At 40.3% G+C, this 141,142-nt stretch overlaps 14 protein-coding genes across 20 annotated transcripts in view; 8 read left to right on the top strand and 6 right to left on the bottom strand.

Annotated features, from left to right (window-relative positions):
• Positions 1-734: 734 nt before the first annotated feature.
• Positions 735-11,731, top strand: myo5c (myosin VC). The gene is made up of 40 exons (XM_080027138.1): positions 735-864; positions 1,272-1,382; positions 1,477-1,648; positions 1,770-1,914; positions 2,001-2,157; positions 2,248-2,391; positions 2,476-2,557; positions 2,714-2,821; positions 2,938-3,047; positions 3,165-3,430; positions 3,526-3,607; positions 3,713-3,853; positions 3,984-4,106; positions 4,259-4,342; positions 4,510-4,641; positions 4,770-4,867; positions 4,961-5,047; positions 5,141-5,252; positions 5,345-5,556; positions 5,652-5,817; positions 5,916-6,062; positions 6,141-6,305; positions 6,420-6,513; positions 6,592-6,655; positions 6,744-7,018; positions 7,230-7,293; positions 7,384-7,464; positions 7,566-7,746; positions 7,857-7,950; positions 8,043-8,106; positions 8,200-8,368; positions 8,478-8,562; positions 8,653-8,751; positions 8,895-9,049; positions 9,291-9,380; positions 9,486-9,636; positions 9,987-10,272; positions 10,356-10,530; positions 10,614-10,694; positions 11,004-11,731. The coding sequence occupies exons 1-40, from the start codon at positions 838-840 to the stop codon at positions 11,154-11,156; spliced, it is 5,232 nt and encodes a 1,743-aa protein (XP_079883264.1). The 5' UTR covers positions 735-837; the 3' UTR covers positions 11,157-11,731.
• A 386-nt stretch (positions 11,732-12,117) lies between these two features.
• Positions 12,118-15,616, top strand: gnb5a (guanine nucleotide binding protein (G protein), beta 5a; the record flags this gene model as incomplete). The annotated part of the gene is made up of 10 exons (XM_080028237.1): positions 12,118-12,224; positions 12,875-13,011; positions 13,158-13,199; positions 13,699-13,775; positions 13,891-14,023; positions 14,404-14,547; positions 14,634-14,725; positions 15,081-15,129; positions 15,212-15,308; positions 15,444-15,616. Exons 1-10 carry the CDS (start codon positions 12,134-12,136, stop codon positions 15,614-15,616), a joined length of 1,035 nt encoding a protein of 344 aa, XP_079884363.1. The 5' UTR covers positions 12,118-12,133.
• A 1,882-nt stretch (positions 15,617-17,498) lies between these two features.
• ap4e1 (adaptor related protein complex 4 subunit epsilon 1) lies at positions 17,499-28,050 on the top strand. The gene is made up of 21 exons (XM_080027818.1): positions 17,499-17,801; positions 18,679-18,750; positions 18,865-18,988; positions 19,138-19,211; positions 19,455-19,576; positions 19,724-19,883; positions 19,992-20,158; positions 20,270-20,343; positions 20,453-20,575; positions 20,678-20,787; positions 20,879-21,032; positions 21,450-21,551; positions 21,679-21,797; positions 22,422-22,724; positions 23,333-23,444; positions 23,551-23,689; positions 23,798-24,056; positions 24,552-25,103; positions 25,506-25,696; positions 25,785-25,945; positions 26,556-28,050. The coding sequence occupies exons 1-21, from the start codon at positions 17,661-17,663 to the stop codon at positions 26,714-26,716; spliced, it is 3,420 nt and encodes a 1,139-aa protein (XP_079883944.1). The 5' UTR covers positions 17,499-17,660; the 3' UTR covers positions 26,717-28,050.
• Positions 28,051-28,735: 685 nt separating this feature from the next.
• cyp19a1b (cytochrome P450, family 19, subfamily A, polypeptide 1b) lies at positions 28,736-30,526 on the bottom strand (the record flags this gene model as incomplete). Its single annotated transcript, XM_080028582.1, has 7 exons — positions 30,439-30,526; positions 30,084-30,260; positions 29,875-29,989; positions 29,669-29,783; positions 29,411-29,573; positions 29,080-29,321; positions 28,736-28,987 (listed from the first exon to the last, which is right to left on the bottom strand). The coding sequence occupies exons 1-7, from the start codon at positions 30,509-30,511 to the stop codon at positions 28,736-28,738; spliced, it is 1,137 nt and encodes a 378-aa protein (XP_079884708.1). The 5' UTR covers positions 30,512-30,526.
• A 3,620-nt stretch (positions 30,527-34,146) lies between these two features.
• LOC307250149 (uncharacterized protein) lies at positions 34,147-46,115 on the top strand. The gene is made up of 25 exons (XM_080027122.1): positions 34,147-34,496; positions 35,139-35,190; positions 35,294-35,311; positions 35,389-35,460; positions 35,902-35,994; positions 36,417-36,527; positions 36,888-36,965; positions 37,925-38,005; positions 38,251-38,340; positions 38,423-38,503; positions 38,774-38,842; positions 38,947-39,030; positions 39,535-39,627; positions 39,717-39,791; positions 40,063-40,131; positions 40,277-40,366; positions 40,480-40,560; positions 43,812-43,877; positions 44,034-44,123; positions 44,222-44,305; positions 44,390-44,464; positions 44,553-44,621; positions 44,771-44,896; positions 44,985-45,135; positions 45,228-46,115. The coding sequence occupies exons 1-25, from the start codon at positions 34,167-34,169 to the stop codon at positions 45,712-45,714; spliced, it is 2,715 nt and encodes a 904-aa protein (XP_079883248.1). The 5' UTR covers positions 34,147-34,166; the 3' UTR covers positions 45,715-46,115.
• Positions 46,116-46,593: 478 nt separating this feature from the next.
• On the top strand, positions 46,594-56,254 carry clpxb (caseinolytic mitochondrial matrix peptidase chaperone subunit Xb). 2 transcript variants are annotated; one of them, XM_080027582.1, is made up of 15 exons: positions 46,594-46,844; positions 47,347-47,425; positions 48,167-48,327; positions 48,456-48,570; positions 50,053-50,207; positions 50,326-50,485; positions 51,271-51,312; positions 51,962-52,138; positions 52,238-52,402; positions 53,139-53,227; positions 53,348-53,512; positions 53,603-53,902; positions 54,343-54,435; positions 54,527-54,633; positions 54,768-56,254. In XM_080027582.1, exons 2-15 carry the CDS (start codon positions 47,371-47,373, stop codon positions 54,856-54,858), a joined length of 1,875 nt encoding a protein of 624 aa, XP_079883708.1. In that variant the 5' UTR covers positions 46,594-46,844; positions 47,347-47,370; the 3' UTR covers positions 54,859-56,254. The 2 variants fall into 2 exon arrangements, with proteins under 2 accessions (XP_079883708.1, XP_079883709.1); XM_080027583.1 differs by lacking the exon at positions 51,271-51,312.
• Positions 56,255-56,991: 737 nt separating this feature from the next.
• Positions 56,992-59,668, top strand: LOC307251234 (uncharacterized protein; the record flags this gene model as incomplete). The annotated part of the gene is made up of 5 exons (XM_080028554.1): positions 56,992-57,114; positions 57,779-58,348; positions 58,779-58,949; positions 59,333-59,434; positions 59,534-59,668. 5 exons carry the CDS (start codon positions 56,992-56,994, stop codon positions 59,666-59,668), a joined length of 1,101 nt encoding a protein of 366 aa, XP_079884680.1.
• A 169-nt stretch (positions 59,669-59,837) lies between these two features.
• Positions 59,838-65,780, bottom strand: LOC307250966 (protein regulator of cytokinesis 1-like). 4 transcript variants are annotated; one of them, XM_080028248.1, is made up of 15 exons: positions 65,652-65,780; positions 64,647-64,779; positions 64,437-64,559; positions 64,120-64,353; positions 63,866-64,036; positions 63,596-63,745; positions 63,315-63,462; positions 63,078-63,214; positions 62,889-62,984; positions 62,330-62,476; positions 62,123-62,233; positions 61,907-62,014; positions 60,725-60,898; positions 60,426-60,451; positions 60,278-60,342 (listed from the first exon to the last, which is right to left on the bottom strand). In XM_080028248.1, exons 1-14 carry the CDS (start codon positions 65,660-65,662, stop codon positions 60,449-60,451), a joined length of 1,746 nt encoding a protein of 581 aa, XP_079884374.1. In that variant the 5' UTR covers positions 65,663-65,780; the 3' UTR covers positions 60,278-60,342; positions 60,426-60,448. The 4 variants fall into 4 exon arrangements, with proteins under 4 accessions (XP_079884375.1, XP_079884372.1, XP_079884373.1 ...); XM_080028249.1 differs by lacking the exon at positions 60,426-60,451 and having other exon boundaries at positions 59,838-60,342; positions 60,792-60,898; XM_080028246.1 differs by lacking the exon at positions 60,426-60,451 and having other exon boundaries at positions 59,838-60,342.
• A 1,277-nt stretch (positions 65,781-67,057) lies between these two features.
• Positions 67,058-69,958, bottom strand: spi1a (Spi-1 proto-oncogene a). Its single transcript, XM_080027621.1, has 5 exons — positions 69,828-69,958; positions 69,444-69,537; positions 69,178-69,362; positions 67,662-67,824; positions 67,058-67,545 (listed from the first exon to the last, which is right to left on the bottom strand). The coding sequence occupies exons 1-5, from the start codon at positions 69,852-69,854 to the stop codon at positions 67,235-67,237; spliced, it is 780 nt and encodes a 259-aa protein (XP_079883747.1). The 5' UTR covers positions 69,855-69,958; the 3' UTR covers positions 67,058-67,234.
• Positions 69,959-71,555: 1,597 nt separating this feature from the next.
• Positions 71,556-73,160, top strand: tmem276a (transmembrane protein 276a; the record flags this gene model as incomplete). The annotated part of the gene is made up of 4 exons (XM_080027181.1): positions 71,556-71,958; positions 72,395-72,508; positions 72,621-72,758; positions 72,913-73,160. The coding sequence occupies 4 exons, from the start codon at positions 71,556-71,558 to the stop codon at positions 73,158-73,160; spliced, it is 903 nt and encodes a 300-aa protein (XP_079883307.1).
• Positions 73,161-75,296: 2,136 nt separating this feature from the next.
• Positions 75,297-78,204, bottom strand: fibina (fin bud initiation factor a). The gene has a single exon (XM_080028583.1). It carries the CDS (start codon positions 78,175-78,177, stop codon positions 77,551-77,553), a length of 627 nt encoding a protein of 208 aa, XP_079884709.1. The 5' UTR covers positions 78,178-78,204; the 3' UTR covers positions 75,297-77,550.
• A 13,904-nt stretch (positions 78,205-92,108) lies between these two features.
• Positions 92,109-120,959, bottom strand: ano3 (anoctamin 3; the record flags this gene model as incomplete). Of its 2 annotated transcripts, none has more annotated exons than XM_080028308.1 (25): positions 92,109-92,291; positions 92,892-93,078; positions 93,160-93,310; positions 94,250-94,402; positions 94,550-94,704; positions 94,979-95,076; positions 95,332-95,389; positions 95,693-95,804; positions 95,909-95,945; positions 96,157-96,321; positions 96,698-96,838; positions 96,984-97,066; positions 98,854-98,914; positions 99,556-99,652; positions 99,760-99,894; positions 102,406-102,527; positions 102,624-102,679; positions 104,039-104,145; positions 104,687-104,821; positions 106,415-106,459; positions 106,572-106,672; positions 106,765-106,917; positions 107,082-107,212; positions 109,832-110,038; positions 120,914-120,959. In XM_080028308.1, the coding sequence occupies 25 exons, from the start codon at positions 120,957-120,959 to the stop codon at positions 92,109-92,111; spliced, it is 2,919 nt and encodes a 972-aa protein (XP_079884434.1). The 2 variants fall into 2 exon arrangements, with proteins under 2 accessions (XP_079884434.1, XP_079884433.1); XM_080028307.1 differs by having other exon boundaries at positions 106,765-106,920.
• An 8,697-nt stretch (positions 120,960-129,656) lies between these two features.
• On the top strand, positions 129,657-133,052 carry svip (small VCP interacting protein). Its single transcript, XM_080028314.1, has 4 exons — positions 129,657-130,172; positions 130,491-130,541; positions 131,322-131,435; positions 131,769-133,052. The coding sequence occupies exons 1-4, from the start codon at positions 130,110-130,112 to the stop codon at positions 131,781-131,783; spliced, it is 243 nt and encodes an 80-aa protein (XP_079884440.1). The 5' UTR covers positions 129,657-130,109; the 3' UTR covers positions 131,784-133,052.
• A 288-nt stretch (positions 133,053-133,340) lies between these two features.
• Positions 133,341-141,142, bottom strand: part of gas2a (growth arrest-specific 2a) — a 17,852-nt gene continuing 10,050 nt past the window's right edge. The window contains exons 4-8 of one of the 2 annotated variants that reach the window (XM_080028312.1): positions 140,078-140,222; positions 138,800-138,863; positions 138,475-138,673; positions 138,273-138,380; positions 133,341-134,533 (exon numbers count right to left, since the gene is read on the bottom strand). In XM_080028312.1, the coding sequence (XP_079884438.1) occupies positions 134,318-134,533; positions 138,273-138,380; positions 138,475-138,673; positions 138,800-138,863; positions 140,078-140,222 (732 nt within the window). In that variant the 3' untranslated portion in view covers positions 133,341-134,317. The remainder of the gene's footprint in view (positions 134,534-138,272; positions 138,381-138,474; positions 138,674-138,799; positions 138,864-140,077; positions 140,223-141,142) is intronic. The other variant, XM_080028313.1, reaches the window with a different exon arrangement.

The raw sequence follows: 141,142 nt of genomic DNA on the forward strand, positions 1-141,142 counted from the left end.
TGTGGGTCAAATTGGTAAAAGTTGGTGAAATAGTTACTTTTTTTTTTAAATCATTGAACTGATCGTAAAACAGTGGCTGAAATGCTTTCACACATGCTGAGCTGACCCGAGGTTTGTATCCGGTTTCATCTGTTGTCACAATCCTGGTTCAAACGAGCACACCCACTCGAGTCAAGCCGTTGTCACAAGACGGGGAAGGCGGAGTCACACTGGCAAAGTCCGCAGCAGGTGAGCGACTATTCAACCAGGAAGAAACGAGACTATGAGGGATGGGGTTTTCAGAATAAAATGTGTCACTGGGATTTGCTGATCCTTAGCAGCAGTAGTTTATCTATAATTACCATGCTTTACATATTTTATTTAGTCCTATAGTGTAACTTAATATAGACCTAGACTACATAAGGAGAGCTGAACTCTAGAGTCAAGTCGGTCTATCAGTCGGAGTAAAAAACAAATATAAACTAGGCCTAAAAGTGATAAATTGCTACACAGTGAAACATCAGAATCAGAAATACTTTATTAACCCCCAGGGGTGAATATAAGCTATGAGTAGGCCTAGGCCTAAATGAAACTGAAGCACTATTTGCTAAACATTTAAAGGACAAGGTTAGGTAGTTAGGTGGTTGGTTTTGAGCATTTATTTAATTTATTAATTTGAGTATTATTTTGAAAATTGCAACCGGAAAAGTTATGTTACTTCTTCTTTCTTGACTAGTGATAGTTGTGAGGGGTAGGGAAGACCTTCGCTGGCAACTTGGAAAGTTCAGTGATACAGCAGGTGATAAACAAATATACTGAAGGGAGAAGTTAGGTAGCCTATAACGATAATGCACAAAAATGGCTTTGTTGGAACTGTACACCGAGGTAAGAAAAAGCTCTTTATTAGCTCTGTCTTTATTAAACTACAGTATAGAGACTTAAAGGTTTTTTGTTGTTTTATCGAGACATATGGAAACGTTGTCAAGGCTCAGACAAGTTGCATGGATGTATAGAGGGTTGGGGCCAAATGATTTTAAACTATAAATGATCAACTGTTAACTCAACTTTTTAAAATGTCACCTTTTATATAGATTAACATCAATGATTTGGGGTTACATTATAAATGAATGGTTCCTCCTAGTTAATTATGTAGGCTAAATACTGACACAAGGAATAGTATAACATTCACAGTGTTATAGGCCTACTGTATGTTGTAATACTATATTGTACTGTACTATAGTAAGTATTGATACTTTTTTTTTAAACTTAACCACTGAAATCTTCCACTTCAGTACAACAGGGTGTGGATACCAGATGCAGAAAATGTGTGGAAATCAGCCGAGATTATTAAGGACTTTCATTTTGGGAACAATGCTCTTGAATTGCTACTTGAAGATGGCAGTGTGAGTAAAAGTTTGACTAATGAAGCCCTTCACATTTAACTGCATTGGGTACATGCTACTGTACTCTTGATTATGACCTGCTGTCACTGTGCAGGAGTACTCCCATCCTGTGGACCCGTCAAAACCTCAACTCCCTCCTCTTCGTAACCCGGACATCTTGGTGGGGGAGAACGACCTCACCGCTCTCAGCTACCTGCATGAACCCGCCGTCCTGCACAATCTTAAAGTGCGATTTGTGGAGTCCAGAATCATCTACACCTACTGCGGTATTGTTGAGACAAACCTTTGGCTGGCTCTGTCAGCCTTTAACTAAGCACTTTGAGGTGACAGTTATTGGCAGTTTGTGATCTTTGCTCAGCCAGTGCTGTTTCCCCATTTCATTTTCAGGTATTATACTGGTAGCCGTAAATCCATACAAACAGCTTCATATCTACGGAGATGCAATCATTCATGCTTACTCAGGCCAGAACATGGGGGACATGGACCCTCATATATTTGCCGTGGCAGAGGAAGCTTACAAACAGATGGCCAGGTAAATAAAGCCTGAAATGACCACTTGAAGTTGAAAAAAAAATTACATTATGTACCTGTACAGTACATTCCCATTTTTTTTCACAGAAACCACAAGAACCAGTCCATCATCGTCAGTGGCGAATCCGGAGCCGGCAAAACAGTGTCTGCCCGATACACTATGAGGTACTTTGCTGTAGTGAGCAAATCTGGAAGCAAGACTCGAGTTGAAGACAAAGTCCTGGCTTCCAATCCAATAACGGAGGTATGTTTTCTCTCTCCACTTAACTGGAGAAGAAAAATGCTAAATGATTCAGTACTGTGACGGTGTTGAACTATGACTTTCTGTCAATAGGCAATAGGAAATGCAAAGACTATCAGGAATGACAACAGCAGCCGCTTTGGGAAATACACGGAGATCAGCTTTGACAAGAGGCACCGGATCATCGGAGCAAACATGAGAACCTATCTCTTAGAGAAATCCAGAGTTATTTCTCAGGTAGTATATGAGATGAAGACAACAGCGATATATCTATGATTCTTGTATCCGAGCCAACAATAATGATACTCTTGTTTTATTCAGACAGACAACGAGCGAAACTACCACATATTCTACCAGATGTGTTCCTGTGCTCACCTGCCGGAGTTCAAGAATCTAAGACTGTGTGAGTTTTTGTACAGCCGGTGTTTCACCCGCCACTGTGTTTAATTCTGATTCACGTAGAAGACACACCCAGGTCTGGCAATCATACGTATGTTTATTGTGGGATTATTTTTTTCAAAACTTTTAACAGCTCGTGACATGTTCATTTAATCTGCAGTGAGTGCAGATAAATTCCGGTACACCTGCATGGGCGGTGACATCACAATCGAAGGTGTAGATGACAAGAAAGACATGGAAGAGACTCGGCGGACATTCTCACTGCTGGGTAAAACAAAATGAAAACGCTTCCGCTGTCAGACTCTCACATCGATTAGTGTTTACAGAGTTTACAAGTGTTAGCTTTACCCCCCTCTCTCTCTCCCTCTCTGTCTGCTTCCCCAGGGTTAAAGGAAGACTTTCTGTCAGATGTGTTCAAAGTTTTGGCAGCCATTCTGCATCTGGGAAATGTGGAAATCGTTAATAACTCTGGACGTGACAAATCGTCAGTTCCTGTGAGCCTCAACTCTCCAAACCTTAAATTGCTTTTTTTCTTGCTTGATCTTAAAACTTTTTACCTGCTTTGTTCAATACGAAACATGATTACATATCTATCTTCTGACATTTTGCAGCTCAGGGATCCACACCTGGTAATCTTCTGTGAGTTGCTGGGCGTGAGTGCAAAGGAGTTGGTGCGTTGGCTGTGCCATAGGAGGATCGTTCTGGTGGCTGAGACAGTGGTGAAACCGGTGCCCAAGGAGCGGGCGGTCAATTCCAGGGATGCCCTCGCCAAGCAAATCTACGCCCATCTCTTTGACTGTGTTATTAAAAGCATCAACACAGCATTACAGGTCCCAGGAAAGCAACACGCTTTCATAGGCGTTCTGGACATTTATGGGTAAAGCAGATACAGTGATTATTTTTTTTCTTCAGGTGCTTCTTGATTCTCGACCGCCCTTTTTTATATGGTCTTTGATATCCTTTTGTCCCCAGCTTCGAAACGTTTGATGTCAACAGCTTTGAACAGTTTTGTATCAACTATGCAAATGAGAAGCTTCAACAGCAGTTCAACTTGGTATGCGTCGCCGTCGTCCCGCATCATCTCAAATCACTGCATGCTGCATCCCTGTCTATGAGCTCACAGGGGTTATTCTCTTGTCTTTCTTATTTCGTTAATCAGCATGTGTTTAAGCTGGAGCAAGAGGAGTACATGAAGGAGGACATCCCGTGGACGTTGATAGATTTTTATGACAATCAGCCGGTCATTGACCTGATCGAAGCAAAGCTGGGGATCCTGGACTTGCTGGATGAAGAATGTTTGGTAACTTAAACAGACTAGACTTCACGTGAACCTTTACTCTTCTGTTTTCCATTAACTCTCCATTGTGTTTTTATGGTTGCTGCATGTCCTATACAGCTCACTACATACTGTATGTCTCTCTACTTCACAGTTTCCTCAGGGCACTGATCAAAGCTGGCTGCAGAAGCTGTTTAACTACCTCGCTTCCAATCCTCTGTTTGAGAAGCCCCGGTTATCCAATGAGGCATTTGTGATACAACACTTTGCAGACAAGGTGACGTTCCTGTGACCCATAGAAACACATGTCCAGCGTAGTGTAGCACAAAACTGACTCCTGCTACTATTGACCATGAATGCTTTTGGAACCCCTAAAAGAAAGAAAGAAAGAAAGACAACTCTTTTGAAACTACGTGCGTTCATTAACAGGTGGAATATCAATGCAGAGGGTTCCTTGAAAAGAACAGAGACACTCTCTATGAAGAACTGGTTGACGTTATTAGAGTCAGTGAGGTATTTAAACGACCCTTCCATCTTTGTTTTTCAATTTTTCCACGTATCACTGTGGCTAGAAATGAAAGATAACAATTGAAAGTGTCTGGATTATTAATGCCTAACCCTTCCAACATTGCCTTTTCTCTCTTTTTTATCACATTTCTCCTGCTTCAAACTGTTATCAGTTCCCTTTTCTGGCCAACTTTTTCCAAGAGGAGGAGCTAAGCACTGTGAACAGGAGAGGTGTTAAAGTAAGGCCTGCCAGGCCCAGAGTGAAACCAGCCAATAAACAGCTGAGAACCTCTGTGGGAGATAAGGTGTCAATGTTTACTCACTGGAGAATGAACTCCAGCGTTCCCCATAATATTCTGTATTTACCAGTGTGCGCAAACATTTATATCTTGTATTTTTTATCATTTCTTGTGAACTTTGTGGTTGAACGTAGTTTTGCAGCTCCCTCTCTTTACTGATGGAAACACTGAACGCTACCATACCTCACTATGTACGCTGCGTTAAGCCCAACGATGAGAAGCTCCCATTTGAGTGAGTGCCGATTTAAAGTGCATTTCAACACAATCCAGTCTGCATTAACGTTTTGGTTTTAAGTGAGTGTTTGCATGTTTGTTCACTTTTTAGATATGACTCAAGAAGGGTGGTGCAGCAGCTGCGAGCCTGCGGAGTCCTTGAAACTATTCGTATCAGTGCACAGAGCTATCCGTCCAGGTGATGCTCTGTTGATTCTTTAGGACATCAAAAAAATCACAATATTCCCATGTCCATCATAGGCTCATATTGTAATGGCTTTTTGGTTTGCAGGTGGACATACAATGAGTTTTACAGCCGGTACTGTATCCTCATGTCGCATCAGGAGGCCGACCTCGGTGACAAGAAACAGACCTGCAGGAACGTGCTGCAGAGGTTGATTCAGGTCAGAATTAGGATCTGCCTTTTAAACACAACAAAAAGTATACACAAATATACAATACAGTGTCATTCATTTCATGTGTTTTATCCCCGCAGGACCCAAACCAATACAAGTTCGGTCGCACGAAGATCTTCTTCCGAGCCGGTCAGGTGGCGTATCTGGAGAAGCTACGCCTGGACCGACTGAGAGGGGCGTGTGTGACCATCCAGAAACACTTCCGGGGATGGAGGGTGAGGAGGAAGTACCAGCGCATGAGAGAGGCGGCCATTATCCTCCAGCAGTACATCCGCGGAACCAGGACAATTCGGTAAGATGGGGGTTCACTTGTGGTTTTGTTGTCCTGCATCCCTCTTGTTTGGTGTCTGATAGGATTCTGACACACGTCTGTTTGTATTCCTGCAGTAAAACAGTGAGTGCGGCGATGCTGAAGCAGGGCTGGGCAGCGATGGTCATCCAGAGACACTGGAGAGGTTACCGTATGAGGCAGATCTACCATTTGGTCCGCCTGGCCACCATCACCATCCAGGCCTTCACACGAGGCTGGATGGCCCGGGAACGCTACAAGATGGTCTGTAACTGCTGGGTTCATTTTTTTTTCATTCGAGTCATTTAGTAAGATGAAAAAAAAATGCCCTGATGCCCTGCAATCTCTTTGTCAATTCTTAGATGATGAAGGAGCACAAAGCCGTGGTGATACAGAAGTATACCAGAGCGTGGCTGGCACGGCGGCGTTTTCGAACCACGCGTCGGCTGGTTATGAATGTCCAGCTGTCCTTCAGGGTGCAGAAGCTCAGGAAAAAGATTGATGAACAGGTAAAAAAGATGCTTCCAGAGTTACCTTGGCAGTGGCTTTCGTGTAGAGAACGTAACTGAATCCCTGTGTCCTTACAGAACAAAGAGAACCGCGGGTTGATGGAGAGGCTGACGAGCTTGGCCGCCTCCCACTCTCAAACCGTGGACAGGCTTCATGGGGTGGAGGCACAGCTGGAAAAATCCACCAATCAGAAGGCATCTGTGGAGGCCAGAGTGAAGAAAGGGAAAGAAGATGCTGAGCTGGTCAGTTTTTGAAGATGATGCTTGATGATTTAATGAAGTTGTTTGTGTCTTTGTGTACTCATAGAGCAGACTTGACCAGCCCTTTTAAAAGATATATTTTCATTCTTGCTCCAGACTATTTCACAGCTTCAATCGGAAAAAGATGCACTAAAGCTTGAACAGCAGAACTTGGAGAAAAAGTTTGAAACTACGACCAGAGAGGCCAAAGGTAAAAGGAATTAACATTCCATGTAGACCGTTTGCTACCTTTCACACAGGTCAACAATTTGTTTTTCCATTTTTACAGAGAGCTTTGATCGAATAAAGATGACTCTTGTAGAAGAGAAAGAGTATGAAGAAAGACTTAGAAAGTAAGTCAAGGAAATGTGCAAGTCTACAGCACGGGGCAAGTACTGTTTTCAGTCAAAACAAATTTTGACTCGATTGATTCCTTGGCAGAATTGCAGAGAACAACACCGATATCCAGAGGCAGGACCACGAGAAGGAGGTTGAAAGTCTGAAAGATGAAATAAAGAGGCTGAAGGAGAGCAGAGTCAGCCTCCAGAGAAAGATAGAGGAGGAGGGGCAGGTGAACGCTGACCTGCAGGACCAGGTCGTCCAGCTCACCAAGCACGTCAAGGCCATTCCCGAGCTACGCAGAGATCTCAGCAGCCTGCAAAATCAGAAAAACAACATGGAGCGAAATATGAAAGAACAGTCGGAACGAGCAAGAGGTGCAGACTTCTACTTATTTACCTTCAGTTAAAGGAAAAGTTCAACATATTAAATGTTTAGCTTTTTTGCCTCACTCTCTCCGGCTCAATCTTTTGAACCGCTCCCCTTGACTACCAGTGTTTGAGCTAAGTTAACCTGGATGAGAGACCTTTGAATTATATTCCCTAGTATATAAATTAAGACAGCATCTTTACGATTTTTTTTCCGCAGCTAAGATGAAAGATATCACGAGACAACTTCTCGGCGGTGTTGTCGAAGAGGAGGTTCTTCTGGGGTAAAATCTAAATATTTTAACCTTTCCCGAATTCTAGTTTTAAACTTGTTTTTAGGCATTTCAGTTCACACAAAATGTTTCTCCACGAAGGCTTACTCCAGACGACAACGAGAAGATCTATGAGGTTGAAGATGTGCTGGTGGCCTTCGACGGCCTACAGAAAGCTTCCAGGTCTGTCATAGCGGTTCCATTCAATTAATATCATTTGTTGTTAATTTTTTTAAACCTGTGCGACAAAACTGCATACGCTTGATTCCCCATTTTGATGGCAGAATACTGGAAAACCACCAGAGGGAGCAGAAGGAAAGCTTTGAGACTCAAATTGGGGGATTGAAATTGAAAGTGGACCACCTTGAAAATGAGAACAGCAAGTTGCAAAACTTGTTCCAGGAGAAGAGTAACGTCAACGAGAATATTCGCCATGAGGTGTCCAGGCTCAGCAGTGAGAACTCTGTGAGTTATTGCATCTTTGAAACAGTGGTACGTTTATTGTTGATAGATATATGTGAAGCAAAACCTACCACCATGATCTGGGCTTTCCCTTTGCTTGATGTGATGGGCAGAGTATCCCGGAGCTGAAACAGCAGGTGTCAGAGCTGCAGAAGCAAAAACAAGAATTGGAGGCCCACGCAGAAGAGCAGAGCAGAGAACTAGCAGGTAGGTCTGGATTGTTTTTTTCCCCACTATGAAGCTCTTCTGCAGATTAGTATATAACTTTTGTTCATCTTTTTGTCCGTGTCATCCCAAAGAAAAAACTGAGGAGATCACTAACGTTCTTGAAAAGAGGATTCAAACGGAGAGCTCACAACGCAGGTAAAATATGCAGTTGTGTTTGTTTGCTTGATTTGACGGCGTGATGGTCAATCCTGCGTCCTGTCCTGATTTCTTTTTGTTTGCTTATTTCAGGCACTTTGAGGAGAAAGCTGAAGAGCTGGAGGAGCTGAAGAGTGCACTCCAAGGCCAAGTAGAGGATCTGGAAGAGGAGAAGGATCACTTGAAGAGAAAGCTGCAGATGGAAAGCGAGGCCAAGGGCAAACTGAGACAGGAGACTTCACGGTTAACTGCTGAGAATATGGTGCGTCTCGGTGTGGATACGTAGAGGGGTTTACGAGCGAGTGCGAGTTGGAGATGCAGGTCTGGTCTGAATGAAAGACGACAAGTGATAATTCTGCTTTTCCTTTCAGGACTTCGAAGAGCAGCTCGACCAGAGAGACAGATTAATAAAGAAACTCCAGAATCAGTTGAAGAGCCTTGAAACGTCACAGAAAGGTAGCACTTCTTTGGCTTTGCATTGTAAAACAAAAACAAAAAAAACATCAAACATCTCCATATTCATCACTTTATATGTTACCCACACAGCCAAGCAAACGTCTGCGCCTGCCGTTCCCAAAGATTTCCTTGGCATGTTGGAGTACAAGAGAGAGGATGAACCCCGGCTCATTCAAAACATCATCCTGGGTATTCTGCCTCTGTATTGTCTCTAATAGAATAATATAGTCCTATTAAAGCCATTAGTTTGTCTGCCTTCCTCTGCGTATGTGCTGGCAAAGCATCTCTGTGATTTTATAATAGGTTAATGAAATGTGCTTCATTACTCACAGACCTGAAGCCCAGAGGTGTGGGGGTGAGTATGATCCTCGGTCTGCCGGCTTACGTCCTCTTCATGTGCGTCCGCCACGCCGACTACCTGAACGATGAGGTCAAGCTCAAGTCTCTCATGAACGCCATCATCGGCGCTGTCAAAAAAGTCGTCATGGTGAGGTTAACAGTCAATCGAGCAGCATTTATCTTGACTGTAGATTTGTTTAATAAACAATGAGCACAATCCAAAACAATTGTTATTCACATCCATATCTAAGTTTAAGGCCACTAGTTTGTTAGCAGTGGTTTAGTTTGCTAGATTTTACCTTTGTGATATATTATGATCTGAAAAGGTTAAAGAGAAAGTATACTGTTCAATCTGCATAAGTAAATACTTTTTTTTAATTTTGTTTCAGAGTCACCCCAAAGACTTTGAGTTGCTGTCCTTCTGGCTCTCAAACACATATCATCTGCTCAACTGTCTGAAGCAGTACAGCGGGGAGGAGGTTTGAACTCACTGATTTTACCCTGTCTGCACTCCGGTCCTTTTTGTCTGTAGGCAAAGGCGTGTTCTGACATTAACTTTTATTTTTGCTCTCTGTTCACGAAAGGAGTTCATGAAACAAAACACTCCTCGCCAGAGCAAGAACTGTTTGAAGAACTTTGATTTGTCGGAGCACAGACAGATTTTCAGCGACCTGGCCATCAACATCTACCACCAGTTTATCTCGGTGATGGAAAAGAGCCTCGCTCCTTCAATTGGTATCTTGCAAATCTCATCATTATCACATTCAGATTTTTGATTGCGGGCATTCTGTATAAGCAACCTTAAAGCGATTCTGGAGAATGCTTGTTGTGTGTGCTGAAACAAAACTGGTGTTAATACACAGCCTAGGCTCTGTAAACGGGCATGTTGCTAGCTATGCTGGGCCCCTTTGTTGACATACCCTTTGTTTACCATTTTATCGAGCCTGTGCTGTGTATCAACACTGGTTGTTCTTTTGTGCGTGCACACACAGTACTGATAAAAAGTGATTTTGTCAGCAATCATTCTCTGGAATCGATGACTCCACCTGCTTTAAATGTCGCTGCTTCACTCTCTTGTCTGTCAGTGCCAGGTATGTTGGAGCACGAGAGCTTACAGGGGATTTCTAGCATGAAACCGACGGGCTTCAGGAAGCGCTCCAACAGCATCTTTGAGGACTCTGAGGCGTCCACCATCTCCTCCATTATTCAACAGCTCAGTGCCTTCCACTCCACCATGGCCCAACATGGCATGGAGCAGGGCCTCATCAAACAGGCCATCAAACAGCTCTTCTTCCTCGTTGGTGCCACCACGCTCAACAACATCATGCTGCGCAAAGATATGTGCTCCTGCAGGAAAGGAATGCAAATCAGGTCTGTGTTACTTTCATGAGAATAAAAGAGATTTTTATTTTTCTACCGACTAAAATGAGCTCACAGCTTCTCTGTTTGTTTAGGTGCAACATTAGTTTCCTGGAGGAATGGCTGAAGGAGAAGGAGCTGCAGAGCTCTTATGCTATGGACACCTTGAAGCCGTTGTCTCAAGTGGCCTGGTTGCTGCAGGTCAACAAGTCCACTGATGACGACGCCAAGGAGATAACTGAGAAATGCACCGAGCTCAACCCGGTTCAGGTGCTTTATTCATGTCGCATGTGCGGTCATTTTTGATGCAAAAATCAAGCTTCCCATTGATCTAAACCTTATTCAATTTGTAGATTGTCAAGATTTTGAACTCCTACACACCCATCGATGATTTTGAGAAAAGAGTGACGTCGTCATTTGTCCGCAAAGTTCAGGTGAGCTGTGTTGTTGTTTTTTCTAATTCAAGTGTAATGAGCCTTTCTCATTAGCTATGAGGAACTCTGAAATATTTCTGAAACAGTCAAATGTTTCCTCTGATTCTCATTAATGACATGTAACAGCAAACGTCTCATGAGGTCTCCATTAGTGCAAATAATGCTATTTTTTATATAGTTTTTCTCAATGCAATAGAATTCACACAAACTGAAAGTTCCTCGTTGCCTCTTTAAAATACAGTCGTGAAAGACGCATTCTCCTGCCATAATAGTGCTTCACTGAATATTCCAATGTGTTCCTTGTTGCAGTCGTTACTACAGGACCGTGAAGGGTCCACTCAGCTGATGCTGGACTCAGACTATCGTTTCCAGGTCACGTTTCCTTTCTGCCCGTCTTCACAGGCTCTTGAGCTGCTGCAGGTCCCCAACAGCCTTCATCTGGGCTTCCTAACCAGGATCTGACGCAGCCAAAACTTTGACCCTTCACTCCCCATTACTGATTCATAGTCCAGTGGCCTATGGCTGTATATGTATCTGTAATTACTGTAAACACTTTTAAATTAACAATGTATACACCATATATAGGTATGTAGGGTTTTTGTCAAGTTCCTCCAGTGGAAGGAAATGTTTTTAATGTTATTAAAGCTGATAATAGTAAATTAACCGACTAATTGAGATGAGTGTTGCATCTCCAAGGTGAAGATTTGTTGTAAACTAACATTCATCAACTGTTCAAACAAAAGACAGTAGCCCTCGGTTTTATTTCCCAACATCAATCATCTAAATGCTGTCTCAAAGCCTTTTACAATTCTAGTGACTTCTTCAAACGTACTTGTTTTTATAATTCTTGCTTAGCAAGTCCAATTGAAGTATATTGATTATAAAAATACTGAAATAAGAGCCAATTAAATAAGAGCCATGTGGATTGAATTTTATCTAGATAGTTAAAGCTCCCAAAAAACATGACTTCATTGTTAAAAGGGAAAGTGGAATCAACTATTTGTAAATGTATTTTGAATAATTCACTCAAGACTTGACTAAATCACATTTTAATAGGCAATTTCATTAAAAGTATTTCTTGTAACAGATTTTGTAGCAATTTTATATTTTTCCTTGATTGCATTGAAATAAAATATGTAATCTGTTCAAATAAAACCACTTGTACCTGCTTTTATTTTTTGTGCACCTCAAACAGTAGCCTATTGTATACGGATGAATTATTTAGCTGTAGCGGCCGTGCGTTGCTTAGGATGCAGCCTCACCAGGATGCAGGTTCCTCCTCCTCTGGAAACTGGAGGAGCATCTTCGCCCTGTGACGTCATGACAGCAGCATCAGCTGTTAGCTCTGCTTTAAGCCTTTTCGCTGCCGATCGCTGCCTGCATAAAGGAAATATATGAGATCCCCTCTAATCCCTGAAATGGCGACACATGAGGTACAGATGAATGAGACTCTGACCCACCTCAAAACGGAATCGGAGACGCTGAAGACGAAGCTGGAGGAGGAGAGAGCGAAGCTGCACGATGTCGAGCGTGAGTGCTGAAAAAATATGGAGAGGCCTTTGGTTCCCCTCCGCATTCTCAGTGCGACGGGATAATAATAACCGCGAAACTTCTCTCGCCTCATATAGCCAGATGTAGGTTATTTTAGTTGAAACGTTGCCAGTTGTGCGGGGATGCGAATTTGTCGACACCGATTGTTGTCCTGTCGTTGCCTCAGACTTCTCCAAGCTGTTTGTGTGCCTCCCCATTTTTTACAGCCAAGTGCGTCCATCCGATTTTAAGTGGTTTTGTCCAATCATGTAACAGTCAGCAATAAGGCAAATGTTTGTGATGTTAAATGTTTTTGCTAAATTTGGGTGAATTCAAATACAACTAGAAACAGTCCTGTCTATGTGTAGCCTAATGCATGTTTTATGAGATGCTCCCACAAACTAATGGACAGATCAATCAATGATGAATTTAATATTTTCCTCCTATTGAGTGTAGGCCTGCATTAGTATTATTGCTGTCAGGGAGCATTATTCAAAGGTGTATACAGTGTAGTGGTTTGATGTATTGGGAATTTTCTGTGTGTGTGTGTGTGTGTGTGTGTGTGTGTGTGTGTGTGTGTGTGTGTGTGTGTGTGTGTGTGTGTGTGTGTGTGTGTGTGTGTGTGCATGTGTGTGCATGTGTGTCTGCAGTACACCAGGTGGCGGAGAAGGTGGATGGGCTGGGACAGTTTATCATGAAGACCAGGAGAACTCTGAAGGGACATGGCAACAAAGTTCTGTGTATGGACTGGTGTAAGGACAAGAGGAGGATCGTCAGCTCCTCACAGGTCTATACAAACTCTGTGATCCTGTTGTTTCTGCTTTAAACTCTTTAAACTGATACCCCATCTTCTTGTTAACTGGATAGCCAGTTTTTAATTGGATAAAATGTGTTTTTATTAATATTGCACTAATTTCTAATGTCTTGATGCAGGATGGAAAAGTGATTGTATGGGACGCTTTCACTACCAACAAGGTAACTTTTCTTTTGCTGTTGCTGCAGAATGACTAATGAAAATGTTCTAAAAGCATTTTCACAGTTTATCCGTTCCTATACCGCATCCTCCCACAAGCTTCTAACAAACGTTATTTTGATATGCAAATATCAACAATACATGTAAAAACATGAGAAACAGCAAAAATGACATTTCCCTAAAAACACGAAGCAAAAAAGAATCTACAGTATAAAGCACATCAGCAGGATATCTTCACTGCGCTATGATGCAAAATATGCTAAGTCCCCTTTGTATGAATGTGGATGGGAGGGAAGGGACACCAGAAGTTGCTAGCAGAGTTCAAGATTGACCCCCCAAAAAAATCTAAAAATGTCTTTGAGAGTGTTTTTGGACAAACTGTAACCGCTATTGTCTAACAGACTATAGCTTACTGCTCTGCTCTAATTAGGCAGAATGAATTGGATTCATGTTGCTGTACCGGTGCGGCTCATGCAGCTTTGTCTTTTTGATGTTTATTAGGAGCATGCTGTGACAATGCCGTGCACCTGGGTGATGGCCTGTGCCTACGCCCCGTCCGGCTGCGCTGTAGCTTGTGGGTAAGTATCTCGCTGTCCGTTATGATCCAAATGTGGAGGACAATCTGTTTGTTTTTCTTTTTTTTTGTTTTTTTTTGTTTATCTTTTATTAACTGGATTTTGGTATCTGCTACAGGGGCCTGGACAACAAATGCTCCGTGTACCCTCTGTCTCTGGACAAGAATGAGAACCTGGCTGCAAAAAAGAAGTCTGTGGCCATGCACACTAACTACCTGTCTGCTTGTAGCTTCACCAACTCAGATATGCAGGTGAAAACACACACACACACACACACACACACACACACACACACACACACACACACACACACACACACACATAACCTACAGGTAAAAAGCTTTATTTTTTCAAAACTATTTCAATGATGCTTGATACTTTTCTATAGTTACTATTTTTTCTGTCATTATTCATCCGAAATCACTGCCTTCCATATTCCAGTGAGCCTCTCCCCCTTTGTTAATAATTCACAGCAGCCGGTTACTGCTGGGTTGATATCCTGGTCACATGATCCCCTACACGCCAAAGACAATCCATTTATAGCCCTGTGTCAGCTCATTCATTTTTTCTTAACTCCAGATCAGCCATTACTCTCCCTCATCACTGTCCTCACTGTATGCTTGTGTTTAAGATCCTGACGTCCAGTGGAGATGGGACTTGTGCATTATGGGATGTTGAAAGCGGGCAGCTGTTGCAGAGTTTCCATGGACACGCAGCGGACGTGCTCTGTCTGGACCTGGCCCCCTCTGAGACCGGAAACACGTTTGTCTCAGGGGTGAGTAAAAAGCTATTTATCATTTGTGCTTCACTGAAATATTTAAAAGTTTTTCTCACATTTTGCCTTATTCCAAATTACTGCAGGGCTGTGATAAGAAGGCCAATGTGTGGGACATGCGTTCAGGACAGTGTATTCAGTCCTTTGAAACTCATGAATCAGACATAAATAGTGTGCGGTAAGTGACTGCCTCTATATGGCTTCGTCAACTTTGAGTTCTGATATAAGTGTAGAGATGATGATCAAAAATGTTTATTTTTCAGTCGTTGATAAAAGTTGTCGATATTTTGAATCCGCTATGTATGTTACATTTTTTATAATTGTTAAAATGACTTTGTTCCACTTTATTTTTATTTGTTAAAATAACAACGGGACAATCCAGATAAAAGTTGATTTAAATGACCAAATTGTATGTCATTTGTTTTCTTACTACCATTAGGTGTCGCTAAAAGTCATGTTTTTTTAAATCCTCACATTTAAGAGAGTAATTAATTCCTCATTGTGGCTGTGTGTTGTTGTTGTTTTTTAAATAGATACTATCCCAGCGGAGATGCATTTGCGTCTGGCTCTGATGATGCTACAGTAAGTAAAAAAGATATTTAAAATCAGAAGTGCAACTGGAATCATATTGAAAATAGTTCTCTGACTCTAAACTTTGTTACAGTGTCGCCTGTATGACTTAAGGGCAGACAGAGAAGTGGCTATTTATTCCAAAGATAGCATCATATTTGGGGTCTCCAGTGTAGATTTCTCTCTCAGTGGTAAGACATATTCACTTTTCTCCCTTCAGTGTTATTCTGGTTACTCAACTAAACAGCAGTTAATGATTGTTTTTGTTTTTTTTACATTATATTAGTTACCCTGTTGAAAGCATATATGTTATTTTAATCCTTCAGGGCGGCTACTGTTTTGCGGCTACAACGACTACACCATAAACGTTTGGGATGTTCTCAAAGGAACACGGGTCTCTATTCTGTTTGGACACGAGAACCGCGTCAGTACACTGCGCGTTTCTCCAGATGGGACTGCCTTCTGCACGGGTTCCTGGGACCACACTCTTCGGGTATGACGTATGAGATGTCTCCATTGTTATGTTCTGGCCTAAAAACAACCTCAAACTGCTATGACTTTTCTGGTGATATATCTTACAACATCTACTGTTTTTCTTTTTTTCCCAGATCTGGGCTTAAGGATGAAGACACAGAGGATTCAATGGTAGACAGACAGACCTATACTGAAGACACACCGACATTTCTGTTTGCTAGAGTACAATCACAGAGATAGAGACTCAGTGCTGGTTGTACATAGGGCATATCAATGGCACTGTACAGTATATACTCCAGTCTTATGGCCAGGGTAGATTTACATATTTCTGAGATTCATTTACTCAACTGGCACGCTTGTATTACAGTATGACAGAAAGCAAACTGCACAGAAAAAATTACGTTTACAACTTGAGATGTAAAATGTATATTGCAAAAAATAACGTTGGTAGTGACTAGCATCTGTCTAGGATAGAAGTGACACAATAAAGTGATGTATTGTATGTGCCCGCATAAAGGACATTACTTATTATTTTATTTTTTGCACAAAAAATATGGGATACGAGTAAAGGAGAAGAGGAGCAGACAAGTTTATACATTTGGCCTCATGCCACAGACTGAGCAGGGAGGATGGGGTTGTCAGTCTGAAACCAATTAACATTGGATTGACATAAAATATTATGAACGAAATTTACAAATCTGTAGTTTATGAAAGATGGAAATAGAAATGTTTGTATCTTTAATTCCACACTCTTGTCTCTTCCATTACAGTAACTCACCTCACCTGCCAATACTATTCTAAAGTAAGATAAGCACATTTACAGGTGAACGTAAAATACACTAGGGCCTATGTTGGTTTGCCATCCCTATGATTTTAAACATATGGATTATCTGTCATCTCTGATTGTATCAGCCAGTCACTACAGACCCCCCAAACCTGTATTTCATCCTACTAAATATCTGAAAAATAATAATTATAATATATTATGTATAAAACATGTTTAAACTCTTAGAATGTTCTCCTTTTCATGCAGATGTCAAATGGCTGTACTTTCATATTTACTGTAAGTATTTTATTGTAGTTTAGTGTACAGCTATACAAGGGACTGTTTATTAAAGTATTATAAACATAATAAATTGAGTTTTGTATATCATTGCTTTTCATCATTTTTCTTTACCCTACCTTACCGTTTCACTTGTCTTATCTACTGAGCTATGTAGATCTGTCAAAATAAAATTATAACTAATTATTCATTTTTTTTATTCATTTTTTTCACACAAAATATAAATTACAAACCCTCAGGTAAGGAATAAAAGTACATATACATCAGTTACAAATGATACAGATATGTATGAATTAAATAAAAATAATAATAATACAGGACAGGTACATAAAAAAAGAAGGAACAAAGGTATATATTTATGAAAAAACAGACATCTAGTCAGAGGTTTCAGGGAAAAAGGGTCCATAATGTTTCAATAGTTTGTGACTTTTTGTTGTTGTTGTTGTTGTTTGCTAAGTTGAGTGATTTAACTAAATAGTTTAGTTCTAAGAGAAAATATGAGATTTTGGGTTAGTGATTTAGGAAATTACAGTTTGTGAATTAAACATTTAGTAGAATAATGAGAGTGCCATCATTTGGATTATCATAATAGCAACAATATATTTTAAAGAATTGGCTAGACTGAATTACCATCTCCAAAAAAGTGACTCCATCTAGAAATAAATCTTCCCAACATTTGAGGCATATTTCATTAAACAGGTGATATATTGTTTGTTCCAGTATTATGTTTTTTCCTCAGCTTTGTTTGAATGAAGTTACTAATAAAGTTTCTCACAAATAAGCGGAAGTGACGTCATCAACTAGCCTTGTCACTGTGCTGTATCAAAACAATGGCCGACTGCAGAGCTAGCACTATACCCTACATCTCTTCAACTCTGTTTAAATGTTTAATAGGCACATTTCACTGACTGTGAGTGGTATACATTTGTTGAGATGAATAGATGATTTAATTCGTGTACTTTGAAAGAACAAAGCCAGCTGCCAAACCTCGCTTTCCGCTGCCAAAATGAGCGATGTAGTGGAGAGGACCCTGACAGCTCTGCCGAGTCTCCTGTCTTTAGACTCTCAGCCTGGAGCTGCTAAACTCTCCTCCACCTCGAAACTAGGAAACCTCATCAGAGGAATCACTGAGTTGACGTCCAAACATGTGAGTCTGGCCTTAAAAGCTTCAGGTTAGGTGAAAATAAGATGCTGCTGTGCTTTAACTTTAGCTCGCTTAGCTGTCGATGTTAAGTCCAGAAAAGGTGTGTTTATGCGTTTAAAACACTAATTATATTCTTAGTACTTAGTATTCTGAGCTTGTGTTTAAACTGATTCACAGACACCCTCTTTTGTCTGCTGTGTTATTGTCATGGGCGAATAAAGCTAATCACAGGTGCGAATGTTTTCAAAACCTGTTATATATGCTGTGCATTCAAAAACGGTGTAGCAGCAAAGTTACACCTGGAAGGCAAAACAGTTTCTTCGTTTCTAAAGCCAATTCTGAAGCACATTAATTTTTAATCTGTTCATGAAGTTAACAACACTTATACATAATCATGAATGCACCAAGCAGACATGGTTTACAGCTAATGTTATCAGCTCAATACAGATAATGTCCATTGTGTGATACATTGACTATCTAAAGCAAGTCTCTATAACTTGATTTTCCTCGTGAACTGGCTAACTCTGCTACTAAATATATGATAAGCACAAAGTCTGTTTAATTGTGTTATGTAGCAGACATTGAGAAGCATTAGAGTTAGGAGGGTTTGACACCTTAATTACAGGAGACCACTTATTCCATCCATTAGCGTCAGCAGTCAGCACAGTGTAAAGTAAATGATCTTAAACCAATGTTATATCTGTTAAGGTTTAACTTTACTTCATTGGCCCTGATGTTTAACTTGAAACTTCTTTCTCTTCTTGAAATGATTGGTGAAATAAAGTTCTTAAAATGTACGTAACGGACTGACTATGGTCTTTCAACCTACTGTAATAGTATTTGTATCTTAATATCCTTAAATGTGTTTCCCTTTGTTCAGGAGGAGGAAAAACTTATTCAACGTGAACTTGTGTCTATCAAAGAGCAGGTGTCGTCCCCCAACACGTCCATGGTATGAGGATTCTCCTGATTTTTCACAAGAAACCAGATGATACAAATAGATCCAACAATGCCTGAAAGTATAGATGTGTTCACTTCTTTCTTGTGTCATAATAACCTGATTCAGAGGCAGATGAAGGAGCTCATGGTGAGAGCGCTCTACTGTGAAATGCTCGGCTACGAAGCTTCGTTCAGCTACATTCATGCCATCAAGCTGGCCCAACAAGGCACTGCCCTGGAGAAAAGAGTTGGTACGTTCCTCTTATTAGTTCAGGGTTCATTTTGATGTGGTGATTTTGCGAGAACCATCTTCATTTGCCATCACATCACAACTTTATTGATCCAACTAAGAAACGACTCCACTGCATCTTCCCTCACTGCTTTTTTGTGTGATTCGCAGGTTATCTCGCCGTGTCTTTGTTTCTGAACGAAAGTCATGAGCTGCTTCTTCTCCTTGTGAACACTGTTTTAAAGGTGGGTGTCAAGTTTTTACATCGTACTGGAAAGTTGCAGCTCCCTCTAGAGGCAATTCAGAATGAATCAGGAAGTCAATACATGACTGTAGCAAGCTAGACAGCTTTTTTTTTAAATCATCCATATGAAAAAATATCCACATCAATCTTGATTCACGTTCATCACAATAATTGAAATTTACCACAATAAACATATTGTAAAAAAATAAAAATAAAAATGTTGGTTGTATTTTTCTGTTTCCAGGATCTTCAGAGCACAAACCTGATTGAAGTGTGCATGGCTCTTACTGTCGTCAGCCAGATGTTCCCCAAAGATATGATCCCTGCAATCCTCCCTCTGGTCGAGGAGAAACTTAATCACCCAAAGTAAGAAATGCTTGTTGTCCTTTTACAGTCTGATTAGTTACCCACATGCGTTCAAGAGTATTACTTCTTATGAAGAAACTGAAGTATGAAAAATCTGCTTCAACATTATGATAAATAATGGTTTCTCCTTATCTTATGTATTTGTAGAGAAATCATTCGACGGAAAGCAGTCCTGGCACTGTATAAATTCTATCTAATAGCACCGAATCAGGTTCAACACATCCACAACAAGTTTCGCAAAGCTCTGTGTGACAAGGATCCTGGTGTCATGAGCGCTTCACTACACATCTACTCACAGATGATCCAGGTTAGTTATTTTTATTCTTCAACAACTGTTTTAACATGTGTAACATTACACAGACAATTTTGCTCATGTCACATCTTCGGTTCTTCTTCTTTCTTTCTTTTTTTACAGGAGAATGCAGAAGGATATAAGGACCTGACGGTAAGCTTTGTGACCATACTGAGGCAAGTGGTGGGAGGAAAACTGCCCATGGATTTCAACTATCATAGTGTCCCCGCTCCGTGGTTGCAAATTCAGCTGCTCAGAATACTGTCCCTACTAGGGAAAAATGACCAGAGGTAAATTAGGAATCATTTTTTCCCTCAATGAACTGAATGTTAATGCTGTCATATGTCAGCGCTTTTTTCCTTGCTTTCTTGCAAGTTGTGAGTCTTTTATTTGTTTGACAGTACAAGTGAGATAATGTACGACGTCCTTGACGAGTCGTTACGACGAGCGGAGATGAACCATAACATCACCTACGGTATGTCAAATTCCATGTAGATTTTATACATTTTTTGGTCAATTTCTGCCTTTTGCAATTGTAGAAGTACTACCTTTCCTAACTTGTTGAAATCTGATTTTATTTCCAGCGATATTATACGAGTGTGTAAAATGTATTTACACAATTTATCCCAAATCTGAACTTTTGGAAAAAGCTGCAAAGTGCATCGGCAACTTTGTTCTGTCACCGAAGATTAATCTCAAATATCTAGGTAATATCTTTTTTATTTAAGTAATTTTCTCAAATTTTCTTCTGACAATCAAGGTTCCAGACATTCACTGTAGTGAATCCATTTTATTTGGTGTTATTGTAGGCTTGAAGGCTCTCACCTACGTGGTGCAGCAGGATCCCAAACTGGCCCTGCAGCATCAGATGACCATCATAGAGTGTCTCGATCACCCCGACCTCATCGTCAAACGTGAGGTGAGGCAGTAACTGGTGTAGATTGGATTTGTCTTGCCATAGACTTGTGGGTTTAAACCATTGTGGTGGTTTCTTTCTGTTTTCCTTGTAGACACTGGAGTTGCTCTTTCGGATCACTAACGCCCAGAACGTCACCGTCATTGTGGAGAAGATGCTGGAGTTTCTGCGAATCAGTAAAGATGACTACACTTCCATTGACCTAGTGGGGAAGGTGGCTGAGCTGGCAGAAAAATATCCTTTACAATGTGTTGGTGAACATTAATTCAAGCAAGAGCATTAAATGTACTTTAAATTACCTCAGTTGGCACACAGCCCCTGTAAAAATGTAAAATATTGATATGAATATTAAATAGGAGGGATTCACAAACTGTTCCTATTGAAATTCCTTCACTTATATACAGTAAGAAGCTAATCAATTCTTATCCCCCAACCACTACATCTAGTTTATAATCGATAATAACCCAGATCGTTTTATGATGTTTCTTTTAAATTATTATTATGCAAAATGTTAATTAATGATGGTAGTAAAAAAGTATTTTTCATGAAACTTACAATAGAAAGCATGGCTTGTTATGCTTTTGCAAAAAAATTCTTTTCATTTATCAGTTTGTTCCCATTTATTTTTTATTTTTTTCCTATACACTGTTATACATATGCACCAGACAATGAATGGTTCATTGAGACCATGAACACAGTGTTTTCAGTGGGTGGAGACATGATGCAGCCGGACATCCCAAACAGCTTCCTTAAACTGCTCTCTGAGGGTGAGATGACCAAACACACAGTCGGCCTATTGTATTATTAGAGCTCCAGTGGTTATGTATTTCAGTTCAGTAAATTGAAAAATGTTGATTATAATTTTTTTATGCTAATTTTTCATTATTTGCCCAGGATTTGACAGTGTGGAAGAAGACATGAAGCTGAGGCTGTTTGCTGTGGATTCCTATGTTACTCTGCTGCAGGGAGAGCCTGGCAAACTACCACAGCGCTTCCTTCAAGTCATCAGCTGGGTGAGTGCTGTTTGCACACGGAGCAGTTTGATTAATGCTTATGTTATACAAAGGAATACAATATTAGGTTTGAAGAACACTTTACAAATTATTTTATATATTTTTATATTTGAAGGCATAAAAATATAGGAGAAAATAACCACATAAAAAAAGAGCAAACCCCATAAAGAAGTTTAAAATTGGAAGTTTTTTCAAAAGGATCATTAAGAATTGGTTGGCCCGAGTTCTTCAGTTAGGTCCCCCAAATCCTATTTTGAAATCATTATGATCAAAGCCTCAGTCATGATGCTGATGTGTCTCCTGATCAATTACCAGAATTGAGAAGATCTCAAGCAGCTCACAAGGATTAAGGGTGTTGTGTAGTGCAGCCAGATTGAGCTGAATTTTAAACATGGCCAGTAAAACCCTAATCTGAATCTTAAAAAAAAGCCTGAAAAATGCTAGATGGAAGAAAATGAATTCAACAGGAAAAAATGTAAGTTGCAAGCATGAAATACAAAGTCAGAAATTACAGATAGAAACACTCACTAGCATTACTTCTCTTGACCTGTTTTTTTTTTCAAATCTAACATACTACACATTTATATACTCAAATTGTTGCCTCTTTTCTCTGCTTTTGCCAAGGTCATGGGTGAATACTCTTGTCTGAGGGGGGAACTTGAACCGGCCGTGGTCCTGAGGCTGCTGGCCAAACTGTTGGACACCAAGAGTACCAGCAGTGAAACCAAGAGCTGGGTCCTCATGGCCATGACCAAGCTCTGTGAAGGCGGGGCCGGCCTTTCTGTCGCTCGGGAGGTTTCTGAAACGTACGGCAGCTCCCTGGACACGGTGCTGAGGCAGAGGGCTCAGGAGCTGCAGCACCTCAGCCAGGACTCTGACTTAAGAGCCAGGGTGCGTCTCCGAAACGCAAGCCTGGAACCGCTGGAGGTAACATGACGGACACGCAAGGGGCTGTAGAATGATAAAAAGTTTTATTTCATTTTCATGTTAAAAAAACAACACTCCTAAAAATCTGGTGTACTAAAGAAACCTTCAATTTGACTTTGAACGTTCGTGCTGCTGTTGAAACTTAACACTGTAAAATGATTTGGCTCTTGCACCACAGCACATCATTTGGCAAAGTAAGTGCTCATTATCTGATGGTGAGGGGAAAAAAACGTGCATACACTTGCCCTCCATGACACACGGTCGATGAGATTAATGACAGTATTCATCTCAATAGTAGGGATCATCATTTATTATTTTATCAAAACGTCTGTTTTAGCATGCCTAGAGCAGTCTGATGGGTTGGGTTTACCACAGAACTCACCCACAGCCTCAGTAAAGTAGAACGTAGCTGTAGGGAATTCACAAATACTTCTTTTTGTTATTTTCAATTTTATGTAGACATTTTTTGTCTTTTGTTTCAAAACAAAATGTTAAGATGAGTTTATATGATATGAGTTGTATTTGCAAGGACTTGCATATAACTCTTAAATTTCTAAAACTTTTTCCAAATGAGTTCAAACTTGCAGTTGTTGTCAATGGCTTCTCAGGTGGATTCCTCTCTGTCATTCCTGGATGGATTTGTGTCGGAGGCGTTGGCCGCTGGCGCTGCTCCATACAAGCCTCCCCATCAGCGGCAGGAGGAGCTAGCTCAGGAAAAGGGTAAAAAAATATATACATAAAAAAAATTCAAATATTTTAACTGTGGCACATTTGGCCACAATGCTTTGTTTTTTGGATGATTTCTGACCATGTCTTTCTGCCTCAGCACTGAGCCTGGAGCCATACGGCCTGTCCCTGCCCATCAGCATGTCTTCCTGCAGCATTGGCGACAGACACTCGCCGACGCTGTTGTCCGTGAGCTCCGGTCTGTCAGGCGACAGCACAGACCGCTCACACAAAGGAGGGTACGCAGACAAACACATGCTGCCGTCTGAATTAAAACAATTAACACACAAACGCAAGACTGGTTTAGAATAACTCTTGTTTTTTTGGTTTTTTGATTTTTTTTTCAGCTCCACAACTCTGAAGCTGGATGGCGTGAAGAGGGTGTGGGGGAGGGAGGGCTACCTGGCGCAGAGGGAAGCTGCAGAGGAGGCTGTGGCCCAGGTTGAGGTCCCCAGTCCCCTCCGTTCATCCAGCCAGCAGGGAGAGGCTGGGAGTTCACAGAGCCAGACTCCCAGTCTAACACCCACCCCCGAACCAGAACAGGAGAAACAGCAGCTGGCCTCTTCCCTGTTTGTCGGCCTCGCCTCCCAAAGCTCTGTGTGCCTGGTAAGCTTTAAAGTGGAGATGCTCATTGTGATTTATGATGCATTTGTGTGGTATTATAATACCATAATAAAATTTAATAAAGATTTAACGCCTTCTGCCAGTCTGAGGTTTACTCCAGAACAACTTCAGAAATCTGAGTTAGTCCTGGAGGCTCAAAAAATTAAAGAAAACTTTATGTTCTCTCTATTTGTTCATATCTTGAAGATATAGTTTTTGGCAGATCACTTTGAAACATTGCAAATACGAAATCCCTAACCTAAGGAACAACAGATTCGAAAATGTATTCAATGGGTGTGGTACATTAAGGCTCCAACAATAAGTAATTGAGAAGTTGCAACCTCTATGTTTTTGAAAAAGGACTCTACACACTAGCCTACTTGCTCTGTAAATCTCAGCCATTCTGGTGTGATCTTGCAACCTCCCACTATATTTTTATGGAAACATCCCTTTGTAGCAGTGACATCACATTTTTTCTTAAACTTCTCCATTTAACAGATGGGAAAATCTGAGCCTACTCACCAGCGATTCAGAAGAAAAGCCAGAGGTCCGGGCTCGTCGTCGGGTGCCGGAGATCAAATATCCGACTCACCGGTGGTCTCCGCTCCGAGCTCGGTGGATATCTTGCTGTGTAACGACCTCCTGGACACCAGCAACACCACCTCAGAGCCGGCCGCGTCCCCTTCGCCCGAACCGCCGTCCCAACTCTTTCATGGCCTGACTGCTACAAACGGCCCCCGTGATGTAGAGCGAACTGACAGTGACGTAAAGGGGAGTGAGCCCTCTCTCATTAGGGGTAACGGTGTGGTAGCTGCTGCAAACGAAGACCCCGACAGACTCAAAGACTTGTGTCTCAGTTCTCATCTTCCCTCAGAGCTCTCTGGACTCTCCCACTCAGAAATCTCTCCTTTGTGCTCCAACCAAAGCCTGGATCTCTCAGCCTGTCATGTGCACAAAGACGAATCTTTGGTGCTTGTTGTTTTCGTTTACAACTGCTCAGACTCTGACGTTCATCAGATACTCCTAGAGCTTGACTCGGACGAACTTGAGGTACAGTAATTATTAAAGCAGATAGCATTAAAGGTGTAGTCCGCGATTCTAGAAAAGGTTTGTTGTCAAAATCACTTTTTGTCTAAATCAGTTTTAATTCGCCGCCTAGGCTCTTTATACAGTTTGTAGACAAAAGGTATGTTAACAAAGGGGCCCATCAAAGCTAACAACATGCCAGTTTACTGAGCCTAGGCTGTGTATAAACACTGGATTTTTTTTGTTTTTTTTGTGTACAAACATTACGGTCAGATAGCAGATCGCAGGGGATATTACCTGTTTGACCGAAATTTTGACAACAAGGTTTCTCCATGATCACTTACTCATTTTAAGTCTCATATTCTCCTTCTTATTAGGCTTTAATATTAAAGGACATTTATTTTTATTTTTTTATCTTTATTCCAGGTATCCTGTTTATGCGACAGTCCAGTGGAGGAAGTGATCAGCCACGGTGTAGCAGTGTGCCAGTACTCCCTGACTGTGAAGAGGCCCTCGGTCCATTTTGAAGTGGTCGGGATCGTATCTTATCAGTCGCCTGTTGGGACGCCCCATTCAGTGCAGTTCTCCCATAAACTGCCGCTGACCAGCTTCATCAGGTGAAATATTTCTCTTCTTTTTCTCCCATGTATGTCTGCCCAGAGGCAAGTAGCTGCTAACCATTAGCTTCCTTCATGTTTCCTTCAGACCTTTGCCCGTGTCCACAGAGGAGTACGGGACTCTGTGGCTTGCCTTCTCTCACGACACCAAGCAGAACCTCAACCTGGTCAGTGACGGCCCGGAGTCACTCAGAGACACTCTGAACGAGCTCAAGAAGAAACTTCAGCTTCATCTTGTGGAAATCATAGGTGAACACACATTTCATTCTTAAATTAAAACTGTCAAAAGTGGAGCTTTTATACTTTCACCAACGCTTCAGAGTGATTGATTTGATGCTTGTATGTGTGAAATAACCAGTGCTGGCTGGACGTGACACTTTGTATACTATTTGAGTTGAATTCAGTTATTGTTGTAACTACTTAGATAAATAGTCTTTAATGTCCCAGGAAGGAAATTTGCTTTCTCACTAGAAAAACACAAACACATTTATATTCATGCCCCTATATGTATATTTGCATATACTTACACATACACATATAGATACACACATATTTAGTATTCAGCAAGGTATTTTATTTCAGGCTCCTAGAGCATGAGGGACAAACCTCCCTCTAAAGCTTTAAGTTAGTTTGCATGTCAACCCAAAAGTGTTTCTTATTAATATCTTACTGCCGCTCTGATAAAGTATGCATTATTTAACAGGGAACATTACTAATTGACATACATACATTACATGCGAAAGGTGCAGTGGTACAGAATTTGACAAATAAAGTAGGTCGATATGTGTTATATGCAACCTATGCTTCCCATGGGTTTACCTGTATTAGTGAGTTACCTTTTATTATTTTTCCACCACAGGTACTGAAGGTATTGTAGCTTGCCAGGTGCTCCGGGATCAGCCTTGTTTGATGCACTGCCGTGTGAATGCAGGAACGCTGGCTGTGTGGCTGCGATCTCCAGTCCCAGACCTGCCAGACTGCTTGATGTACCACTGTCAGAGAGCTTTACAGGAGCACTGAGCCCTGACCGCAAACGCCTCCACTCACTCCCCCCGCCCCCTCCATAGCAACATGAACACCTGACTCTCACCCACAGAGGAGAAAGGTACACAGAGCAGTAATGCAGAACGGAGCAGAGCATCTGACATTGTGCACCCTCATCTTCATATTACAGTCTTTACTATTTGTTTATCTCGTCCACAAAGAAACACAGAAGGATTTTATTTTTTTTTGTCCAGGAATCATTTATTTGATAACAGTTAAATTGGTTGAATAGTTCACATTATCACAAATGCTTGAAAGTCGTGGCTGGTCATAATCTCAGGGCCCAAAGATTGTGTTTTCAATCTTCTATAGAAAAAATAACACTAATGTCTTAAATGCTGACAGGGCTCTATAATGATTTGAAAAAAAGGTTTTATATCAGTATTAGGGAAAAATCATGAATTTATAACATTATTTCATTCATTGCTAAGTTGTAGGTCTTTTCAGGTTCATCAGTACTGTTTGACATGGAAAAAATAACACAAAATCTCGTTTGGATTGGTTGATGTTTTTATAAGGTATTTTGGGGAAAGATATTGCGATATTTTAAGTGATCCAAATGAGTCTATTATTATTTTCTATGGCATGGACTTTAACAAACCATTCTAGGAGAATTTAAAATACTCTAAACTAATATTTACATACAGCTGCTTTTCAAGAAAAGCCTGCTCATCTTCACTGCTGAAGTTCCAGAGAAAGTGGTTTACTACCCCTGTTCTTCTAAAGGATTATATTACGATGTATTTTGTCTTAAATTGTAGCAATGGAGATCTCGGTCTGTGATGTCCATATTGTCCGTGTATCATTATGATGGTGAGTGGGGGTAAGTTCCCTTTTTTTGTAATCATGTTTGCAAATACTGTCTTGTGTGATGTGATTATCTATGCACTCATGTTTCTGAGTTGTCAGTTGTTTCGGTGAGAGGTGGATTTTAGTGGTCTTTGATTCTTCTATTTTTGTATCAATGCAGTATTAAAAAAAACATATTTATTGGATTTATATTCTTACAGAAAGTATTTTATATTAATTTTTCTGAAAGGAAAGAAAAATCATTGTGCATTCATGTCATTTTTTGTGCTCCAGATTTGACTGTTTTTAATGAATTCAACCTGAAGGAAAGCTTTATTGAACCTTTTTTTCTCCCTTTGTCGTGATTTGAAGTACAGTGTGAAGCTAACAGTGCATCTAAAACTCAACTTTAACCCAACGTCTTGCCTTCCGCCGAGGTGGCGTGTTTGATTTGTGCCTGTGGTACAGAGAAAAATCACTGTTCATTAGAGTGCCTGTTACTATATTTTGCTAACTTATGAATAAATCCAACACGTGTACATTAACTTGATTTTGACTGTTTATTCATTTAATGACATGTCATAGCTATGAAACAAATCTTTTCAATATTTTCTAATGTTTTTATTGTCTTGACGTTTGCACAGCTAAATGTAAAAAAATATTAGTAAAATGTAATTTGTTGCCTGTTGTACATTCCACATTTCTATAAACTGAGAAACCTAAAAAGAAAGAACACACATCACATATCAACATATCATCTTTAATATAGACTGTACTGGAGAAAATGGGGTTTACCTCATACTAACGTGTATATACACCTAATATTTAACACATTTCAGTGTTTGTTCAAATTATAACACGAAGTTGACAACTGACTACTCACTACACACTTTTTTTTAACGTTTCATAATTGTGATAATAGATATATAATGCTATAGGAAACACACTACTTTATACAGTATGAGAACAGTGTCTTAATTAATATGGACCAAAAAGTCATGCTAACACTGCCTTGAATCTACCTAAAACCTTTAACTTTGACATCAAAACCATCTAGCGTGTACTTGCTCTTTAACTCTCTATCTCACTCTCTTTCCTAGTCAGGACCCTTGTCTGTGTGTCTGTCTGTCTTTGTACAATCTTGTGCCATTAATTTCAATGTCCTCGACACTAAGTTGTTAACACCAAACTGTAACCTCTTGTGAGTCAGTGTTGAGTGTGTGGCAGTTGTGTGGTTCGAGGGATGAAGCGCATGGCCAGGCTGTGCTCGTCCTCCACTGGCTGCTGTGACAGGTTGTTGGTCTGCCTGATGCTGCTCAGGGTGCAGCCTTGGCGAGGACACACGCTGTAACGCGACAACAGCGTCACCAGGATGGCCTTCATCATCACCATGGCGATGTGCTTGCCCACGCAGGAACGGGGCCCGCAGCCGAAGGGCTGAAAGAAACGACTGGGCACCTGCAAAACAAAAGAGGTAAAGACTCAAGTGTTTTGTTTTGTTTTTCAGAGTTTTTTTTTTAGTTGGACACAACACTCTGCTTACAACTTACTGTTTTGTCAAAGTTCATCAGGCTGAACTCTTCGGGCTTTGGGAAGAATTCGGTCTTATGCATGAGTCCAATGTTGAGAATGATGTTTGTTCCCTTGGTAACTTTAGTGCCTTCTATGTCGTCATCTTCCAGAGCCTTTCGCATTGTGAAATCGACCACAGGATGGAACCTCAGAGACTCGTTGATGAAACTCTCCAGTACTTTTAAGCTTTGATAATCCATGTTTTCAGCATCTTTTCGGCCTGGCAATAAAAACGAGGCATTCATTTGTGAGATTGTTGGAATAGTTTAACCTTCATAGGCATTTACAACACTGCACGAGTTCACCTACAGACAACAGCGTTCATCTCCTCCACTATCTTCAGCTCCACGTCTGGCTTTTGCTTAAGCAGCATCAGCATGAAGAAGAGGCTGATGGAAAGTGTGTCGGGCGCCGCGATCACCATCTCCAGCACGCACTGCCGCACGTTATCTGCCGAAAGCTCTCCGAGGTTCTGTCGAAAAAGAAAGACTGAAGGTATGCAAAGTGCTGCAAACATCAGCACCACGGCGACACAGGTGTGTAGACATATCAGAAGAGAGACTAAACCTGAGCAAAGATGAGCTCTGTCGCAAAGTCAAGATCTTCATCCAACTTCTCAGACTCCTTTATCATCTTTCTTTTGGTTTCAAGGAGGCTCTCCATCAAGTCTTGAAGCTCTTGGCTGCACAAAAAAGTAACACAACAAAGATTAGCTGGAAGAGATCACAAGCCAAAAGAGATGAATCACTATGATGTGTGTGTGAGGATATTACGCTGCTCTCTTGTGCTTGTTGTGCAGCCATCCGATCTTGAAGAACATGTCAGGCTTTATTAAAACTGTTTGCCAGGTCTCAAAGTAGCTTTGGATTTTCATGAGCAAGGCCTTTTCTGAATTAGAACCAAAAAAAAAACAAGTCAGGGTATATGTGCAGAGCAAGCATTTGAGTGTGTGGACTGTACAGACAGTAAGTACACAGCTGACCATTGAGTGGCACTCTGAGGAAAAGCCTGTTTGAAATGTCCACTACTATGGCTCTCAGCAGATTGAGGGCATCCACGTGTCCGGAGGGGTCGGTCATTTCTTGCAGGCCGTCCAGATGTTTGGCTGTGGATGTCATACAGATTCCAACTGTCCTCTGGAGGCCGGGGCCAGTCAGAGCTGGAAAAACGACCATGAGAAAATACAGCAATTCTAATTGATCAAGATGACGTTTTCGGTTATTCGTTTTCAGACTTTTTTCTTATTGTTAAGATTGCAAATATGCGGAAAGAGGGATGATATAAGGCCCTTACATACTCTACCTTTGAAAAAACACAGTATAGAGACAATTGCTCACCTTTAGAAAAATATGTCCTCACTTTTTTCCAGAGTGGGACATCGCTGTTGAAAATGATACCCCTCCCTTCCATCCCGATACACTCCAGCCCTGCTTTGCTCCCAAATCTGGCCGTGTAGTGGGCGCTCCTCAGGACGTGATACACTGCTGAAGACCTAAAAAAGTAGCCATACTGTGACTTATTAGAAATGTGTTGGATAAACTGCGAGTGTAAAAGTGTTATTATCTTAAAAAAGACATGCCTGCTCAGAATGAGGGTCTCCTCGCCATTGATCCAGACCCGGACGAGGCTGCCATATTTGTTGTTGTAGTAGTTGCTCGCAGTTCCTATCCCAGTCCACATGAACCTGCTGTAGGAGAGGATTGGACCCAGTCCCGCCAAGAAGGGAGGGCCTGGCAGAAAGAAACGGGTGATTATTTAAGGCATGATAGATCCAAGCTCAGTTTCCAACAAAGCATCCAGTCTGCTCAGAAAGATGTTGAATGTATCTTTAGGGGATGCTAGCTGGACTGAAATGTGCTCCAACTTCTGTGTGGTGGAAAATGAAAACAGAGGATTCCCTGTATCAGTAAATTATAATGTTATTAAATCAATAATGTGACACTGAAACATTTCCTTTTATAATTTTGTTGTAAGTGCACCTATTCAAAGTACAAATATTTAGAAAGAAACATTTATTTAGAATTGAAGATGGTACAAAAAAAAGATGGTGAGAAGTTTGTATTTAATTATTAGTGAGGACAGACTAATGTGGAGTTCCTGACCCTAGTTTTTTTTTTATTTCACGCTATTCATTGTTTTTATTTTGCACCATTCTTTTCCCTTTTTTTCCTCCTCACTTTGATTACTCTGAGATGCCATTGAGTTTCATCAAGGACAATTGACAATTTATTTATTGATTTTATTTATTGATTAGTATTTTTCTCTGCCTTTTCTTTTCTCTTTTACTTTTTATATTTGGATGTTTGGTTGTCAATTAATGGTCAGACCTGATTTGGTCATGTTTGCCATGTTATTGTTCCTCATGCTACTTCTCATGTGTGTGATAGAAACAGAAGCTTGGGTCTCTCACCTGGTACATGTAAGCGGTCATTTTTGGCCCAGGCAGTGAGGAGCAGAAGGAGCAGCAGCATGAGCAGAACGGTGGTGACTTCAGACACTGTATCGACCACCACAGGGCCGACTGTGGGCAGCGGCAGCATCCCATTCATAACTCAAGGCAGGAACACACACTTTAGCTGGCTAACCTTTTGCTCTCAAAGCATCCATCTTCTTTAACAAACACACTACATATAAGTTAAAGGTGCAGTATGAAACTTTGGGAGTGCAGAGAAGTGAACATGTTCTAATTTATATTGTTGTTTACAGCAACAGGGTCAACAATTTCATTTACAGACATGTTTGGTTACAGGTGCCTCAAAAGAAAAAGTATGATTATAGAAATATTAATTTCATGTAGAGTAAATACATATTTTAAACTAAATGCAGGCTCTACAAATATAAACAAATCCCCCTCACATGAAACTACATAGTGCACATTTAACTGCACTCTATTTGCTAAGACAAAAATAGAATAACCTTGATTCTTCTCATCCTTTGTAATTCACTTGTCCTTCAGTTGCTGGGATGCAACACAGCACCGGCACAAATCCAAACCAAAATACACCCACGTACAGTTACGCTAATGAACTGTTTGCAACATGGTATTGTTCTAAAATTCTGCTTGAATATCTCACTATAGTCAAGGTAAGGGTATAGGTGACAGATTATTTCCTTATTTTGTAATGTTATTACAGGTTCAACATACACAAAAGATTGGTGTATTACCCCAAGATATTATGTACAGTGAGATTTCCCCTTTGACCATTTACATTAGCATTATGTGATGTGATGAAGTCATGAAGAACAAATTCTATGGATTTAAATAGAGAATATATCCTAACTCCATTCTTGCTTCATGACAAACTGAAGTTGCTCACTTTTCTTATAGTGTATCCAAACTGACTTCCACTTTAGTATTTTTTTTAGATGTTTCCTGAATAAATATGTATGACAGAATATGAAATGGTACCATCAGAGTGAGTTAGAGTTTCAATTTTCTTTTCATTACTCAAGTTTCTGCTTAACGTCAGTGCAATAAAAATCACTATACAGGAAATTTTCTGTTAAACTGAGTCAGAAGTCAAGGTGGGTTTGTGTCATCTAAACATTACAGCTGTATCTTCAGGAGTATCTTTTTACTATTTTAAGGAAACTTAATTGACAAATAATCAAAGAATAATACTTACTGTTCCTGTTCCTTCCTACTCCTGATAAGTTAGTCTGCAGTCTGAAGAGATGCAGCGTTCCCCTACTGGTTTTACGGATGATCAGGGTTTTTCCTACCAAATAAATTACAGTGATTCAAGTGTTTATAAATCCTTGGTTAATCCTTCACTTCACCGGTTGCTTAGAAACACTGCCGCTTTGGGGTTACAAGTGCCATTACATTGCAGGCCAGATGACAGGTGCTTGCCTAAAACTACAAAGAAGCTTCAACAGCTTTTTTAGTTTATTTACTAGAATGCAAAACCAGCAGGTCTTTGGCCGGTTGTATTCTGCATTTTCTTTTTTTTTTGTCTGTAGACGGGCTTACTTCACATTTAGCTTTGTATATAAAGAAAGAAACCTCACCGTCCAATTAATTAGCCAATGAGGCTATTCAAGGGTAAATTAAGCAAGCTGGGTCAGACTGACCCATGTCAAAGGGAGCAGGGATTTACCCAGCAAATCAGAAAAAGAAACAAGAGAAAGAAAAATGTCATCTTTACAACTACCTAAAACCTGGAAGTTTCAAAGATTTAATTCAGAAATAGGTAACAGTGTTGCGATTCTTGAAAAAAATTAGCATGGATAAAAAAAAAAAAAAAGTGAAACTGTTCATGCAGAGGTTGTGGGCCTATAATGAGCTGTCTTTCAAGCCCAGTACATTTGAATAGCTGGTATGCTGTTGATCAAGATGCTGGCCTCACTTTTAGGAGTTTGGGTGGGGGGGCTTTTATCCCAAGTTGGCTCAAAAAGGGTATTTTCCTCATTGTAGTAGAGACCCAACTAGGTAATTAGAACTCTTTGGAAACAGAGAAACCTTATTGTTAGTTGTCAATCAAACACAAGTGGATAAAAAGTATGTCACTGGAAATGCATAAAAAGATTAATAAAACTCGTGATAACCCATTTATTAAATTTCAGTAAACACTCCCACGCAAATCCACAGAAACCACCGTTTCTGTTCTGTTACTGGAAGCGCTCTGAGAGCTCTTTTGTAGATCCGAAGAATGTTTCCCTTGTTCACAATGTTATTTACTCCACTTCCATGTCATTTTGTGTAGGATGGTGCTGGCGACAATGTTGAGAAGAAGAGCACCAGAACTTCTAGAAGCACGACACTGTCTGCAGGATGCATCATTCTGGAACTATGTCAGTTATTAGCTGATCTAAATCTACTAGGCCCTATACAGATTTCCACTGTTCCCCAGATGCTTGTTGTTGCGCAATGAGTAATGTGGTTCCCATTGTAGCTACAGACGGATTGTGACATGTTTATTCCTCACTCACAGCTTACAGCGTAGTTCCCCTCTCTGACGTCTCATCTGCTGGCATGCGTTCAGATATGTGCTGTATGTGCTTGTGAATTTCAGAGCCCACGGATCACTCACTCTGCAGTCAGTGGAGGAACCAGGGCACAAACATGAAGGAGGGGAGTGGAGTTTGTTCTGCGTGGAAAGCTCTGGTGATGGTGGGACTGTGTGTGCTGCTGCTGCTGAGTTTAGCGTCTTTAGGCTTTCTGCTAGTGCGACAGACAGAGCTGACGGCCGAGCTGGTGAGGTTGGACGCCCAGATGCAGGAGCTGTCGCAGAGCTGCAGGCTGCAGGCACGGATCCTGCCCGCAGAGCCCGGAGAGGAGGCTGCTGGAGAACTGAAGAGGCTCCATCGCAGCAGGAGACACCAGGAGAGAAACCCAAGACAAAGCCAAGACGAGAAGGAAACACTGATGCTGACGACATACTCTCTGATCCCCGTAAGGCTGGAATGTGGGCTCTTTTTATGAAAATTTTTAAATAGCTGATTTTGTACTCTGCTTCTGTTTTTTTTAAGTAGATGTATGAACTTCTGATTGTGGTGGAACAGGGAAGCAACCAACAACTCTTAGCTGTCATCTTTGATAGAAACGTTTCCTCACTTTTTCCCTTTTGGGATAAGAAGCATGTTAAGAATCCTAGAGTCTGTTGCAGAGATTAAGGAGTATGCTGGTTTTCCACTGAGTGTTGCTTTGATAAACACTCTGAGCAGTGGAGCGTGACTGCTGCCTGCTCCTCCCCTCGACTTTACTCACACCTGCTGGCGTTTCTTCAGAGGGCGCCACTGGGCCCCATGTTTGTCAACACAATTATAACTATTACTAAAATAAAGTCAAAAGTCTCATTTTATAATGAATAATGATTAGGAGTGCGACCATTTGTATTTTAAATGTTTCATAAATGTCATGTTTTTCTGGATTCTTGAATACTGAGAAAACAAGAAAACATTTATGTTTAAGAAGCTGGACATTATAGAAATTATTGGCTTAAAAAATTATAATAAGCACATTTTTTTGCCGGTTAATATTGTGTCAGATGAGTAATGTACAGATGTCTTTGACTTCACTTTCTGTTTTTTTTAGGTCAAAGCATTCATAGAACTTTGTAACAGCTCCAGAGGACTTTGTTTAACAGGTTTGTTTCATAAATATTCTCCATTCTCCATTGTCATTTATGGTCTCTGGTGCTTTTTTTCGACTAGTGTAAAATATTCTGTAATTTATTTTATTTTCCCCAGGTCCACCTGGACCACCAGGTAAAAAAAACCTTAATTAGCTGCATCAATTACATAGACTAAGTTGAATGTGTTACTACAGTTCTTCTGCCTATTAGGTTTGCCTGGTAGAGCTGGTGCACCTGGACCACAGGGTGTGCCTGGGCCGGAGGGGAGACGAGGAAAGAGAGGTGAGACATCTTTTTATAATATGGGACTTATCCTAGATGAAGATGAATGTACTCCGAAAGAGAAGTATATCACTAGTTTCAAACATTGTTCAGCTTTCGTTTCAATTACATGAGAATCCCCGTCACTGTTCACTTTTTCTATAGCTATCACATTAGAAACATATGCGATTGATTAATATGTATGTTAATTGGACTGATTTCACCTGACTCATGTCTGTTTGTTGTTTGTTTTGAACTGTTTGAGCAACAGTTAAACACTGTGGACAATGTTTTTATCTTTGACTCATTCACTGAGATCCGCTCAGTCGTATTCAACACAAGAGAAAAGTGTTAGGTCATCTGTCGAACAAATTTCACAGTACTGCAATAAACACATGATAATCCTATTTTTAGTTTAGGTTCTTATTTTGTTAACTAATAAAAACACTTGCCAATGACTAGGACTCCGTGGTGAAAAGGGGGAACCAGGGCCCAAAGGAGACTCTTGGCCTCCGCGTCTGAAAGGCGAAACCTACAATGACATTCTCCGTCAGGGTGAGACATGACATCATTAAACCTGATATGAATGATGTGATTAACAGACTGCGTCCAAAATGTACTTAAGATTACATCAGGAAAGCTGAGAGCTCATTTCTTATCGTAGTTTTCTGTTATATTATTGGGACAAACATGACTTTGTTCACTGGTGAGGTTCCAAGAAAAGCAAATGGGCCACTATGGTTTGTTCAACACATGTATCCTGTGGTAGGATGTAACAACCAAACTGAACCACCACTTTTGTGAACAAATCACCAAATATAGTTGGTCAAATGTATTATTTTCTTATAATTTGGAAAATTCAATTGGTTTTAGACACTGGTGCTTTCCTGTTGTTCTTATGTTGATGTTGTTATTTCTCTGAGTATTTTTAAGCTAGTCAGTTTTAAATGTAGCTACTGTATGTTTATATTCTAAAGGTCCTCCTGGTCCAAGGGGTCCGCCTGGCCCACCATGTCCTGCTTGTTGTTCTAATGAAGTTACAAACGAGACCGTCAGAGAACAAATCCATCAGACCAACATGTTGATGGGTGAGAAGTGAACATCATTTCATTTGTCAGATATCCCAGGAAAGTGACACAAAGTCATGAATTTGAAAATATAAACGATAAAAACATCCATAGAAACACAAATCTCATGCACTGGGACACGATCAATCTGCAAATCTGTCATTGATTGTAGCCAGGATTTTAGAGATAATAAATCCAATGTCAGACAAAAAAAAAATCTGGTTATTATATTTTTAGGCTTTTGGTTTATTCATTGACTTTTATATGAATTTAAGAATATTTTAACATGATTTAAGAATCTCTCAGTATTTAAGCTTTTAAAAATGAAAACAATCACATAAGTTATCCCTTCCTTTTCTGCTCCGTATTCCACATGGATAGATTCATCTTTGACCAGAAACGACTTCAATGAAACCGACACAGAGAACAGAAACAGATCCCCAACAAACAAGACATACGGTAATGCATATAGTGTGCAACAATTATATGACTTTATTATTTAGATCAGGGGTGTCCAAACTACGGCACGCGGCCCGCTTTTTATTGGCCCGCGGCCGATTTAAAAAATATAATGCAATATGGCCCTTTGAAAAAGAAAAAAAAAATTATTTTTTTATTTTTTGTATTTCTTAGTTAACCCACTAGTGCAGGGGTGTCAAAACTGATTGATTGGCCCTTGGCACATTTTAAAAATATAATGTAATATGGCCCTTTTAATTTTTAAATAATCTAAATGCACTCATTATATTACAGAGAAATATGTCCCATAAAAGAAAAAGAGCACCAAGGCCATCCCAGAGGACCCTGCATAATATTTTAATTTAAATTAATATTATTATGGAAAATCCACGTGTCCTTCTCCAATAGCTTCTAATTCATCTGACAGTGTTTACATTTTTTTTCATACAAAATTCTTCAGCTTTAGCCTCTTAATTTCCCTCTCAAAGTGCACCAGATTCATGCATTTCACTTTAAAAACTTAAAAAAATCTCTCGGGGGGGCATACCCCCCTTGGAGGGGCGGGATCTCGGCTGGCTACTATTTTCACCAAGCTGGACATTAGACGTAAAAGCAGAAAACACTGGGTGTATTAATGGCATTTAACAAGAGGGGGGATGTATCTTTTTAATGTGCAAGTAAAGTGTTGCCGTGAAGAAGGATTACAATTTACGAAGACACTATGAAACTAAACATCAGAGCAGCTACATGTCCTGATAAATGTGTTATTTTTGCAAAGTGGCCCGGCCCTTCGTAGATTTTTCTGTATGTGGCCCTCAGTGAAAAAAGTTTGGACACCCCTGATTTAGATTATAGGTGTTTGAGACTTTCAAGGTCCTCTGTAATGTTATATAATAAAACATGATGCCTGTACTATATCCTGCATTTACACCTCCCCCCCCCCCCCCCTCCACACACAGATTCTCCGACACCACATCCACCAGACAATAACAGAGATGTTACTGACTCCATAACACATTCAGAAACAAGTACAGGATCTGGTGAGCGACTGTTCTGACTTTTTTGATCATGTAAAAAAAACGTGTGACCAAGTAGGGAGAGTGTTTTTCCAAAAGCTCTATTTCTTAAACAGTTTATTTCAGATCCAAAGTAATTGTTGCCAGGGATGCATCACATCCTAAAATAAACACACATATTTTATTTGGAGACATTACTGTCAAGGCCTCACTTTGAGTAAAAAGTGGCACAACTCACCCCACTCTCCCTACTGTTTTTCTTTTTCTAGAGTCTGTTTGGGTTCGTCTAGAGTATGGCAATGAAACCTTAAATGATACCACAGAAATATTTACAGAGGCACCAATTCAGCTTTTAACAGGTATTAACTTTGTTTTGATAAGTAAAATTGTCCCTATTAAAATTATTTGTATTCATATATAATGTCTCTTTTAATTTTACAGCTATTCTTCCTCCAGACCGGATTGAAAACAATGACACCTTCAATGGAAGCAGAAATATTAATGGAGCCCTCGTGAAAAGTGGTAAAAATAAAAACCAGTCTTATTGTATACTGTTCTGTTATCAGTATTGAACTTTTCACTTGTTTGTTGTGTATATACAATCGAGTTAACATCAATTTGAAGAGGCAGGAAGACATTTATTCACAGATATCTAGTGATTTAAATGTATTCCACAGTTGTTAACACTCTTCTACCATTATGCTTGTTTGAGAATATATATTGTATGACCACACACTGCCTGATTCAGTTTGAAAAATGTGTGGTTTTAAATTCTATTTTCAACATCCACAGAGCTTTCATCACCTCATCCAGACTACAGACTTGAAACCAGCACAGAGGCATCAATTAACTTATTAACAGGTGGGGAATAGTGGGACTCATTGAAATTTTTTTTGCTCAGACGAATTTTAACTAAACTTCTTACCATGCTTATGTTTTTAAATCAAACCTTTCTCTTTCTACAGTGTTACAAACACGACAACCAGCTCGTGAAGGCGTTTTTTATGTTACTGACTCTGAGAATCATGAGGAAACAGATAAGGAATCTGGTAAGCAACTCATCTTCTGTGACAAACCTCTACTGATTTTATTTTTAATTTTTTTGCTCAATAGGGATTTCCGTTTCATTACCAAAAGCTTGATTTATTTCACAAAAGATAGAGATATGGATATGGAGATATCAAATAGGGCTTATGACAAAAATATAATTAATTATTGATTTTGCAAAGGTTAAGTTAGCACCCATTATCATGCATCATTACACTACTATAAACAAAGTGTGGAAATGTAGTCATTGTGTAACTGATTGCACAACAAAAATAACATTCTGATGCAAAATGTCATGAGCAACACTAAACAATCCAAAGTCAGATCTTTAAAAAATAGCTCATAATTAAAAAAAAAAATTCAATACCTTTCCTCTCCACAGGTCAACACCTATTATTTACTATCTATGGTCAACACTGATTATTGACCTCTTCTGGTTGAAACTACGCCACATCAGCCACTGTTCTGTATTTACATGTTAAACCTAATTCCGTTTTATCTTGTAGAAAAAGCATTATTTCATAAAGACTTCAGCCTTGACACTCTGAATGACTCAAACGCAGAGAATGTTACAGATGGACCAACACAATTACTAACGGGTAGGAAACCTTCGTTTTGAATTAAGAGTAAAGTAAGTGATCATAACTTTATATAATCAATTATGTATAACGTTTAATTACTTTTTCAGCCACACTTTCTAAGGACCAAAATGGTGAGGCCTTCAATAAAGGTGGAACCATTATTGATACAACCATGGGAAGTGGTAAGAAACGGTTGGCATTTTTATATCTATAGATAGATGTATTTCTTACTGGTTATATTGGCAACAAACAGAATAAAAATCCAACAACATTTGTCAACTTGCTACTTTTTATTCAAACTGTTATTAGATTATAATGACATCTGATACATATAAAGGGAATAGTAATATTAATATTTGGACTAGTTACAATAACAATTTAAGTCCTCAAATTATACATTTTTAATTAATAGGAAAGTGTACATTATATACTTTCTTCTTGTTATTTCCTTAGACTCCTCCTATTCCAACCAGAACAACAGCGAGCTACATTTGACAAGCAACGAGAGACAGACACAAATTGGCGAGTACACTTTGTGAATTTAAGCTTCATCACAGTAGCAATAAATAACATGTGTTACTGCATGATTTTTATTACATGCGGTTTGTGAATGAAGAAAGTTTTAATCAAATTTAATATCAGCATCATCTGTTCTTTCTCTCTGCAGAATATCCAAAACCACGTCCAACTGGCGACTACAGAGATGGCTCCAATGTTACTGACTCCAAGAAAGTTCGACACACAAAAATGGAATCTGGTAAAAACAAAACAAAACAAAAACATTTTAGCAGCAGGCAGACTGTAAAGACAAACCTTACCCTTGACTGTATCAAGAAAACACTTTAAACCCAATATGTTCTTATTTTCTAGTATTTCATCGGGACGACAGCCACAGCATCTTGAACGATACACAAAGAGAGAACGCTACAGAGGCAGCAGTTAAATTACTAGGTAGGAAATACTCTGTTTTGAATTATGACCATAACTAGTATTTTTTTTCTATTTTCTGACCAAAACAGTAACACTTCCTATAACAGTAGAAACATTAGCTATACACCATTGAAAAAAGGTTAAAAAAACTCTCTTAGAAAAACTGTTTTGTATCAGCTTTGGGGAAAAAAATTTAACTTTAATTTCCTGTAGTTTTCCCTCAAAAGCCAGTCATCTTACTCAATAAACTGATTTGAAAAAAAAAATTATTTTAATTGTCAATGAAATACATTAGCTTAGGTGGGATGTATATTTATAGATGGATGTACAACATATCTCTTTCTGGTTATGTTGGCAGCAAACAGAATAAACATCCAACAACAACGGCTACTGTTTATTTAAACAGGTATAAGATCATAATTACACTTTTGTACAGTTTAAGTGATTAAGGACCCATGGTGACACCCACGTAACACACACTTTGAATGTCCTACAATCTTCCTTATACAGCTTTTTTGTTGACTTTTACTCATTAAGTCCCTAAGTGACATATACTCAACGTCCTGGTGTGGTGGTAATGTGACAGTCATGTGACTATGTCAGGAAATGACTTCCCAAAAATTGCATTGTGACATGTGCACACAAGTGAAGGACCCAGCTCATTTTAAAAATATTTTTTTTTGTTACTAAAGGTGAGTTTAAACCCATTTAACAATTATAATGCGTTAATAAGGTGTCCTTTATTACATTTAACTTAGTCCGACCATATTTCATGAACAAATTAATGTAGAACAAGTTAGGAAAATATCGCTGTGACGTATACGTCACATCGGGTTTTAGCCTTAAAATATTCTTGGAAATTCTGATGTGACATATTTGTCACAATAACAAGAATGGTAATAAGCCGCTCAATTAGCTACGCTGTTTCAATTATTTTTAATTAATATATGTTCTTTTGTGCAATTCAAAGTACATTTGAACATATATAATAAAAAAATAATTATAAATTATTATGTTATTGATCAAATATATTACAAAACTATTTTTGCATATCTGTAAATAAAACAAACACAATTCACTGTCCTATGCTGGTCCCATTTGAATGTAGTAGGCTAATTGTTTTATTTTTTCTTATGTATGACTGAGAATAAGCACTACACTGTTGAGAATGCACTTGAGATCATCATGGGAGATGAAAGTGAATTTGAAGGCTGCGACGACGATAGCTCGGATGAAGACTCAGATTACACTCCCAACAAAAAAGAAATGGAGAGGGAGTGGTGTGGCGATTCATACTCTAGTGAATCAAGTGATGCAGATAGATGAAGTGCCACAACCAAACACAACGGTTGAAGGAAAAAAACTATTTTCTTGGAGAAAAGCAGGCCTCCCCTGGCAGGCCTAGAGGGCGGGTCCCCTCAAGAAAGTATGTAGTGGGCTCAGGAACTGGACAGTGTTCGTGTGGTTGCTTGAGCGCCTTCAGGAGCTGGTAGCTAGCATGCTGGTTGCTGGAGGCCGGGGACTGGAGCTTGCTGCTGGAGGCAGAGGTCGACTCGGAAGCTGGAGAGCATTGTGGTAATGGAAGGCAATCCAAACTTGCCGGGGGCAGAGGCTTGAAGCTGGGGACCGGGGGCAGAGGCTTGTAGCTGGGGACCGGGGGCAGAGGCTTGTAGCTGGGGACCGGGGGCAGAGGCTTGTAGCTGGGGACCGGGGGCAGAGGCTTGTAGCTGGGGACCGGGGGCAGAGGCTTGTAGCTGGGGACCGGGGGCAGAGGCTTGTAGCTGGGGACCGGGGGCAGAGGCTTGTAGCTGGGGACCGGGGGCAGAGGCTTGTAGCTGGGGACCGGGGGCAGAGGCTTGTAGCTGGGGACCGGGGGCAGAGGCTTGTAGCTGGGGACCGGGGGCAGAGGCTTGTAGCTGGGGACCGGGGGCAGAGGCTTGTAGCTGGGGACCGGGGGCAGAGGCTTGTAGCTGGGGACCGGGGGCAGAGGCTTGTAGCTGGGGACCGGGGGCAGAGGCTTGTAGCTGGGGACCGGGGGCAGAGGCTTGTAGCTGGGGACCGGGGGCAGAGACTTGTAGCTGGGGACCGGGGGCAGAGGCTTGTAGCTGGGGACCGGGGGCAGAGGCTTGAAGCTGGGGACCGGGGGCAGAGGCTTGTAGCTGGGGACCGGGGGCAGAGGCTTGTAGCTGGAGACCAGGGGCAAAGGCTTGGGCTTGTGCTGGCAGCTGGGAGACAAACTCAGGAGGGTATAATAAGCCCTTTGCCCACTCTGGCAGGGACTCCCCAAGCCAAGGCTGTAGCTCCACAGCTTGGCGTGCCAGCGTCAAGGCTGCCTCTCGGTGGTCGAGTGTGGGGCCCTTCTCCCGGGCTTTCTTGAGGCAAGAAATGGTAAATGTTACCTCCTCAAGCTCGACCTCAAAAGATCTGTCTGCTGGGTCCATACTTGGTCTGAGTATTCTGTTACGGTGAGTGGCAGACAGGCAGGCAAGGAGGACTCAGATGCAGACAGTTTCACTAGAAGACTATTTATTCCTTCCAAAAACTCGCAAAAAGGCTAGGCACATGGAACACAGGGCCAGACTCACCAACAGGTACAATACTCAGACAGGGAACAAAGACACACAGGGAGTTATATACACACACAAGACAGGGCAGACAACGAGGGACAGGTGCAACACATTAGGGGAGGGAGCAGCAATCAAACAAGAGGGAAACTTGACAAGACATGGGGAGGAACAAGACAGACATACCAAAATAAAACAGGAAACACAGGGAACACCAAAACAAGACAAGACAAAGACAGACCATGACAACAGTATCCAATGAGGCAATGTTATGTGATTCTATTCAGTTTGCGCATTTTGTGACGTAAAACAAATCTTCAAAATAATTTGTTGTTAAACAGAACTGTTAAAGTCACAATATTGATATATGTTGTGGAAATGCAAATACAAATGCAAATGTAGGTTACTAAGCAGAAAAACTGTCATGTTGATTCATTTTAAAATAAGGAATACATTTACCATAAACGCCCAATGTGACATATTTGTCACATCACAGATCTTTGACATTATGGGGTAGTATTTGAAAAAAACTTCAGAAATGTGTTCTTTGTGGTCCACTTGGTCTGTGTTATATCCCCCATATTTTTCCTTTAAGGGGAAATGGGTGTGGGTTCTTATGGGTTAAAGTGTTTTTATTTATTTATTATTGTTTTGGACTAATATGTCACTTAAGAATATTTTATTTCTTTTAAATCATTATTTCTTTAGACTCTTCATATTCACACCAGAACAACAACCTAAACATTACTAGCGACGAGAGATGGACAAAAACTGGTGAGCAACTTTTTTTGTATTTAAGCTTGAACTTTTAGTAGTACTCTGCAATAAATAACTTGAGTTATTATTACCTTACCTTTTTGACATGCTGTTTGTGAATGAAGACTTTAAGTTTTAACCATATTTAATGTCTGCACAATCTTTTCTCTGCAGAATCTCCAACACCACGTCCAACGGTCGACCACAGAGATGGCTCCAATGTTACTGACTTCAAGAAACTTCTAGAAACAGAAATGGAATCTGGTGAAAAAATATTTTCCCAGCACAAAGACTGTAAAGATGAACCTAACTTTGATTGTATCAAGAAAACATGTGAACCAGATTACTTTCTTATTTTTTAGAGTTTCATCGGGACGACAGCAATCGCCCCTTGAACAATACCAAAAGAGAGAACGCTACAGAAGCAGCAGTTCAATTATTAACAGGTAGGAAACAATCTTTTCTGAATTATGAGTTAAACTAGTGACCGTAACTTTAAAACATATACATCGTTTTATTTTAATTTACAGTTCCAGTTTCTGCAGACCAAAACAGTGACACCTTCAATAACAGTGAAAGCATTTTTGATACACCTATGAAAACTGGTAAAAAAAAACAATACTGTCTCTTATTCACACTATATTTTTAAGATTTGTGAGAATATGAAAAGCCCTTTCCTTCCTTTGTTGTTAGACTCTTCATATAGTATCCAGATCAACAACAAGATCAATGTGACAACCAATGAGAAAGAGACAAAAGCTGGTTAGAACATCTATCTATCTATCTATCTATCTATCTATCTATCTATCTATCTATCTATCTATCTATCTATCTATCTATCTATCTATCTATCTATTTATCTATCTATCTATTATAACTAATAAATATACTGTATATTCTCATTATTTTAGAGTGCAGTATCAAAGCTATAAAATGTTCGGATAAAGCCACCAAAATGCAAAGCACTTTTGGAGTTTGCATGTCCGATGCGTCCCAGTTGGATGGAGGTCGATACTGGCTCACCGATCATTTTTCAGGTGATTTTTAGCGACCACAAGTCGAACATTTGTGACAAAAGGTTTGTGAGTTATTGTGGATTGAACATTGAATCGTTTCTTGCCCCAGGTCGACTTTTGGTGGAGCACAGGAACATTTCTACATCTCACAATACAAGCGTGAGAGTAATAAACGTCGGGACATTTTACCAGGGCTGTGGTCACGTTGTCTACAAGCAGTCCTTTTACTTCCACAAAGCAGGAACAAAAACACTTATAAAGTAAGTGGTTTGTTAATTTATTATCTTAGTAGCTCATTCATTCTGATATTTCTGGTGCTTAACTTAACCATGATGAATATTTTTTTTTACAGATTTAACCTGAACACTAAGAAGACCAACACTCTGATCATGGCACACAGCAAATATCACAGCCTGAATTATCTTTTCCACAACTCAAAGACGTATTTCAAGTTTGCAGTGGATGAAAATGGACTGTGGGTCATTTTTGCATCAGATACAAATGATGATACAATGGTTGCAAAGCTTGACCCTGACACATTCTCTGTGGAATCCGTCATTAACACTCACTACCCTACAGCTAAAGCAGGAAATGCTTTCATTGTATGTGGGTTGCTTTATTTTACAGATGACACAGACAGAAGGGTTACATATGCCTTTGACTTAAAAAAAGAGACTCATTTGGATGCAAGTTTGGATTTACGGTTGCCTAATGGCATCTTGGCCATGCTGTCGTATTATCCCAATGGAAGGCTTTTGTATATGTGGGAAAACAGCAGCATGAAAACCTGCAAAGTTAAACTCAAACTGACCAAAAAGAACGACCAAAAAACATTGTAAATTGAGCAATAAAATGTGTTTTTTTTATCTAAGTTGTTTTACCTGATTATCTTGATACACAGTACATTTTGACACAAGAGGAAGTTGCTGGAAAGGGTTTATTAGATCACACTGGATATAATTTGATATTGACTACTGATGATCTACTGATTCCAAGAGAACACAATGCTGGATTTACACAGCATGACACAATTCATATTAATGGGAAATTTGGATTTGGTTTCACAGAGAAAATATACTTTTGTTGAGATTCACATTGTTAAACAATCTGATTGTGTATTTTTGCAAATAATATAAATAAAAGAGTATATCCACTGTTATGTGACAAAATGGTTTTACCCAACTATATAACTATTCATTGTTTGAATTACTTTTTCAATTTTGGGCAATAAAGATTATATATAGGCTACTGATATGTGTGCTTTATCTATCTATCTATCTATCTATCTATCTATCTATCTATCTATCTATCTATCTATCTATCTATCTATCTATAAAAGTTATAATTTATAAGCAGGTCAAGTGTATGAACAGTATAAAAATTGGACTACTGATGTCTTGGTATGTTAATAATTTCTACATGTTTATTGCAGCTCACGATGTGATTAATTAGCATAAATAGGCCTCGTGAATGATGACACATTGTAAAGTTTGTGACCTATAAAACTCACATTTACGAAGATAAACCAAACGCAACCCAATTTCTCCATGCATGTGAACGCACCAGCAGAAGCCATCCATGGTTAACTCCTCCTGTAGATTAGCAGATCTCAAAGTATCCGGATAGGTTTAACTGCATTGACTGTAGTGGAGCCTCCATATTGCTTACACTGTTTACACTGATACAATCACCTCTACTAGCCACTGTAGCCGGATGGATACAGCACATAGCTAGTCACCGACCTAGTTCATAACAGCAGTTGTTACATCACTTTGGGTCGTGTCCCACCTGGGAAATAGCGGCCTGAAAGGAGCCAAACCTGCTAACTTTGTACAAACGGGACGGTGACCTTAGTATGACATACTGACCCGAGATAGTCTAAAAAGATAGAGAAAGCAAACGCTTCAGTGACTTAGCAATTTTGTTTTCGAAGGGGGCTGTCAAGACGCGACTGGTTTCATCGAGCTCTGTGAGTAAATTCGGCACGTAATCTCCCCCTTTTCTGTTGTAATGTAAGAAGTTGGTATTAATAGGTTGCGTGCCTCACTGCAATCTACTTATTTGGGTAAAGCCACTCAGCTTAACCACTGAAACATTGGCTGTCAGTCATTACCCCTGGCAGAAACGCTAGGTTGCTATGGCTTGGGCCTAACTTAAGTAGCCGACAGTTACCTGTTTATTTAACCCTGCTAGACAGCTTCGTTGTTGATTTTGCTAGCGTGAGGAAGATTGACGTGCGTGGCAACATTTCAACTGCTTGCACAAATACTAATTTCCATAATAGTAAGCTGCAGAGGCGACCACCTTCAGCAGTTAAACGACCTGCTCTGCTAATGCTAACTGTGACGTTATGAAATGTGTTACGTTAACTGGCCTCTCCTCCTGTTTGTTCGCGAGACTCCGGCTCTCTCAGTCTGGGCCACCCCGTCTTCCCCCTGGTTACGTCGTGTTAACTTTGTGTTTTTCTCCAGGATTTTGAGCCAAATAGAAGAGTTATGTCCTGCCCATGCACCTCGGCTGCCAGGTTGTTCCTTAACACAGCCCACAGAGGTAAGAAAAAGTGAAAGCACACTCTGCCAGCTGGACAACTCTACATGACATTGTGCTACATGCTACAGTCTCTAGCTTTCGCAACGCTGTTTGTTATGACAGCCATAATGTCCCCATCGGGTGGAAATAGGCACTTTAAATGTTAAGTAGCTTTGGCTAAGCTAACTTGAACTCGGTACACATCTTTTCGTTGAATTGCGTAGCTGTGACTTGGATTCAAGAGCAAAAACAAAAAAACATCACCAAAAATACAAAATGTATTTAATTTAAGCTAGCTATGGCCGAGCTAACTTCTTACATCAGCGTGCCTTCCAAAGACCTTCACACTTGCATAATGAAAATAAATGTATAATAACAACAAGAAATACATGTGCAATGGCTACAGCACACGTAGATACTATGGACCTTAAACCCCTGACTTTGAACTGTTGCTTTGGTAATATGCAGTGTGTTCAACTTATAGAACCATAGCCATGTTATTTTTTATTTATTTTTTACTCATAACCTTTTAAAGGAATAATTCATCGTACATATTTGGGGTTACAAATAACAATTTTTTTTATTGGTTAATTTGCCAAAGCATTTAAATGAAATGATTTGTCTTTTAAGTGTAACAAAGTTGTGAACATTTGTTATCCCAGTTTTTCAGAGCTGCAAAAGTGCAGCATTGTCATTCATTTGAAATGTGTTTTAAAATCAAAATGTTAGGAATCAAAACTTGGGATGTTTCTGCTGTTACAGGACTCTCCTGCTCTCGGATCTATTTGTTTTCTCTGAGTCGTCCTGGGTCTCGGGAAACTCATTTACCTGCTCGGGTACGGGTCAGGTCATTTTCAGAGACTGCTGTCTGCTATGCAGCTAAAGATGGGACAACAAAGGACGGTGGAAGTGATGGTGGGAAGGTAATCTCTCAGTGGAAAAATCTCAATTGTAGCTCTCCTACGTGGTAGAACTAAACACAGCTTTGTAAATGGAAGAGATGGATGTGAAGTCATGTGTTATGTGCTGATGCATTTATGTTCACACACAGAAAAGCATCAGTGAGAGTAAGAGACAATCTGGCTCTGGAGGATCAGGCAAGGGGGGAAGCCAGCTACGCTGCCCCAAATGCGGAGATCCTTGCACACATGTAGAGACCTTTGTATGTGAGTAACCGTTTAAATAATAGATCTTTTGGCTGAAAATTGAATGTTGAAATTTCAAATCAAGAAGGTGTAAAAAATGTAATTTAATCATCGCACCCTCTGGAGCTGACATGGGTAGAAGTCCAAAATATGAGCGCTCAGATGGTGGTGGTAATAATCAGCTGTTTCTAAAGTAGTACAAAAAAAACGAATGAAGACCGGTTAGGAGATATGTAAACACTTTATCAAACCGTAAATTGCGGGCATTATCAGAAGAAATGTTGCTGACATTGTTGAATGCCAGGAAGCCTTCATGAGGCTGAGTAATAAAAAAAGTGATGATTTGAGTATTGGCTGAATAACCAGCACACAAACAAATTATCATTTTAATCCATGATTCTGTATTGATATGTTTTTCAAATGTTTTATTGAATCATTCACCATTTTTCTCTGGTATAAACTGTGGCTGTGAAATGAAAAAACTAAGCACAAAGCTTATAAAATAGTACACCAAAAACAACCACCACCTTTCCTCACACAAATTGTCAAAATAAAGACCTGCAAATACATGAGGTGTTTGTTGTATTGTCCTCAAATGAGCATTTTCTGAGTCATATTGCAAAATCACTGTGATTTTATAAGCTGCTGCTTCCTTCAACAAAGACTTATTGTTTGGATTACAAGATTGTTTAAGCAACTTCCTTTCCAATGAAGTATTTCTGGTTTGTTTTTGTTACTTTGTGAAAATGTGTGACATTGTGAAGTTGCGTAACCCCTAACCATGAGTCACCTCAAATAAATAGTCATTGCAGGCCAGCCTCATTAGAATTTAAATCCTTCTCTATCTTAATTTAAATCTATATATTCAGAAAATGTTCTCGGACATTACTGCATACAATCTATTAACTTTTCTTGTTACTTGCTGCACCTGTAGCTAACTGGGTATATATTTTTTTGTGCACATGAGCACATTGTCAGGAGGTTTGTGGTGTACCATTCCTCTTCTGATTATAGTACATAATGATCGCAGTCATGTTCTCTGGAAGTTGGTTAAGTGACAGAGTAAGCTAAACATTATTAGATAGTGGAACTTCAATCCATTGTGTAAGACAATGCATCACCTGTATGATGCATAAAAGTAGCAATGTGTTGCCATCAGTAATCAAGTATCCTTTAGCAGCAAGATTGCAGCTTTGTAATAGACCACTAGGTGCATTACAATTGGACACCAAACTCAATTCAAATTCAATCTTCTGAACTTTAAAATTAAATTGTAAAATAAAAAAACATCTCAGCATTACACTGGGTAGATTTAGATGCAATCTTCCCTGTAGGTCAAGGACCAAACTCTCACTTGACAACCATGCAACAGAAACCTGCAGCAGACAGAAAGTGTCAGTCAGCTTAATGATCTGCAAACTTGAACCTCTTAAACTTTAAATGTTTCTACCGGCGAGGTTGGGAAGTGTTTCAGTATTAAATGTGCTGTGTGTTCTTTTGTAGCATCAACACGATTTGTCAAGTGTGAGAAATGCCATCACTTTTTTGTGGTTCTGTCTGAAACGGACTCCAAGAAGGGCCTAAACAAAGAGCCCGAATCTGCTGCAGAGGCTGTGAAACTGGCGTTTTCACAGAAACCTCCCCCTCCCCCCAAGAAGGTGAGAAAGACAGATGCAGGAAACAAAGTTGTCAGAATAAGCCTTTAATGTATAATCTGTTGTAAAAGTCTATTATACTTTTATGCAGTTATGTAGTATCAATTATTTTTCTTTTTAGATTTACGCCTACCTCGACAAGTATGTAGTCGGCCAGTCCTATGCAAAAAAGGTGTTGGCTGTTGCAGTGTACAATCACTACAAGCGCATCTACAACAACATTCCTGCTGGGAGTCGACAGCAGGTGGAGGTGGAGAAACAGCCCTCTCTAACACCTCGTGGTCAGTATTCCTGTCGTCTTTAGATATTACTTCATTCCGCCACCTGTTGCCGTAATTCCTCTCAAATTTTGCATCAGGCAATACTATTTCTTTTTTATTTCTTTTAGATTGAATTCAAACTATTTTTTGTGTACACATGTCATCATTTTTCTTTCCACTGATCACTTGCATTGATCAATTCACTTTTGCTTGACACCTGCAAACCAGACCATCATTGAAGTCAAAACTATACCCCTTATCCTAACTCTTTAAAGTGCCCAAGATAGAGAAAAGTTTAAACAAACTTAAAAGATCTTTAATAGAATCTACTTTACTAACTCGCAACATGGCCATACACAAGCAACTAAGCGAACAAAATATTTAAAATATTTACTAATTCAAAACTAAATGTAAACATTAAGGTTTATTATATATCTAATAACAAGGCTGTTTTAATTGAACTCCTGGTAAACATAGAATGTGCAGAAATGCACGATTCCACCTGACAGTAATGCAATGCTGGAAAAAACACCACATACATTGTTCAAGTTGAAGCAATACAATTTATGGCACAATATCTTTTTCCGTTTTATAATCAAAGTAATTTACACTCTCATAAAATCAACACAAATTATTGATAAGAGATTGATATTATATAATAAAACTGGTCTTGAATCATAAGCTGTATTATTTGGCATTTGTTCAATAATAATCACGCAACTGTGAACAGTTTTGCAGGACTGTGCTGATAATGTCATAATGGTAATGATAATATTCATTTGAGTACTTTGATCCTCTCCCCGTAGAGCTAGAGATGAGAAGACGAGAGGATGAATACAGATTCACAAGTAAGTGATTGGTCCTTCGTAGCGCTATCGCAATAAATGGCCACTTTAAAAGTCACATTACTTAAATGGACATTATTTTTAGGAGTTGTACAAATGCCAAAATGTACAGACCTCTGAGGTCCCTTAGTACGAAATAGGTAGATATTGCTAGTAACGTGTTTAATGTAACTCTCAACCCAAAGAATAAATTAGTTTATAAAATACTAAATCAATTGAAGCTCTGTCAGGCACTAAATGAACACCAGTTGATACCATATGTCATTGGAAGAAATTCATCTTTTAGTTCTGGTGTGGTAATAGCATATTCATTCACCGATTTACCACGTGTACAAGTAATTCTATTGCTACAGAAACTGAAGCAATACAATTATGCTTGTTAATGTTTGATTGGCCAGACAATAAGATAAGGTAGCCCAGTGACCTACATTCACATCTGTACATGTGCTATTTTTAGTCCAGATTTCATAATGTAGTAACTTAACACTGGAACTCACTAGAGCGAGCACATTTCTTTTTAGCCTGTACATGGAAACTGTTACTATGCACCTATTGGTACATACACCATCGATCCATGGCCTATTTAAATAGATATAAAGCATTCAGTTAGTTTGTTGAAAACTTAATCTTCTGGTTTTGCTTGCCGTGGCAGAACTGCTGCAGATTGCCGGGATCAGTCCTCATGGAAATGCGCTGGGAGCATCCATGCAGCAACAGGCGAGCCAGCAGGCGCCTCAGGAGAAGAGAGGCGGGGAGGTCCTGGACTCCACACACACTGAGATTAAACTGGAGAAGAGCAACATCATACTTCTAGGTCCAACTGGCTCAGGTTAGTGTTGTGTAACATTGTCATGAACTGTAATATTGCACAGTGACACTCGGATCATATTCAATTCATTTGTAAATATGGGAATCTAATATTTCATAGGAAAAACATTGCTGGCACAGACACTGGCACGCTGTTTGGATGTTCCCTTTGCAATTTGCGACTGCACCACACTCACTCAAGCTGGGTACGTGGGAGAAGACATCGAGTCAGTTATTGCCAAACTGCTGCAGGATGCCAATTACTCAGTGGACAAAGCACAGCAAGGTGGGCAGAGTGACTATGTTTAACAGCATGTTAAAATCTTACCATATGTGTTTTGTTTATACAATAATTAAATGTATTAAAGCTATGCTTATAAAACTGTGGGCCTGTAGTACTGGAATCGAAACCAGAGTGAATTTCCTTGCATTTGACATCATACTAAGCCAAAGTGGCTAATATATATATTAAGATAATCTTGGCAATAAAACCCCCAGAAGTTTTCACATTACACACACACTTAAAAACACTTCCAAGCTGAATTTACATTTGTTTTTATTCTATGAAAGGGCACCTTAAATACCTTGACTAAGAAAAGAAAGGTTAAAACCAAGCAGTCATGCTCCACCCTTGTAAAGATTAAATGTTTGCTTTTACTACCATTACTGTGTTATTGAGCTACAACCTGTTTAAATGTTCATATCACGTGTTCAATTTATATTCCTCGCATGGGTTTGGATTGTGTTATCTACTTGATCTGAGTATAAATCTAGACTAGCAGGAAGAGGAAGGAAACCGAGTTTAAAAATACAACTTGCAGTCAAAGTGCGATAAACAAAAGTTCAGTAAACATCACTGTAAATTGACTTGTGACCTACCACTGCCCTGCAACTATTGAGTCTCATTTTGAATTCTTCACTTTGGAACCTTTTTTTAACATTATTTAGAAATGTAGTGGTGTGTAAACTGAAGTCTCAGGTAAGTGCAATAACTGAAACTTGTCCATGTTCTTCATGTGCAGGTATTGTGTTTCTGGACGAGGTTGATAAGATTGGCAGCGTGCCTGGGATCCATCAGCTGAGAGATGTTGGAGGAGAGGGGGTCCAGCAGGTCGGTATTCAACCCAATCTACACGTTTGTTTATAGCCAATTATTTCATAATAAAATGTTCCAAAAACAACAGCAGTTTTATTTTACTTATTAGATTGGTGTTGTTTCCCTCTGTGTCAGGGGTTGCTTAAACTCTTGGAGGGCACAATCGTCAATGTTCCTGAGAAAAACTCCAGGAAACTGAGAGGAGAAACGGTGCAGGTGGACACGACAAACATTCTGTTTGTTGCATCCGGTGCCTTCAACGGACTTGACAGAATCATAAGCCGAAGAAAGAATGAAAAAGTACATTTTACACCTATTCTTGGCCAAGTTTTGCCTTTGTCTCGATTTCCCCCTCTAACTTGATCCCTGTGTTTCATGATTTATTTCCAGTATTTGGGTTTTGGAACTCCCTCCAACATGGGTCAGGGACGGCGTGCAGCGGCAGCTGCAGACCTGGACAACACCAGCGGTAATTCGGACACAATGGCAGAGATAGAAGAGAAGGACAGACTGCTGAAGATTGTGGAGGCCAGGGACCTGATCGAGTTTGGAATGATCCCAGAGTTTGTTGGCCGTCTTCCTGTGGTTGTTCCTCTGCACAGCCTGGATGAAGTAACGCTAGTCCGAATCCTGACCGAGCCACGCAACGCTGTGGTGCCCCAGTACCAGGCTCTGTTCAGCATGGACAAAGTAAGGGCTCTGATACACTCTACAGTACATTGTGAAAGCCTTGTTTGAACAGGCAAAAGCACTGTTTTCTTCTCTGCTGCAAAAAGTCAATCCAGGGTCAGTTGTTGCCATGCTGAGTATTCTAGTCAACAATCTACAAGTGCACATTCCTGCTAGATCAGTTTATAATGTAATCTCTGTATTTGTGTTTACCTTGGAATTATTTTCATAATAGATAAAATAGTTGACCCTGTGATAATTTTCTCTCACAGTATTATAAACCACTCAAAAGTATATCATATAAGCCTTCAAACTCATGGATCTACTTGTCAAACTGTCTTTTTTGGATCATAGTCTCCCTGCTACCTGAAACAACTTGCTGTTTGTTTTTTTACTGTATCAGATCCACAAGTTTTTACCTGAACAGCTGGAGACTAAAACATATGCATGTTTCTTTTTAGTGTGAACTCAATGTGAATGAAGAGGCCTTGAAGGCCATTGCGAGGATGGCTCTGGAAAGAAAAACTGGAGCTCGTGGGCTGAGATCCATCATGGTGTGTTATTTTTACCATTTTGGTATCAGACTTTTCGCTTGTTACTTGATGTTACAAAATATTACAAACACATCCTCTATTTCCTTAATAGGAAAAGCTCCTTCTAGAGCCCATGTTCGAGGTGCCGTGTTCGGACATCATGTGCGTCGAGCTGGACAAAGATGCTGTCCTAGGAAAAACCCAACCCAGATACATCAGGTCAGTGTCTCTGTTCACAGGACAGGGCTACACGTGTGTGTCATGTCAGAGATCACATTTCTCTCAACCCACATGCTGAGTCTCAAATGTTGTGTGGCATGAAACCTGAACTAGAGTTTCCATTTGAATTTCAGAGCTCCGGCCAAGGAGTCTGCAGAAGAGGAATATGACTCGGGCATCGAGGAGGACAACTGGCCTCGGCAGGCGGACGCGGCTAACAACTGAAGCACATGTCCCCCATTTCACCTAAAGACAGTCTCTGAAATCATTAGATCACTATGAACCTTTGGATATCAACTCTGGGTTTTATGAAAGCCCCTGACAAACAAGCTGTGGACATTAGAGTGAGAGAGTGCTGCTGGTGTTTTCATGATGAACAACTAAAGAGAGTTTAACAACCTTTGGTCCGGTGCATCAGACGTTAATTCTCTAGCGGTGCGCTCGCAGGATGGACCTTTTTATAAAATATTTCAATCCCTGGGGATTGTCAACATTTTATCTATATAAAGATAATGCAATTTTATTCGCGAAAGGATTTGTAGCTAGTTGATTTGTTTTCTCTTTTTGTGGTGATGGGCTGTCATGGCAAGGGAAGCAAATGGAAATTATGGGATCATACTGTACACTTGAAATCGTCGGGCGCTGAGAAAGTGTAGATGAGATGTTACCATGTCAAGTAATGCCTTATATCATAAGGGCATAATATTCCATGAGCACATCAATATTTCGATGTCTTTCTTCTTAGCCACCATTGTAATAATGGTGCACACAATAAAATTGGGCTGTAAATGTTGAGCTACACTGTTTAGGTAGCGTTTGTAAGCAGTTTGTATGACATGACCTCTAAATAGAACACATAGTGACGTGTAACGCACCAGCACACTAAACCGCAGGTAAGAATATAAGGGTGACCTTTTTAAACAGCTAGAATGGTTATTTATATGTGCCCTCACCTGGCCCACTCTTTAGGGAATGTATATGTGTTAACATTAGAGACCTCTGGGTCAAAGGAGTGTCTCACAGAGCAGGAGTAGCGGGTTAGTCGGGTATCTTTGAAGTGTTAATAAAATATCCTCTGCTTTGTGTTGGAGTAGATATCCTCCAATATGTATAGGACTGAATCCTTAAACCTTACGTTCATGCTTCATTGTTCACATTTAACTCATTATCACACTGATAATCTCTCTCAGTTAGCTAGATGCTGCTCTAAACCTGTCAGACATTCCTTTTGAACAGCACAGGTATTTTTATTTTCTTGTCCGCCAGCATTGGAAATTCACCTAACCTTTAGTGATGTAATCCTGTTACTAAATGGTACAATACACAGATCTGTAATCAAGCCTCTACTTAAATTCTTCCCGACTGAACCGAACCACGATGCTGTACTCTTTAAATAAAAAATAATAATCTGTTTGTGCTTTAACATGAGATTAAACCAGATCCATTCTCCTTTTGCTTTAAGTTTCCTTTTCTATCAGTCAACTTTCAAAACTGCTTGTCTTTGTTTTCAGAGGTCTGTTACAGAACCTGTAAACCCCCCTCCCTCCCCCAAGTTTGTGAATCTTACATTATATGTGATTGTTTAAAATGTATAAATAAAAATGTATATCTCTGTACAGAATTTATTTTCTTTGCCTTTAAACTTGTCTGCAGAACAGACCGATTACAGGACATTAATGCATCAATGTTGTCCCACACGCTGTCTCCTTTATGTAATCAGCTAATCTCTGCAAAGTACAGTGCTGTCCTTTTTTCCAATAGCTCAGCATATTCCTAATCCTCCTCATAGTCCATGGTTAAACTACAAATCACACCGTCTGAAATATGGTTTCGTAAACAGATGGAAAAAGATGCAGTCATTAAAATAAATGATTGAGTATATGAAAGATTTAAAGTATATCTCACATTGTCAATGTATCAAAAATAATCCATTCTTTATACTGAACCTCTGCAGCACGTGTCTAGGTTATTATTGGTAAACAACTCCTGAGATGATGTCAGAGACTTAGTGATGAAGAGGTTTATCACGCACCACAATGTGGGTGTACAACTCATTCACTCTTAAACCCTTGTCCATTCTTTGGAGAGTTGTGGACCTGAGAGGGAATACCTGACAAAGGTAAGTGTTGTTCAAATTGCAATAACGGTCCGGCTCTAAAACATTATGGGCCGGTTTCACAGACATGGATTAAGACTAGTTCTGGACTAAATTGTACTTTCAATGGACAATCTCCATTCAAAATTCCATTTAGTCCAAGACTAGGCTTAATCCATGTCTGTGAAACCGGCCCTATATGCTTATCAACTTAATGTAATTCTTCTGATGCAGGTTACTTGTTGGTCCATTTCTTGGTTAGGATGAACGCTCTGGAGGAAGTCCCGTTTCAGACCTGGCTGGGCCCACTGGAGGAGAAAGTGCAGCTCGTCACAGCTCCAGACATCACTGTACCAGACTGCCATGAGATACTACGAGACACTGAGGTCGCACATCCAAAACGACATTCACAGTTCTTATGCGTTGAATGTTTTTTTCAGGGATCAATCCAGTAGCAGTTATCTGTTGGGACTAATTTCTTAAAAAAAATATATATATAAACCTAATTGTCTGGGAAATAGTCACAATTTCATTATAATATGTATTAAAAAAAACACACACAAAAACAACACTCATTCTTCAACAATTCCTGTTGGAACTATTATTAGTTACAGCCCAGAAACAAAAAGAAAAAAATATATTTAAAATCAAGGTGTATACATTTACATTGTGGTGTGGGATAATGAAGATACCTTTCAGGGGTAATGAAAGTTTGGAATATTTGCTGGGATGGTTAAAAGTATTTTTAGTATGCATATGAACAGGTTGTATTAATCTGTGTGTCACTGTATTTGTCATTTTCTTGACAAATTGCATATAATTATAAATATTCTATCATTGGCGTTTTTGATGCAAGACATTATATTGGCATGTGACAGCACGTAAAGTGCAAAAAAGTGTACATCATAAAACAAATTATTTAGTTTAAGGGTTTTTTTGTGCCTGCTGGCTCAGTCACGGCTTACTCTGGGACACATTAAAACACGTGCCTTTCGTACTATGAAGAATCAAATGTGAAAAGTAATTTGCTGAATGATGTTTTTACTGCAGTATGGATTCAACCTGGAGAAATGGATTCTAACTTGGCAGCAGCCTGTGTGTCAGGCCCCATCCTGCCCGCCCTACTGGCTCATGTTCAGCAGCTCTGTGGAGAGTGTCAGGGCCCTGGGCCCTAGACCCCGCAGTAACAGCCTCAACTCAGGCATTCGCACACTGCAACCTCGCACTGTCAAGTTCATTGTGTCTGACACAGAGGATGAAGAGGGTTACTGTGAGGACAATGAAGGCTCTTCTGCTGATGATGCCTCTCACCCCATCAGAGGCAGAGAGCCACTCCGGAGCAGCCAACACAGAGATCCGATCTCCAGAGTCAAAGACATGCACTATGGTCCATCCTCTCACTGCTGTAGGCCTTTCTCGCCTCTGAGCCTCAGAGGAACTTCCCCTTCTTCGCTCCATGACTACAGACAACTTGTGCGAGCGCCTGAGCAGAACAGGACACAGCAGAGCAGCTCCAAGAGGCGGCGTTCACTGGGCTGTGTGGGCAGAAAGCCCTCTCCATCCAGGCTGCAGCAGCAACGACCCTCCTCTGCAGGGCCTGTTATCAGACACCAAAGACAGGTCCCCCCCTTTCCTTTCTACCAGGGTCCACGGTTACCACACATGTTTATCAATGAGTGTTAAAAACTTTTCCATGCCATTTTACCTTTATTTGGTAACTTTACTCCCTCTTTCTGAAAAACTGCCAATGCGATACTAGTGAAGATTAAACAATCACACTAGATTTTAAACAGCAACTTAAGGAGCTATTTTGCAACATTTAGTCGTTTGGGATTGTCATGAACACCTTTTAAACACTAGTGAAAATGTTTGTAAATTCAAAACTTTTCCAAAACAGTGTTAATTCCAACCCATTTCTGGGCCTGGAAAAGTTATTTTTCATTTTTCCAGGAATTATGACCACGTCTGTCTCTGTGAACAATATTTAAACTTCTCCTTCCCATTTCTTTTTATGACCCGCTATATTTTTCGGTTCTTCCATTTACAACAGGCGCGGAGGAGAGGCGGCTCTCGTGGACTTGTCTCTGACTCGGCAGCAGAGTTGTTGTCAGCTCTCAGCCAGGAGGAGCGAGAGCTACTTGGAACCATCACAGAGAAGGGCTACCCCCTCCGCAAAGCCATCCTGGCTCTGCAGAAGACAGGGTGTCACAGCCCAGAGAAGGTGGGTACCACTTTAAGTTGTTAATCATTGCGTCTTTAACCGTTTATTAATCCTGACATTGGATGAAAAACAATTACTTCAGGAGTTGCTCTACAAATGCACATATTACAGTAGACCGAAGACATAACACCTGCATTTTAAATGTTTAATTAATGCTAGGTCAAATATCAATAACAGTATTTTCTTCATTGATAATTGGCTTAAAAACATGCAAGTTCATGATAAGAGGCGGCACCTCAAAATATATCCTTTGTAACCATGAGTCCTATTGTTTTCGTTATAACATTGTATTAGTGCTCTGCTTAGCTCCAACACTTATGCACAATTACTACCCTAAAAAATCATCATGTGCTAATGATGGTTATTTGTACTGTTACCTACAGATCCTTAAGTACTTGGTGGCCAGTGACCGTCTGTGTGAGCTTGGTTACGATGAAGCACAGGTGGAAGAGGCCATGGAGATGTTTCAGAACTGTGAAAGCAAGGCGAGTCCTGCTTGTCAGTGTTTACCAAAAGAAAATAACTGATAAAACAGGGGTATACATTATCAGAACTTAATGTTATTACCTTAAATTCTATTTCAGGCTGCTGAGTTCCTGCACCTTTTGACTCAGTTTAATGAGATGGGCTTCCAGCAGAGTGCAATCAAGGAAGTGCTGCTTGTCAATGAAAATCACTGTGAGAGGGCTCTTGAAGAACTGATGACTCGCATGGCCTGAACAAAACATCTTCCCATTTCTACGCATGGCTTATTTTCAGATCTACAATAAGTAAAATGTACTAATACAGTATATGGTGAAAATGTAACTGTATTTTGGCTTGGGCTCAGCTGTGAAACTCATGTATACAAAAACATTCAAGTAAAATAAAAAGTGACAAGAAAATAGATGCGCTGAATAATGATGGCACGTTTATTTTTAAGCATTTATTTACAGCTTGATTTAAAAAAGCACTACACATATTGAGCTTCTGAAGCAAATTAAGCTGTCACTCCAGCTGGAGGGAGAACATTAATTGTGCACTGGCTAACTGCTAAAATACCATATAGTGCTGTACCCCTAATAGCAAAATATAAAACAAAAGCCACAATTTGGTTCCCGCTCAAAATAGATAGAAAGCAGAGAAAACTGCTCCAGCAGTCACTCAAAAAAAATCTTACAAAAACAGGATTGATTTGACTCTAAATGTTCACACATTCAAATATTTACATTTTTTTGTAAGAAGCTCACGGTAAGGTTCCCTCATGTCCACTATATGAAAACTACACCAAACTACCACAGAGTTGGTAGACTCGTGATGATTAAGCAGCTGCTTTTTCTTTTCAATGATGCCCGACAGTGGAGTTCAGCAATCCTGACTTCACAGCTGATTTAGCAGCTGTCGACAGATCCCGCTGTAAAGAAAGGTCAAAATTAACCGTTTGTATAAAAACAGGTTCAAAGTGAAATGATTATATAGAAAATAATTGTCACCGACCTATACAATTTGAATGGATACATTCACTATGAGGGTTTGAGGGGGAAAGTTAACATGCTAATTACACAATTGTTTCTGTATAGCCAACAAAAATACCAAAAAGGTATGGCTAAATTTTTTTATTGTAATTTTACAGGTGGCTGATCTTCTGCCTTATATTAAAATATTAGAAAATGTCTGCACATCACAAAAAGAATATTAAGCAAAAAAAGAAAAGATTTTCTTCAAATAACAAAATAGTAAATTCTGGGGATTACTTGTATTTAGGGACTACTTAACAGACATGCAACTGCATTTACCGCAAATTCCGAATAGGAGCCAGCAATAGAGTTAAAAGTGAAGGTTTGATCTTGAGTATCCTGAGACCTTGGTGTGCCACTTGGAGTATTTCTATTGGGATGAGCGATGTTTTCCTTGTTTTGGTCTACTGCACGGGGAGTCTTTCCATATCCAGGGGTTCGCAGGCCAAAACCCTACAACAAGACCAACTGGAATGACAATTTGTTTTTGCCACCTCTTTTATTTGACTTTATTTCAGACTATAGGACCAGAAAGAGTGGGGGGGGGAGAAGGGAGTCAACAAACTTTTGCATATTACAATGAAAACACACTCTAGCATCACCCATTCACACACTGGAGAAGCTGCCACATTCAAGCATCACCATACAGCTTTTGGTAGAATATTCAAATCCTTAATTCTCACTGTTCAGTATCAGAAGGCCAGCAGATTGGTTCTTATTTTTGCATGACACAGATACACTTCTGTCCACAAACTGCCTGGCACAATTGAGTCATTACGTAAATTGTTCAACATTTTGAATCTTTAGCTTTCTGCGTCACTCTCCGGCTCAAAAAAAAAGAAAATGCGACAGAAACCGTTCCTGTAACTCTGTGACTTTTTTTTTTATATAGCAATGGGCAAAGGCTGCCCATCCAGGTTAGCTTAGCTCAATCACTGGTAGTCAAGGGGAGCAGGTGACCTAAAAGTTCATTTTATAAGATCACTTAAACGCTCCCGTTTGCTTGTTGGGACTTGATTATTTACCACATTATGTTGCACTTGATATGTTTTACACTGTCATTTTAGAATCAAATACTGTAGATACTGAAAAAAAAAAAAAAAAAAAAACAGGAAGTGCCTTTGGTGGTCACGTATGCATTTGTATCACTGATTACTTTAAGAGCATCTCCACTTAGGTTAAATTGCCCATCTTTTTTACATGTCTATCATGGTCATGGTAAGCACCACATTTGGGACGGTATTCTTATTTGTTGACCAGCATCGTAGGGAGAATATAGCTAAATCTACGTATTTTATCAAGTTATTTAATAAAGAGTGTTTCACTGTCCTCACAAGTCATTCATTTGATGGAGAGAATACTTCCTTACCATAATGAATGAGGGAGAACAATAGTAAGATACAGAGCTTATGATATGAAATGCCGTGATAACATATCGATGGTGGTAGACAGTGTGCATACCTTGCTGGCAGACAGAGGTGGTTTTCCGATGGTGGACTGGCACATGGTTCCCCCGAGGCCTAAACTAAGGAAGCTGGTTGGAGTGGAGAGTGTCGTGGTGCCATTGAGCTATGTGAAGAGAGGGAAAAGTGTGGTTGAACCTTTGACTATTCACACAGGTACAGGCACATGCAACAGTTTCATAATAAACCACATAAAACTTTTGTGCCATCTTACCCTTTTTACTTTACTAGGTGTGGGGGTCCCTGCTATCCGCCTCTTCTGTGGTGTTTTCATTGAAGTTCCATATAACATTTCCTCCTGAGTCTGTTTAGTTTTCTTCAGTTGCTATTTCAAACAATAAAAAAGGGGGGGGTTGTATAAATAAGTTTGCAACAGGGGATATAAAGACTTGTTTTTTTATTTTTAAGAAATTAATAATACCCTTTCCAGTTTCTCTCTCTCCTTTTCAGCATGGTGGTTATTCCACTGCTCCTGCACATACTCAAGAAATTTCTGCGAATTGACTTGGAATTCCATGCCCTGCTCTTGCTCCCAAGCATCTATTTGGGCCTTCAGACTCTTTTCCAGCTGGAACAAACAGGAAAAAACTATTTCAGCTTGTTGCCATAATATCAGGGTTAGCATTGACAGTGGACTTTCTGTCTACATTACTTAACAGTCCAGTTTTTAAAATGCCCTTTCTATGTCAAAATCTGGTACACACCAATTGATTGTGCAAAAAATTCAGACTGAGCTATTTTTAACGCTTTAATATTGCCATCTGTTGGCCAAACCTGGTAATGCGCAAAAAACACTCTCAGCTGTTTCCAAACACACATATGGTTCACATGAGCACATGTGTTTTGTTGCCAAATAATGTAATTAGACACAATTTTCTTTAAAGCCCAATTAACACCTTCTATTACATGCTGAAAACTCATTAAACAGCAATTATGTTATGTTTTATTGAGTAGACAGAACATGTCAGACATTTCCTCACCCTGGGCAAACTTTTCTGCAGGTCACTTCTCTGCTTTTCTTCTTTCAGAAGGTTCCCACCTCTGTTTGCGAACCTTGCAGGGTCATTAGCCTTTTTCTGATATGGAAAATGCACACATCTACATGTTACCATACACACCAGGAGAAATTTGCTTTAAATGCTTCCTCACCAACATACACAAGTACTTACATCAAGTTCCAAATACAAGGTCCAGTTCTCCTGCCATTTTGTGACTGCCCCAAAGAGTTCTTTGTGGTCCTCGTAAAACTTCTTCAGGGTGCTGACCTCAGCCTCGTGCAGGTTGAGAAGCTCTTCAGTGAAATCATCTGTGGCAAGAAAACACGCACTGAGACCCGCACTCCCTTTGTGATGACCAACCAATTTTTTTCAGAGCAAGAGCTTTGTAATTTTACAAGAGATATTCACCAGCATGATATGGAAAAAAAGCTTGCTGCTGTTCTTGGCTGTAGAAGCATTTCTCCCAGAAAAGGGCGATCTCTGCTCTGATGGACTCAATGACACTTCTCATGCTTTGCAGTTTCAGCAACTCTAGACGCTGGACCTCAGTCTGGAGCTGGAGAAACAGAATGCACATTATTAAGACTTGTTACGGAGGTGTTAGAGGTTATTGGTGAAAGAAAAACACCAACTGCAATGCCTGAAAACACTTAATGAATGGAAATGACTAGATGAGGTGGATTACTTACTGCTTCCATGTTTCTCTTCTTTGAATTGACCATGTGCTCAGAGATGGCCTCCCGATCCTCTTGGGGAATCCGAAGTCTTTCCCACAGCTCCTGGATCTTAGTGCGGAAAGCTGAGCAACAGAGCTCATTCTCAACTTTGCGATCTTGTAACTGGAAGGAGGCATAACAAGCAATCATACATCCATTAGAAGATATACTTCATAATATTGTAGACTGTTGAATCACAGTATCTGATTTAACAAACATGTAGATGCAATATCATAGAGTCACCTGATTCAGTAGTAGTTTAAGAGCAGAAATGTTGTCATTTGAAAGACAAAATGCCTCCTCGTCCTCAGACATCACATCCGTCTCGAAACTGGTTTCTGGATGTCGCTCCAAATCCTCCATGCACACGACGATCTCTTTTTTGATGCTCACAAATTCATCATGACGACGCTCCTGAAAAGATGAGACGGGTTACAATTCTAATAAGACAAAGCAAGTAAGCATGTGAGGAAAAAAAAAACTAAAGTGGGTAAAACCTTCTCTTTGGTCAGATCCTCCAGGTAAGCACGATAAGTCTCTAGTTGCTTCAGTGATGGGATGGATTCTTGATCAATGCAAAAGTGGGTAGTGCACATAATATCACACAGCTCGTTGTCTTTGCCAATGAGGCTCTTGAGCTCTTCAATTCTTTGCATCTTGTGCATATTCAATGCCTCCACACGCGTGCGGCTATTCTTCTCCATCTGCAACATGGTGCAGCCTTCCTCCTCCTAGAAATCCATAACAAATTGTCAAAACAACTTACCGATTTCCCCACATAGGGTTTAAGAAAAACATCGTAATTATACTGTACCTCAAAGGGGGGCAGCTGAAGTTCACTGCACAATTGTTCAAGTTCCTTGCGAAAGGACTGTATGTGTTTCATTAATTTATTCCTGAGTGCTGTTTCTTCCTCAATCATTAGGTCAAGCAAACCCTAAAGGACAAAAAAATATAAAAAATAATAATCAGTTTGTTAGGTTTACAAAGTATTTTAATTAATGGTAAAAGATGCAGGACTCACTTTAATGTGCTTGTTAACATCCTCGGTTCTCTCTAGGCGCTGCTTCTCTGGAATCCCAATTTCTTCCCAAATATCCTGCAGCCTGATCAGGGCTCTGTTGAAGTAGGCAACAGACTCTGCTGCATGGACTTCACTAGAAGAAGTGGTTCAAGTGGGTCAGTATTTCCTGAGTTTCTAAGGCAAGTTAGATATGGGACTTTATTAAATGGCAAACCGAATGAAAATTAGGTACAATTTTGGAACAAAAACTGAGAAAAACGACACCAATAACTTTAAGTGAGGGCAATTATGTCCAGTGAAAAAATGTGTACTTTACTAAAATGTGTTTTTCTTTTTAATTTGGTACGTTATTCTTTTCCCGTTAAGTAAAATCCACAACTGAATAGCCAATAATAATAATAATAAGTCAGCTAAATTACTCAAAAGGCCCCGATGTCCTAAAGTGACCATATCGGATCAAACAGTGGATTGGCAAAAGCAGATAGCAATTATTTGGAAAATATCGTCCAAGTATTGACATTTCTTTTCAATGTTCGATTTAAGTTAGGCCTATATTAATACCAATTACAATTAAACCCTTATTTTTTACATTAATAAATGCAATGCCTCTTAAGACCTATATAGGATCTACAGGAACTTTTACACGGTTACAAGTGCAGTATTTAGTTAGTGTGAGTAATTCAAAATAAGGTAGCAAGCAAACTATAGCAACTAGCACATAGCTAACGAGAGCTAGCTAGCAGACGCCGAATTGTAGCATTATTTGAAACATTGAATAAAACCAGCCCATGCAGCGGGAGTAACTCGGGGTTATCAGAAAACGTAATTACCATTCAACATCTCTCTCATTGCAGCACAGACGGACACCAGCCGAGAAAAGAAAGGAACGCTACCTTTTTACAATTGCCAGGCTAACGTTAAACAGGAAGTACGTTTGCTAAATGAATATATTATTTGTTATCGTAAACAATTAAGACTCAAATAAATACAAAAACATGTACTGACCTCACTCTCATGTCGCCACCTCGGTCACTTAAAATGTATTAGAAAGAAACTTCCTTTCCACATAAAAAAAAACTAATTAACATTGGTGGCACCGCGTCTGAAGAGCACCCGTCCGTTTGAGAGGCGACGCCGTTTGAAATTTGTACAAAACAACATCTGGGATCTGATTGGCTGATTTGCCTGACGTCAGAGGAAGCCGTTCCGGGGGGCGTGGCTGTATGACGCGGTACACCCGTTAGGCAAATTCTAATAATATGATAATTCGCTGATATTTTCTTATGTAAAAGTATTTATACTTAATGTAAGAGAGCCATCACATACATAGAAAAGCCTTTTATTGGCCTACGTCACCTTTGTTTGTAATTGAATTGAATAAGTTGTTCATTTTTCAAAAACTAGGCCTAGTGAATATGAATATATAGATGGCCGATGACAAAATCCAGGATGAGCTTCATCTAGCTGGAAAACAAACGGATCAACTGTTTCAAAATAAGGTAGTAACTTGCTAGACAGGCGTGAATGTTCTTTAAATAGGCTACATAGATATCTTAGTTATTTGATCATATAGGCTATACCAGAAGGCCTAATTTGTTCTGGTAGGCCTATAGTTTAAATGTCAAAGTCATGATCAGATTATTTCTCTTTTCCCTCCGTGTGAATGGCATGCTTGACTTTTATAGCCTACCTTTAGGCCAATGTGATCTTTTGTCCAGGTTTTCTGGAAAGGCCCTTGCAGTTACTGAATAGATACAGACTCACTCTTGAACTGCATGTTAAGTATCTAAGCATCAATTGTTTCAAGTGGTGAGTTTAATTTTCTATTATTATTATTATTATTATTATTATTATTATTATTATTATTATTATTATTATTATTATTATTATTATTATTATTATTATTATTATTATTATTATTATTATTATTATTATTATAATTGTTGTTGTTGTTGTTATTGTTGTTGTTGTTGTTGTTGTTGTTATTATTATTAGTAGTAGTATGCAGCTCTTGGCTGTGTGTTGAAATCCCTCAACATGCATCTCTGCTTCTTTCTCTTTCTTGGTTTTATGTAGGCCCTAATGTCTGTCTGTTGTTCCAGTTTTAACTCGGCAGAAAAACAACAAGATATTTATTTGTAGCCATATGTTTCCCAGCTCTGCCTGACATTTTACTGTATTGAATTAGAAAAAGGGTAGCCTACAGTATGCTATGAAATATGGACACAAAAACACCTCACATTTAGATGGAACCCCAATCAGTGGGCAAGAGATGTTGTGCTTGTCTAAAGACGGATTTAGAGAGTAATTTTACTAAATAATAGTGTTATTTACACACGTTCATAACACAAATGACACCAATTTAAATTGTTGTACACAGACAAATCACATAAACTTAAATTGAGTGTGAATTGAAGCGGTTTATATAGAAGCAAATATCAAATTTACAATTACAATGGCATTAAAAATAAATAGGTGGGAACACTTGGTAGAAAAATTAAGTAAATTGCAAAACGGTATAACAAAGGAAAACAGCCTTGGTTAGTTTAGTGATTTCAGCGTTATGAAAGACAGCCTTTGTTCCCTCATCAGTGAGCATACTGACGTAAGTAGAGGTTCCTCAGCACTTCCTCACTGAACTGGTAGGTCAGCTTCTTTTTTACTTTTTTAATCTCCCCAGTTTTACCATAGTTCCTCAGAGCACGGGCCATTTTTTGGTAGGTCATTTTTTTGCGGTTTCCTTTTTGAAGACCCCAGTGGCTTGCCAAAGCTTCCTTGTTTTTTGTGGAGAACTGGAAGATGCCCTTGTCCTGGTCCACCCACCAAATACTGTCACTCATGTCACCGTTTCTTAGCAAGTCAAGGAGGAACTGGTACAAGCGGATTTTCTTCTTATTGGCTATTGGGGGAAAAATGATACTGTTCAAACAATTTGATCTGCAGTTTTTCCCAGGCTTTCATGTACCTTTGACACGTTAGGATTTGATGTCGGTAGAAAATTAGCATTGGACTCACTAGTGTCTTTCCTGAAGGAGTGGTTGTGGTCTTCAAATCCATCCTCCCCCTCTGATACCTCAAGTGGGGGACTGATTCCTCTCTGTTCCTCCTCTGAATAGTAATGGCCAGGCGAGGCAGGGGGTTGGTACTGGTAGCACAGGGACTGTGTGTAATATGGGATCTTTAGGAGAGAAAAACAAAAACAAAAAAAATAGTTAAAGGTTACACAAATGTAGATAAAGCTGTAATTTCTTTGTTTTGCAATTTTTCACTGTCCGACATTTTCGTTTAGACACTGTCATTTTACTAAAAGAGGAAGTGACTCTGCCAAAATAGATTTCAATGCTCAGCAAGTCCATGTGGTGAGCATGACATTTCAGTGAAAATATTCCTGATTTTGTTCACATTAAGCTGTGTATTTGTGGAGATCGAATTTTCTTTTCTTTTTACAATAAAGATGTTCAGTGATTCTGGAGAACCGCTTTTGTCAAAATCACTTTTGGTCAAAAAATAGTGAATACTGTATCTCCTTACGATCGGCTACCTGTCCATACATGTGTTCGCTGAAAAATGAATCTGGTGTTAATGGTTAATACCAACCTAGGCTCTTACTGATATGTAAACAAAGGGGGCCCACCGTAGCTAGCACGAGCCCAGTGATTTTGACAATAAGCGTTCTCCTGGAACGATTACGCCATCTTTAAAATAAACTGAATCCAGAATATAAAAACTGCATAATTTGTTTTTATTATGATTGCAGCAATTGATTTACTCAGGAAATCCTCTCTGGTTGACCTAATATTCCATGCCAGAGCATGTTTATCTACAAACTCATTGATATTGAGAGCTGAAATGTTTTCAATTAGCTGATTAATTGATTGGTTGATTGACCGAATACTTATCGGTAGCAATGTTTTGTCATATCTTAAGCCAAAATGCCTACAAAAAAAAGTTCCAGTCCAGTCTACAATCCCTGGTTCCAGCTTTTTAATTTTGAATGTTTGATTATTTGTTTGTTCTTCTATGATATAGTAATAATGAGATGATTGGTTTGATAAACTGAGCTGTTTGAATAAACTTGGGTTTTGCAAAATTACGACATTTTCCATATGTAGCCTAATAATAACAATTTGTGGCAGCCCTCATTGAAATTGCTGCCATTTTCACTTAAATTGTGTTAAATTAGTGTCAAACTTTACCAGAAGATAATCTTGTTTATGCTTTAGCCCCTGTTTTACTCAAATAAATAGACTAAGTCTTCATTCAGGGGAAATGAGTGAGCAAAATGACTTACGTCACACAATTAAATGATAGTTCCATCAGTACAAAACATCTCTGCTGCATGCTAAAAAAAAGACTACATTCAAAACTAACCTTGTACTAAATCTAAGGAGCGTTTTTGGTTTTGGACGAGGTCCATATTCAAACTGAGCATTTCCTTTCATTCCAAAATCAAGTCACTATATGAACACTACAGCAGTGATTGGGTCGACTTTACACCGTTGCCATTGTTACTTTCTGAGCATTAGCTTACTTGTGGTGACACAGAGAGCGGTATGAGCGCTGGGTCCAGGGGAAGGGCCAGAGACTCGCTGCTGTAGCGGTAGGGCTGTATCAGCTGCTGGGGAGACACAGCCTGAAGCTCTGTGAGGTGATTCACCGGTGAGTTTTCAAAGTCCGCCGGCTGGACACGCTCAGTGTGAAAAGTCCATCTATGGTCTGGAAAGTGGCAGAAGGGGAGGCACCTAGTGTGGTTATGTGATTCATGCCCGTTATAACGTTGAAATCCAGTCTCCTTACCTTCATAAATCTCTCCCACGTTGGTGAGGAAGGGGTACAGCTCTGCAGGTGGTCGATACTCTACTGGTTCATTCGGAAGGATTTCCGCTGAGGCCTTTGGAGAGAATTAGATTTTGACACAGAGAAAGTAAACCTGTGAGACTTAGTTGCTGCAGTAGAAATACTATGATGGATTTAACTTTTTTGTAATTTCTCTCTGATATACATGTTAATTAGTTAATGAAATTCCAAGTCCCACCTTGGTCACAAAATGTTTTCAAAGAAAACAACTACAGAAACACATCGTCCAAACAGTAAAAATGTCCTCTGAAGTGTCACAAAATTATGATCAGAGACTAGTTGTGTAAAAGGTCAAATATGAAACAATAAAGCAGCAGAACTTACAGATGATATGACATAGCTGTCCATCATGTAAACGAGGCAGCATGAGATTCTTGGTCCTTGAGGCTTGTGATGAATGTTGACTTTTATCTTATTGCTTCAATGAGAAACGCGCAGTGTCGCTGAGCGCTTACTTCACCAGACAAACGGGAACTGAAAGTGAGAAATAAGCTGGACCCCTACACAGTCTTTTGCCGTCCAATTGTTACATTTATATGATCAGCTAGTTCCTGATGGCCGAGTGTCATGTATAGTATGAGCCAATCCTATTTGCATGCATTTCCTGCATATTTATAATCATACAATAATCCATATTGATTCCTCTTTTTTTAAAGGGTATTATTAAAGGCATCTTTGTGTAATAGCAGCAGGTTCTGTGTTGTTTGAGATTTGTTGCATAAACCAAATGAAAAATATGTATTTGAATTAGTATCCACTCACTTACAAGCAATGGATGAAACATCTAGCTATTAGTGCCAAAAGTGACACTTTCAAGATATGCTTTACTTGTGATCACACATTTGTAGTTAATGGTGTGCCCCTGCATGCTTTAACTTCCCCCCTTTTCAATTCTTTCGCTGTGTTACCTTAGAGCAACATTAAATCCTACGCCTATCCCTAACAAGAGACAAGACTAGAATATACTGACATGATTTATTAAAGCCTTCAAATAAAGTTAGTGGGAAAAAAACTTCCTGTGCAGGATAATATGATGTTGTCTTACTGTCACACATACAACAGATTATTAGAAACCAATTTATTCATGGAGGAATTTACCAAACACGGGAGCTGAAACCAAAAGCGAAGTTTGGAATCAGGCTTGTTCCTCTTTTAGTTTGGCATCATGGTTTCAATTGAGGAAGTATTGACCAAGAGATAGAAACCTGTGAAAACATGTCCTTCGCCACTCTAACTTGTTTGTGTTTATGTAATTCTTAAAAAAGTGCTAAATAAACCCCAGATGCATTAAATCCATCTGGATAAAGACTAATATTTAAATTATAAGATGCTGTTTGACTGTGGCTAAACAACCACTTTTTGATATTATTTTTAAATGTTTACATTTTCATGACCTCTTTTGAAATTCTAACCGGTGTCACAGTGTTTGACATCTTTGGCCCCATGCGGATGGAAAGTTACCAGTAATGTGTTCGATGTGATGAAACCGTTTCCTGAACAGCAGACAGACAAAAAGAGGCCCTCCTCTGGTGGATTTAATATGGCCTGTATTTCAAAACTGAACACTTCTTAGACATCAGCAACCGATGTGATAGAGAAGATTATATAGAAAACTGAAGGAGGGCACTTCCTTTGGTGTGACTTTCTCAAACTTTGGCCATCCTTCCCCATCATGAGCTGCTGTGGGCCCAGGCCTGGGGCTTTGTTGTGTTTTCCAATATTTACTCTGTCTCCATCTGCTGGAAAGAAATGTTGGACTGACCAGTATATAGGCTATAGACTGAGTTCAGAGGCATAGAGGAGACAACCAAAATAGCTCATGGAGGCCCAATTGTATTTATCCTCCGTTTAGGATTTTGGCCATTTTCGGCGGCGGTTGACACATCTAAGAGACGATGGCTTTGGGGATTTACCTGCATTTCAAATTTCCATGCATTACTGAATTCCCTCCCCTCTTCAAATAGCCTGATACTGACAGCCGCGTCCGGGAGCGGAGTCCCGCTGTCCCGTGGAATATTATCACGGTACCGAGGCAAGATAGACGCATGGAACATGGCTGCTATGAGGACTTTAACCGTGGCGGGTCTCTTTTTGTCGTTTTGTGCGTTGGGACTGATAACAATAGCGATCAGCACTGACAACTGGTACGAGACGGATGCGAGGAGGCACCGGGAACGCTGCAAGAATTATTCCAACAAAAGGAACGACCCCGGCTACATTTACATCTCCAACAATAACCTCCCGCTTCGCATGTTGCCAAGGGAAAAAAATGTGGAGAGAAGGGGCTCCAGTGTCAGCGGCGAGACGCTGCTGCGGGCTAAGCGGCACTTCTTGCCTCCTGCCCCGGCCATGGAGTCCCTCTGCAGTCGGCAGTACAACTCCACCATCACCGGGCTGTGGAAAAAGTGCCACCGGGAGGGATTTGACTTGGAGACCGAGGATTTGATCTTTAAAGGTATGGTTTTGGAGGGTGGGGGGGTGTCACATTTTGTTCTTTTGTGTGTGTGTGTTGTAGACATTTGTGTTGTTGTGTGCGAGGCGCCATCTGTAAATACTTTGCGAGCGTATGCGCTATCCAAGGTGCTGATGCTGCTGCGCACAGACCCCTCAAGGCCTAAACGCAGTACCTACAACATGGAGTACAGTTACAATGCAATCGACGTGCAGCCGTGTTATTTTTCAGGACAAAAGGGCAAGCTGTAGTAACAGAAGCCTCGGGATGCGTACAATAAGCTACTCTACAATGGTGTGGGTGGATGAGGGGGAGGTGGGTTGCTTTTTTTTGGGGGAGTGTGTGTGTTTTGGGGGGGGGGGGGGCAGCAGTGATATGATGATATCCTCCTCATCTCAGCGCTAATGTGACATCCTCTTTGTGTTGTTTACATCCACAGGATTGGTTTTGCGCTGCAAACCAATAAAATACTACTACACATCATCAGTGCTGCCCAGAAATATGCCAATCAACTTGACAAAGACAATAAGGCAGGATGAGTGGCACGCGCTCCGTGAGTCCCCCCACCAAAATACGCATTTTCATAAGCTGAATAATTAAGGTATAGGGAAACTTGGCATAGCCCCAACATACAGCGTCACTTCTTCTACTGTGTGCTTTTCTAGACCTCCAGAGGATGACTGCCAGCTTCATAGGCATGGCTGTGTCCATCATCCTGTTTGGCTGGATCATAGGCGTGATGGGCTGCTGTAAGGAGCATGATCTGATGCAATACGTTGCTGGACTTCTCTTCCTAATGGGAGGTAAGATGTTCTTTACATAAAGAGCATTACCCCAAAGCACCACAGAGGGGCAGTAAGCTCTTTGCTAATGAGAGAGTGTGGGATATGATGAATCTGAGGAGAAAATGGCTTGCCATCGTGTCTGACTTGTGTTTTTTTTCTTCCTCTGTGACAGGGACATGCTGCATAATCTCCCTATGCACATGTGTGGCCGGGATCAACTTTGAACTGTCGCGCTACCCTCGCTACATGTTTGGAATACCCGAGGACATCAGCCATGGTTACGGCTGGTCCATGTTTTGTGCGTGGGGTGGACTTGGCCTTACGTTGCTGGCTGGTTTCCTGTGCACACTCGCTCCGTCCCTCTACCCCCCACACACCCCTGTCGTGCGCAAGCCCAGGCAAGAGAACGGCTGTGTGTGACAGGCATCTTAACAGACACCTGTCTCCTCCTGAAACAGTGAGGAGCCCTGTTCCAGAGACAGTTTCACCCAGGGACTCAGAGCAAAGAGAGAGAGAGCCTTCACACAGCTTTGGCACACAGACAGCACAGGACACTGGCTCTCCTTCAAGGGGAAAATGAAAAGAAAAGAGGAGCCATTTGACTTAAGACGATTTGGGTTCCGCTGGTGCTTTTCTCTGTCCCTAGTTATGAATGAACTATTCAGTGTTATTGCTTGCTCTTCAAGAGGAGAATAGATATACACATTTTCTTCCTGTAAAATCTGCTACTTTGAGAAGAAAAAAAGAAAAGAAAAAAGAAAACCTGACGGAAAATCAATAGCACAACTTTAAAATCTGTATTGAAGATCCAACTATGGATGTGTACCGTCAAAGGGCAACTGTGTATCATGATGTACCCATTCAAAACAAAGATACAGTATGTACATGTACTTTTTGAATTGTATGTATGCAGATGCATTTGTGTTTATTCAAGGAAAAATACGAATATTAAGACCAAATTGTGTTTACGGGAAATGTTTGCTGTTCTTGAGGTCTTACCCCCATCAAAATATTTTTGAAAAATAAAACAGCCGTGCAAAACTACTTTTCTTTTGCCTGTGAAACAAAGAAAAACTGTAACCGTCTTTTCTTTTCTTTTTTTAAAGATATATTTTGGGGTGTTTCTACCTTTTTTATTTGATAGAACAGTGCAGACTGGAAATGGGGAGAGAGGGAGGGACAACATGCAGCAAAAGGCCCAGGCTAGAGTCAAACCCGGGCTTCTGCGACAAGGACTTGGCCTTGGCCTTGTAGGCACTGTACCCGAGGCCACCGGGGTGCCTTTGGTCGTCTTTACTTTCGCATGATGACACAAGTCCACTGGTATGTCAGAATGAAAAGTGTCCTGCTTTGAAGTCCAAACACTTCCGGCATTATTTCAGCTGTTAATATCTCTGATGGCTCTCCAATAAATCTGTTTCATTTAACCACTTTCAAACACTTAATTGTGCTAATGTCAGTGACCAAAACCTAGTGACAAAACATAGAAAAATTAAAACTATCCAAATAAATTGGGTAAGAAAAGGTGAAGTAATTGTGTGCTATGCAATGCAGTAAAATACAACCTCCCTTCAATCACAACAATGATTGATTAAGAAAAGAGCTCTCTGAGCAACTTCATTCTGACAACAGCATCATTTTATAACAAGTTATGATGGATTTATTATTAGAATGTTTTTCGCCATTTACACCGTTTATACCAGCCCCTGTGAGGTGTATATATGTACTTGCCCGCAAAAATCTCAACTGTTGTATTGCTCAAGTTATGTATTTTTTCATCATCGAATTATTACGTGCAGATGCAACCTTGAATGAAAGCCCAGTTGTTGGTTAAAACCATATTCGCCTCTGGAGTATGTCAACGCTGAAACTTACTAAAGCTGAAAGTATCTCCATACTAAGATGATCTGCACTACACTTTCTGCATACAAGGATGAACTGCCATATAATGAAACAATTATTGTCATGTGTTAGCACAGTGCAGAGATAGAAGCAGTCTGGCTTTCTGCTCTGGAATGACTACAAGTAAAAACTGCAGAGTGGGAAGAAGTTGTGCTTAACTTAAAACATATTATTACTACGACCCTGGAATAATACATTCTTGTTAGATTTATTTAACCAATGTAAGTATTATTGGATTTTAAAATTTGTATACAAAGAAAGGTTCCTTTAGGAGTGTCACAATGTTTTGGCACTACTCTGAACAATCTCTAGTCACACAGTGACATAAAACATCTGCACCTTATTTTCAATGAGTTGAAAATCCTACATGTCCTATATGTGCGTGCCCACAGCATAAAAGAGTCATTTTAATATTCAAGGCAGTCTAATTACTCCAAATACTTCTGGCTAGTTTCACAGTCTGACAGTGCATTTCAGTTTATGAGCTCAACTAATATCTTGCATGTAAAACCTCAATCTGCAAAGTGACTACTAAGATATGAAGTGAAATAAGAAGTACATCTTTACTCCTGAAATGTACGTATAAAGTAAATGATCAGAGGTTCATAAGATATACAGTATGATATACAAATGTACATACACAAAATGTCTGTCAAAAGATACATATACAGTTTATTGATATAATGTACTGCATGATGACTTGGAAAGAAATTTTGCATAATGAGTATTTTTACTTTCGGTACTTTGAGTTTATTAAGATACAAATTCTTTCTATTCTACACTTGAGCATGGACGTTTGTACAAGGTTCTAGAGGTACATACAGTGGCACTTTCAACCACAGGACATAGTCTTCTTCAGATGAACAACTTTGGTCAGTTGGAATTTTCTCAGGTGTTCAACAAGAAACTGTTAAAAATCTCCAGAGAAAGCTATAGTAGCTGGACCTTGAGTTAAATGTGAGAAATGACCAGTATCTTTCTTTCATTAAACAAAGACTCCGTCATACAAACGAATAGTGGCAGATGTAGCTGAAAGAATGTACTTTTCGTGTGGTTGTGGTAGTAGTATTATATGGGGTATTTATTGAAGTGATAATAATAGGACTCGTAGTATAGTTTTAGTGTTCAAATAGCTCTAATCTCTCTAATTACACCACCATGGAGGCATGTGGTTTTGAGGCTTTGTGCTGAGCACAGAGAGGGATCAGCATGTTCTCAGGTCATCTCTGGTCTGCATTCCTGACCTTTCTTTGGTTTTCCTTAAGAAAATGCCTGTGATGAAAAAATATTGTTCTGACGCAGCACCAGGGAAAATATTTCCTATAGGTGGAATTAATTATTGGAGCCAAAATAAACGGGAGGCTTTGCTTATGAGAGGTTTCCTGACCTGCTCTACTTTTACTTACACAGTGGAAAATTCAACCAAATCTTTTAATCAAATATAGTGAGTCCTCAGCAGTGCCCCTGAAAATTACCAGCTATATAGACATATAGGGTTTCTCTCTTGCTGCAGCTCTGGGTTTGTGACGGGGTTGGCCAGGATTCTGCTGAGGTATACAGAGAGCTGTATTTTAAGAAGGGGTCCCTCAGGGGAACCTGGACTGTGAGGAAAACCAGACAGAGGAAATCACACCCAGTTGCGCCCATGGCAGCCCATCTGGCTTCCTAACATATGCGGAGACATTGTCTCTGTGGGCAAGCTTATGGCAGTTACTTTGTGGTCGTTGCAGAACTTGGTTGGAACAAGAGCGCTTTAAATGGTAGTTAGAAAATATGCAGATAACGACCTAAGGCATTCAAAATATTAAAGGCACAGTACCGCAAATTAAAACAGCTCGTAAAGTTAATGTCTTTCAGAAATAGAAAACAACTTTCCTCCCATGAACATTGAGTCTGAAATAAGATGTTATATGTCAAAACAGCTGAGGGACTAACACATATCTTTTAGTTCGATTGAAGTGAACTGTTTATCATTAAGTGGTCTATTTTTAGTCACATGACATCAACTCAAAATGTATTCACAAATACATTTTATATCAACCAGTGACCACACATTTTATGGATCAAGACGAACGAAGGGGTGGATAATGAGGAGAGTGGCTGCCTTTAGTCAAACATATTTCATACTGTAGTAGATGACTTCCAGATGGGTGTGGGAGCTATAGTGGCAGCCTTCAGACGCTAATTAACCAGGGCAAATTGACGGGTGTGCCACTCGTAGTGCCAACAACAAACACGGTGGCGCAAAGACTTGATGGAGGAGCGCCAGTTTGTTGAAAAATCAAACGTTCAGATTTCAAAGGTTTACAGAAACCTCAAGCTTCTAAAGAGTGGAAATGTTTCTTCACAATACACCACTATAACATTTTATGTGTCAGGGCAAATTAGTAAGCACAAAACATTTAGAAAATTTGATATTGGCAAACAAAATTCTTGATTTAATTGATAAAGGCAATAAAAACATGTTGTCTTTTTGTTAAAGTTAAAGAGACGATTAAGATATTTGACGAATATTATCAAAAATTGTACAAACAACATAAGTTATACAGATACAAATACAGCTCTTTTATTGATTTAGAAGGCTGATCAATCCACTCAGAGGGTTTGCACTCTCCTGAATAGAACTCTTCCTGAGAGCCGATGTGGCACAGGGGGCCCCATGCAGACATAATTTATCTTCACATTTCCCTTTTCCCTCCTGACTCAGAGGAATGTGTTGATGTTATTCTTAGAGCTCCCTTTAATGTCCAAGGCATGGGGGCTATAGCTCAAGGTCAGAGACTCAGAAAATCACAATGAACTTTCCAGTTGTTTATTGAACTGGAGGGTCGCTTCTCTCTCTCTCTCGCACGCACGCACGCACGCACACACACACACACACACACACACACACACTTACTAAAGCCTCCTAAGAGCCAACATTAAGATACTCAGTCTTCAGGCGGCTTAGCCTGGTGCCGTGGCTGCGGATGATGAGAGTCAGCAGCTCGTGTTTATCTTTAAGTCCGACGGAGATGTCCGTGGTTTCCCTCAGCGCGTCCCTGATGTCACTCACTTGCTTCATGACGTAGCCGTTCAACTGTTGCTCGTCTCTCAGCTCACTTTCTTGACTCTCTTTAAACTTCACCTCCAGCTCCAGCAGGGACTTGTCCACGTTGGTGAAAGCCTCGCCGATCTGGGAGATCTCCCTCCGGAGGAACTTTCCGTAGCTGTCCTCTCCGTCTAGGTCCTGCTCCACTGTCCGGCCGATGCCCTCCAACAGTCGCGCCGCGTCCTCCGCCTGCAGCTTAGTGATGATGAAGTCATCCCTCACCACGGAGTCCCTCTCCTCGTTGGCCCCACATGGATACACGTCCGAGAACTTAAAGAGCATCTGGCACTCCTCCGGGTCAACGTTCTCCTCGTAGTCCCCGTCCGGAACAAAGAAGTGATGGAAGGAGCCGTTGGAGATCTCCGGCTGGAGGGGCCCGTCGTAGACCGCCGAGCAAAGCGGCAAACAGGAGAGCATGAAGAGCAGCAGCGTGACGGGATCCATCGTGCACCTCCTCTCTCTCTCTTTGGCGCACAGCGTCTGCACTGCATGGCAGCCGGATCCAGCGCACAGTTTCATCCCGGCTCATGTTACACACACACACACACACACACACACACACACACACACACACACACACACACACACACACACACACACACACACACACACACACACACACACACACACACACACACACACACACTGAGCGCCCCGTCACTTAAAAGGCGCAGACAGTCCGTTTCAGTCAAGAGGGCCCCTGGTGGCCCCTGGTTACTCCAACCACACTCTGTCAATGCAGAGTCACTCGGCTGCTTAAGCTTTCCAACACACTTCAGCATTCAATATAAATGTTAGAGGCCTACTGTTCTAGGCTACTGTTTCTATATTATTTAAAGGGATATTTGAGCTGTTTTTTTTTATCAGTATTTCTGACCTGATTGACTAGCGGAATAGATAGCTTTCATTTGACTCTTAAGTGCAAAACAAGTAGTCTATGCCTTTTCTCATCTAATTACATTTCACAAAAGCAGAATTATCATCAATTGTAACTAACTTATCTGTAACTTAAAGGATGAGTCATTGATTCTGGAGAATGCTTGTTGTCAAAATAAGTTTTTGTCAAAATCAGTGAATATCTCCTCACGACCCGTTACCTGTGTTGGCACTGAACAAAATTCATTGTTAATGTACAGCCTATAGGCTCTGTTAATGGTTATGTTCCTAGCTACAGTGGTCTCCTTTGTTATACCTTTTGTTCACATGCCAGTACAGAGCCAAGGCTGTATATTAACACAGGATTAATGATCACATATCAGAATAAACAAATGCATAGACCTAAATAAAAATCCCTTTATTAAATTATTTCAGTTTTATAACCAACCAAAACTGCATGCAATATAGGAGGTAAAGGTTTTCCTATATGTAACTTTTATCAATAAATCTAGCTTATTTCAACAGAGAAGACTGTGAGCTTGCAGTAGGAGCTCACTCTGATAACGCCGGGCAGGTCTTTACATTACTGCGTGGAGGGAGAATCCCCCTGAGCAAAGATCCCCTCTACTGCATATCCTGTCTAAGGTAATTACATCATCGCAGGGTGGTCTCTCTCAGATACGGCTCCCAGCATGTCAGCAATACTCGCACAAACTGGAAACATATGGGCGAGCTGTAAACAAAGAGCTGAAAAAAATTAACGGTATTGTCCTCGGTTATCATTCATCCATTCCTGTTAGTATCAGCAATCATAATCATCCATCCATTCATGATATTGGCTTAGACGGAGTATTTGGAGCGGGGTTGTGTTTTAGTTGCCATGCAACATGGATGAGATGGTGTACAGAAACATAGTCATTTTCTACAGGAGTTTCTGTGTATTATGTTTCTGGAAGAATTCTGGAGCGAGGATAAAAGAAGGATTGATGTCAATAGGCCAGATACAACAGGCAGTCACTGGGCAGTCAGCAGCAAACAAAACAATAGGAACATTTCTTTGATCAAGAACTTGGCAGGTTCAGAAACAGGAAGGCAGATAAGACAACGAGGTTGGAACAAACAAAGGCTTTAAAACATATAGATTTAGACAGGGAGCTGAGGAGAGACACTGTAGCAGGTCTTCAGGTGGGTTTAGAGGTCAGGTGTTTTGATTTGTCACAACAGGAAGAGCACAGGTATAATTTACATAATACTGTTAACAATAGCTCCGATGTATTTAATATCAAAATCCTTCGTGATTTTCTCTACTTATGACATCAATTGCAGCATGTCCGTCCTGGGAGAGGATTTCTTAAAAAAAAATGTAATCCCGGTAAAGGGTTTTTTACTGGGAGTTTTTTTCTCAGCCGAGCTAAGGGTGTAAGGGCAGGGTGTCATATTGTATCATATTGTATGGAATGTAAAGACCACTGAGGCAAATGTCAATTTGTGATATTGGGCTATACAAATAAAACTGATTTGATTTGATTTAAATCAAACTGGTAAACTATGGCAGAGATGTAGTGAGACCACATACACAGTGGCACAGCGCTGAAACTAATGGAGCTAAATGAAGCACAGCTGTGGATGCAATGAGTCAAAACATCTGTCACGAAAAACGCCTAAACAGGGCGATGAATCAGATGCAGATCACTGAGGAGATGACGTCTGAGTCGTGACAAATTTGCTCCAGTATGTTTTGTTGTTGTCTTTTCAGTAGCTATGTGCAGCAAACAATGACTGATTGTAATTTAACTCTTGGGTGGCTTTCCATAACCACCTACAATAGTTCAATTAACTGAGGAGGAGCCTACAGATGAACATCATTCAAATCTGTTCTACACTCTGAGCTGAATTTTAAGCAGTAATCATGTATTTTGTTTTTGACCACTTGGTGACCATAGGTGGCCAAATGAATACTGCTTTAACAAATATGAACAAGCAACAAATTATAGTGATGATGGGGCACTGGTTAGCAATTGTTGCTTACAGATACAGCGGATGACAAAGCAACCTTATCAGTGTGTTTGTATCCACCTTGAGAATGAAAGTCCAGTACCTCCTTTTAGTTCCGTTTTTGGTTTCCACCAACTCTTGAGGGAAATATCTGGTTCCTTAACTCCCACATGCTCCACTGTGTTCATCGGCTAGTGGCTAACCGCATCAATCTGTTGTTTCTTTCAGGTAGTGTACAGTGGTAGTTTTTTGAGTTTTTCTTACTGAAAACAGCTGCTTTGAGCCACCATAGTGAACCAAAACAGTAACGGTGAGGGTCAGAGAACCAAAACAATGAGCTCAGAGATATGATCTCCAGAGCCAGTTGGTAATTATCTGTGCTGTGAGGTCACCATAAACAACCCATTTCAAATGAAACAGCATTTGATCCATTGCTAATCAAGAAATATTGATTAGTGGAGCTTTTATAAATAATGTTTTTTTCTATGCACCATTATGCCACTTTGTAAATATAACAAAACTGCTCTATGTGTGACACCTTCTATTGTATTTATTGTTAGAGTCACACTCCAGCTAATGAGAGATCTGTAGAAGTTGTGTCACTGCTGCACCACAATGGTAACATTCAGTATGAGGCTGTGGAGAGATTTCCAAATTGTGCTTGAAAACAAGTGTGGGAAACCTTGTAAAAGCACATGTTTAGTATTTCCTGTCGACTTTAACTTTGAGTCACAAAAGAGGAGCTTTCAGAAAAACAAAAAGTTGTTTGTTTGAAAACCACTTTTATGTTGTGACACAATGTTGAATGAACAGCTTCTCGGCATGCAGGCTTTCTCTGTTTCTCTTTAAGCAAGACACCTGAATAAATAGAGCGTCTCTCAATATAAACACAGATAGAATAAACTGACCTGCTCACCAGAGCAGAGAGGGGGGACTGCAGGGCACAGCGGCCTTGAAGCAGATGTAGCAACAGATGTAACAGCAAATATAATTTAGTGGAGTAGGGGAGGGATGTTCTTGTTGATCCTCTACTCTACTGTAAAATGCAGTGTCTGTATGTTTGTGTGTCTCTCTGTGTGTGTGTGTGTGTGTGTGTGTGTGTGTGTGTGTGTGTGTGTGTGTGTGTGTGTGTGTGTGTGTGTGTGTGTACAGAGGCCTGTAGGCTGCAGTTTGGACAGATGGTGGTAACGGGTTCTCAGGGCAGATCTGAGGGCCTGCAGGCGGCGTGGGAGGATGCAGAGACAGTGAATTTAATGACCTTATGATTGTCCCCCCAAAAAATTGTGTTATAGCTGATCATTCATTTTACAGAAGTTGTCAGGCAGTTATCAGCGGTGGAGCAACGTTTATTTATGTACCCCTTCATTAAAACAGGGTCTGAGAGGAATTTAGACATCTGCCAATTTTAGGGTTGAGGTTAAGCACGCAGACAAACTCTGCACAATCCTCCCATGTCTTAATAATGGACTATTTAGTTTTGATATTTTTTTAAGTGAAGGGATCTGTTTTGGTAGAAATTCACACGAATAATGCAAAAATTTGCTTTTAATCTGTTATGGTTCAGGAGTACTTTATAAATGGCCATGTGGTGTAACTTTTCAATATGGAATGACACCAAGAATGAAAATTATGGCAAATGAGCTTTTAACCCTAAAACAGGCAACGTGCACTGGGAGATACATACTCTTTAACATCCTGTAGGGGGCTTGCTGGAAGGTTTTCACTAATCTAGTTAGCATTTATCAAAAGACTTGTCTGTTATTAGCATCTAGGTGACATGATTTGGTTCAAGTTATCTTTCATTGTTTAGTCAGCCTGATCAGAAATCAACATGGACGCCAGTGGTGAAGCGCCAGCTTCCCAGGGTGTAAGTAATCATATATTAGACATACTTATTTTTGTTAAAATAACAATCTAAATTCATATATTGAATTAGGACATTTGTCTTAACATGCTGATGAAGAAAAAAAAATCCATCTGTGTTTGTGGGTTTTTTAGCAGAATTTGAAATGTATGTATCCCCAGAGATACGTTGCCTGCTTAGGGGGTAGAAATTTGGTCAATGTTCATTATTCTGAATTTTATTTAAAACTTGAAAGCATGTTGATAATGACTGCAGAACCATATATTATCATGAACAGTTGTGCCCATTACAACATTATTACTGTATTTCACTTTTAAAATGATCTTTCTATATTTATGTATACTTAGGGCAGTGCTGCCTGGAAGGCCCTATCCCTAACCGTTGGGGGCGGGGAGTGCCTTCCAGGCACAAAACACAAACTTAACTGCCCAGGGATGGCCAAAGCCACTGGCAGGGAAAGTAAGCTGCTGTTAATTAAATATATAATTTCCAGCTGGTGGCTGCTGGTCGTTGTAGGCGCACAGTGTAGCATCATGCCTGCATCGGCTTCAGAGGAGCCTCTGACGCACCTGTGGCAGCTGTTTGAAAGGATCAGGGTGCAGTGACTAATAGTCAATCCTGCTACAGTTTGGCCTGTCATCCATTGCTTTCCTTGGGCACTGCTTTCCACAAAGGGAGCCATTAAACTGGTACACAAGTAGGACACCGTGCCAGGTTCATGCACACGGCACCATAAAGTCCCTACATTCCTGTTGGACGGCCTCCATTTCACTGCCTTCGTGGACCACAAGCCGTATACTAAGCTGGTGGGTGTTACATTTGTCTGGCCCCGCCTCAGGAGTGATGTAAAGACCTGGGCTAGCTTCAGTTTGGCCTGTCAGCGTGTTCAAGGTAAACATGATACCAAAGCCCCCTTGGCGCCGATTCTGGTCCCCGAGAGGCATTTCGACCAGGTCAAAAAGGACCTGGTGGGCCCCCTGCCTTCCTCCCGTAGGTTCACTGACCTCCTCACCTTGGTGGACAGCACCACCAGGTAGCCGGAAGCCATTCCTCTGCATTCACTGAAGTGGACTGGGCGTTCCTCAGGTCATAGGTAGCCCGTTTTGGTATGCCGGCTTGACCTCACCTTGTACAGAGGCCCACAGTTCACATCCGAGCTGCATGGCTAAAGGGTCGCAACTGGGTTGACTGCCTCCTGTGGTTGTTGGCTTGTTTGGCTCTCTGCCCCTAAGGAGGACCTGCAGTTTTCATCTGCTGAATTGGTTTACAGACAGCCACTGGTGGTCCCATGAAAGTTCCTTCAGGACGCTGCGGTTCTGTGGATGGGCGCGTCACATTGGACTTTTGCCCTGGGCAACTCCAGCCCCTTCACTCAGGTCCCCCTGAAGACTCCCCTATGATGGGCCCTTCTGTGTCCTGGAGGCGGGGACCAAGAACTTTGTGGTGGACATGGGGGATAAGCTAGAGCGGGTCACTATGGACCGTCTCAAGCCTGCCCATCTGGATGTGGCTGATCCAATTTGATGAAACTAGATTGGTAAAACTGAATAAAATTTACTTAAAAAGTAGTATTTGTAATTTAAATGGACAAGATAAACAACAATTTATCATTTCTGTTCATCAAATTAAAAATTTATATTTTTACCATTTCGGCTTTTTTTATACCTTAATAGGGCAACGTATCCTGGGAGATACAACTCGTAAAACCCAAAATATACAAAGTATAAAAAAAATGTATGTGGAAATATTTTTCTTTGGTCTTGAAAAGATGAGTGATAACATGAAAATATTTTTAGAAACTCATTTTCCACTGTTGCCTGTTGCAGTATGTTGTTTTATTCTTGCTAAATATAAATGGATCACTAAGACATTTTCAGAGCAATCGCAATTGAGAGTGATGACCCAAAAATACATCTTATTTATCAGAAGCATCAACTGTAACCATTGGCCTATATGGTTTTTATTGCAAAGAGAAAAAGGCTTTTGTTAAGCTTTTGTGTTCCACACCAATGTTCAACACTCACACAGGGGTCAAATCAGTAAAGCAGAGGAAGTAGTTCCTCCACTTTCAGCAACCTCAATACACTACAATGCTCATGCTCATACTCAAGACATTTCATTTAGTGCTATATTTGACCTAATATAGTATTTTATTCACTGGCATATGTATTTTCTCTCTTTCGTTCTCTCTCTCTCTCTCTCTTTCGCTCTCTTTTTCTCTCTCTCTCTCTTACTAAACTGAGTGACGACAGTTTCATAAACACACAGTCTCCATTGTTCAGAGGCAATAAGGTCACACCCTCTCTGGAGAGTGGGAGCATTAAAAATGGATCCACTGGAACTGAACCAACGGTAGGTTTTTAAATGTATATTCAAGAGTGCAAACGAGACTGGACCTGTGTTCACAGTGCCTAAGCTAGGAGCATTAAACAAAACTGTGTAGATGACAGATAACCTCTGCTCTCAAGTCTGACCCCAGCCCCCGAGGAGAGGAGAAGAGAGAAACCACATGTTTGTTGGATTTAAGCACATCTGCATTATGTTTTCAATCAGCCCTTAATCCAGAGACACAGCTCATTCCAGGCTTTGACCCGGCCAGACTCTGCTCTTCTACTGAATATAAACACATGCTTTTCTCTGTTAACCACGATCAAATGAGCTCAGAACCATCTTATATTGTACTTGTTAATATACTTCTCGGGTTATCCTTCACTTCTCAGGATTACTTCCCACAACCTCCTCACTCACTGTGCTCATGGGGCTGTTTTGTCTCACACTTCGTCTGCTGCTCTAATGACGCATTCCTCCTGTGCAAGCTGTGCAGGCTTTTTTGAATCCCAGAACATGTCTGGTGGCATGGCAATACGTGTTCTTCTGTTGCTGTTTGACCAATAGTTTCTTCAAGTTTCCTGCTCATGCCTCAACTTGTCAGCAGATTTGCCAGGTTTTTCAGTGGATTTCTGCACAGCTTGACATTTATACTGTGGATGTTTGATGACCAAGCCATTCAGTTAACTAATCATTATCACATGGCTTTAACTGTGGATCTGCTGTTGGAGCTTGATTCTGAATACAGTCATCAGACAGTCAAAAAACACAATATTCATTGGCTGCTTTTTGAGAGTTTTTTGTGATTTTTTCAAAATGGGAAAACAAATAATTGTGATAGCACACAATCTGCTTAATGCTATCTACAGATTAAACTGCGCTCCAGAGCAAAAACATCAACCAACAAACACACTTGTGATAACGTGCACAAGCCGATGCAGTATATCCCATTTTTATGGTGGATCAGCTGGCAGGTGTTTACACTGGAGCAGCCAGCATTTTAATGGCACTGATCGCATCCTACGTGGGAGGAGAAATTGTACAGTCCAATGCCAAAAATAATAAATCATTGTTTAAAACAAGCAGGATTTTACATAAATCATAGCATGTGTTTGCTTCCCTGATATCCACATATGCTATTCGTTAACTACTGCTGCAATTAATAACAACCGCAATGACGTTAGTGATTATAAGTTGTAGACGTGAGTTTCGGCTCAGTTGTTTCTGTGTTGCGGGAGGGTTGAGCGCCGGTTTTGGCCTTGACCCCTTTGCAAAGGTGTCAGTTCCTTCATCCGTCCAGCTTTGCCAAGTAATTCAAGGCTGCTGCTTCTCATTGCAGGACTCTTTCGTCAGGTCAACTCATCCGTCACTTATGGAAGGCCTATACTCCTGTCTTATCTCACCTGTCTTTCACCCAGTCAGGCATTTTACCAACACATCTGCTGGACTGTCTGCTCACCAGCTGCTGTGCGCAATGTATTTTCAAGCAATAAAAATATAATAAAATTCCCTCTGAGGAATTTCAATATATTTTTATTGCTTGAAATGGCTAAGTTCTCAAAAATGTGTTTGACAGGCAATGATCAGGCATTATTTGATTGATCAGCTAATGATTTTTAAGTGTCAGATTTAGAGATAAGGCTTTCAGACTATGCTGCCGTTTCCAATGCTTCACACTCTTATTGGAAGGCCTCAGGAGAAATCAGGAGATCACCAAAATGATTACAAATGAATTCATGGTGGGAAATATCTGCAACATTTCGTGACAATCCATTGTTCACTCAGAACATCACATTTCAACCTCATGGTGGCTCGATAGAGGAGAAGGGATTAACAAAGTCTGCGAGGTTAAGCCTTTGGGCACCATGTACATTTATGCACAAAATGTCATGGGAATCCATCCAGTACTTGTCCAGCTATTACAGTCTAAGCCAACCCAGAGCAATATACACGCTGCCAAATGGCAAAAAAACTAACTACTCAAATAAAATTGGTGGAAAGTATTATTAACATATTTTGTTTCATTGGCATCCTTATAACTGGCTCCTTTCAAGGCAGGTTATGGAGCTTGCTGAGTGCTCTGATGATTTGTGAATGTTTGTGTCGTGACTCCTTTGTCCCCTGCTGGTCCTGTCCTATCAGCCTGTCCTGTTTACACCTCGGTGCCGTTGGATTTATGGCCACAGTCCCAGCGGGCTCACTGATTACCTTCCTATACGCACTGTTGTAAATCTGTGCTGTGAGAATAACATCAGTCACCCGGATGTGCTCGTCTGGACCAAGAACTAAAGATCTGCAGTCTGCATCAGTGAGGGTGGCTAAAATAACTGATATATGAGGCCGGTGTTGGAATAATGTTCGCTCTGGAAAACTGCTCTGCTCAAAAATGTGAATAACACTGCTTCTGTCTTCTTGGCAGACCGAGCCACAGGTTTAAATTGGGTTAGGTGCCCTGAAGAAAGCCTCCAAACTCTGCAGCTGCTGTGCAACAGACCTGGAGAATACATTTTGTATTTGAACCACAGCATCTTTGTTTTTGCAGGGAACAGATACTATAAGTGGCTACTTCCTTTCATTTTGACCCGAGCCCGTTTCCCAACGATAACAACGTTTTTTTTTGTGCTAAATTATTGAAGGTACTCTGTGGAATGACGACTTTTAGTAGCTGTAGCTCTAATTAACGGAAACCTGAGCAGAAGGTTCAAGTTAGGTGAAGCTGAGAAAGCTAAAGGTCACTGGTCTAGAGTCATAGGAGCGTGATGGTGTGGAAAGTTCAGTTTTAAATCACTTGAATATTTCCATTTCATGCACTTCATTATTCTTCTCTCCTACATTTCTAACGAAAATTTACTTTTTACTCACGTACATTTATTTATTTAACAGTTGTTGCTACTTGTTACGTAACAGATTTCATAAAAACATGGAAAATACAAAGATAATAAAATCCAATTTATTGTTACCAAGATTTAACCAGAAGTTCCAAAATGTTATGGTTTGGGAACCTTTACAATACGGAAACAGATGTTATTTCCCATTCAAATTCTTCACAAAATGGGTGGAATGATCCAATGTCAGGAAAAGAGAACTAATAGTATAAAAGACGAGTCCTAGTGGCACCTTTGAACTTTTGTTTTAAGGGTACATTTAGCTGTTAATACTAATATTTTTTAAAACTCATGTAGGATATTGAATACGGGACTTTAACTTGTAAGGAAATATCTGTATCAAATATGTTACTAAATACTGTTAATTGTAGGAGGATGTTTCCACCACTGTAACATGAGGTTACTGTGATGCTGCAGGTTCTACCTTTTGTTATTGGTTGTGTTTTACCTCCATTTCATTCTTTTTGATCATACATTTTTCCAGTGCTGCACACCATGCACTGCCTTTTATATGCGGTGGCAGCACAACAAGATAGAAAATGTATAAAACTATTTCTGACCTCCTATTTTCTCTATAGGACCCTGCTGTGGTGAGAATGTGAAAAACACAGCATTTTATGTCTGTGTGTAACGTCTGCTGGTAAAAGGAATGTATCTTGGTGTGGGCGTCCAACAGTGAGACAGGAAATAATAAAAGTATTAAACATTTGTCATGGAAGCTCAAAGTCGACCAAACCTGCATGGGTCGCCTCCACAGTGTTTGTATTAACCAACATTGACATGAGTGGAAAAGCAGATACAAGTGAAGGCTAAGCATCAGCAAAAGCACTAAACAGTGGTAAAAGATGAGGGAAAATCATAATACTCAAATAGAGGGTTTGCGATAGAGAAAATCTTTTTAACAGTATGTTATACAACCCTCTATGGCAAGAAGAATTGTGGTTTGTCATAAGTGGGGGGAGGGGTTTTTAAAAATAAAGCCATCTATGCCCTCTGCTGTGCTCGGGTTTGTTCCATAAGAAGATTTAGTTGAACTTGGATGGCTGGAGTGAGGCTATTTTCGCTGGTGTTTTATAACACAAGGACAACACACACACACACACACACACACACACACACACACACACACACACACACACACACACACACACACACACACACACACACACACACACACACACACACACACACACACACACACACACACACACACACACACACACACACACACACACACACACACACACACACACACACACACACACACACACACACACACACACACACACACACACACACAGAGCTAATTTGATTTAAAAGATACAATCCATGATTTATTACAGAAAAGAGTGATATCCAAATTATTTTCTGTTACATATTTTTTTACACATTTCAATGTTTTATCATTATTGTATTATTGTTTTACATGTAAACAGGAACGAAGTAAACAATGTCACTGATACACTTCATGTCATGACTGATACCATTCTATTGTACAGAGAAATCTATAGTCAACACGTCACTGTGCTTCCACCTCAAGTACATCACTTGCTCAAGCACAAGGAGGCATAGCACAGAACAAAAAGCATAATCCCCCTATTGACAGCTATGTTTTCAGAGATGTGCAAGGTCATGGCATCATTACTTATTATGTAATACCCATATTGTGCTATTGCCAACAGTAGAAGGCCTGAAAAGCACCTCCCCACCACTATGCAGCATTTGTATTTGTGCCCTCACAGAGGAGAGGATAACAGGGAAAGAATCTATCGGGAGAGGTTTAGTAGGCTGACAAGCCAAACATCCAAGGTCCTGTAATTATCCATTCATAAAATAACCCCTGTCTCATCATGTTAAACACTTGAGCTGTAAGGGAAGGCAGGGGGTAAACTTATTCTAATTCCTAGAAGTCGAACAGAGCAAATCTGAGAATTCACGTTTTTTAGTATTTTAGACTGTCCTTGATATTGTGTCCAGGCCGGATTATATAAATCCATCTGGAATCCAAGCTGTTAGAAAATACTCTGTATTCTGTATGGCCGGGTATAACATCCTGCCACATCTAGAATCAGAATGTTTTGTCCATACCTTCAAAAATGATCAACACCAGACACAGGGGGTAATGTGTCTAAGACGCTGTTGACTTTACAGAAGTTAACTCTGCTCAAAGCAGGTGTTAGGTCATGCATACTCTACAGTACAGATGTAGCAGTACATTTAAATCTGCATTGGTTCAAAATAAATGCATTACTCAAGGATAACAACATGCATAGATTTTCATTGTTCACATAGCAGGGAAGATGAAACCCTGGAGCAGTTTCCTAAGTATTGGAATAAGATTCAGAAGCAAATATCTCTCTCGTGAATGCAATGGTTTTGATCGATGGATTGAATATCATGACCTGAAAGCATCATCACATCTGAACCACTGACCTGCATCATATATGTACACAATGACCTATGTGGTTCTATTCAAATGATTTCTGATGTTAATTACTGTGATAATGCAAATTTAAAAAAAAAAAAAAATTACTAAACATGCTTTTAATGTTGAGTGTGCATAATAGTCATGCACATTCAATGCAAAGCAAAAACATTTTAAAAAGCGGAATAGCCTTGATCTGCATTTTAGAAAATATGGTCAAAGGTTGATCATTTGCAAACATTCAAAGGACACCTGAGAAAAACGGAGGTCATTTTGTCTATCTGTATCTGAAGGTGAAAACAGGTGGGCTCCTACAAAAAGCACAAAATTAAAAGCATAGAAACCTTTTTATACATCATAAAATGCATATATACAAACACCAGCAAAATAAATAGACAAATATAAATAATGAACACTTTAAAAAAATTATAAATGATCTTTTCAGTGCAATGCATTCAGGGGAGGGATTCTCTCTATGTTCAGTTGGTAGATTGGTGCAACCTTCTCGCTTACTGTGTAAAACTAAATCGCATATGCCGTCACATGATCAACATGACCTATACTGAAGTTCATATCACCTACAACCCCCCCCCCCCATTTACACTTTGTACTCCACACACTCCATCTTAACAGGAATGAAACAGGAAATGGTTATGGATGTGTCGCTCATGCTGCCTGTTTTCCTGAGATCTCAATTCCTTCAGAACTGACCACAACAAAAGGCAATGTCTTGACTCTGCATTTAACAAATCCCATTTTTCAGTTGTTTCGACATCAGGGTCAGGAAGCAGTCCAAAACCGCTTCTGACCATGAGTTTAACAAAGAACTGCAGTATCGCAGTGGATGGATGTTCTTTGCAAACTGAACATCCAAGCCACAGGTATGTCTAAGTCATCCAAGTCTTTAACCACGCTTCAGGGCGTCCAACAGCAAATGAAAACAGGCTGCGAGAGCAGAACGGAAGAGCAGATTTTGCGGCTCCTGCTTGCTAGTGTGTACATTGTTCACAAAAGGTTCACATTACAACGTATAACGTCGACTTGTTTCAGGGCCATAAACCGAGATGGTAGGTACTGTGATGTGACTCACTTCACCAAAAAAATTCTTACAGGAGAACTTCAGGCAAAAGAATGACTGAGGAGAGAGAATATTTCTTGCACTTGAAAAAAAGCACGTGCAGCACAAACAGGCACACGTGATGTTGGTGACACAATAGTAGGCACAATCAAATCGCACTAAATTCACACATTTCTTCAACTCAAGACAGTCAAGCTCAGCATTAGCACAGACGCAGATAAACACACAGCTCACATGAGTACTAACGGACACACTTGAACCAGGCATCAAGATATTGGTCTATCAAAAAGGTACAAAACAATATCACCATGCACTTCATAGAGATTTTTTTTTAAATGTACTGAATAGATGTTAACATCCTCCATGATGAGTGCTTTTGTTTTTTAATTTGAGTTTTTTTTAATTATTTGCACACACACAACCATGCTGCAAGTTGCACCAAACTGCAGAGTCAAAAGAAAACGGAGTGCTAGCTGCCACACAGAGAGAGAGAAAGAGAGAAAGACAGTGCAGGATGGGTTGCCAAAAGCTAACAGTGGTGATCTGCAGCCCTTGATCTGCATAGTAAACATTACAATTGCACAGGTTACCCCCCCAAGTAAAGCCATGACACAGCACAGAACCCAAGGGCCACCTGCTGGATGAAGCCAGGTGAGGAGGGATCAGGGAGGCGGGGCCAGAAACCATCAGAGCAGCGCCGACAACACTGGACGTGTGGAACAGATGGCGAGGGAGTGGCTGCCGGGCTCAGGTTACGGAACAGGGAGTCTTTGGTGTGTACAGAATCAGCCGAGTGAAGCTAGACTCACAAAGCTAAAATACATAAACAAACAAGCAGGCGGGGGGGAAGTCGTGCCTGTGAGTTTGGAGGGCTGTGCTGGGGTTGTAGGCTAGTGGAAAGGATGTGGGGGCGGTAAGGTAAAGCTAAGGCCACTCGTGGTGATAACGCAGTCCGTTCTTCTTTCTCTCCTTCTGCAGGTGCGTCAGTTCGGCCTCGTACATCATCTCCTGCATCAGGTATTTCTCCCTCCTCATGCGATCGCACAGATCCTTGGGCATGTCAGGAATGAGATACGCTATGAAGGACTTGATCCCATACACCAGGTGCTGTGGGAAGAAGCATTAATCATTTATCAGTTACCTTCCACAGTAGGCTACCTCGTACATTTAAGCTGCCAGTATTTGCTGCATAATTAAGTGAGACCGCAAAAGGTTAACGCTGTGTACGCCACAATAAAAGAACGTTGGCTCTATAATGTTTTATGGGCAGATAGTGTGCCAGTTTTTTTCTTCTGCACAAATCCCTGAACAAGGCACCTTTGTCAACTTTGAGGACAGAAGAAGAAGAAGACATATGGGGCATTTTTGTTAAGATGGACCACCATGTAATTTGGGATTTATTCTTTGGAATTAGAGGGACATTTCTCAAACTACTGTATTAAATTAAACATGAGAATAGCAACAACAACAAAAACAAACACAAAAATCACCTAAACTGGGCTTGGGAGGTTTTCATTTAACAATGAGAGCAAATAAACAAATAGAAAGTTCAAAGAAATATAAATCTACAAATAAAAGTATGTAGCTTCACAGAGTTGAGAAGACATAAGGGGATTTCGATTTAGCTGCTTGCCTCACTGGTAAACAAACACACACACACACACACACACACACACAAAAAGAAGCGGGGAGTGCTCGCTGACAGACCTCAAATACGATGATGAAGGCCAGCCTGGCAGCTAAGACGTGCCAGAACTGCAGGGTGAACTCGTAGGGCACTGAGCTCCATGGAGGGGCTCTGTAGTCTCTGTACCGGCAGTATCCGCTCTGGCTGTTGTTCATCTCGGCCATGTCAAACACAGACAGGCTGCTGTTCATGTAGCCTCGCAAACACCTGAGGGCCAAAAGGAGAAAGCTAAATGACCGCAACACAAGCCACTCTCCAGTATATGCTTGTGTAGTATATTGAACTTACTCATTCCTGTGGTGGTTTCCCCTGTTCATACACGGGCCATATTTGAAGGCATAAACAAAGCGCGGGATGTAGTCGGAGGTGATGGCAATGACAAAAGCGTTGGTGATGACCGCCAGCACGCCGATTCCTTCGAGTATCCCATGCCAGATGCCTGACCAGCCAAACCAGAGAAGAATAAAAAATGTTCACAACTGTATACAGTGTAAGTGAGGCACTTAAGTCATTCATTTTGTGTTAAGTCAGTAAGATGGTTTTACAACCTGCCATACCTTCAAATCTACAACACTTTCCTCAAGTATTTTTTGGGTCAATCATTAAAGTGCATCAAGATGAATATATACGGACGGAAAACTGGACATAAGTTTTCTACCCTTTGATTGTTTCATATAAAACATTTTTTAAATTCGGGACATTTATGCACATTCCAGGAATTGTTTTCTGATGGAGTCTTGTAATTTAGCTTTCTTGACATGCTCACTTTCCCTCATCATCATGCTTGACTTTCAGATGATAATTTACCAGAAACGGTCTCTAGAGATGTGTTGTTTATGTAAACACATGAACAGCCGTGAAACCAAATAGTCACCCAAATACCGCATGTTATTTTTTTGTGTGGCTGCATTACAATAAGTCTATTCAGCCTACTCCATTGTCAGTTGAGAAAAAAATCCTCACTCTGCCTTCTCTGCACGAGATTGGTCTGCAGGATCTGTAAATGTCAGCTAAGATCTACAAAGAAGCTTTGTTCTTTGATTCTCTGCCACTGAAACATAATGTTTTCATTAAAGCCGAAGAATTCTAAATGTTTCAGGGTGGATTCCTCCTTTTTATTACAGGGCAACATGCCACAACAAGCATTTGGTCTCATATTATATGGCAGCAGGAGGGCGGTGTTTGTAGTCAGATGGGGAGGTGGGCTGGTTAGGATGGAAGGTGCAACATATAGAGCAGCAAAGGATATAGGGACATTTCAGGAAATGGTGGAAAATGTTTACTTTTCCACACTGTTTTTCCTGTGGTAAAAAGAGGCTCTGATCTAAAAATAAAAACAGTGACAGGAGGTGTGGAGGCAGCCGGAGATCACACTGACCTATGTCAGTGGCCCGGGCAGGCATGGGTCGCCTCCACTGAGTGACAAACTTGTAGGCGTCAAGACGAATCTCAATGATGTTGTTAAGCAGAGCCAGGAGAGGAGCCAACGGGAACGCAGCCACAAAGATGGTGGTGAAGCCAAACTGGAGAACTGCAAAGGAGAAAAAACTTTTGGATGAGGCCGGTCCATCTCAACTCTAGCATAAACAACACTGAAGATTGAGTAACCGCCCTTATTTGAATCGTTTCCTTTCCCCTTTCAGACAAGTAAACACTTCAAAAGAGTGTAGTGTTTTACCCATTTCAAGGTATTCATCCACCAGACCGTGGGCGTTCATCGGCTGCAGGTTCCAGTCTCTGTCCCATTGGGGAAGCTGAGCTTTACGTTCTACATTCTGCCCTCCTCCACCTACTTTCTTCATCTTCCTGCGAGACCACCAGTTCTGCAGCAAACTGAAAGCGTAGCAAGTAGCTTAATGTCAACTCATTTCTGACAATGTGCTGATCACTGCCCTTTCACTGAGCCCTACACAAGTGGATGTGATTTGTTTTTTTTATGCAGGAGAAAATAGTTTTCAAATGCTACTAAGCTAAAAGGACAAAAAAAAACTACACAGAAATTACACAAGGTTTGTAAAATGCCAATCACTTTAATAGTCAGAATTAAGGATTCAATATTGCTTCATTAATTAGCATATAACAACAATAATAATAACACATTACTTACGGAAAACCGAGCTCCATGAAGTTGTTCCAGATTTGTTTGAAGAACATGATGACTCCCATTTGCAGGCACAGATCAATCAAACAGCCGCTTGGGTGACACTAGGGAAAATACATTATAAAATAACATTCATATTTCGTTCCCAGTAATTCGAAGCCATGAGCGAATCGTGGGGCATAGTTCATCCCATTCTGTTTTTCCATAATTAAGATTTCAAATCCCAGTAATTATGTAGGAGATTAATGGTGGTAACATTGTAATAAACGGGCGGAATAATTAGAGAGATTAATAATTAGAAAATTCTAAATATATCCCAAAACAGAAGCCCACTTGCGGTGATGCGTAATTGCACTCACCTCCTCCAGTCTCCATCGGTTGAAGAGTTTATTGTATTTTCCAGGCCTGCCAGCAAACCTGAACAGATTGAGATTGGCAACATTAGCTGCGAAATTCAATCAGAGGAAAAGTAATAAACTCTGAGACACTAACAGTGCTAATCATATCTCAGATAAACTGCAGCTGGGTTACTCAGTAACTCAGTCAAGGCAGGATTTTATAAACACTAAAACACAAGGTTAAAAAAATAATTGTACAGAGGAGGGGAAGGCAAAGATTCTTGGCTGGGAGTTTGAAACAGAACATGTTTGCACACTATCTCATTAAATCCACTATAAACATAAAGTGTCATTTGGAAGCGCATGATGGAAGCCAGCCTACCTTCCCAGAAAGAAAGCGATGTAAAATGTGGAGCTGTTCAAATTAACAAACTGGAACAGGAACATCTTCAGAGCAAAGCTGTTCTCCCACTCGGACTCTGTCCGTGGGTGCTCTAAAGGGGAGGTGGGGTGGACAAGGGAGAGAATAAATGCTGGGACACTGGGAAGCAGGACATAATCAAGGTCCGAATGCATGCAGAATGTGGACACCGCTTACCTAAATTTGTCAGCAGATAGGCCACCTTTTCATATACCTGACAAGAAGATAGTACTTGTCAACAGTGAAAATGTTGGGGAGGGCAATTAACATTAGAAAAGGACGTCGACATGAATCTTGAAAAAAAAAAACTGAATGTATTTTTTGGCTGAGGAGCTCTTGAAACAACGTTTTAAGTAGATGTTGGATGAAACATTTTTTGGCCAGAACATGTAAACACACCAGACGATGCTCGTCCAGACACCCACCACGTTAAGAGACATGATGATCATAAAGTTGATGCACACGCCGGTGCCAGAGGTCGCAAACTGCCAGTTCGTCCTCACAAATTTCCAGTCAAAGGAAGCAAACTTCTCCATCACGATGAGACGGAAAACCACTACGGCAAACACAGCCGTGAGAACCAGGGAAATCTAAGGAGATATGACGGAAAGAGAAGCAAAGAGAAGAAAATTATTCATGCTTTTAAAATAAATCAGTAGTATGGATAAAGATGTGTAGAGGTTGTAGACATTGATTAAGAAACCAATTCATATTCAGATTGAACACTCATCGTTCAAATGTAATCAGCAAACAGGAGCAATTAGGCCATCAGAACAGGCCAAATCCACTATTTTCTCTCAGTACCATTTTCATCCAGCAGGAGGAGATGCTCTGCCACTGCTGGCATATCTAAACCTCCAAGAAGGTGGCACACAAAAAAAAAAAAAAAAAAAAAAAAACAGATCTCGCTCTGAGGCTGAATCCCCAAAAGGGGCATATTATACAAAGATCAAATGGGGGATTCACCATGAAGAATATCCCGGACACAGACACCATGAGCCGGCTGAGTTTGTCTGAGAAGGGCTGGAAAGGCTCGGGCTTGCCAGAGATGGGGTTAAGTCTCTCCACCCTGGAGTACTTTGCTTCGAATTGAGGCCTCAGCTCCTCCTGTAAAAACACAGCGCACATTCAGATAACTCTTTCTTTCAATATCCTGTGACAAGTGTCACATTTAAAAAGACCTGCATCACGGGACCAAAATTGCGAGGTAATGAAATTATATCGGATCAATAGGACACTATTGCTGACGTACCTCTTCGTCCTCCCAATCGATGAGGTCCCAGTCATAAGTCAGTTCTGCCCGCCTCCTTTTCCAGAACTCCAGGAATACTGTGGCTGCAGAGGGGATCAGGATTCAATCACATTATTCATCAAAACGTTGATACGAAACACACAGAATGATTGATAACAGTGTCACTGTGTAGAGGAACATTAACTGTGAACCTAACACCGTGTCATGTTCAGATATCCTGATTCAAACAGAGGCAGCAGTGACGTGCCTGGCCCATAATGGGAACAGATTACAGCCATCAGTTCACAGACTGCTTGGATCCTGTGGTGAGGTTAAGGGAATTAGGCAACAGAGAATAGGCTTTTATTTGCACGATGTATCACCCCCAAATCGTGCCTTTTGTCAGACCAGCTCCATTTTATGTTGGAAGACCTCAAAAAAGTAAAGCTTTATGTGGGCACCATTCAGTCCCCAGGCAGTGTTTCATTTGTGTCAGGCTAAGGTTGCACACAGCGCCAGAAGTTATGTTTGCAATCTTTTTTCTGTCAAGACTTTTCATTGGTTCTGGTTTATCACATAGAACATAAAATACACACGTGTGATTTTGTAGCAGGAGGACGAATGTCTACTGAAAACTTAGTAACTGAGTATTTGATCAGTGCTGTGCAGCCTGAACACGGCTCCCTCTTGTGTTTCATACAATCGAGCTTACTTTATGGGTTTGGAGCAGAAACAATTAGCTGTATAATCAATAAAATCATCTATTGAATCACCTCTACTTGAATCAATTGGCTGCATTTACATGTTATACTGTACACTGCGTTCCAAATTATTATGCAAATTATATTTCTCAGATTTTCCTAAGTAGTCGATGCAAATGACAGTCAGTATAATTTTCAAGTCTTCAACCGTTAACGTTTAATACAAATGATTGTATGTTGCAACTCTAAATGTAATTGTAATCCACTTTAAGTAAAACGGTGACAAAGATACATTTGGTTACACACAGAGGAATTGTGGCCCTTACAGAGCACCATGATTTGAATTCTCTGTCAGAACTACTGTGAGTTCTGTTAAAGATGTGAAAGTTTAATATAGCTTGACCCACTTAATTATTTAAGAAATAAAAAAGCCGCCTTTTCAGACCCCTGGAATCGGTCCTTTGGGCTAACCAATTTTTCTAATTTGTATCTTGTCGCACACAAACTCACACACAGCTGTCCTAGAGTGCACTCACTCAGTGGTGCAGTACTTCTTCTTTGGTCTACATTGCCAAAAGCTGTCATGTCGGATCTGGAACTAGGCTTGCTGGACCTCACTAGGCTCTCCAGCTCTCCTTGGCCTTCATTTAGCCCAAACACAGAACACAATGTGCCAAGTCTGCCCCCTGGGCACAGGTGATTATTTATCGTGCTGGCAGGAAGATGAATTTGGGCCAGACGCTGCATAGTAACAGTCACACTCTGCATTACACACATATTACTGCTGTGGGAACCAGAGATGAAATACAGCGCTATCCTGGTGTAATTCTGAAACCCTGCCAGTCGGATGAGACCATTTCCCTCTGGAGAAATGCTTAGTTATTAGAATAATTACATCAGGACATACAGTCTGCAGATGCTCAATCAGAAACCTGAGGATGATTTATTCCTTGAAAACTCATTACAGGGTGAATATCCCCTGTATTTGCCATGCAAAGTGTATTTATTGTGTTGAATTCTCAGTTGAAAAGCTTAATGTGTTCGGGGGAGTTTAGTGCAGAGTGGAAGTACACTATAGTAAAAATAGATTTGAAGTATTGTAGTGGCAAGGGAATTACATATAGTTGATGTTATAAAACAAATGTTCACAAAATAAAGAAAGGTGACCAACAAAAGCAGCCTCCACCTACCCCAAATCGCCATGAAGATAGCAAAGAACACAGTACCGCCGTTATCAAACAGATAGGTCACCTAGAAACATAAGCACATAAATGGTATGTGAAAAAGTGCTTTTCGAAATAGCAGCATTGAAACTGAGTTATGACTTTGATGTATTTTCAATTCCAGCAGCTTCACTTTTGACAAATACATGTCAGGACTTTTTTTATGATCCATTCACAGTTTCTCATCCTTGAGTCTGAGGTGTCGCATGATTTGTCACCGAAATTGTTGATATTTTGGGGGGAGGGGAGGGGGTCATTCGTTTTCTTTTCGAGAGTCAGATGAGATGATTAATACCACTCTCATTTCTGTACAATAAATATAAAGCTACAGCTTGCAGCCAGTAAACTATAACAAACAAAGTGAAGAAATGACAAGTTGTGGTTTTACCTTTGGACCAGGAAAAGCTAGCCATTTCCCCTTGTTTCTAGTATTTGCACTAAGCTAACTGGTCCCTCTTTAATTATTAGCAAGAAAGTAAATAAGTGTATTGCTAAGAATGTCAAACCAAAACTTGAAAATAAGCTACCGATTGTTTCTTCTATGTCTTCAACAAATAATCAAATGCGTCATTATTCACTATAATCCATTTGGATCCCCTCTTCAAATGAGAGGGGATGACTGAGAGATTCTGGACCTAAAATGTTGAGGAACACCTGAAGTGCACTAACCTTTGCGTAGACACAGCTGTCATTCAGCTTCCACGGCTGACAGTTTTCCTCACACATGGGACACATGATGGTCTCGTTGGCTTCACAAATCTCTTTACTGTTGAGACAATGAACAAAGGAAATGTCAGCAAAGTAATAATAATCAAAGATATGCATGTTTTTAGAAACCATATTTTAAGTGGTGTGCAGTTTGTTTAAACTGACCTGACTTGGCTAGAGTCCATCGTGAAGAGACCATAGAGGAAGACGAAGACGCCAACCAGGGCGGCGGGGATCAACATGCCTGTGTACCAGCCCAGCCAGGCAAAGTAAAGTCCAATCTTCTCACCAAAGTACCGTCTGGGAGAGACAGACGGTGAGACGGAGAGGTCAAAATTCACAAATAAACTGTTTATCGTTAATAAAACCCAAACATGTTGTTCATTACAGTGAAGTTGTGGGGGGAGTAATTGCACGGTGAGATGGTGCCTATAATGGATAGGGAGGCTCCTGGAGTGAAAGGACACACTCTATACACCTGCTCCAATAACACTGGAACAACAATGAGGAGGGACATGGCTGGGTGGAAAAAAGTCCCCTTCCCCAAGTTTGGCTGATATACAAATACAGGATACAGCAAATTCTAGTCCATTGAATTAAATACCTGGAAAATCAGCGTACTTCATCAGAATAAACTAACTTCATTTTGTGGTCACTTTTGCAGGGGCAGCAGAAACAAGTTGTGAACAATTGCACATCGCCTCCTTTGCAAGTTGATACATTGAACTCCTTAGCAAGCAGTGGATCGTTTACACAGCCAGCAGTTAGGAAGAAATATTAGCATTCACTTTGGGTCGGATTTCCAGCCACCTGATGAATCTAAGTTCAATATTCACTTCATTTTAGTCCCTAACACAGGGGTGTCAAACTCATTTTGGTTCGAGGGCCACATACAGCCTCTCTGATCTCAAGTGGGCCGGACCAGTAAAATAATGGCAACATAACGTACATATGTCAACTCCAAATCTCTAGCTTTGTTTTTCAGTAATATGCTTTATCACTCAGCCTACATTTGTAACCTACATTATCATGGATCACAAGGGATGTCTGTACCCCCCAGGAAATGTCTTAGTAAAGGTTGCTGCTGGCCACGGGAATAGGAGCGCCGCAGCAACATTTTTGGGGGTATTTTGCTCAAAGATGCCAATATACGCACTAATGAAATAAACAACTGTTTATTTGAATACACAAATACAACAGGCACTGACGTTACAGTTGTCCAATTTTGTTTACTATATGTACAGGGACACATTTTGTGCAAACATGCAGACAGTACAAAATTAAATTAAATAAAAGTGCAACTTCTACTGTTTTGATTTATTTTTAAATACAGAGGTTATTGGTTGTTTTGGAATGAGTTTTTCCCAATTTAAAACATAAAAATAAAGCAGCATGGAAAATTAGGAAATAAATCTTGTAGGCCTACACTAGCATGCTCCTGCTCGTTTCACGCGTGCAGAGCCGCGGACACATCGCGCTTGCTAGTACATTAATTGTTCAGCACTAAAAATATATATATATATATATATTTTGGTTTTTACTTTGCCATAAAGCACTGGAGGAAACATTAATAGCGGTGAAGCAAGATTGCCATTTACCATTTCCCACGTTGCTAAAATGTGCTTTTTTAAATTTTGGCTGCCCCCTAGCGGCTGGAGTGAGCATTTTGGTTTTTTCTTTAAAAATTCATATCTCCTCACAGGAATGGGCTAGAGACTTACTTTTTTTTTTGAAATGCTCATAAATGTGTGCTCTACAAGTCGCGGGCCAGATTAAATCATCTCGCGGGCCGGAACCGGCCCGCGGGCCGTATGTTTGACACCACTGCCCTAACAACTCCTGAGGGAAATTTCTGACTCTTAAGTCGCTCCTTTATGTTCACCAGCTAATTGGGTCCCTCTGTCATTTGGTGCCTAGCAGGTGGGCTACTGCACTGTTGGGTTTCATAACTTTTTGTCTGTCATCAGTTGCCTTCTATGACCGGGAGCGTTGAGAATAAGCCAGAACCACTAAACTTACAGCTGTACAAATGAACAATTAGCTGAAACTCACTATAAAAATCATAATGGCGAGATTCAGCTAACAATCCTCTGTACATCCATCCATATGAGAGTCTCCATTAGCATTTCTTTCATAGTTATTTGATACAAAATATGGATTATTGACGTTTTACATTCAATATTGTCACTAGGTACTTCCCTGCTCATTGATTTGCAGCATTCCCACAAAAAGGTTAAAGAGATACCCAACTCAGTATCATAGATTGTATATTAAATAATAGAATACAAAAAAAAAATATATATAGATACAAATATAATACAAATGTGTGGTTTGAGATGGAGTTATGTGGTGTATTTTTCTCCATTTCCGTTTATTATGCAAAGCCAAACCCATGGCTTCCTGGATCCAGCTATGTACTTTTTTCATCTGACTCTTGGCAGAAAGGTGAATAAGCATATTTTACAATTTAACGACTGTTCCGTGTCACTCCAATCTTCTGTTTTTGGTGAGAAGATGAAAAACAAATCCTCGGCCATTAAAGTAAATCCCTGAGTTCAGACGTAATGTGATGTCAGGGAGTGATAAACAAGCCTGTTCAGACAGCAGACTGTGGTTAGGAATATATCTTTTTAATCATTTTCTCTAGTCGGTCAGCTGAACAACTGGGTTACCCCATGGTCTATTTAAACAGCACCTCCCTGATGCGAGCACAGACAGGACTAGGCTCATAACCAGGATACTGACTGCAGCAAATATAAATGTCTAGAAGCAGTTCATGATGCCGTGTCTACTGCCTAAAAAGCTGCTTACCTGATGAGGTCCAGAGGCTGGTATTTGTACCACATGCCCCAGCAAGCCCAGCGCTCGTACAGAAGATGCCGGTGGTTCTGGGCACCGTGCGTCTTAATCGGGTGCCGGCTCTTGTAGCCACCCTGATTAGACAAGGAGTAGGGAAATCTACATTACAGAAGGAATCTTACACTCTGAAACTGAAAAAGTTTTTGAGCACAAATATAAAACCTTCTTACCTCATGGGGAGGAAACGCGGCCTCATATGTGTTGTTGCCCAGTAACCGATTGATACCTGCAGCAGAATGAACCATGTCAGGTCAAAGGATGCTGATAAAACAGGTAGAAAAACACAAGGACACACCATTTAAAAAAAAAAAATCAGCAATAGCCATAATCGAGAGAGGGGCCCATTGAGAGATTGATTTTAACCCAGCCATAACACTTTACTGCATTATGTAACTGTCAAGCTGCATCCGATGACCACATTAGGAAGGTTGGAATTTCAAGCACTTTTAAGGTAACCTTTTTAATTTTTCCCTGAACATAATCACATTTAAATGTAACTGTGTAAAATGCTGTCTCAACTCTCAGTAACAAAAATAATAATGACTGATTTGGCTGCTGTCATACACTTGTAATGAAGCAGTAATGACTTAAATGTTATATTTCACAGGACAATAATAATGCATTAAGTGAGAGAGGGTTGGCTTTGAAAAGGATTTTGTGCGGCGATGCTGATCTTGTTTGTTGGAAAGTACAGTGGTCAACAGTATTAAAGTATTTCATCTAAAATCCATTCCGGCCCTTCAAGGCCAAATTTAAATCCGCTTAACATGTTGGCAGCAGTCAGACAAGATAGTAGAGTGGGAGAGGGCGGACGGTTTGGTCACTGCTGATACCAAAACAAAAAAAACAACAGCCAGAAGGAGAGGAGGGATCAGCCACAAGTTGGAAGATGCCAACCGCTCAGCAGGAGCCCATATTTGAACCATCCCATTGCAAAACAACAAACAAAAGCATAATTTGTCCCACTACTCTATTATTGCTCTCTGAAGTCGAATTTACACAAAAAAGTCTCTTTTCATGGTTTAAAAGTGGCAAAATAGACAAAGATAGAAATAAAGACATAATTATTGTGTTCTATTTCATTTACTGTCTCTGTAGTTCCTTTGCCACTAATTGGTTTGAATCACTTAGAGCTGAGCCTCAAAAGTGTACTGCTGGTGAATAAAGCTATGTACGGAAGCACGACAGGGCTTGCCATACTTTTTTAATGCCGAATTCTGATATTATTTGAGCTTTCCATAATAACCTAGTGATGTCGAGAAAACAAAGATCCTTTTCTTGTGATAACGAGATAATTATCTTGTTAATGATCTTTAGGAAACGGAAGTTTCTGTCATAAAAGGCATTACGAAATAATTGCAGGCACGGCCGTTCCGTAGCTATAAATTTACATAACATGTATTGTTGTTCCTATAATGTCTATTATGTGCATAAATTATCCTAAATAGGTCATGATAATGGATGTATGCACTTCACTGTATATAAATGAGCCTGGGAATCCCCTGACACAAATGGGGCACCACTAGAAACACAGTGTTGTGTATGAGGAGCAAGATGAGGGAAAGACTAGAGTGTAACGACTCACCAATCTTTGATTTTCCATCCTCATACTTGGTGCGTTGCAGGACATGATGGATGATCCTGCTTCTGGTAGAATTGGAAAAGAAGGTATGTCTATTGTTGATGGTGAAGCTGGAAGGAAAATAACATCACACTCTTTCAGTTATCATCCTGTAACAGTTTATCAATATCATCCAGTCACAGCGGTTAATGAGAGCTAAGCCAATGATGATGGAGAGCTCAATTCAATTAAAGGTCAATATGGTCTCTGTCCATTCTAGCATCTTTATTTCAAAACAACATGAAGGTTGTTGAGAAAAGGAAAAGTGGGGATAATTCACTGACAAATGAAGCCGTGGGGTTAATTTTGTAGATGATGCTTTTCATCAAAGAGATGCTTTGAAAATTAAAACCACAAAAGCAATGGAGGATAATTCTTTCATGTGAAAAGCTATAAAATATGCAAGACTGCAGGGCGCAGATTTCATCTGCTGGTTTCTAAATCCCAAATCTAGAACTCAGGACATGAATGGACATGATATGATGAATGAGAGGGAATTGGGGCTACAGAGCAGGATAAATATCAGACAATGCCATTATGTGACACTCTGATCATGTGCATGGGTTTCTGTGGCTGCATGCGTGAGTCTGTGTGTGTATGTTTCCTCCTTACTGATGCATGCGTGCTCTGCTGAAGGGGGCTGTGTAGCAGTCGGTTTCCTCCAGGTCAGGCAAAGCCTCTTTGTCCAGCTTCATGGGATTTCTGGGAAGCCAGCTTTTGATCTGACGACATCTCAGATGAAACCTGCTGCACGGACGCACAGAGAAATGGGATTAATGCTTCAGATTAACACAGAGGTTGTTGTAAGAAACAGTGGCTCCTAACCTATTTCCCTAACAAAACACTGACAAGCTGTCACCACCACACCAATAAAAACATTCCTACATATATAAAGGCCACGTGTGCAAGCATCACCCTGCGGACCATCGTTTTTCATTTTCACATTGTGCCAGGAGCATGCTAGTCCCTGAGCCAGGAGAACAGCTTGCCAAGTCAAACTCAGGGTACCCAGGGTTGTTACAATTGGACATGAATGTGTGCACCACATTTCAAAGCAATCCATCCAACAATTAAGATATTTCACTAAAAATCAACGATTGTCATCTTCATAGTTGAGCTAGGGGAAAAGTCACCATGAGATATTTCAAAGTATAAGTAAGGTCTTGATGAAATGGGGATAATCAGCGTCATTAGGATTATCCACCAGGTCCCTTAGAGTAGATGTGTGTGCAGAATTTTATGTCAATCCCTCCATTAGCTGTGGAGATATTTTGTGATGGAGAAGTCATGTACCGATCGACAGACCGACATCATCCTCCCTAGAGCTGGGCTATAAATCAGTCGGCGGGGTATTATTGGCCCACTGCTCCTCTGAAAAGGTCTCTGCCTAATTTGTAATGCTCCGCTCTGGTATGGATTGAATGAATATAAATGGGAATTCTGGGGGGAAAACATACTGTTGCCATAGAGAACTTTATGAATGTTGTGTGAAGGCAGAGAAAGTAATGATATCAGAGCAGTCAGCTGTCATCCCCTGCACACGGGCCATTTGTTTAGCTTTAAAGGGATGCGAGTAAGAAACACACCATTATAGCCTATTTGCTACTCGTTTAGATTTTTCTTTAAGCAAAGTAAAAGACTGCAGGAGCCCTGAGGAAAACATAACAGTCCTCATTGTTTGAAAAGAATCAAATATAACTGTTTCCTTTTCAAAGCGTATACAAAAACTACTGCCATCCAAGATGTGCTTTAAACATAATTTCAACAACAATGTGACGGTTAATTTCTTTCAGCACTTGTTTGTTTCTGTCTGCATTCCACTCAGATGAGGGGAAACGCTTAGTCCTGTGCAGAGCTTGGACAACACTTGTATTCTTATTTATTTAATTTACTTTCATTTACTCCTTTGTTTATTAAAACTCACTAAGTGGGGGGGGCGCCCTTAGCTCAGTTGGTAGGGCGTCCCCCCCGGGCCGGGCCCAGCAGCAGACCCGGGTTCGATTCCCGCCCGCGGTCACTTCCCGGAATGTCACTCCCCTCTCTGCCCCATTTCACCTCTGTCTCTCTGCACTATCAATAAAGCATAAAAATGCCCAAAGATATCTTTAAAAAAAAAAAATCATAAGTGGTTGGGTTGAAGAAGACAATGTTGTTTGGACGCACACTTTCTCTGTTTGTGTGCCTCACTGAGGTGACTGATCACATTGCGGCCGATCACATTAAGGCCGTTGCAGCTATACTGCTACTGCTCACAAATTTCATTACAGACACTGGAGATTCCAACTTCCTTCCCCAACGGAGCAAAAGAGAAAAACAATCCTATACCTTTAATCTACTTACCTGCTCAAAGTTTTACTCTTCCAGTCTGTAAAGTAACATTTTTTCCTTAAAGAAGAAAAAAGGAGATAGGTTACAGAGATTAGATAGAAGTAGCTAGGCACTCAATAAGCATCCTTTTATACTTTCCATTGAATCATTTTCTCCAACTATGGGTTACCTGAAAGGCATTCGGATGTTCATCTGCTCTGCATACTTGCAAAGTGTATCCCAGGGAGCGTGGACCTTCACAAACATGATGTCATTGCTCGTCAAGGAGGGCTTTCAAAAAAACAAAAAGAGACACAGGAGTTTGTCAACTACGTTCAGAAGTCAAGCTAAAGTCTTCTAAAACAAACGCAAAATGTTTTTACCTCTTTCTCCAGCATTAGACCCTCAGCCCGTAGATTCTTCTCAAAGGTGCACCTCTTTTCCACCTGTGGACTGGACTTCTTGTAAACCAGGATGTAGTCAACACTCTTTTTCCCATCCCGGAAAAACAGCCCAGAGGAACCTGTTGCAGTCTTTCCCTGCAGCGCAAAAAAAGTTTCAACCTCTGGAATTTCAAAGCTGACACCACAGGACTGCTAATGTTTGAACTTTTTCGGAGGGTGTTCAGTGACCAAATAACTACAGCCTTACATTGTATACATTTGAAGCAGTAATTAGGGATAACTAGGAGCGTGGTTACCTGAAGTGAATAGTTGCGGGCCTCTAATCTAGAACGGGCGACAGGCTTTTGTATCAGAAATGAGTCGTCAGCTCTCGTTTCACACGTAGTTGCCTCTGACTCCTCCACGTAGTTATCCTTGCCATCATCCTCTGCTGCACACAGACACAGCAGCATCAATGAGACAGTTCTTTAAAACTGTTAAGAATCTGAACAAACTGTATCAATCATAACACCAGTATCCTATCTGCCTTAAGTTGTTTGGTGTTGCTCAAATTGGTGTTGTACTGACTGCCAACAATGAAATCAGCTTCAAGTCATTTAAATGCTGCTGGAGAGCAACACCTTGATGGAATTTAACAGATTCACGTACGGATGTTAAAAAGGGTGCCAATGTGTTTTATTCCTTTACACATCCTACTGATGAGTACAAACAGAACACAGGTTTTTTAAACCACACTGCAAGGCAAGAAAAACAATACAGAATGTACGAAGAATTCGTGTTCTAACTGCTCAATATTTAGAAATTTTGTCAGATTGCTCCTCCATGGTACAAACAAGAAAAACTAACTGAAGATCACGTAAGACAACAGATGGTAGCTTTTCCATTTGCACCGTTTTGTCGTATATCTATTGAGGGGCGAGACTGATCCAAGATGGAGCTGAGGAGAAAACTATCCAATCTTAAGTTTATTTTAAGTTCACAACTGAGCAGTGTGATAATATCTAGAAACATATTTCTACAGAAAAGTGATAAGTAGCCATAGTGGCTTGTTATTGATTTAATTAGGAAACATCAGAATGACCAATTTAGAACAACTTCACCCAGTAAATAAAACAAACAGTCCAAAATGCGCTCCAATATGATTGAAAAGTTTGGGCAACATGGGGCACTGTCCCAAAAGGAAAATAATGAATGTGCACATGGATTAGGCTGTGTTTTCACACCATGCAATGTGAATCTATTGATTTATTTACAGAAAGGGGAACCTCTACTCCCTACACTCCAAAACCTTTGTTTTGTTTTTCCTTTTCCAATACCACATTTCTCTCACTATTTGTCATTCATGACTTCACTCAAACACTAATGACATACTGACTGTCACACCCCAAAACACAATTTTTCATTGTTTCAATTAAATTAAAATGTTTTCTTGTTTCAACTTCTTGTGTCAGCTGCCATTTTTTTTTGTCATGGTTTTTCAGCCGGCCTTGACAAACTGTTTGCTCGCCCAGGATCTGAACCTTTCACGTGTTTTCTGTGAACCAGCTGAAAATCCATGACATCATCTACACTCTCTTCTCCTGTCTGCCTTCTCCTTAGGCCGAGGGAAAACAGACCCTTTTCCTCAGATGTCTATTTTCAGCACAACGTCTAGCCAGTTATTACCGAAATAGCAACACCTCACGAAACTGTATCTCTTTCTTTCTCAAAACAATACCAACGGTTAAAGTAAGGGCGTTTCAATGTCAGTGCGCTAGTGCTGCTTGTGCCATGATAAAAATGGAGCCCTCGCTGTCAATGGACTCTTAATATTCCTGAAGATAGTAATGCCTACCATTTTACCAGTTCGTACAGAGACAAAATGTTTCCCTTGGGACAGCATGTTCCCACACTATCTCACTGCCACTGAAAGTGCCCCAGTCACAAGCGAGTGTATTTTCTGAAACCCACTGCAGCATGAACACAAGCTGCTCAATTAATATTATGCACACATTATAAATGTGACCAACAATATGAAAATATATGTGATAAGCAACTCTGGTTCTATTGAGCATAACATTCTATACAGTCAATGCAGACTATCCTATGAAAAGAATAATGAAACACACCATACAGACAATAATAGCATTCAAGAGTAACAATACACTATATATCCCAAAATATATTTCATTGTAACAGACTAAGCAACTGACAAACACAACCCAATTTGTTTGCATCACAGACATAGTGTGGGTCTGCTGTGTATGGTTCTTACAAATAATAGTATATAAAAATAACAAATCATGAAAAAGAACTTTCCCATGTTTGCTGCATACAAAGATGGTTCATGTCATGACTCAAGGCTCGGCAGTCTCTCCTCTTGTGTGTGTTTTCCCTTGTCTACCTCCCTGTTGGCATGTGGGCGTGGCGGCACTCCTGGGCAGACTGCTCCAGGTGTGGATCGTTGGATAATTAGACCTCGCTACTTAAGCCTGTGGACTCCTGTCAGTTCAGCGCCAGAGTATACTACATACCAGAGCGGTAACTACCCGAGACCGGGATATCGTGTTTGTTGTTTTCTTTCTGCCTCCAGTTGGAGTTTGTACTAACTCTGCTCCTCTTCTCTTCCGTGCCAGTTGCCTCCGCTGTTCACCTTACCTGCTCGCCTGCCTGCGGGTTCTCCGGATTTCCACTAGCCTCTGCTCGCCACGCCATTCGGCCGTCCTATGTCCTGCCAGCCTGCCTCAAATAAACTTTGTTCTTACTGTCTACCTGGGTTCTGTTCTGCTTTTGGGTCCAACCACAAGCTATCATAACAGTTCATATTTCAATGCTACTGAAAATGTGCCAACAGTAGGAGGCCATGAATGTACATTGGTATAAAATAAAAAATAAAAACCTAAAAAAGAATCTTCCCTTTTCAAAAGAAAATATAAGGAAAATGTATGTTTGTATTATAAGGGAATAGTAGAATTCACAAGTTAAAACTAAACAACAGCTAATGTATAGATGTGAACAGTATACTAATAGGTGTTGTGGGAAGACGTTGGTAAGTTCCTTGACTGACCTGTGTGAGGGGCGAGGAGGCTGCAGGAGGTGCTGATGCTCTGGCTCAAACCCTGGACTTGTTCTTTGGGCTCCGGGCTCAGAGGCACAGTCAGGAAGTGGTTGAGGTTGATGGGGTGAGTCTGACTCTGGGCCAGGCAGGGCAGGCTGCGGCGAGACGGCTTCAGGCTCTTCTCCTTCAGGATCTCGCTGATACTGGTGTGCATGCCTGAGGAGACCAGAGGGATAGAACGGAATACATTTACATATAGGCCTATATATTTTTTTATATTTAAATCATCTTTGAAATATGTATGCATGCATACCAGGGACTAAAAACTCATCTCAGCCCCTTGCAAAGTCAATTTTGAACATCCTTTTTTTTTAACTGGCTCCTGGGAGTCCATTAACTCTATGAAAGTACAACACTAAATCACTTGGCGCACCCCTTTGATGAAAGCAACGGATGTCAATGAGCTACTGCAAATCTGATTTAAGAACTTTAATATAACACTCCATGTAGAAATAAGAATGTATTAAAAATGTGCATATTCAGTTCTAAGCATTATTTTAAGCAGGTTAAGTGACTTGTTGAAGCTGTAAAAACAGTCAAATGTTTACATAAAATGGATGCTAGAATTTTTTTAATTTTGTGTAAATGTTCAATCAACAAAGGCAAACCAAATTCAGTTATAAGAAAGACATCAAATAAAATCTAAGAAAACCTATTTACAATATATTTGGATGCAGTGCATAGACTGAAAACAACGGAGTGTGTGGAAAAATGGGAAGGAGGGATGGAGGGAAGAATCACCCCAGTCATCAACTAATCCATCCTTTTATGGGCTACAGTGATGATAATGTCTGTCCTTCATAGGGGAGCGCATTAAGACAATCAGCACTCCCCCCTCCATCAAATCATACAGCTCGGCACCTCAGGACAAGAAGCAAGATGGTGAACCACTAAACTCAACTGTAAACATACGCCTGTAAGTGCTTCAACCAATTTACCAGGGACACGTGCAATAACAGTATTCATTTGTGCTGTTACATAGAGCTTTCTCATTTACATTTTTTCTTATTTTATTTACGCCAGCAGAGGTTATTTTTCAAGGTCATTTCAGCAATAAAGGAGCAATATGGTGAGAGTGGGGCTGGCAGATAGTCATTGTTGAAGCAGCCATTCAACAATACTGTAATGATGAATAGTGAATAGAAAACCCAAAGGTCCATAGCAATGATGAACGTCCAGGTCATTGTTAGCGACCTTCACACCAGGGCAGCAGCGACAGCTCTGCAGCTCCGGGACATACATTTACTATGCAATGAAGGCGGGCTCTCTTTAAAACTGGATCGTGACTTACTTTCAACCCCACACTGAGGAATTCTCTCAGTAACCTTCCTGCTGCACTGATAATTCACTGCCTGCCTCCTAAAGGGTTCTACGCTGCAAGCTTGCTTAGCTCATAACTCATTCTCCAGGAATTGATCTCAATGGGATTTCCCTGTGCCGTTGGGTGAGAATGGAGCCAGTTAAAGATGTCAGAGCGTGAGACCAGGCAGGGTAACCACTAATCGCACTGTTTATTTCAAATGCAGCCAGGCAGATGTGAAATGAAAGAATGTTCTGAGCTCCAGCTAAAAGCTACAGGCCTTTTACAATGGATAAATGAAAAAGTGAAAACGGTAGAATTTTACTTTGCATTGAAACTGCAATTAATCTGTTTGTCCATGCCAGAAAGTGAAGTTTTTCTTCAAGATAACAACAAATCCTTGATGTTCCCAGTGCTTTAATTATGTTTCCAGTGCACAGGCATTCGGTTCCTTCTTGTTGCTTTTCATATTTCAAACAAGTCCATTAAATCCCACTGTTCAAATCAATACTGCTGCAGGTTGTGAAGGCATTATTCATAAAGAGTCAAAATATTGTGCCAATAACATTTGCAAAGACATTTCAGAAAGCAGGGATTTTTATGGTCCAGTGAGTAAGAAGCTTTGTTTATCTCAGCAACAACATGCTTTATGACTGGCTGGTAAATCAGTGCTGGCTGCGAGCCTCTACTCAACAGGCCAGAAGCCTGACGTGCCATCCTTTCCAAGTCTCTGTGGATAGGTCTGAAGAGTGGATACATTCTTATTTAATAGAACTGTCCAGGGGAAAGACCCTGCCCACTTTCTCTCCATTATGCCGGTCGATAAATGTAAAATGTGTTGCTGCGTATGTGTTGTAAAAAAGGTGCATTTACTGGACTCTAGGTGATCTAGATAACCCCAACGGACCCTCTGCAAGCCTCATCCTATCTGTGACGACACATCCGAGCAATAGATCTGGCTAATGGGCCTATAGGGGCGAGGCTTGGTGGTCCCAATAGACCCAAAATCCCAAATTAGACCCACAAATTGGGCTGGGGTTGCTGTTGTGTGAAATTGGTTCCATGGAAATTTCAGGGTGTGTGCAGATTAAAAAATAATTCCCAGGTCAAATTTCCCAGCCTCTGTGGATATAAAAGGATGTAAATGGGTGTGTATGAGTGTGTGTATGAATGGGTGAATGTGGTAAGATATGTAAAGCGCTTTGGGGCTGAGAAAATCGGCTAGAAGGCGCTATTTGATTTTGATTTGATTTTGATTTGATTTATTAGGATCCCCATTAGCAACACACCGGAGTGAGAGCTAGTCTTCCTGGGGTCCGAAACATACAATATAGACAACAGACAATCACTTGTTTGACATTATGTCAAACCGAAATAGACAAATAATAACAACAATATAAGTCAAGTCCATAAAAGGATGTCACAATGGTTATCTGACAATCAGTGCTGTATTCCAAAGCTTTAGCTTCATTTTCTCATGCAGACCTCCTGTGAACTCTGCCCCACAATCAGAGCGGTACACGTTCTGTCGACAGTGCATCGTGTTAAGTCTTTATAAATATAAAGGGTACATCTAATGTGAAATCCTGTGCATAATCTTAATCCTAGTGAGTGTGCATGGACTCACTGTGTGTGTGTGTGTGTGTGTGTGTGTGTGTGTGTGTGTGTGTGTGTGTGTGTGTGTGTGTGTGTGTGTGTGTGTGTGTGTGTGTGTGTGTGTGTGTGTGTGAGTGTGTGTGTGTGTGTACTCAGCAGTGGCAAGTATAAAAAGGAAACAGATCAGTGGGCCCAGGGAGTGGGATCGTTCTGAGGTGATGAAAAAAACACCTTCAACTTTTTGCTGCATCAGCACCTGAAAACAGGGCCTAAACAACGATCCTGTGTGCGCCCCCACAAACACCCACTCAGGGGGAGCTAACTGGGAGTCAGGGAATGGTCGTGATCCAGGTTTTGGCTCCTGTGCATGTTGTTACGTGGGATTAAAATGGGGGGGGGGGGGGGATGGGGGGGGGGGATGGGGGGGATAGTCTGTTCATTTATGGATGTATGATATTGTGTGTATAATTATACCATTCTGTCTGTAGACTGTGTACTGTACTGTATATGTGTCTGCTTATGACTAACATTAAAGTCAAAAACTAAAGCGTCTCGTTATGCACCCTGTGATTCTTTTCATGCCATAGCAAGAGAGCACATCCCTGACAGAGTCACAGCACTACTCCTCTCAGTGTCTTTGTGCAGCAGTTGCCATCCTACCTCTGAGCCAGCTGGAAGAACAAAAATGTAGTTCTAAAAAAAAAGTAAAGGATTTTATGATCAATAACAAGCTGTCAGAAAACAGAGGAACCAAAACAATGCGGGGAAAATGAGGTTAATGTGTATGTGTAAAAAGACATTATTTTGCTTTTTCACATTTGTCCTTGAACACTGCGAGAGACCTGAGCAGAAAAAACTAACGCATAAAGACATGCTAATAAACATAGAATTGAGGTCAGTGGGTTGTTTCCCATCATGCCTCTCTACGTCGCCTCATTCGATACCTTCAATTATTAATCCCTGTTCAGCATCATAGCATAGAAAAACATTCTGCATCGGGACCTTTTCAAGCTCAACACACACTATTGCCTTGTTCTATGCAGAGTGGATTTTAGGGGATCCCTGCAATGAAGGAGTGGGCAATGAACAAAGATGCACACACACACACACACACACACACACACACACACACACACACACACACACACACGCACACACGCACGCTTAGAGAAGCAGGTCCAAAACAGTGCTGCGGTGTGTTTAGAAGAATTATCGAGTGGAGGCAGAACTGAGACAAGGCCGGCAGCATCTCCTACAGAAGTTTTCACCAAGCAATTAAGGGGCACTTTACACGGTGAAAACGTGAGTTTTCCCGTTTTTGGTTTAAAAAAAAAAAACCCGTTCAGACACAATTTATCTGACATCTTCACCCGTACACAAAGTTTTCAGAGGAAACGGGCCGAAATCGCTGAAGTAGCAGCCATGCCAAGCCAATAGTCAGCGGTGACACAGCCTAGTAGATAGCTCTTCCGGTACAATTTGATGCATAAAACCTTACTGTAACCGAAAATTAATGCCACTAACGTTCATAAAGCAGTTGGTGTAAGCTTGGGGTTACAAATATTGTAAAAGACAAGCTTTCTGTCCTCTTATTTCACCGCATTGAACTCGGAAAAACAGCAGACTTGCTGATAGTGAAGGGGCTTCGTGAGCGGATATTTTCCTGTTAGGCGTACTTCAAAATAAAAGTCAACTCACGTGTGTCCAGCGAAATGCTATGAATGTTTAGCCAGTGAAATGCTTTTACTGTGAAGCCGTAGCCTTAATGCTCCTTTTGTTGAACAGTAGCCTAACTTAACCGCTGCACGCTGATAGTGTTTTTTTAATGTAGAGCCGTGTCCCTGGCATATAGAAGTGACACACGTTTATTTAGCTAGAAAAACAGGCAGAGCACAACTCTTTCCCTATTTGCTTGTAGGAGCGATTGGTGGCACGATAACAAATGCATCAGCAACAGCACAACGTCCATGAGCACAACGAATACAGCTCGGTGATCCGCCATTGTTGTTGTTGTTTTCCAACTGGCGCACGTGGACCTACAAAGACGGGGCATGCCTATTTATATCCAAACGCAATGCGCATGTGTGAGGGTGGAGCCGTGACGTCAGCGTTATTAGGGGAAATGGTTTCGGTGTTTACAGGAAACCAAAACCGTTAAGTTTTCCAAAAAATCCTCCCTCGGAGGTGATCTCAAAAATCTGCGGTTCATGCCTGCGTTTGCGTTTGCGTTTGCTGTTTTCCTGTAAATGATATAGTGCAACCGCAGAAATTTTTCTGCGTATGCACCGTTTTGCGTGGCCGTGTAAAGTGCCCCTAAGAATGTGTTTCATCCTCCGACTGGCAACATATCAAAGAACACATAAACGGAGCTGAGTTCACAAGGAGTGTTTAGAAGAGTATCATTTGCAGCCACTGAATATTCATCTCCTATCTTATGTTTCATGTTTAGTACTCCAGGCACACCAATAATGCTTGCTGACCAACTCAAATTGTGTATAGCAAATGATGAGAGACATTTCAATTTAATCTATGCAAAAATAATGTTATAATTTTCATTTGACAAACAATTATTGAAACAGATGGCAAGATTCATATACAGTCATATGAAAAAGTTTGGGAACCCCTCTCAGCCGGCATTATAATTGACTCTGCTTTCACAAAAAAAATATAAAAGTGGTATGTCTTTAATTTACCAGGAACAGCTAAGTACTGGGATGTTTTCCAAACAAAGATTTTTTGAAAAACAGTATTTAGTTTTATGAAATAAAATAAAATGTGAAAAACTGGCTGTGCAAAAATATAGGAACCCTTGTGGTTTTGTTGATTTTAATGCCTGTAACATCATGTAAAACTGATGACTTTAAACACAAAGTTGGTTGGATTATGTTGTTAAGCCTTGAACCTCATAGAAATGTCTGTTTAATCATGAGAAAATGTATTTTAGGTGCCTAAATGCAAGTTGCACTTCTCTTTGACTCCCTGCTGAAGTGAGACAGAATGGGATCATCAAAACAGCTCCCAAAAGATCTGAAAAACAAAGATTGTTCATTGTCATGGTTTAGGGGAAGGCTACAAGAAGCTTTTCCAAAGGTTTCAATTGTCAATTTCGACTGTAGGGAACGTTGTCAGGAAATGGAAGGACACAGGCATAGTGGCAGTTAAACCCAGGCATGGCAGACCAAGAAAAAAACAGGAGCGGCATAGGTGGAGGATTGTGAGAATGGTTGCACACAACCCACAGATCACCTCCAAAGACCTGCAAGAACATCCGGCTGCAGATTGTGTATCTGTACATCGTTCAACAATTCAGCGCAATTTGCACCAAAATATCTGCTTTTTATAAAGACCAAATAACTTAATTTTTGTCTCATCAGTCCAAAGCATTTTCTTCCAATATGAAGCTGGCTTGTCTAAATGAGCTTTTGCATACTCCATGCAACTGTATCTGTGGCGTGGGCGCAGAAAGGGCTTCCTTCTCATCACCCGGCCATACAGATGTTTTGGTGCAAATTGCACTGAATTGTAGAACCATGTACAGATACACAATCTGCAGCCAGATGTTCTTGCAGGTCTTTGGAGGTGATCTTTGGGTTGTGTGCAACCATTCTCACAATCCGCCGCATATGCCGCTCTTGTACTTTTCTTGGTCTGCTAGACCTGGGTTTAACTGCAACTGTGCCTGTGTCCTTCCATTCCCTGACAACGTTCCTTACAGTAGAAATTGACAATTGAAACCTTTGGGAAAGCTTCTTGTAGCCTTCCCCTAAACCATGACAATGAATAATCTTTGTTTTTAAGATCTTTTGGGAGCTGTTTTGATGATCGCATTCTGTCTCACTTCTGCAGAGAGTCAAAGAGAAGTGGAACTTGCATTTAGGCACCTAAAATACCTTTTATCATGATTAAACAGACCTTTATATGAGGTTCAAGACTTAACAACATAATCCAACCAATTTTGTGTTTAAAGTCCTCAGTTTTACATGCTGTTACATGCATTAAAATCAGCAAGACCACAAGGGTTCCCATATTTTTGCACAGCCAGTTTTTCACATTTTATTTAATTTCATACAACCAAATACTGCTTTTCAAAAAATCTTTGTTTGGAAAACATCCCAGTACTTAGCTGTTCCTGGTAAATTAAAGACATACCACTTTTATCTTTTTTGTGTGAAAGCAGAGTCAATTATAATGCCGGCTGAGAGGGGTTCCCAAACTTTTTCATATGACTGTATATTCAGCACCAAGACTGTGTACAAAAATAATTAAGAAATAATTAAAAGAGTAAAAGAAAAACGGTATATTTAGCTTACAAGTATATTTTTGTGTTTTATTTTCGACAACACTGAATGTAAAAAATTAATAAATAGAACTTTAATATCAAAGTAAAAACAGGCTCCACAGACAGCGTTGCTGTCGTCACGTGTAGCCCAGCCCAGTAGCGTGACCATGAACACACCTCACAGCAGATGGCACTTTTTACCCGGTTTAAAGGGTTCAGGACCTCATTAAACCATCCTGGCACAACCTCTGGGTTGCATCATTTCACCAGATTTAACTTCTCCCTTTTCTCTCAATCTCTATTTGAAACGTTAACGTCACACTATCTTCTTATGATTGCTTGTGATTTTTACGTAAAAGGATTTTCTGCAAAGCCTCTGCTGTGTCCTTGCCTACACATCTCATCAGGGAATGGCCTGCTGTGAATGATATCAAGACCACCACAGTTTTTTTCATGAAGCCACCAAGTCACAATAAATTGGTGTGTTTTTTCAGAAATTATTAAACTGCGGAATAATTTTGGGCTGCAGCAGAACTTCTGCCTGTTGTTTTTATAACCTAGCAACAAAGCAATTGCTGACTATTTAAAGACTGTGAAAGTGTTGAAGATGGTTATCTGCCAGTTTCGCAAACACATACACACACACACACACACACACACACACACACACACACACACACACACACACACACACACACACACACACACACACACACACACACACACACACAGTTACAGTACCTGGCATGCTAAAGTTACATAGGCCAATTTCACCCAGTATTTGTGAAATAAATTAAGTCTTATATTACATAGTTGAATCGTAGAAGTCACACACTCGCCCCAAATCTGCCCTGAAATTAATGTCACCATCTATAAAAACCATCTGCCTGCTTGCATAACAGGACAGGTGGTCTGCTTAGGACTGTGCAACCAAAGCTTTACACACACACACACACACACACACACACACACACACACACACACACACACACACACACACACACACACACACACACACACACACACACACACGCAAAGTTAAAAAGTATGTTGTCTATTTTCATGAGGAAGGTGAGCAGGATGTTTTTTTTCTTTATTTATACAAGTATATCCCATTGAGTCCGAAGACTCTTTTGCAAGGGAGACCTGTTTTCCTTTCCCACGTTACCATTCACACACACATTCATACACCGATAGCAGGCTAACTATCGACATTCACACGAGGCAAGGTGGGTGAAGTGTCTTGCCCAAGGACACAACGACACAGGTGGCAGGGCGGGGATCGAACCTCCAACCCTTTGATCATCGGCCGACCCGCACTACCAACTGAGCCACAGTCGCCCCAAGTATGTTGCTTTATGTTGCTTGATAAAGAATATTGATTCTAGATACTATAGGAGAAGTTGCTTGTTACGACTTGTGAAACTGAAGGAAAACAAGGGGCTGCCATTTTTACCTGAATAATGACGGAAATACTAATTAACTATCTGAATTATTTAGAATGCTATTATCTTCCTTCATGACTAATTGATTACTCAACTAATCACTGCAGCTCTAGAATGATACATGGAGATGCATGAATTAAGACTGAGGTGTTCAATATTAGACTTAAATATTGATTAAGCTAAAGCAAACAGTATTCATTGTCAGTGTCAATACTTTTAAGCATGTTCATCAACCTGCTGATGATAAAGCTGAGTTTCTGATTAGCCTGTGAAAGAACATTTAAAATTCTTGGAATCTTGGAAAGTATTATCAGATGGCTATGAGTCATATTTGTCTCAGAGTCTAAATGTAGCTGTCTGTGTTTTTGTATCCAACTGAGCAAAGACATCAAAGCAGAGAGAAAATAGAAGCCTTCATCTCATTTCTATTTTCATCATTAGTCCCTTTAGTAAATCAATGTGTTTTGTCTTAAAGGTTGAGTCAGCTTTTCTGTATATTGCCTGTTGTCAAAATCAGTAAATATATTCTCACAGCCCTGTCTGTACTGTGTGTGCACTGGGGAAAAAATTGCGGACTCCACCTTTAAAATCAAATAAATAGTTTTCTGTCCTGCAGCTCAGGAGAGAGCCTTGAAGTGAAATGTACATACCCATTTCCTACCTACAGAGGATCTAACCCTTTAGCAGGGCATCCCTCAGTTGTGAGATTTCTACTGTAGCTGCTCAGCTCAGCATCCCCTTATCAGGAGGACGGACCCTTTCATCCTCCTCGGCAGATAGCCACAAAAGATCATTGTTCACACTTTTATAAGCCTGTGTCAGCAGTCAAAATGTGATGTTTTATTCGCCATATTTGTACATTTAGACAGCCAGCACATGAATAATTAACTCATAGTATAATAGAGTCGGTGATTTTGACAAAAAGGGGATTTGTCAACAAGGGTTCTCCCGAATTGCGGACTCCACCTTTAAAATCAAATAAATAGTTTTCTGTCCTGCAGCTCAGGAGAGAACCTTGAAGTGAAATTTACTGTACCCATTTCCTACCTACAAACCTTATAAAGCACCTTTTATTGGCTTTCAGTTGATCTCAGCATCATTTTTTCAGGATTTACTGATAAAGCCATAATAATGGCTGCAGTAAAAGCTAAGAAAGCTTTTTTTTTACCTTCTGGGCACAGAATGCAAAGCTCCATTCAGCAGCTTGAAAATGGTGAACAAGCATTGTCAGCTCCAAGCCTTGTTATTGCTCTCACAGGGTGCTGCAGATCATGTCTGGGGGATGTGCAGTATAATTTAGGATTCTTTTTTGCTTGAGCAATAATTAACTCATAGTATAATAGAGTCTCTAAAGAGCCTTGGGGTCTAAAATCAATTCTGACTCAGTAGAAACGTGATCTAGCTAAAGTGGAAGACATAGATAAGTGGCTTGATCTGTATTTACTTATAGATTTGAAAAAGTAAATTGCTACAATGTGTGGGGACTAATAACCTTCCCATCACTGTGTGTTACATGATATGTAGAGGAGGTATTGCCAGTCCAAAGCTCAAAGACGCCAAATGGACACCAATATGAAGAAAAGGAATCTTTTAAGTCTCAAATTGCTTTTTCAATGACTTGCTGAGCGGAGATGCGTTTTCCATTTTACTGCCTGAGGAGCTTTTATCAGACTTAAATATAATTTTATTTATTTATCTCTGTCAAAACATCAACGCATAAGTGCAGCTTTCCCTGAGAGGGGAAGGACACAGACAACATATATAACCTTTAAAAAAAACAAGTCTGTCTGCTCCTGAATGCATGGAACAGCATACGAGTAATATTTTACTACTGATTATAACAGCCAACTTGTAGCCTATACTGTTGTGACTATTCAAGTGGATCCCTGGAAGCTGAGACGCATAGCCTATGTGCACTTCAAATCACTGCCAGTTTAAACTTTACTAAAATTAAAATGTTCTAAGATCTGCATTGTTTAAATTGAAGTGAGGAAGGTCATCCAACACTGCGACCAACAGCTGTATCATATTTTAACGTGGTTTAAACAGCTTGTGATGTGCAATTCCTGATATATTTTAGTCATATTTAAGATAAGAAATATTTGTTTAATTAGAGCCTACCGCTTAACAATACTGAATTGGGTAACACAGTCAATGTAATAGCCTATAAAGTAGTGGATAGAATTGCAACCAAAACAAACACAACACTCAAAAACAGAATCTATCCATTCATCCATCCCAGGCTGTGAGACCTCCAACTCTGCGTCACGCTCACAGCAATAGAGTCCGATACCTACGAGTATCGTCTCTCCTCCCAAACTATTTTACAACAGGAGAAAAGTCAGCACACGTCTCTGCCAGCTCAAAAAATAAATTATTCTCGTGCGCGAAATTGTCGAAGAGCGACCAACCTTTCTGCTGCTTGAAGGACTGGATTGAGCCCGAGTGGTGCACCATTGCGGCGTTCACTTGGTTTCCTGCGTTAATCAAATTCCGTAATTCAAAAAGCAAAACTGCAGAATACATGGGTAACTATGGTGGTGGACTTGCGTAGGTGTTTCTCGCAGCTCCTACCAAACATTCTCACGGGCGATGCGCAAACCCTAGCAACACCTGTCTAAGCTCCGCATGCGCCCCCCCCCCCCGCCTCCATCCCGAACCACCACATCCACGGCTGTTGTCATGGTGACGGGCGGTAGGGGAGGTCCTGAGATGGACACGTCCCCCTCCGTCCTGATTTACTGACTCCAAAATAAGCTGCGGGAAATTACCAGGGGCAGCAGATCACAAATGGACCGACAAGGACATGTAGCCTATCGATTAGCTGATCCTCTATCCTTTTTTTGCCCCGTGCTGAAAGCCGTTAAGTCATGAGTTCAACATAAATTTCACATTTAAGAATAAAACACTTGTTATGTAGGCTAGGCCTAGCCTATTATTATGTTAAATCTCGAACTGAAACTGAAAAAATATTTGAAAGTCTTTCTAAATGTATAAGTTTTTCAAACAGACTACCAGAAAATTCAGACAGGATTACACATGCACAAGGGCCGGCAGATTAAAAAAGAAAAAGAAAAAAGCAATAGACTTCAAGTAGGCCTTGACCTAATCTTCAACATAAAAAACACAGATGTCTGGTGTTGTTGACAGAAGCCACCCGTTTGTCAGCAGGCAACAGCTGGGCTTAACTGTAATTTAAAGTGAAAGGAGAAAGAGAGAAAGAGAGAACATAAATAAAGGTGAAGGGGAATCATTTGCCTTGTTCCAGGCTGAACCATTGGCTAGGCTTTGGCAGGCATTTAAGATGCTATGAGGCTGTGAGGAAAATCTCAAAACAATCAATACTACAGTTTACTACTACAGGGCTCACAGCCTGGTGTTGACACACTGCCGCTGCAGGGGGATCCCTCCTTGGAGGACACATGTCATATCAGTCTCCGAGCAGGGTGTTCAAAAATGGCTGCAGAATGGTTTAATAGCCTAATGTCAAACCTGGCAACATGCCGGCTTTAGTGCACAAATGGTGCAACATTTTTGTAGTTTGTGTAGTTCATTAATGGGGCAATAAAATGCAAAGTACTTTATATTTGGTTTCAATGAAACATGATTATTTTCTAACTTTGCTATACCTCTCTGCTTGGGGTTCTTGTTTTCATTTGTCTGTTTGATTTCAAGTTTTTTTATTTCTCCATTTCTCCATCAGCTGAACCTTTTACTATTGTTATTGGCAGCTTCTATATGAGACGTGGCAAACATTGAGTAGTCATAGCATTTCATTATTATTAAACACACAGTCCATGTTGGTGGTGGCTAACCCTGCATGTGTAGGTAAAACATACAGTATTGTCTCCTCATCACTTTGCTTTCAATCGCGCAGTATACGAACCACACAGAGATCTTGTCACGGTTTATCTGCAAGGTCACTGGTGCTATACCTCAATGTCAGAGTCACAAACCAGCAGACCTCCGATCATCAGGATGTGAAAGTCGTGAGAGGGAAACGCGTGTCGTGTTGTTCATGTTGTTTTTATGTGAACAGACACTGAGCGTACTGCTGTGATGTGATACGCCTTCACCAGGTCACAATAACACAGGTTGCAGTTTGGTCTGTGCTCCGATACTTCTGTGTATCAGTCTCTATCTGTGCTGGTATTCTGTAGTCTGGCATCTGTCATTGATGTAAATGCCATCTGCTTTCTTGCGGCTCAGCACGTCTCTCCTCCTCCCACTGTTCTGATGTATATTGAGGACTGTCTGCAGGGCAATGCGTGCCAAACCATATACCTATAGCATGTCACTGAGGAAGCAGGGAAAATGCATTTCCTCCACTGGGCCGATAAATAAATAAGTATGCAGCTCTTACGTGGTCAGTCTATTTAGAATTGTATCTCCCTGATTCCTGCCTGTTTGTTTAGAGATGTAGGTCAGATGACAGGCTGCAGAGGGAGCAAGGTTGTGGATAAATAAAACACTGCCATCTTGTGGATAAAACTAACTGAGCTGTCAACACTTAGCTCCAAGAGTACCACAAGGGGTTTTGCATTATTTACCTGAGCCTGTGCATGTACATAAACAATCAGCGACTTTAATGAATGATACTCCTGCAGCCACACATTAATATTCACAGTTTAAACATCAAATCCCCAAAGATTTGCACTGCAAGATGAATTCCATTCAAGGAAGCAAACATAGTAATATTTCTGTTTTAGTTTTTTACAGTCAGCAACCAGTATTCAAAACAATAGAACTGCACAACAATTGCAGTAATAGGCTACTTAAAAATAACATTAAAATAAATAATCAAATATTACAAAGAAAGGTCATTTAGGCAAGTGTATAGAGAGATATTTGATAACATTTAGAAACAGACAGAAATGTGTTTGCGTGCTTTCAAAGATTCAAACAACTCTTTTGGTCAAGATTCTCCTGAATGATAAAAAAATAAAGAAAACTTAGACGCATGCAAGTCATGCAACTAACTTAAATGCCTTAATCTAGGCGACAAAGGAAATATATCTTCTGACGTCTCGCCTGCTTTCCCACAAAACATTTTAAAACCTAAAGATATTTTCACTGGTATAAAACAGAGAAAAGGGTCGGATCTTCACATTTAAGAGGCTGGAACCAGAGGATGGGAGGAAAAAACTTTGTCAATTAATTTTCTCTCTCAACTAATGGACCAATTGATCAGTCTACTTTGTTCGACAGCCTCAATAACACTCAAAGTGGCATAGTCAGCTCAGTATTAAGCTTATACTTGATATGTGTGTAGCAATATTCCTGACAAGCATGGACTATAATGCATGTAAAACAAAAACTTAAAAAAAAAAAAAATTAATTCAGCTGTGTATTGTTGCTTAGTCTTCTTGCTCAGCAAGGGACAGGCATCGCAAATTAGCCTATAGGCTCTGAATGCTGTGGCGTTTTGCGTTGGCGTATGCTACACACTTGTCCCTATGTAAATGATCATCAAAATAAAATAAAATAAAATAAATGTGCTGCTCGTAAAACTCACTGGAGTGTTGGTCTGTCTCTGTGTCCGTGGCACCAGAGTGGAAACTGTTGGCAAGCGAGGAGCTCCAGGATGCTGAGTGGCTGAGGGCGGGATTGGTAGCAACATGTCTGGAGGCCCGACTCTCCAGCAGGGGCATGAACATATAACTGTCCTGATGGCATGATTCTGGAAAACACACACACACATCAACATGAGAAAAAGGCAGTGATCAAAGAGTGAGTCTACACTAAACTGATAGCATGTTGCCACAGTATCTTTATCGTTGCTTTTATCTCGAGGAGCATCCCAACAATTACTCAAAACCAACACCAATTGCTGAAGTGATCAGGGGGGACATGTAATAGCGTGCGTGTCCAGATCAGTAAAGTTTGACAGTGATCCCAGTGGGCCAGCTGCCTGTGTATCCCTCTAGTGTTACTGCCCTCATACATTTTTAACACATCTTCAATATTCCCTTTTACCCTCTGATACTTGACACTAATGGGGAACAATAAGGCCTCTGGCTTTACAAAAACAACTGTGTAGCTCATGGGATCAGGTTAGATTTTTAATCTAAAACCAGTTAATGACTTAACTGACAGAAATCTGCAATAACAAGTACAGACTAACAAGACACATAGCCTTAATAAATTAAACAACAGAGTATAGGTTTCAATGATTTCTAAGTAAGCGTTTGGCAAAACAGTTATTTTGTTACCAGGTAGTTCAGTGTCCAGCTTTATAAATTATTAAATTGGTATAGACTTCCCTGACTGAATATACATTATGTCATTTTAACCTTCCCCGCTAAAATATGTAGGATATGATTTAATGCGGATGTACAGAACTATATTAATTAACTGTTAATTATTCATGTACAGTGTCAACAGTAATACATATATTGTAAACGCTCCTCTGATAATGTGGATGTCTATAAGGGGAGTTATCATCCCAATAACAAGAAAAAATACATAATGCACAATATGAATTGATATTTCCTCTTTTTGCACATAGGCCACTGAACCATTATGTTGTTCTAATTGCTTCATTACATGATTTAGAAGTTGCCATTCTGAATCCTAAACAGTTTACTGCCAAGGTTACCAAGTTAGCATACATTAAGACATTTTCATTTGTTCACAATCTGGAAATAACATGTTCAATAAGATATTTCATTCATTGTGTGCTGATGTGTGCCCCACATTAAGCTTCATTAAGACCAACAGGAAGAGCTGCAGGGCTGCAGTCCATCCAAACAAGATGACTCACAAACATTCAGAGGTATCTCAGAAATGATTCTCCACAGGATCAACATTTACCTTCAGCATCTCTTTGCGATGGAGCGCACAAAAAAACAAACAAAGACACATGGGCTGTCAGACATGCTGTTGCCTACAGTGCATTTTTTAAATGCTTAAATAGTTTCAACGTGCACAGTTAAGTTCATGACAGCACTGGTAACTACTACTAGAGGGCTGCAAAACCTGGGCCTGTAAGATGGTTGGGTGGGTGTAATAGAGATGAAAAATACAGAGAATTTGAGTGAATTCCAAGTCAAATTCAGTGTATGCCCACCGAATAAGTCAACTCTGTGGGTACTTAACTGACAAACACAATTAACTAATGACTTCCTGTGAAATATGCTTTGTCCATTACACCACCTAGTCTAAGTGCAGTAATACACTGTCTTGAAGATTTCAAAACTACAGAGACAGCTAGGTAGATCGATTGATGAGTGGGTGCTTCCTGCGTGATCTTCCTGGCACATTGATTATTTAACTGTCAATTAAGAAATGTTGAGGAAAGTGTGGTTCCATTTACCACATAAAAGTATCACAGCCACAACGTCTGCTCCTAATGACTTAATTACTATCGCTCAATGAAAGTCATAATCACATACTGGGCTTACAGATAAACTCAGAAGAATTGGATAATATAGGCAACGCTTGACACAGACACTTTACAATATGGAAATGTCTGATAAAGAAAATGTAATTTTGTGGGGAGCCCTTAGCTCAGTTGGTAGGGCGTCCCCCCCATGGGCCTCGGCCAGCAGCGGACCCGGGTCTATTCCAGCCCGCGGTCGTTCTCTGCATGTCACTCCCCTCTCTGCCCCATTTGTCTCTACACTATCAATAAAAGCATAAAAATGCCAAAAAAATATCTTTAAAATATATATATATTAATTTTGTACGAGTGCAGCTAGGTAAACACTCTTCCTGAGCAACTTAATTGAATAAAAGAGGCCTCATTTTGTATCACCTAAATAGTCATAGGCTAAACGGAAAACTCCCCTCCGGGGCGTTTATACTACGGTATTTACATTACAAATTGGATACATTAACATGATCTGTGTCACTAACAACTCTTAAACAGCTTATATTAGTCAGCAGATAACAATTTTTTTCCATACAATCATAACACTCTGGACTCTCTCTGTAATCCAGTGCTACACATATAAAATGTTACACAAAAAGATAAGGCAAACTGCATTAAGAAAGTGAACATTAGGGCCTTTAAACACATTTATGAACAGCATCCAAACACTTAGAAAACTTATGCGAGAGCTTGGACTGTCACTGACAGAAACTTGTGTGGTTTGGTAGAATTGTTAAGACTGTATCAACTGAATGTTTTTTCCCTCAAGAATGTAATGCAAATTAATTTTATTTGTAATTTTTTTGTATTTGATTGATGAATAGTGAATGAAAAAGTACAAGTAGAAGGAGATAAAGACCATTTCACATACCCAGATGTCTTCCCATGGAGCTTCCTGCACACAACTCCTCTATTAGTCCACAGGGAAGCACTCTTTTAAAAGACAGTTTCTTTGACATCTCTGCTTTGCATGCACTTGTGAGGTGAGTGGCCAAAAAACACAGTGCTGTTAGCCAGCACTAAAGGCTTGATTATTTATACCATGGTCACTATGAACACTTCTGCCGTCTTCCAGCAGAGCCACCACGTCACTGTACCCCGTGTCCCTCTGGGAGTCTATGCACTCCACATGGCTCCACATGAAAACACAGTCCTTTTAGCTATCAGGACATTACCACCGTTTTTGCCTTTTTTATCTCTGCCTTGGGCAGTGATGATTATGAGCAGCTAATAAAAGCCACAGCAGTCGTCCATTAGAGATCTCATTGAAGTGCAATGTTTACTGGATTTCCCCTAGAAAACAGTCACGCTCTCCTTTCTGCAGGCTATGGCTGATTTGAAGAATGATATTTCAGAACTAGATTACGCTTTTCTCAGTGCTATGCAAACATGTCAAGGATAAATTAAGATTGAACGCTGCATGCCAAAACAGACACACAAAGTGACCTGTGCAGTTCTCAATATAATACACTTCACTTCATAAATAAATACTAAAGGATCTGGTTTCATTGAATAGAGTAACAGTATCATTCTCTCTACACTGAACTATTATGCACATGTAACTTATACATATAGTTTATAGAATATTGCAATAGTTTTTTGTTTTTATTTACAAACTAAGAATTATAATAGAGAATTGATAACCAAATGTGTATTTTGTCTCCAAGAGAAAAGCTAATTACATTTTAAATAATTCAACTGCATACATGCAAACTCAATAACAGAAAACTAACCATTTAACAAAGAAAGTGGTAAATACCATAATAAACACATGAACAGATTCAATTCTGTATGCATTATCGATTGAATAGTTTAAGTATTCATCATTCCTTGGTCAACTCTAAGTCAGTGAGGTAAACTTACCTGAGGAGCCATTAAGAGTCTGTGACGCCTTGAGGTCCATTACATGTGCCTGTGCCTTTAGCACAAATCCCCCATTCAATAAGTTTCTGAGCAACTGTAGTTCTGAGCAGAACTACAAAAGCTGTGCAATCTCATAAACCTGTCTCCACAGTGCAGCCCATTGAGGATGTGGAAAAGCCCAGGCCGTGCAGGGAAGAAGGATGGGTGGAGTTTAAAGTGTTGTGCCCGGGTGAAGCGATGTTCAACATTAAACTCTCAGGCAACTGATTGTAGGATATTGATTGGACAGAACTGCTGTGTGTGTGGAGCATCAGTCACTTCACATGGAGCTTTCTCATTAGTCTTCGTGACTGACAACAAACTGTAACAAGAGAAGCAGCCCTGTGTGCACTCTATTTACGGTATGGTTTGACTGGAAATTGATGGCCCACATTGGCGTATGCTGCTGGTTAATTACACATTTGAGTCACTTTGTCTCCATAAAGTCTGTTACTACAAGTGTTTCCGTATTGTAGCCTACTTACCTTGCGATGCTCCACAGCAAACCACGTATCCTTGTGGCTATCAAACTTTACAAATCATCTACCTGATGTTGAGAGAGGGACAGCAGCAGAGGCATGAGGTGGCTCCAGCCTCTGTTACACAGCTGCTGTATCCGTGTAATCCCACTGTCTGCCTTTTGTAAAACAATCACTACAATTCTCTAAGGAAATAATATGCAATAATGGGGAATAGGGGTGCTACTGTATAAACCATGAACATTTTATATTAACCAAATGTACCCTATCTTTTCTTCAGGTTTCATACTGTAGCTTACAGTAAGCATGAACATTTGGATTTGGATCAGGTTTGGATTACGGTAACTCTTAAAATGACTCTACAACATAATAATGAAGTCACTTGACCTTACATTTAGTTAAGAAACAATCATTTGTATTGCATCACAAATAGGACACACTTAGTTGTTAAGGAACATCTTCCTAAGTGAAAAACAATCAAACAAACCCTTTAAAATCCTTTAAAAATTAACTTTTTTTGTCAAGGATAGAATGGGCAAGCCGAGCCTTCAGCCATGATCACAGGTCGAGGATTTATGGGAAAATGCAGCTCCTTTTTGAGGAAATTGAAAATACATCAGGAAATCAATAGCCTAGATTGAAATGTTTACGAGGTAGACAGCTTTTTCAAGTCACTTATGTGAGGATATTCACAATTATCCCGGTAATGGAAATTCACCATGATTGACATATTGTGAGTGTTAGCTATTTATCGTGATTCTTTATAAAATCTTTGATCCTCTCATCCCAAATAGTTTATCATTTGCAGCCCACCAAGGATGATCCTTACAGTTTAACCTGTTATTGATGGAATTGCAACCTATTGATGTTTTATATTTTATATTTGTAGGCCTAGCCTACTCTATTGGCTGTATTTTTGGGTATTTATACCAAATTCCCAGAGTTCTGTTTTTTTTTTTCCCATACATGTTGTTTCTAGCCAAGAATTCACGGTTAAAGTATGTAATGGATCTTTGTAACCAGCTATAATCTGATCCCCTCTGCTTTGTATTAGGCCTACTTTAGTCGTGAGTGAATTCTTATCATATCTATTGTGTAGTGGTCATCGGTTATCGTTACCATGGTGACTTCGTTCGTTTTGTTCTTCGCCACACAGTGGTGCTGTTGGACCAGTTAACAGGAGACGAGCGCATAGCAACACCTATTTTGTGACCCCCCTTCCCCTGCTTACATTGAGCTACATTCAAGATCCTGTTACACACTGACACATTTTAACGCAATGAGGTTTACTGAGAAGCCTTGTAAATAAGATAACTTAATACTTACTAATCATAAGCTATGAACAACAGTAGTAGTCTAGTCTAGTGGGTTTTTCATCGCTGACATGACGGTTTGGTTACCTTTTGCTCGCAGTAAACAGTGTTCTTCAGTGTTCCGTTCTTGAACACACCCGGACAGAGTAGTCAGCCAGTTGAACTCCGATCAAAACAAACTCAGAGGGAAACTATTTGGCTTAGACCTCTGACTATTAAAATCTTACGCATGCTGAGGCGATTAAACAGGAGGTGTGACTGTGTGAGGAGGAATAATTGAACAGTAACTGGACTCGTAGTGGTAGCTGGAGCTAGCCCTTAGCTAGGATGCTAATGTTACCGTTAGCTAACAGACGCCTTTAGCTAACGGTAACGTGATGTTAGAGAAGCTAGGAGCAGAACCTGATGCTTCTTTCGCCTTAATTATCAGCACAACAACCAGAAACTGGCTTGCCAGTTAGTTCGATAGCTAGTTCGTCTATACAAACTCTTCATAACTCATTTCTACGTTGCCTTTACTGCCCGGAATAACAGCTCCGGTATGGGGATGTGCTTACCGTGCCTTGGTGGAGCAGCGGACGACGTTGTTTCCACTCCTGATCCAGTGAGTTAATTCGCTAAAACTTCTATTACCAGCCTTGACACTAAACAAGTCAACATGTCGCACTTGTGATTCGATTTGAATCACGGATTGATGCAAATGAATAGAACCTAATGCGAGGAGGACTTGATTAATCGTCTGTAGAAGATCATTAGAAGGATAAGGCCCTACTAGGTAATGTTAGGCGTCTCCTCTGTAAACACACTGGCATGCTTAGCTTATCAAAGCCCAGCACGGTGCAGTGAATACAGTTTGCTTTCAGAGGCAGATCACAAGTTTTCGATTGGTTTAAAAAAAATATATCTGTTTTTTTTTCTCCAGGATATAAGGAGACGACAACTAGCTGAGGCAGCTGAAAAGAGACAAAAAGAGGTAGGTGACTGTCTGAACATAGGATTGGTGTCGTCCGTTTGTCTGTCTGTAAATCATAGATGGTGCAAATGCTGAAAAACTCTAAAAACTCTACAACCTCAAGTTCACATCTAAAACAGTTAACAAATATAGGATTTAGTACTCAAGGGTTGTCCAGGCTGCATTAGTTTCAGCTATATGTACAAACTAAACTGCTAACTTTAGTGTAACTTTGATCAAATAGTGATCGAGGCAGATGCACTTGACAGTGGTGAGTGATTCTTTTATTATACAGAAAAGCCACTTGAAAACCCGTAAGAGCCATGCTAAAGTTATAACAAGGTAAGTACAGATGGACCTAGAATGAAAACTCTTCTTGGTCAGGCAAATCTTTTGGATTGGCTGACATCTCAAACACCACATCTTCCTCTGCTCCGGGTCACTGATATCATCTTGAACTCTCCTGACACTCTGACTATTCACACTTTTTTTTATCACTGCAGAAAAAAGCACTAAGAGTGAGCCCTAACCAACACAGTCACGTTTCAGTCTGCTGCTCCAACTCTGAATTGCCTTATTTGGCCGTTGAATGCCCTTTTGTTAGTTGTGATTGAACATACTTTCTGCTTTTTGAAACAGTTTTGCTAAATATTTTATTTAAATGCTTTTGGGGAAAAAACGTGCACGTTTTTAAAACAGCTTGAATATGTTTTTTACTTATAAACAAGATATATTTAACACTTATTTTAAAGACACTATCGGCTGTTAGTGCTTGATCATATTGCACTTTTAATATTTCAGACAGCATACAGGGGTGTTAAAAATCCAGAAGCAGTCGAGAGGAAAAGGAAAAAACAGGAAGATGTTGAGAAAACGACGATGACCACCTCTGTGTCTGGCGGAGGCGGTTTGAAGGTTAGTATGGAGTTTAATACTAAACTGTGTGATTCCTAGAACTACCGGAGCATCGAGAATGTCATTCATACAGACTTCTATGTAAGGATGTCAGGAATACCTATACTTTTTTTTTGTTGCAAAAAAAAAAATCATTCAGCTGTAATCTTGAACCATAATCTTGTATCCTTAACTCATTTAGAAGTAAGTAACATCCACATACCATGCTAACCACATTTTTTAGATGACAACTAGTCTCATCTGATGATAGATATTATATTAATCTATCAACTAGCACAACATGTCAGAGATTGAATATTGTTCTGTTCATTTTTGGCCTCTTTTGTTTTCTAGTGGCAGGTGGGCTGAAGTCGTGGACAGTAAACCCTGAAGTATTTTACTCTGAAGTCCAGGACAACATGAAGTATTGCTGCAAGATGACTTGAAAGATTTTTGAACTGCTGTCCCAATTTTAATTTTTTATTTTCGTTGATGTTATGACACAAAATGGCTACTGTTGTCATGCTTCATGCACAACAATCTGAGGTTAGAGACAGAGCAGCAGGACTTTATCACCTCGTTGCCAAGTTATTCAAGCCAGTGTGGACCTTTGGACGTGTCAGCGATAACGCAGAAATGGGCAAGCAAATGCACATCTTACTGCGTTAGTTTTTTATCTTGACTAATACTAGACAACACTAAATAATATGTTCTAAGACTATCAATATCTCTGGTAACTGAAAGCTATCTTCACCACTAGAGCGTCACACATTCAAGGATAAATATTGACTGTATATTGACTGTACATCCAGGTTGGCCTCATTACTTTCTGTATGACCTCTCCAAAATATCAGATAATATGACCGATTCAAACAGTTTATGTTTACACAAATGTAAGTGTGCTTATTGTAGGGTTGTGATATAGTTATTAGCACCCTCAATTTCACCTTTTGTAGGGCTCTATTTCTTGGCAACACAAAGACTTGAGTGCAAAGAGTGCAGTAACTTGTTGGTACTGAACATGTTCCTCGCTGTACCTGGGGAATTTGGGGAAGGCCACGCAATGTTTTGGTGGTTTGGTCTATGACATTGTGCTGAGAATATATGATTGACAACTGACCAGTCCTCTATCCGTTAAAAATGAAGATGAGGTCTACTTATTGACTTTGTGCACATGGCCTTTTAAACCAGTCATTGCCATCACTCCTTTTATAGAGCCCTTTTTTCTGTTTATCCCTCTCTGCACAATCTGAGTTTGTTGAATTGAATTATAATGTTTGAAAAACACTGATGTGATGCCTGCTTAATTTAAATAAGATATGAAATGTGTTTGTGGATTGCCATATGACAAACCGAAGCTTTTGTTAAGGCGCCTACGTGCACACGGTTAGTAAACCATTTGGTGAGCATCAGATTTGCTTTGTGACACTATCGGGAGATACTTGTGCTATGATGCCAGAGGAAACTGAAATATGCTAAATGAAGTATTTACTTTGTCTTGCTTTATTGAGTGCATTTCTTACGCCCTACACTTGATCCTTAAATGCTTCTGGTGCTCTTAACATTTTGTAGAACTGAAACTCCAGCCATTGTTATTTGCTACAATAAATCACATTTCTGCTACATTTGTGTGGATATCATGATTTGGATTGCAGTTTTACAGACAGATGATTAAAATTCGGATCTAATTTAGATTTTGTAAAAAGACTTATACAATATGCATCATGCTGACGTTTAGATATTTTCTTTGTATAATAAAGATTACTCAACTGTTCATAAATCTTCAGTTAAGCCATTACACATTTAAAAAAAAAAATCACTTCAACGTACATGAAAACTATTTAATAAGTAATAATGTTTTATACCAAAGCTTTGGGCTTCTGGTCACCAAACTGTCCAAAAAACAAAGTAGATATTTCAATGATTGTGCTACCTCTAGAGGTCAGTAACACACAACAAATTTAAGAATTACGGCACCAAATGAGTAAATTTACTGTATTATCAACCAAACAGTATATACACATGGCTCTGTTAACTACATACTGCATCTTGTAAAGGTGAATCTCCACGTTTTTATTATAGAAATTATACTCAACTATCTAAATCATGAATTATTTGAAATTATTATTGTATAAAAACATTGCATAGAATGGTTATTCAATATGTAAACATGTAAACAATCTGAACATTGCTTCATTTTCTTTGTCTAACAAAAAATGACATCATAAACAAAAAAAGTCATAACATTTTATGACCAACGTTTGGCATCTGTAGGAGATTTCTTTGAACAGAGTGGACACTTATTCTTCTAATGTTATAGTTAAACTTCAATTAGCAAACTTGACTGCAATGACAACTGATACTGGCTTCTTAAAGATCCTCAAACCTCCAGCACTTTCTTTGCCTCATTCAGAAAATCTTCCGGTTTTAAGCTTCTACAAACAACGGGAAAGGAGCATGTGTCCTTAAAACGGAAATCATTCTACCTACTATAAGTGATATATTGCTTACAATACAATTCAAGATTGGAAAAAGAAAAATCAAGAAAATGTACAGTACAGCTTCCTTTTACTCTAACTAATTATATTGTAATGATACAAATTTCAAAGCTGTGTACAGGATTTGTTAAACTAATCAAACACACTGTTAAGGGCAAACTATTTTGTTTCCAGGCTTAACCCTCTCACAAACATCCGTTGACATCCAATTCTCATAGACTGATAAGATATATATATATACCAAAGCATCACTTCACATCACATAAGTGTGCTTTCCATAAATGTCCATAGCCATATTATTTATGACAACAGGGAAATGTTACACAGCCACGTCCATTAGGCCGTACGAATCACCATCATCCTCTGTGACCTTTAGATGGCACTTTCTCAGTCTCATGTCCTCCTTCACTTTTTGCTGCGGTAGTGGGCTGCCACCACCAGGTAGCTGTCCGGGGTAAGGTCCTTGATGTTGGGGGACTTGCTGCTGCTGACAGGGGACGATGTCTTGCTCTCCACCCGGGAGAATTGGAGCATGCGGCACGGGTCGTGTTTCAGCAGGTAGCTCTCAAAGGTCTCCCAGCCTCCACCAACACGCACCATCACATGCTTGTTGTGCAGCATCTGCAGAGACAAACAGGATTATAGTGTCACTTCTGATGTCAGTGTTTCAAAGGAGAGCATCAAATGGTCGCCGCTGAGCCCCTTGCCTTCTGTGGGCCTATAATGTAATTTCACTGATTGAGGCTCTGCTTTTCAGGCATAAGTTGAATGAACAGTAAAGCCTGGCTTAGATGTCTAGGGTTGTTGATTGATGTTGGGGGCCACGGACTGGTGGATGTCCCTGGAGAGAAGCTTTCTCCAGCCTTACCAGCCTAATGTCATGTTGAACAGGCCAAACCCAGAGTGATTGACTGACTGATCGGTTTTATTTCTAGAATTATATACAGTGTGTGTGTGTGTGTGTGTGTGTGTATATATGTAATAAAATCAGGCAAAATAAGGGGCAGCTGTCACTTCGAAGGACCTCTTGTCACATTCTACCTCTGCAGAGTACATTAGAGTCAGACAGGCTCTGATAAGTGTTGTAGTTTTAGAATATTTTACATTCCAAATCTTGAAAGTCCTGCGTCACAACCATGATATGTCAACACCGACTTACAATTTCTGAAGAGGTTAATTGAAATGTTTCGATCATTTTAGTTTCCTGAAGCAGTTCATACTAGCCTGTCAATATACCTATCATCAACAGAAAAAGCAAATGACTACTAGATACACTCCATTTGTCTTCTGCTGACCATGCATGTCTGGAGCAAATTTCATGGCACTCCATCAAAAAGTTTATGAGATATTTCATATTAAATGATAATTTATATGAAAAGTATAAGCTCTTCTGAACCAAGGAGTTAAATGCAGTGCTTTTTCATTGTTCAATCTGCAATACAATATTTAGATTAGAATAATGCCACCTGCCACATCATGGCACATTCTCAAGGTTTGGTACCATGGCAACGTCGGCCATTACAATAAAGAAGAAATAAAAGGCTGTGGTGTATTGGACGCTCAGACACTCGCATACCCCAGAGGCATTGCACATAAAATGCACCTGCTTCACTGTGTGGAGCCTTATTACCTCTCACCTCATTAACACACCATTACAGCCCCACTGAAACAAGCTTGTTTACCTAATGCTCCTTATTATCAAGACTGCTTTACGCTTAATTCTCTGTAAGAGTACAAACAAGAGAATGGTTCAGACAAGAAGGCAAACTATATAGTTTGATAATAAAGGTTAAATGACCTCATTATATTGTCACCTCAGTCTGGTCAGATATTGGGCTTCATTCCCGCCCAAGGCAAAACATACAACATTTATAAGCCTCTTAAAAGAATCAATCAGGGGGGCACTGGCGGGGCAGGTCTTCCCATCAGCAGCACTAGGCCTTCAGGCTTTGTGACTGTGGGTTTGAATGGAGCTGTGTGATGCAGAGGGGTTTCAATCACGCTGCTTTGGGACTAGACTCCTGTCAGAGACCATTCCCCCCCTCAGCAGAGCAGAGAAGAAGAAGGCCCCGGGGCTGAGCTGGGACAACACTTCCCACAAACACTGCGATGTTACTTTGCCCCCTTGTTGAGGCTGCAGCCACCTCAATTATTCCAGGAGTTGGGAAGGTCAGTCTCTCAGGCGTGTAAAGTCCAGATAATTGTGGAGTAGTAGACTCTGATATGTGCTGCATGCCATGGTTGCCCTTGCTAGACATTGAATTGGCCTAACGGTATTCATGCCTTTTCAGTTGAAGCTGCTGCTGGGGGTTGAAAGCATCTGAAGAATTTTAATTAAAGCATCTTGACTGTTAAAGAGTGTTGGCTGAGAGACAGAAATAGATGTTTAGCACTTGCATCGGCCTGATGAAATGTATAAATCCCACATACTCTAACTGTGACTAGTACACCTGATAACACATGGTAATACACATGTAGTTTTTAGTGTAATTTGAACATTGTTAATTCTGTCCAATTTCTGTATACATCTCACCTAGTGCATCTCTGTCTTCCTCTTTTGCTCTTCCTAATGTTTATCCCCTTATCACTGCCATTAAGGTTTTTTGAGGAGTTTCTTCTGATCCAAATCCTGGGTCTAAGAAGGAAGTCATGCTGTAGAGATTGTAAAGTCCCCTTTTGGCTAATGTGTGATTCAAATGTCTTGAAATGTAAGGTAGTATAAGCTAAACTGTACAGCAAACTGCTGCTGCTTTGCACTGTGGGCTTCACACCATTTGTCCTTGGTTGCTCAGCAACCACAAATGAAGCCTCAGTCATTGAAAGGGCATCAAATGATGATTAATGTTCACATTCACACAGTATCTCATGTTATACTGCCAGAGAATTAGAATTGTTTGTTCTCCCTCCTATTTTAAAACAGCTTTGCTCATTCACACCGGTTTACAATGACGGGGATTTGATTTGGTTGAAATGTAACATTCTTTAGTTGTTATATAGTGGGCTGTCAGCAGAGGGGATCCAAGAGTAAACCATCTTTTAAACGTCTGAACATACCATCAGCATGAATCACATTCTTAAAAGGTGTGAATCCTGGTTGTGGGTTGCCAAGTAACGAGGATCCCAAGGGGACCAATGCTACTTCTCTAATCTGTTAGCCTCCATTTTTCTTTCCCCGGTTACCTTCATCCCTCCATTTAGAGAAAGTCGAGTAACGATTCCTGGGCTGATGGACTCAGTGTTATTATGAAATGTAAAAAATGCAAACGGCCAGCATTGGGTGATAAAGTGGGGTAAAATATTTTCCAGCAGATCATGTGGAAACGTGTGGACGCTATTTTCCTTTATAGCCAGTCTGCCACATTACGTTTGGCTGAAGATAGACATTGTTGGAATACCATTACCAATAAATGAGACCTCACACCAAAGGCAGACTCTGCAGACACAATGGGCTACTTTCATCCCAAAGCCGGCCCCAAGTATCAACAAACCGCCATATGCTGTGTGAATGGAGAGCGGTTTGAGGTGCAATGTGAGACCTCATTGTTAGCGAATCCAAAACTGATTTGAAAATGAACAGAATGGATTAAATCATCTATTTGATTTCCCTGTCCTTGTCTTATGTTGCAAATTAATACATATGAATCCAGATGAAAGACATTGTGATAAAGATAATAATGAATCACAATTAAGATACATTTTCACCTGCGGTCATAACATGTTTAATATCTGAATATCTACACCAGCTTACAGTTCAGCTTACAGAATAGATACTTGCAACTTTGCTTGATTATCACCTACTTTATACTGTTATTCATGACAGAAAGAAATATTGTACTTTTTACTAAACTTAATTTATCTAGCAAATATATAATTACTTTGGGGAAAAGGTTTTATGTAACTTTTGATAGCAGTGGAAAAATGCTCTAATACCATTGGAAGTCCATTCAAAATTGTTTGTATGTAAAAAATTCTGAGGGATTATGAGAAAATGTACTATGGTAATACCAATGCTGAGTATGATAGCTAAATTAACTCATTACACTATACAGTAATGCAGTAATGAGTGCTTACATTGTTAATCAGTAATATAACAAACAGAGAAAAGTAGGGCTTTTATTTTGAATTGAATATTTTGTCATTGAAGCCTTTTATGTTTGAACTTAAAGCTGGGGGGACCAAAGAGAAAAAGTGGAGCGGTTGAGGTATTTGGATTTGAATCTCTATCCCAACTGCCATTTTCTCCCCAAATCCTCCACCCCGGCTTTAAGGGTTTAAATCAAATGCAATTTTTGTTAAAAATGAAAAAGAAATTTAGCACCAGATGCTGCAAACACCAGAACTGTATTTAAAATGAACTCACCCTGATAAAAAGCATCTTCTCCCCAACACGGTATCGACCCTGTGACTGTCTGTCCACACAGAATTTATTGGGACATCTGCAGGGGGGGTCATTAGCAATGTGTCTCACCTGTAACAAACACAATGAAAAACCTTTTTACACATTTTTCAACCCTGAAATCAAAATGGAAAGGAAAAACATAGGCAAACTGTGTCTAACTCACAGCATCATCCAACTGCTTCCCTGTACTTTTCTTGCTGGAAGTGACTTTGGTCGGAATGGGAGAAGGGGAAGGAGATGAAGACGGAGATAGAGGGAGGGGCTGAGCTGGAGATACAGGGGACGGAGGTGGTAGAGGTGCTTTCTCCTCTTGTTCAATCTCTTTCTCCAGTTTTATAAGGCCAGGAGGCTCCACATTGTACCTAGACCATGCAAATAAAAGAGTACTGGCATTTGATACATGTAGAAAAAATTAATAAACATAATCAAATGGGGGGAAAAGTCAATGATAAGGATAAGTAATCAGTTAGAGAAAAGTAGGACCATACCTTGATGCTATCCTTCCCAACTCTAAAAGACAGAGACACACTTCTCGTGGTTCCTTATGAAGAACTGCAGGAAGAGATCACGCTTTAGCATTGGCTTAACAGTGTATATATAGACATTGTATGGTATCTGGAAAAATGCAATGAGTGAGGATGAGTGGCTTTGTGATGGTATACATGGACACGAAAATATGAGCTTGTGAAACTCCTGTTTATCCCAAAATCAAATGGAAATGAGTAAAGTTTAGGCTTGGGATGTGATGTGTCTACAGGCTCAAGGTGATACATTTTAACCTCTTTGAAAAAATGACCAGGCAGTGAGAGTGGATACAAGATACATGTGACACACCACACCATGCATTACAGACACAAGATCCACTTCGTCATAGCAAACCTGGTGTTGTCACAAACACGGCTGAACTGATAAATCCATCCAGAAAAATAAAGGAAAGGAGGACGAACGAAAGAAAGAAAAGAAAAAAAAGAAAAATTAGACGGATATCAGCTGTTATTTAAATTTTATATCACAGCTATGTGTCCACTGCATTTAACAGTGCATGGTTGATATATCACTGTGCTTATAAATTAGCCCTCAGAAATGATTTGCATACTTTAAATTGCTTGGTGATGGCCGACCAGTATCAGTAATTACAGGAATGTAAGACTATTTTAGTTATTTTTTTCCTTGGCAGGGTCACACGTCTGAGAGCAAGGACATTATTTCAGTTCAGGGATATTTTAACAGCGAGCATATTTCAGAGTATGCTTACCGTATACCATACCGAGAGTGTGAACAAGGAAGAGAGCAAAATGTCGCTACTCTGGGCTGAGGAAAACATTTGCATAGCGTTGGCCTACTTTCTCACTAGCTCACACCCTTCTGCCTGTGCTCTCTTTGTTTTTTTGTTTTTTTTAACTCTGCGCACGGCGCAAGGTATTCAAGATGGTCGTCAGGTAGAGCTGCTCCCATCACAGAGTTCCCCGCAGGCCGCTGCCCTCCTGAGCTTTGTGGAGGGAAGTCAAAGGAGTTGAAGCAAAGGCCCGGACATGTGAGTCCTCTGAGACTCATGGGAGAGGAAAGGGAAGCAGACCAACCTGTGTGATACTCCACCTGTATACAATTGCCCCATTCACAAGAGATGGAAATCTGAGACCTACGACCGTCCTGGCAGTGCCAGAGACAGCCAAAGCCTCAATGAGGAAACTAAAACCTGTTTATACTGTACACCACTCTGTTTGGCCAACATGCAGAGGCCCATGGCAGAAAAATAGCACACTCACCTAAACCCTCTGACTCAAACAGAATTGTTTCTCCAACTCCAACCTTACGACACCAGGCCAGGAAGTTTGCTGTGTTGTCCCGTGCAAAAAAAGAACCGGAGGGAGCGCTCCGCCGACATGGTATCCTCTGGGAGGGAATACTCTGCTGGAGAAACAGCATTGGTTAGTGAATTTCTTCATGAGGGCTACACAAAAATGAAAGAAGGACAAAGAACATCCCCGTAAGGTCATTGGTGACACTGAACTAAACCAGAAACTTTTGCTTTTTGTGAGAAAAAAAAGAAAACAAATATCCACTAGGGTGACTTGTCCGTCCCTATCCCCAGAGTTTCCATTAAAACAAAGAGTCACACACTCTTTATCTACACTGATTTCTTCTCCATCTGTCGAGGCTCTGGTTTCAGCACAGGATCAAGGACCCTTTCCGTGCAGATCAATATGGGAGATGGCAGGTTAGAAAAGCGGGGCTACTTTACCAGGCCTTCTATGATTTGGGATCAAATGACATACTTATGTGTTTCAGCCCCCACATGGGCTGTTGGGGGAGATTTATGCGCCTTGCTGTGGTTTTTATAAAGGATATGTGCGTCTGTGCTATGAGAAAGGTGCAATGAGCTCATGCTGGAATTATGCAGGCTTTTGTGGGTATTTTTCTTTTCTTTCCAGGCTCTCCTTTTGACGTTTTTTTTCTTTTTTCTGAGACTCCTTTTCTCTTGTTGAATCACTTTGCATTCCCGGGGAAATAATGTCGACCACATAGCCAGCGCCGTTTAATCTAACAATCAGAATGACGTTGTTGTTATTTCTGTGGTGGCTGGCTGAATTATCTGCACCTTCACATATCTAATAACGGTGCAGAAGGAAGATAACTTTTGGAAGGATATTGAATAAGCATAAGGAAGCACTTTGCCTGAAAACAACTGAAAAAACCTAATTCAGGAAGATTAGGAACTTTGTGATTGATAGATCACAAAAACTCCACCTATTATAACCTATATTATTTGCTAAAAGAGTTAAACGACAGGATTATACCACTGTCACATCCGTCTGCTAAATGTGAAGCTG

This window comes from Ammodytes marinus (assembly GCF_949987685.1).
Source record: "Ammodytes marinus genome assembly, chromosome: 5".
NCBI classification, from domain to species: Eukaryota; Metazoa; Chordata; class Actinopteri; order Uranoscopiformes; family Ammodytidae; genus Ammodytes; species Ammodytes marinus.

Coding starts and splice junctions, on each gene's coding strand:
- myo5c (XM_080027138.1), top strand. CDS start 838: ATGGCTTTGTTGGAACTGTACACCGAG. Junction 2,158..2,247: donor CTTCCAATCCAATAACGGAG/GTATGTTTTCTC, acceptor TTCTGTCAATAG/GCAATAGGAAATGCAAAGAC. Junction 5,253..5,344: donor TGCTGCAGAGGTTGATTCAG/GTCAGAATTAGG, acceptor TTATCCCCGCAG/GACCCAAACCAATACAAGTT.
- ap4e1 (XM_080027818.1), top strand. CDS start 17,661: ATGAGCGATGTAGTGGAGAGGACCCTGACAGCTCTGCCGAGTCTCCTG. Junction 22,725..23,332: donor CAAGCCTGGAACCGCTGGAG/GTAACATGACGG, acceptor ATGGCTTCTCAG/GTGGATTCCTCTCTGTCATT. Junction 25,946..26,555: donor TCATCTTGTGGAAATCATAG/GTGAACACACAT, acceptor TTTCCACCACAG/GTACTGAAGGTATTGTAGCT.
- LOC307250149 (XM_080027122.1), top strand. CDS start 34,167: ATGAAGGAGGGGAGTGGAGTTTGTTCTGCGTGGAAAGCTCTGGTGATG. Junction 34,497..35,138: donor CGACATACTCTCTGATCCCC/GTAAGGCTGGAA, acceptor TGTTTTTTTTAG/GTCAAAGCATTCATAGAACT. Junction 38,006..38,250: donor AGAAACAAGTACAGGATCTG/GTGAGCGACTGT, acceptor TTCTTTTTCTAG/AGTCTGTTTGGGTTCGTCTA.
- clpxb (XM_080027582.1), top strand. CDS start 47,371: ATGTCCTGCCCATGCACCTCGGCTGCCAGGTTGTTCCTTAACACAGCC. Junction 53,228..53,347: donor GAGGAGAGGGGGTCCAGCAG/GTCGGTATTCAA, acceptor CCTCTGTGTCAG/GGGTTGCTTAAACTCTTGGA. Junction 53,513..53,602: donor GCCGAAGAAAGAATGAAAAA/GTACATTTTACA, acceptor ATTTATTTCCAG/TATTTGGGTTTTGGAACTCC.
- LOC307250966 (XM_080028246.1), bottom strand. Junction 64,037..64,119: donor AGGATCTGACCAAAGAGAAG/GTTTTACCCACT, acceptor TCATCTTTTCAG/GAGCGTCGTCATGATGAATT. Junction 60,899..61,906: donor CACCTCTGTCTGCCAGCAAG/GTATGCACACTG, acceptor GTCTTGTTGTAG/GGTTTTGGCCTGCGAACCCC.
- spi1a (XM_080027621.1), bottom strand. CDS start 69,854: ATGATGGACAGCTATGTCATATCATCT. Junction 69,363..69,443: donor CGTGGGAGAGATTTATGAAG/GTAAGGAGACTG, acceptor GCCACTTTCCAG/ACCATAGATGGACTTTTCAC. Junction 67,825..69,177: donor CGCTCTCTGTGTCACCACAA/GTAAGCTAATGC, acceptor TCTCTCCTAAAG/ATCCCATATTACACACAGTC.
- fibina (XM_080028583.1), bottom strand. CDS start 78,177: ATGGATCCCGTCACGCTGCTGCTCTTCATGCTCTCCTGTTTGCCGCTT.
- svip (XM_080028314.1), top strand. CDS start 130,110: ATGGGGATGTGCTTACCGTGCCTTGGTGGAGCAGCGGACGACGTTGTT. Junction 130,173..130,490: donor TTGTTTCCACTCCTGATCCA/GTGAGTTAATTC, acceptor TTTTTTCTCCAG/GATATAAGGAGACGACAACT. Junction 130,542..131,321: donor CTGAAAAGAGACAAAAAGAG/GTAGGTGACTGT, acceptor TTAATATTTCAG/ACAGCATACAGGGGTGTTAA.